Source organism: Sinohyriopsis cumingii, chromosome 18 (genome assembly GCF_028554795.1).
Source record: "Sinohyriopsis cumingii isolate HCF-2022 chromosome 18, ASM2855479v2, whole genome shotgun sequence".
NCBI lineage: Eukaryota > Metazoa > Mollusca > Bivalvia > Unionida > Unionidae > Sinohyriopsis > Sinohyriopsis cumingii.
The window spans coordinates 47412391-47556569 of NC_142978.1; the positions used below are offsets into that span (position 1 = coordinate 47412391).

The following is a 144179-nucleotide window of genomic DNA, read 5'->3' on the forward strand; positions in this document are numbered from 1 at the left end:
TAGCCTCAAGGGAATTTAACATGGGAAATAGTCTTGGGCAACTCTAGCCTCAAGGGGAATTTAACAAATGGAAATTGAACATGGTGGGTCTGTATAGCGTCAAGGGGAATTGAACATGGTGAGACTGTCTAGGGACAATGATGGTAGAGGGTCAAACACAACAGAGACAGAGACATACATACACTAGTACAAGCGTGAGATTTATATATAAAGCATTACCAAGATCTGAAATCTTGCTGGGATGTTCAAAAATTTGCATAATTGTAATGATGCTATAAATAGCTATAACCAAGGAAATGCTCAACGACAAAATGGATGTGACTAAAAGTAACGCTAAAATGACGAAATTGTCCCAGAATTTAAAGGAAAATAAACATATCCCCGAAAATTAAGTTTCAATGGTTTAGACTAAAATGGATAAAATTAATAACTACTTACAATATCAACTTGTGTGACGATCGTGGATAAACACCCATGTATCTATTTATAGCTATAATCAGCTGAAATTCCTATGAAATCTCACTATCTATTTATAGCGACAACTTGTGGGTTATTCCTTTGGAAAACCCCACTATCTTTTTATAGCCTCAGCTTGAGTGACGTTCCTGTTTATGAACTCTAGTACATATGTATAACTACAACCTGTGGAAAACCCCAAGTCCATATTTATAGTCTCAAAATTTCCAGCGACAGTGACGTCACTGTACTGGAAACTAGTGGATAAATGGCAACAGTGTTGCAAGTGGCTGACCTAAATACGCGCTACTGTAGGTAGGTAGGTAGAATGTATTTGATAGGGATAAAGGGAGTTTTATAGGGACAAACAGAGACAAATACACACAGACACACACACACACACACACACACGCACACACACACGCACACCACAGAGGGAAGAAGAAAAAACAAACCCAAAATATACTATTCACACAGGGAAGAGGAAAAAAGCCAACAAATATACTATCCAGACGTTCTTACACTAACACACACACACACAGATCGAAGAATAAAACCAAAATTAAAATACACTATCCATACAAACGTACGCTAACGCATACAAACCCCAAATATACTATCCACACAAACGTACGCGAACACATACAAACACCAAATATACTATCCACACAACGTCGCTAACGCATACAAACCCCAAATATACTATCCACACAACGTCGCTAACGCGTACAAACCCCAAATATACTATCCACACAAACGTACGCGAACACATACAAACACCAAATATACTATCCACACAACGTCGCTAACGCTTACAAACCCCAAATATACTATCCACACAAAGTCGCTAACGCATACAAACCCAAAATATACTATCCAAAAGGAAGGGAGGGAAAACAAACCCAAAATATACTATCCACACGGGAGGGAGGGAAAACAAAACCAAACATAATATCCATACAAGCGTACGCGAACGCATACAAACCCCAAATATACTATCCACACAACGTCGCTAACGCATAAAAACCCCAAATATACTATCCACACAACGTCGCTAACGCATACAAGCCCCAAATATACTATCCACACTCGGGAGGAAGAAGAAAAAATAACAACCAAATATACGATCTACACAACGTACGCGAACACACACACACACACACACACACACACACACACACACACACACACAGAGGGAAGAGGAAAAAACAAACCCCAAATATGCTATCAGCACAGAAGGGAGAGAATACAAACCCCAAATATACTATCTACACATGGAAGAGGAAGAATACAAATCCCATACCTACTATCCACACGGAGGTGAGATGTAAAAAAATAAACTCCATACCTACAATCCACGCAGAGGGAAGAAGAAATAAATAACCCAATATACACTATCCTCAAAGAGGGAAGAGGAAAAACCATAATATACTAACCACACAGAGGGAAGAAGAAAACCATTATACACTATCCACACGGAGTGAAGAAATAACACTTTATATATACTATCAACAGAGAGTGAAGAAAAAACCTATTATATTCCATCAACACAGAGTGAAGAAGAAAAAGTTTTTTGAAAGCACCTAAGCCCTCACCTGCAATGACCAACTCTGCCAAACACCTACACTCCACCCCCACCCCCAACACTACAAAACCCATTTAACCCGTTATTTTATGGCATCAGTGTGTGATTTAGGAAACATCAAGACACAAAATGATGGATGAATAGACTGACTATTGTTTACCGACTTGCATGCCTAAAGAGCGTGCGTGAAGGAAAACATCCTTCCATTTCAATTCTAACTAAAACATGATCCAGAGGGATAGAGAGAGGTGAAAGAGCACAATTTCATAAAGTGTGAGTAAAAACAAAACACGCCATCCTTATTATACAATGTCAAGACCTAGAGACACTTACGTTTTCTTTCTGGTCTATTCTCTTTTAGAAGGTAGTATGAAATTTCACATCAGGGCCAACGCATCGGCTCACATTGTCAATTTTTCCATTTCCATGTCTTCACTGGCACAAGTTCTTCCTCATCTTCAATTTCGTCTTCTTCTGAATCCCTCTTCTCTTTTTCGTCTTGTTTCTGTTTCTTTTCTTTTCTCTTAGGGCACTCTGAATCCCAGTGTCCTTTCTCATGACAACGAAATTAGGTATCTTGACTTTTGTCTCTCTTTCTTAGACGAAGCAGGTATACTGGAGACAAATACCCATTTACCTTTGCAGATATGGCAAACTTCATCAGCACTTACACACTTTCGTATGACTCTCATCAAATCAACGACCAAAAGAGTAAGTTTTGTTGCCACTTTCGCCTGTGAATTATGCTTTCGTATGACTTTTAGCATATATTTGACCAGCAGGTCGATCTGTGCTGACTCTTCCATCTTCTTGATTGTTTGAGAGTGGAATGAATACTCTGACGCTAAGACACTCTCCCTATACACAGGGACCTGCTGCGTATGAAACCTAGTCAAATGTAATTTTGCAATAAGATGAAACGATTTCATTGAGAAAGTAAAAAGCTATGACGTGCCGTGTCGCCTCACACAAGACCTGAAGTGTTAGCTCAAATCCGTGTCAGCGATTTCGAAGACGACATAACTGAGCTTTAATCAATGCTCTCCAATTATGCCACAAAACCACGAGTCCTGATTCACGCCAAAAGAAATTTCGTTCGGTCCATAAAAAATAGTATCACATCTGAGAAACGCAAAAACGAACTTCCAGCAAACTGAGAACGACGGCTTGCACCTACAACGTGAAATGTATGAGTTCAAGTAGTGCGTAAAACTTAGTCAAATTAAATTTTTATAGTCAAGACGAAACGATCTCTTTTCGAAGAAGAAAGCAGACACCAAGCGACAATGGCGATCCGTGTCACACAACATTTTTCAAAATGTGTATTATTAGAGGTTAGTTCTAGCGATCTGCACGGTTAAATTAAATGTTGATGTATTTTGCAATAAGACGGACACAATTTCCATGGGATCGCCCATGGTACCATTGTTGGTGCATTAGTTTAATTTTTTAAAATATTTTTTATATAAATCGCCTAAAGGATAGACCCAGTAAAGAATGGCCATTCTCGTCACTGTGTGAATAGCTACTCAAGTCAATTCGAAGTGAACGTGGTAAGAAAATAAGTATAGCCAATAAAATGGCTAACAACGGGTGATGCATTGTTTGGTTTTAGGACTGTGTGGCATAATAATCCCTACGCTCTTGCGTTGTTACCATTACAGTGCAGACAGACTGGAATGTGAACTTACAAGCCCTCTTTGTGTATTGTACCATTTCTTCTTACCACATCAAAATACTGAGCGTCACAGTATTGGTTCGCGTTTTCAAGCTGACCATTTTTTTTATATCTTACTTAAACATTTTAACATAAACACTCACACTCACATGTTATCTTTCTTTTTTTCTTCAAACTAATAAATTTGAGGTTTGTATGAAGTAAAGAACCGAAAGTACAGTGAACCTCAAGGATGATGACCCAATCTGTCTGTCTGTTGATGCGTGTATTTACTTAAGAAGAAATATGACCTCTAAAACACAAAGAGATACGGCAAGCATGATTAAAATGAATACAACTATGTTTTCCTTCACGCCTGTGTAATTTAGAGTTTCAATCCTCTTTCAAGACAAACTTGGTCTCCTTTTGTAGGGCTTGAAATAAAATAAACTGAAAAATCTTAAGCACTTTGCTATAGATAATTTCATCAACAGACTAAACAACATAAATACCGTTACAACACCAGAAAGCCTTAAATCTTCTATCAAAAAGAAATGCATCAAACAATTAAAGATTAACGATAACTAACCAATGAAACCGAATTTAACAAAGGCAATGACATGTGAAGAAATGTCTCTCACTTTGGAAAGGTAGGCGAATGTGATCTGTCATGCACCATCAACTTGAAAAAATTATAAACAGAGAGAAATCTGAATTCAAAATTCATTTTTTTTTCTTCAAAAATTGTTTCGTTTCTTTTTTCTTTTTTGGAACAAATCTAAGCACTAATATAGAGTGGAAAAGGGAAATGCACATAAAAGCTTTGATATTTCTGAAAAAATGAGGGGATATTCCTAACGTTCATAATCACCTATATATGCTTGGACTTGTCTGTGACTTATCCACAAAACAAGATGTACATATTTCTGGTCAAGCTGCAAGTGTGTGCGTGTTTTGGAAAATGGTAAAAACTGGATATACAATTTTCTCGTGACACTTATAAAGTGAAGAGTCTGTGCAAGTCTCAAAAGCCAAAGTCATATAAGTTTTGTATTTTGTACGGCTTGTAAAGATTTCCACTTTAGAAAATGTGAAGTATCACAAGTTATTATCACAAACAGAAGTGGAACATAGGGGCTTGCAAGAAAGAAAATAACCCAGACAGTTGGTGTCATCAAGAGTGCTAGAGACGGTACCCGAACTTGCTTGCTTGCTTACTTGAATTAAAGTGATTTTTGCTCCAGTGGAGCATGTATCACTGGTTTAATCACGCACCGCGTGATTTTTAATTACTCCTGGGGAAGGAAAGAGAGCCTCATCCCCCAGGCTTTTATGTACTCACAGACTACTTTTAAATTTAGCCACTCAGGTGTAGGACTGACTAGTCCTGAACAACCTGACGGAAAGGCTTTAAACATGAGTGGGAATAGTCTCACCACACACTCATTTTTCTAAGTTGGTTTGATATGCCCCAGCTGTCAACCCAAGCAGTATGTAAAGCCCGCTACGATTGGTCGGTAGCGATGACGTCACATTAGGACACATGGGCGTGTGGCAGGTGGAAATCGTTCCACGTTCTGCCACGTGTACGATGTCCGAGCGTGGTAAAGGAGGAGAAAAGGTGCTCAGCAAGCCAGCGATGGATGTTAAGTACTCCCCAAAACGCCAGCCCGTACTTATTTCAAATCAAGTCCCGTTTTTGCTAATGGACAATAAAAAGTACCAATAATGTGTTTTCCACCTGTGCAATTAGTTCAAATCTAGCGAGTCTGTTAAATTTCCTACTTCCTAACGTATCTATCTAATATTAGTACTTAGTATACATAAAAATAACCATACAGGTCTTATTTAAATTAATATGTCTAAGCGACAAATACAAGTTTTGTCACTGTTAGGTTTAACAATTTAAGTTTGTTGTGGTGTTCCAATGAGTCAAGTTTGTTTCGAGAATAGTTTAGTCAAGGAGGGATACCAAGCCAAATATGGTTCCCTATTTAATAAAAGGCAATCTTTTGGAGCCCTAAAAAGGGCTGTTTTTTCTCCTAGAAGGTACCACGTCTCTCTCTTTCGCCCTCACGATCTTTCCCGCACTCCTAGTCTCATAATTCTTGATATCAGGAAATGTGTAGCCATGATGGGCGACAATGTAAGCAGCGGCTTCTACAAGTTGACTGAGGGGGAGAACTCTGACCCCAAATCCCCATTGAGAAGGTCTTGGTTTGAAGGTGTGTAGAGATTTGTAGGCAACGTATTGTATGGCTCTTATACACTGTCTTGCTTTGTTGACGTCATACATTGCTTGATCTAGCCCCATTTCGGTGTACTTCTGAACGAGGGTCAGCGTCACCCCCCTTCTCCTCCTCAACCGCCTCTATTTCCTCTTCTGGTTCTGATACTAATTCTTCAGTTGAGGTAGATAGTTTCAAATCCGCTGCTATGGTGTCTGTCGCTGTTATTGTTGTTGTGGTTGTTATTTCAGCTGGGATTGCCTGTAGTATCGGAGTGAGAGAAGAACGTAGTGCCTCCGATAATTGAGTCTGAGTTTGCCATACCGTTTGTCAAATATAATTGGCCCTTTGTTCTGCCACCACTCTTTCCGGGGTGGGTTGTTTGTTAGGTATAGTCGGCTGTTGACTAGATGTTATTTGTGGTCTCGAGGTGGGTGGAGTGCTAACTGACTGGGTCTGCATTTCTTGCTCCCGCTGCTGTTGCGTGTATTTCTTTCCTCCACACCGAGTTCTGGGTCTAATTATTTTAATTTCGTTGTTCCCGAACTTACAGTATCCATATTATCACCAAAAAAAACAAAAAAAAAAACAAAAAAAACGCACAGACCTAACAGAAACACTCACTCACATTTTACTGACCATCACTATTTTAAAAATTTTTATAGGCGACGGAAACGAAGGGCTCAGAGTCACACCTTATAACCAAGATAAAGAAATCATGTGCTTATAGACTCATTTCTGTTTCTTTTTTCTAACTGACTAACATATCATAGGCAATGGAATGTTATTTCTTTTCGAGAGTATGGGGTAGCGCTGAAAATTTTTTTTGTGAACTTGAAGCTATGGCGATCTTTTAGGTTATAAGATGGCGGCCTCCTGTGACGACAGGCTTTCTCACAGGATAAGGTCTGCTTCTTCGGAAAGAGAAGAAGAACTCTTTGGTATCGATACTACAGTCGACAAAGCCTCTGTCAGGTTCATGCTGCTGCTGTTGTTGCTGCTCTCTCTGCTGTTTATGAAGTCTGTACTTCTCCGTCCATTCTTCTTTCTCCTTCTTGATTTCCTCCTTGAAGAGCTCTTCTTTCAGGTCTTCAGTGACTTTCAACATTCTCACATTGTCTATCTCTTCAGGTCGCGATATCAGACTTGTCATGATCCTATGCAAATTCACATAGGCTTCGTTCAACTTAGCTAGTCTGGAGCACATCTTCGTAGGAAGATGAGTCGACAATGGATGGGCAGACTGGAGACTACACCGTTTTTATGGTCAAAGCGCGGACGCGAAGGAAAACATCCCTACACGGTTTTCGAGTCGGAACGTTCAATGAGTGTCATGATAGGGATAGTAAGAAGTCAAAGAGCATGAATCAGGATACCTATAGCCAAACAAATCACAAAGGCATTTTTTCTTTCTTCAAAACACATTTTTTATTCAAAATCACTTAACACTAACAAAGAACTAACATTTTTTAACAATAACCCAACAATATAACATCAAACATTTTTTTTCAAATGACAAACATTTTTTCTCAACTAACACATTATTTTGGACAGGGCTGACAACGTTGTGAATGAAATTGTGATTTCCACTGTTGGAAGTCATTAGGCCATTGATGGACACTACGTTTCCTAGCTTGAGACAAAAGATAAGCATAATGGTCACAAAACCATTGATCTACTTTCACATCATTTCTAGAAGAAGAACGAGGATCAAAATGAGTCACTAAATGTTCTAAGGAATAACCCAGGCTGCGATGATGCAGAAAATATACGCAATAATGTCCACACACCAAGGAATCTGTGCCTTGTAATTTCACATTATTGAATCAGGTGGTCTGAGCATTTCTTCTCATAAAGTCGATGATATCGTCTTCCAAAGGAGGCAATCCATACGAATAGAAATATTCCACACATCCTTCTTGAGGAAAGTAGACGGCTACCCAGTGGGTTCCTGGGAGATGACTGTCGTCCGTGTTGATCACATAAGCTAGATGGTCTTGAGGTTTGCGATGAGGGAGTTCATCTTTTGCACAGACGACAGGATTCCAAGAAGCCGTATACAAGCTGTGGTTCAAAAGGTAATACAGTTACCAGGTATCCATGTTTTTTCCTTCTTCACAGGTAATGATAAGTGATCAATTCGATCCTGACTTTTGCTTGAAAATGTCTGACAAGTAACCGTTTCTTCGCTTCGTCTCCCAACTCTGATCCAAGAGAGCTTCGATGCGATGGATCTCTTGAGTTGTTAATGGAGGAAAAGAATGTTCACGCAAGCCTTTATACCACTGTTGCAACACGTCTTCTTCCGAGATGAGACTCCAAGCTTCGTCCAGATATTCGTCCAATTTGTCTTCTTAACTCAACATCAGGCATTTATCGTGTTGAATTTGACTGGGATGATCGTTATGACATCCATAGCAATCTTTCTTGATCAATTCCTTCATTTGTTTCTGCCAAGACTATAGCATAACAGGAAACGAAATGGGCTCTTGTTCTGGCCATCTAGACTTCATCATGGTGACTTCTTCGTCTTTGTATTGGGTATCTCCTACCTCAGGATCTTCACATTCCATGTCCAAAGAATCCCTACTATATAAACATTGATAAAAGTTTTCCATGACTTCTAATAGTCTAGAATGACTTCTCTCAAACTGTTGATTTCTATCGTATTGTCAAATTTAGCATACATGATGACGTTCACCATATTATCTGCGCTTAGATTTTCTGCAAACTGAATTTCCACACGAATCTGGCCGGATTTTATAGGGTGGAAATGTCCCTCGTCGCTGTTTTGACTTACAATTCGTTAGAGAACCGTTTTCGAAAATGGAGTTTCACTGTAACTTTCCCTTTGGTGAATGGAATATTTTGTCCCAGATCTCCTTTTATAGCAATGTTGACAGTGTCTAAATACGACTTACTGACGGGCAAATAATGAGGATGTACAAATTCGCGGTGTACGTGATAGCTGTTTCCACCTTCCTGGTCACTGGTCGTGGCACTATCCACTTTGAAAGGAATGACACGCAGTAACGGTACGGAGGTGTGTCCCACCACGTTGTACTCCACCACATCGGAATACACAAAGATCAAATTAAGTCCTTGGTTCAGTTCTACCGGGTTTCCAAAAGCTCTGTAAAAATCCATATTACTGTTGATCTTGGGGCTCAAATTGTTTGCGACCATTTCTGCATGTCCACCCAAAATTTCAAACAAACTACCATTGAACCTGAGGGACAATGTGTCCGTATCTTGAAATTTGAGCATGAGACGATGAAGCACTTGATGGTACTCAATCTTCACACTTTTTTGGCTCTGTTCAGTGCTTTGCCAAAGGCTAAGTTGAACCTGTCCCCAACAGTGTCCACCAAATGTTCACCACTAAAATAATAATCTGAAGGAATTTTCAAGGTGTAGATAATGAAGGCTGGATTGCTGGCTGGTCTTATGTCCCCTAAAAACCCGTTTTCATTGATTTCTTCTTCCAACTGGGCATTCAGGATTTCCACCTGGAAAGTGTTTTACTTTTCGGTGATGTTTTTGATTTGTGTTGGGTGAATGATTTCCACCAAAGCCACTTCCCAATGGGCTTCGTGATCTAATTGGATGGTCTGAGGTAACTTGACCGTGTAACAGTACAAAGTGTTGTTGGGAAACACCTCCATAGAACTGTCACTGGGTAAGGTTAAGTAAAATTGGTTGTTATTGCTCATAATTCCAGAGTTCTGTGACTGTCCGAGGGATTACTGGAAGTCAGAGGAGTGTCTCCGCCCAAAATGGGGTTGTTGTTCTTGTTGTTGTTGTTGTTAGAGTGGTAACGGACACTGGACGCAACATTCCCGTTCTTCCCGTTCGAGGAGAATTTCAGGAAGGATTGGGAAGCAGGTAACCGATGCAGCTGCTCAATAAAATGGTCCACAATTGTTTGTCTCCTTGTTGCAAACTCAGATCGGCAATGGCTGCCCCGATGACACAATACACCACGAAGATTTGGCATAAAAAGACGATCTGCGTTTTAGGCACACGTTCTCCACACCACACCCACAAGGGTTGTTTTTGCAAATCTTGCAGAGAAGAACTGGGTGAAGGAGTGATCGCAGTAGCTGAATCTGTGTGAAAGGGTATGATGGTCACTTCTTTTTATAGCCGATGACTTGCGAAGCGTCAATCCAAGAATCAAAACTGGGTGGATAACCTTTCCAACGTACTTTGACTTCTTTGACACGTTGTTTGCCCACTTTACGGGTTCTGCATTCGAGAATGCCTTCGATGTCGTACACGTCTTCCCTTTTGGTGACACGACTTGATTTGAAATAAGTACGGGCTGGCGTTTTGGGGAGTACTTAACATCCATCGCTGGCTTGTGGAGCACCTTTTTTCCTCCTTTACCACGCTCGGACATCGTACACGTGGCAGAACGTGGAACGATTTCCACCTGCCACACGCCCATGTGTCCTAATGTGACGTCATCGCTACCGACCAATCGTAGCGGGCTTTACATACTGCTTGGGTTGACAGCTGGGGCATATCAAACCAACTTAGAAAAATGAGTGTGTGGTGAGACTATTCCCACTCATGTTTAAAGCCTTTCCGTCAGGTTGTTCAGGACTAGTCAGTCCTACACCTGAGTGGCTAAATTTAAAAGTAGTCTGTGAGTACATAAAAGCCTGGGGGATGAGGCTCTCTTTCCTTCCCCAGCAGTAATTAAAAATCACGCGGTGCGTGATTAAACCAGTGATACATGCTCCACTGGAGCAAAAATCACTTTAATTCAAGTAAGCAAGCAAGCAAGTTCGGGTACCGTCTCTAGCATTCTTGATGACACCATCTGTCTGGGTTATTTTCTTTCTTGCAAGCCCCTATGTTCCACTTCTGTTTGTGATAATAACTTGTGATACTTCACATTTTCTAAAGTGGAAATCTTTACAAGCCGTACAAAATACAAAACTTATATGACTTTGGCTTTTGAGACTTGCACAGACTCTTCACTTTATAAGTGTCACGAGAAAATTGTATATCCAGTTTTTACCATTTTCCAAAACACGCACACACTTGCAGCTTGACCAGAAATATGTACATCTTGTTTTGTGGATAAGTCACAGACAAGTCCAAGCATATATAGGTGATTATGAACGTTAGGAATATCCCCTCATTTTTTCAGAAATATCAAAGCTTTTATGTGCATTTCCCTTTTCCACTCTATATTAGTGCTTAGATTTGTTCCAAAAAAGAAAAAAGAAACGAAACAATTTTTGAAGAAAAAAAAATGAATTTTGAATTCAGATTTCTCTTTGTTTATAATTTTTTCAAGTTGATGGTGCATGACATATCACATTCGCCTACTTTCCAAAGTGAGAGACATTTCTTCACATGTCATTGCCTTTGTTAAATTCGGTTTCATTGGTTAGTTATCGTTAATCTTTAATTTTTTGATGCATTTCTTTTTGATAGAAGATTTAAGGCTTTCTGGTGTTGTAACGGTATTTATGTTGTTTAGTCTGTTGATGAAATTATCTATAGCAAAATGCTTAAGGTTTTTCAGTTTATTTTATTTCAAGCCCTACAAAAGGAGACCAAGTTTGTCTTGAAAGAGGATTGAAACTCTAAATTACACGGGCGTGAAGGAAAACATCGTTATATTCATTTTAATCATGCTTGCCGTATCTCTTTGTGTTTTAGAGGTCATATTTCTTCTTAAGTAAATACACGCATCAACAGACAGACAGATTGGGTCATCATCCTTGAGGTTCACTGTACTTTCGGTTCTTTACTTCATACAAACCTCAAATTTATTAGTTTGAAGAAAAAAAAAGAAAGATAACATGTGAGTGTGAGTGTTTATGTTAAAATGTTTAAGTAAGATATAAAAAAATGGTCAGCTTGAAAACGCGAACCAATACTGTGACGCTCAGTATTTTGATGTGGTAAGAAGAAATGGTACAATACACAAAGAGGGCTTGTAAGTTCACATTCCAGTCTGTCTGCACTGTAATGGTAACAACGCAAGAGCGTAGGGATTATTATGCCACACAGTCCTAAAACCAAACAATGCATCACCCGTTGTTAGCCATTTTATTGGCTATACTTATTTTCTTACCACGTTCACTTCGAATTGACTTGAGTAGCTATTCACACAGTGACGAGAATGGCCATTCTTTACTGGGTCTATCCTTTAGGCGATTTATATAAAAAATATTTTAAAAAATTAAACTAATGCACCAACAATGGTACCATGGGCGATCCCATGGAAATTGTGTCCGTCTTATTGCAAAATACATCAACATTTAATTTAACCGTGCAGATCGCTAGAACAAACCTCTAATAATACACATTTTGAAAAATGTTGTGTGACACGGATCGCCATTGTCGCTTGGTGTCTGCTTTCTTCTTCGAAAAGAGATCGTTTCGTCTTGACTATAAAAATTTAATTTGACTAAGTTTTACGCACTACTTGAACTCATACATTTCACGTTGTAGGTGCAAGCCGTCGTTCTCAGTTTGCTGGAAGTTCGTTTTTGCGTTTCTCAGATGTGATACTATTTTTTATGGACCGAACGAAATTTCTTTTGGCGTGAATCAGGACTCGTGGTTTTGTGGCATAATTGGAGAGCATTGATAAAGCTCAGTTATGTCGTCTTCGAAATCGCTGACACGGATTTGAGCTAACACTTCAGGTCTTGTGTGAGGCGACACGGCACGTCATAGCTTTTTACTTTCTCAATGAAATCGTTTCATCTTATTGCAAAATTACATTTGACTAGGTTTCATACGCAGCAGGTCCCTGTGTATAGGGAGAGTGTCTTAGCGTCAGAGTATTCATTCCACTCTCAAACAATCAAGAAGATGGAAGAGTCAGCACAGATCGACCTGCTGGTCAAATATATGCTAAAAGTCATACGAAAGCATAATTCACAGGCGAAAGTGGCAACAAAACTTACTCTTTTGGTCGTTGATTTGATGAGAGTCATACGAAAGTGTGTAAGTGCTGATGAAGTTTGCCATATCTGCAAAGGTAAATGGGTATTTGTCTCCAGTATACCTGCTTCGTCTAAGAAAGAGAGACAAAAGTCAAGATACCTAATTTCGTTGTCATGAGAAAGGACACTGGGATTCAGAGTGCCCTAAGAGAAAAGAAAAGAAACAGAAACAAGACGAAAAAGAGAAGAGGGATTCAGAAGAAGACGAAATTGAAGATGAGGAAGAACTTGTGCCAGTGAAGACATGGAAATGGAAAAATTGACAATGTGAGCCGATGCGTTGGCCCTGATGTGAAATTTCATACTACCTTCTAAAAGAGAATAGACCAGAAAGAAAACGTAAGTGTCTCTTGGTCTTGACATTGTATAATAAGGATGGCGTGTTTTGTTTTTACTCACACTTTATGAAATTGTGCTCTTTCACCTCTCTCTGTCCCTCTGGATCATGTTTTAGTTAGAATTGAAATGGAAGGATGTTTTCCTTCACGCACGCTCTTTAGGCATGCAAGTCGGTAAACAATAGTCAGTCTATTCATTCATCATTTTGTGTCTTGATGTTTCCTAAATCACACACTGATGCCATAAAATAACGGGTTAAATGGGTTTTGTAGTGTTGGGGGTGGGGGTGGAGTGTAGGTGTTTGGCAGAGTTGGTCATTGCAGGTGAGGGCTTAGGTGCTTTCAAAAAACTTTTTCTTCTTCACTCTGTGTTGATGGAATATAATAGGTTTTTTCTTCACTCTCTGTTGATAGTATATATAAAGTGTTATTTCTTCACTCCGTGTGGATAGTGTATAATGGTTTTCTTCTTCCCTCTGTGTGGTTAGTATATTATGGCTTTTTCCTCTTCCCTCTTTGAGGATAGTGTATATTGGGTTATTTATTTCTTCTTCCCTCTGCGTGGATTGTAGATATGGAGTTTATTTTTTTTACATCTTACCTCCGTGTGGATAGTAGGTATGGGATTTGTATTCTTCCTCTTCCATGTGTAGATAGTATATTTGGGGTTTGTATTCTCTCCCTTCTGTGTTGATAGCATATTTGGGGTTTGTTTTTTCCTCTTCCCTCTGTGTGTGTGTGTGTGTGTGTGTGTGTGTGTGTGTTCGCGTACGTTGTGTAGATCGTATATTTGGTTGTTATTTTTTCTTCTTCCTCCCGAGTGTGGATAGTATATTTGGAGCTTGTATGCGTTAGCGACGTTGTGTGGATAGTATATTTGGGGTTTTTATGCGTTAGCGACGTTGTGTGGATATTATATTTGGGGTTTGTATGCGTTCGCGTACGCTTGTATGGATATTATGTTTGGTTTTGTTTTCCCTCCCTCCCGTGTGGATAGTATATTTTGGGTTTGTTTTCCCTCCCTTCCGTTTGGATAGTATATTTTGGGTTTGTATGCGTTAGCGACTTTGTGTGGATAGTATATTTGGGGTTTGTAAGCGTTAGCGACGTTGTGTGGATAGTATATTTGGTGTTTGTATGTGTTCGCGTACGTTTGTATGGATAGTATATTTGGGGTTTGTATGCGTTCGCGTACGTTTGTGTGGATAGTATATTTGGGGTTTGTACGCGTTAGCGACGTTGTGTGGATAGTATATTTGGGGTTTGTATGCGTTCGCGTACGTTTGTATGGATAATATATTTGAGGTTTGTATGCGTTCGCGTACGTTTGTATGGATAGTATATTTGGGGTTTTATGCGTTAGGGTACGTTTGTATGTATAGTATATTTTAATTTTGGTTTTATTCTTCGATCTGTGTGTGTGTGTGTTAGTGTAAGAACGTCTGGATAGTATATTTGTTGGATTTCTTCCTCTTCCCTGTGTGAATAGTATATTTTGGGTTTGTTTTTTCTTCTTCTCTCTGTGGTGTGCGCGCGTGTGTGTGTGTGTGTGTGTGTGTCTGTGTGTATTTGTCTCTGTTTGTCCCTATAAAACTCCCTTTATCCCTATCAAATACATTCTACCTACCTACCTACAGTAGCGCGTATTTAGGTCAGCCACTTGCAACACTGTTGCCATTTATCCACTAGTTTCCAGTACAGTGACGTCACTGACGCTGGAAATTTTGAGACTATAAATATGGACTTGGGGTTTTCCACAGGTTGTAGTTATACATATGTTCTAGAGTTCATAAACAGGAACGTCACTCAAGCTGAGGCTATAAAAAGATAGTGGGGTTTTCCAAAGGAATAACCCACAAGTTGTCGCTATAAATAGATAGTGATATTTCATAGGAATTTCAGCTGATTATAGCTATAAATAGATACATGGGTGTTTATCCACGATCGTCACACAAGTTGATTTTGTAAGTAGTTATTAATTTTATCCATTTTAGTCTAAACCATTGAAACTTAATTTTCGGGGATATGTTTATTTTCCTTTAAATTCTGGGACAATTTCGTCATTTTAGCGTTACTTTTAGTCACATCCATTTTGTCGTTGAGCATTTCCTTGGTTATATCTATTTATAGCATCATTACAATTATGCAAATTTTTGAACATCCCAGCAAGATTTCAGGTCTTGGTAATGCTTTATATATAAATCTCACGCTTGTACTAGTGTATGTATGTCTCTGTCTCTGTTGTGTTTGACCCTCTACCATCATTGTCCCTAGACAGTCTCACCATGTTCAATTCCCCTTGACGCTATACAGACCCACCATGTTCAATTTCCATATGTTAAATTCCCCTTGAGGCTCGAGTTGCCCAAGACTTTTTCCCATGTTAAATTCCCTTGAGGCTATATCCCCCCAGGGGTTTCCGTAATGTTAAATTTCCCATTGTCCCTAGACAGTCCCACGATCTATTCCCCATGTTCAATTCCCCTTGTCCCTAGACGAGCCCAAACTCTATTCCCATGTTCAATTCCCTTGTCCCTAGAGTGGCACGACAATATCGCCCATGTTAAATTTACATAGTCCCTAGACAGGTCCAAACTCTATTCCCCATGTTAAATTCCCATTGTCCCTAGACAAGCCCAAACTCTATTCCCATGTTCAATTCCCCTTGTCCCTAGAGTGGCCCAGCAATTTTCCCCATGTTAAATTTACATAGTCCCCAGAGTGGCCCAGGGGTATTTTTAATGGTAATTCCCATTATCCCTAGGGTAGCCCCATTCACTACTATTGACTCTCAGGACACATCGCTGAAAGAAGCAACAAAACAGGAAATTTGACAACCTCTCCGAAGAAAAGCTCCTGTTCCCAAAAGGACAGCTCAAATGGCCCATGGTGATCTTTCAATTGTTCTAATCATGACTGTTGAAATAATTTAAATAATGTCATAATACTGGCGAGACGATCAACAAAATTATCCACAAAGATACAACCTTAGTTTCAATTATTTCGGTGCTGTGATTCATCTTGGAGGTAACACAGACGCAGACGATCACATCCAATCGTTAAAAACACTTATACCTGACCAACCGCACAAGAATATGTAAACATGCAGCTGACGAGGGTGTAAGCAAACCTGAAAATACTCGTGAAAAGGCTAGACCAGCGCTGCTTGGCAGTGTTGCGAAGATCGTCCTAAAACAGATGGCCAATGTCTTTGACTGGCTGGCAGGAGGTTTGAGTGTTCTTGTCATTACGAAAGCGGCCGTATTCTTGTCCGTTCTCTTCCCTTTCTTTCGCATGCGTGGGCATTAGAGCAAACGCCACGAAGGTTCCGGACAGTTTGCTTGTTGTTCAAGAACTTTTCGACTGCACCTGGTACCATAATATTTATTGTCAGTCCTATCGCAATCAGAATCAGTTGGCCGGTAAACATTGCCGAATTCCTGGCGTTACATCAAGAATACGCTCGTGAAAGTAATGCAGGCTTTCCTTGATGGATTTACTAAAGACAACGATCCGACGATCAGAAGATTCAGCATGAAGCTCACGGAATACAATTATCAGGTTAATCTCGTTCGAGCTTAACCCATTAACTGGATCTGAAGGCATAATCGGGTTGTAGGAAGATGGAACACACACTGCAGCCAATCCTTTAGCCTTTATTAACATCCTCGGCGTTATGTCCACCTCAGACAAATACATTCTGTTGGAAACATTATTGTCGAAAATAACAACATCCTGTTGAAAATTATTAATGTTGGTCATGAGTTCTATGGAGGCGGCACCCAGGAGCTTCACTCCGTATGTTAGATGAAAACATTCGCCGCTTGATAATCTGGAATGTACCATCATCCTTGAAATACAAGCAAATTACTAAAACAAATCTGCCTGACTCTTGTTTCTTTATAACACCATTGCACTGTCGCCCCCATTTAATGACGCCCCAGATGCTGAATGGTTGTGCTAATACGACCAATTCAAGTATAGGCACTGGTACCTCCTCAGTTAGCGGAAATGCTGCAATAAATTCGATTGGTTAGGATCTAGTGCAAAATTTCAAAAGACTGGCTCCTTTACCCTCGGCAACGGGAATGACACTATTATCGTATCGCACTCTTTTTTTATCTTCCGCATTAACCTCTATGAGAGGCTTGGCAATGGAACGTAGGCAACACTTTCATTCCCTATACAAGGAGTTGTACAGGTATATGATGATAGCAATACTCAGTGTGCTGTTCTTGCTATCGTCTCACATGAAACCTCTACAACTAGCTTTACGGATATGTTTGCCGCGAGAGACACCATCTAGTGTGAGGGTCTCAACGCCAATGTACCAGCGTCGGGACTTTTTATCACTCTAACCATCTTCGGCTTTTGCAATCAGAACTCGCGTTATACGTACCTAAAAGAAACACACACACACACACACACACACACACAGACACCCCCCCCCCCGCACAAACACTCTTGTATTTGTCAATGTGGTAAATACCTGTATGGCTTTATTATTTATTTCTAATTCTGCAATGAAAGCCTAGCTATCATTCATGCAACATGAGCATTATTTTTTAGTGATTATACATTTCTTTAGCTTTTACGTCTTCCCTGAGAAGCACAATGTTTTTGTTGTCTTTAGAAGCGCTTCTCTTTGCAAAGAGTTTTGCTATTTCAATTGTCTTTACTCTAGAACTAAACGATTTATCATTCTAATCAGGTATAATTGTGATGTTATGTCCGTTTAACTCATTGCATACGTATATAAACAGTACAACAAGAAATTCAAAGAAACTATATATTTGTTACCCTGTATGATAGAGATGACCTCTTTGCTTGAAGGTCATCGTCATTGTGCTGGTAAGGCTGATTATATATGATGTTCACTGCTTTATAATACATTGCAAGGATAATAGTCTTCGGATGTTCTATGATAGTAAGGCTTTAATTGCAGAATTAGAAATAAATAATAAAGTCATACAGGCATTTACCACCTAGGGAAACTACGCCAGGCGCATATGACCAAACATATAAACCGAAATCATGCAAATGTTGACCAGTGTTGATGCTGAATCATTGGTAGAATCAGTGAAACCTGTGTTTTTCTCTAACGTATAAAGTAATTTTCAAAAATTTAATTTCCATAAAATCTGATCAGCTGAGTTATATAAAAATTAAAATATGTCATCTAGTTTCTGTTGCATATAACCTAGACTTTGTGGCTAAAGCCGATATAATAATGATCATCCTTGAAATATTTCATATCCTCATCATGTAGAGTTAGTCAGGTTATACGTACATACTAGAACTAGGGCGGACACGAATATAATCAATTCCGTCAAACTGAACAAAGCCTCGGCAGAACAAATCGGTAGGTATAAGGAAGCTATGCGCAACACTATTGTTTAACACAATTGTATAAGGCAGAACAAGAGAGGAAACACAATATTGGAACTATTATCTAAGACATGAATAAACATATAACATGACGAGACTTATAAGTTTCTGCTCACAAAGAGGATTTGCTCGTACGCTAAGCCATATTGAAACCTAAAAGGATTCACACGGAAATGAGGCAGAAACGGAGAGAATGGTGTTTTAATGATAGGTCAAGAAGATGGGAATATATATCATACAAAGCGAAATAATAGTTTTCAAAAGAAATATTGAAGGCTAAAGAAATGCACGACCGAAAATAATTCAGTGAGCTTGAAAAGGCTGCTAAGCTTCATATTTCCACGTTCTATATTTGTTTACGGAAGAAAAATTGTACGTTACCACAACTCTATTCGAGAGCTATGGGCAAATTATTTTGCTAGTTTAATGTCGTTGATGAAATCTCTTCAAGAGAAAATAAACAGCTCTGCAATTAGTTCTTTAATACAGCATTTATGTTTTGAGGACTTTCCAAGCAGTGTACAGTTACATGCAAATTTATTCACAAAAGTATACGTCACCGAGAAGTACCCGCACTACTTTAAACAAGGCTTGGTAATACCAGTCTTTAAAGGGAGAGTAAGAACACATTATATGTGAATAATCATCGTGATGTAACCATAGTTCCAATGTATCAGACAGTCTTAGATTTTTTTAATATCCAACAGTTGTCTTTTCAAAACTGATTTTTTTTTAAATCCGTTAAAACGGTGTTTGAGAAATAACTGCGATAGTATAAATGGATCTTTAAGTATCAAGGAAGCTATATGTTATTATATGATGAGCGATAGTTTTGTCTATGTAAGTTTTGTAGAGAATGCAAATGCATTAGACACAGTTTGGCAGAACATGTTATTTTACAAGTCATACAAAGGAATACCTGGCGCATCATGAAATAAAAACTCGTTCGAAAGCGTGACAAGCTATTCGCTGGCAAACTGTCTGTCTGAACGTTTCCTTAGTAAGCAGGGAGTAGGACAGGGCCGCACGTTGTCCACATTGACATTGTTCTTTGTATAATGATAGATGATTTGATCACCGAATTGGATCAAGTCTTGCGTGGTCTACAATTTATTGATCTCTGTTTTGTTTTTTATTAGCAGAAGACGGCACTGTAATGGCTAATTCGCATCATTCCATGCAAAATTTGCTTGATCTAATTTCCAACTAATTGTTTTTATTAGAAAATGTTAATTGTGACCTGAGGTCAGGTAGAAGACTATATAATCTTGTCACTGGAAATATTATTCATTTGTGCCTTTAGATATAGCAGAATCCACTGTAGTATTGTAGTGTCCAGTAATTCTTTTGCACTAGAATTTATTCTTTAAATTATGTACTTCAAGTGAGTTTTCTCGGGAAAACAGTGCTCATATAAACTAATAATCCTGGACAGAGACATTTACTGGGTTTATGGTGAATTCAAACCAAGAATTATATTACTGTGTCTCAACAAAAGACTGTTGGCACAACAACGTGATGCAAAGTTGGATTTAATTTGGCTTTCTACTAATGTTTATTCAGAAATTTAACTGCTAGGACTTGTGTCTATAATTATATGATTATTTGGGATTTAATTCGCAATTCTGTATGTTCCTACGACCGGAACATTGCTCTGCAATTTCCGTTAGGTCATGAAATTAAAGTTCGGATATGATTGGTAGCTATTGATAACTATATTCGGAACAAATTTCGTTCACATAGAACAACATCGAGCCGGAAGGAGACCAAGCCACAATCGGAATCACCTTTATATTATTCAACCATTTATAATTTTTTAAAACAGGATTCAATTTGAGTAGGACCGCTCCACTGGCCTAAGTGGTCAGAACCTCAGCCGCTGATGCGAGGGTCTCGGTTTCGAACCCCGGCCGAATCATACCAAAGACTTATGACAAGGGTACTATCAGATGCCTCGCTAGGCGCTCAGCATTAAGAGGTTAGCGTCAGGACTGGTCGGCCTGGTGTCAGGATAAAATATGACTGGGTTTGACATGATGCTAGCTGTTTGCGGCATGATCACCCAGTGCAAGACCACAATAAATCTGCCACACTGCAGACATCGTCACGATATGATTAAACGTATTAAAGCTACGTTAAAGTATCTAAATCACACACACACACACACACACACAAACACTTTAAATAGGTTTACTAGGGGCCTTAGATGACAAAATGCAGAAAGAAATCAACACTTCACAGCATTAGTGATAGAGATAGAATGAGCAACTGTTGCGGTAATCGTTGTAGCTACTACTGTTGAAACTTTTCCTTCCACTGAAAGTTTAAGTTTCGCTTCGGAAGAAATTTCATCTTCAGTTTCAAAATTCATTTCAAAATTGTAATGGTTCAAACTAATCCCACTGCAAAATTTATCTGATTCAATAGGTTATCATTTAAGCAAAAGGAAATTATATAACTTGTGTTCCTTGCGTTATTTGTTTGTTTCCTTATAGGCATTTTGTCATAAGATTTCAGTTAGTTATTGTGCCCACGAAGAGCTTCCTCAGTACGTTTGGGATCATAAGACATACTATTTTACTGATTCAATAAATTACCATTTAAACATAAGAAAATTATATAACTTGCATTTCTACAAGGAATTAATATGCAAAATTGGTAGCTGTTATGGATAAATACCTTTTGTGCTACTATTGCAACCTTTGAATGAATGTTTTAGTTTTGCTTCGAAAGAAATTGCACTTATTATCATTTCTTCAGTTTTAAAATATTGAATTTACAATTCATTTCAAAATTGTAATGGTTCAAACTAGTCCCAACTGCAGTATTGTCAGTTCATTGTATAATCGATTTTTGTCATTTATCATTTTTGCCGAGTCTTTTCTTTAAGTAGTCGTATCTTTTTGTTATGAGATCAACATTTAGTTTACATTCTTCTATTTTTAGTATGCCCGTAAATATGTTATATATACTCAGATGTCTTTTTGTCCAGGTTGGTAAACAATCTTTGGAAAAGTTCTTCCTTTAGCTGTTGTGATTTTACGGGAAGATAATTACTGAGAGCATCAATATTTCTAATGTACCAACTATTCACTCAGATCAGTATTCTCTAATTTTATACCACCAGTTAGTTCGATTGCATCAGTACAATTTTTGTTGTAGTTACTTGTAACTCCAGTATATTATATTGACTCTACTGTGTAAATGTTTGTCATACGGCATATTTATTTTGTCTCGATCTCTGTGATTTTCTTCGGCGGATCAGAGGTAGTTTTTGTAAAATCTCATCTTTTAAGACGTTAATCCTAGAACCTCTGAGGTTTCGTCATATTGAACTTGTTCACAAATGTTTTGAACCACCATTTACACAGCAAAATTTGGCTTTGAATACGGTTAATGATTTTCGATCAGTATCTCTAAAATACTTATTGCTTATTTCTAGTAAAGTCTCATCCTTCTTTATAATCAGCTTTGGAAATACTAGTTCATCTAATATACTTGCTTTTAGTGCAATATTTTAAAATATTATGTCCGAAAGATGGTTCGTCTTAACCACTGGGAGATTTACAGCAGAATCTATATAAATTTGATCTTTTGATAGTCCTGTATCAAAATAATCTTCATCAAAACGGAATTTCAAATTCCGGCACTTGAAAGATTTCACCGACCTTCAGTAATGTTTTCAAAATGGAAAAATACAGCTGGAAAACAAATCATGTGTTTTAGGTTTCGAAAAACTTACAATGTCCAAAACAGAAAAGTACGAACTGGAATTGAGCTTAGATATTATATATGGAATCTATGTTAATGTTTATTATATTTGTATTGCGTGATTGCCCTTTGTTCAAAGTGTGATTTAATTATTAACGTAGCTTTGACAATGTTTCAGTCATGTCGCTACGATGTATGCAGTGTGGCAGTTTATAGTGATGTCTAGCACTGGGTAATCATGCCGCAGACATGTAGCGTGATGTCCCATCCAGCCACATTATCCTGACACCAGAACGACCAGTCCTAACACTAACATCCTAATGATGAGCGCCAAGCTAGGTACTTGTTAGTACTAATTTAATACGTCTTTGGTATGACTCGGTCGGGCTACGAACGCGCGAACTCAAGCATCAGATTAGTACCCCCTTTTAAAGGAAAGGAAATAGATAAGTAATTTCCTTATTTTGATAAAATGACGAGAGATTGAATTGGCAAAGGGAGCTCTGTACTGTGTTATTACAAAGTGTACGTATTGGCAGAACTCCTGATATTAACAGTTCACTGTCAGTACAACAGAATGAGGCTTATGATGCGATAAAATATATATCTTGAAGGTTTATGAAAAGGTACCTGAGGCATATTCGCAAAGGTTAAGGAACTTTGGACAAGAAAGGTATCCCCTATGTCGCGTTTGCATGAAAGAAAGGATGACTACATTATAGGTGTTCAGCCAAGCAGGTTGATACAACTTATGATAACATTCGACAATTCATATTGCTTCCATCCATAGTAGTCTCAAGACCAATCTTTTCCCACAGATGTGCTCACAGTCTATATATCAGATACTTTGCCTTTATCTAAGAAGTGTTTTTCTATTGAAAATGTTATTATTCAGGGATTAGAGTACGGCTTTGTTGATTTTCTTCTGCACTGAGTACATTTGTTATCAGTCCCAGAACTCGTGACAGTCGGAACAGTGACATTTTACACACCAAGGACAATTATTTAATTACTGGGCAATGACGTAGTTGGAGATAAGGATGTGGTTTATACACGTCTAACTGAAATCTTTTTTGTTGGATCAAACACTTGGTCCTATTCAAAATAAAATCTCTGATTTAACTCCCCGCCTTAGGTAGTTACTAGAACCATGGTAGCAGAGCACTTGCAAATGATGTTGGTCAGGGAAAATTGTTAATTTAGCTGAGACATTTATTTTTCAGTCTTTGGGTGAGGTCAATGTTACTCATGATATAGATCAATCGAGAGGTATTAATGACAGTGATCCTCTTTTTAATACTAATCCTTTTTATTCTACTGAGTGTGACAAAAGCAAATCATTCATTGTCAAACGGGAACAAGATACTGAGATCTTTTTTTCAGAGGGTTTTTGGCAAAATTGAGCCACAGAAGTACTATTTGTTATTTTTATTTTGTGAATATGATAAAATAGAAACCACCTAAGGTACCCACTGGTGACGAGTGATCGGTTAGCTATCAAATTGTTGTCCCTAAGTCATACCCACAGGACAGTGTTAGTCTAGTCCATAAAACTCCCTTGGCTGGTCATTTAGGAATTAGTAAGTTTATCACAAGATCTTGAGACTATTTTATTTGTTGTACATTAAAAGTGATGATTTTAAAAACTGCATGTATTGACACGCATCTCAAACGGTAGAAAAATGGAATTAGAAGATACGAAAGGCTCATCTGCACATATTCCTACATTGGACGAACCATTTTTCAGATTAATGGTAGAATGTGTCGGTTATTTAGCTGAGACTAAGTCAAGCAATCGCGACCACACTAGGACTCAGGATGTAGAATTGTTCGATTCAATCGATTCAAGACGTACTCGGTACCATCTGAGACTAACAGGAATCATGCAGCAACAAGGACGAATCATATGTGGATGATGAGACCCAGAAGAAGGAAATTTTTCAATATTCCATTACAGTTAAAAAATTTAAGTTTATGATGCGGCAAAGGACGCGCTACGAGTCCAAGAGAAAAGAACATGCTAACTGCAGGGGAGTGTTGGGCATGCGTATTTGGCACATATATAAGTTCTAAATAAATATTTACTGATTTAGTCGGCTTTCATTGAAACGTTTTCATCTTCTGTGCGAACTGTAACTGTCTTTCCATTAAGTTAATCCGGTCTCACGATAATATCAATTAAAGCAAGTAAACAGTCGCTTGTTTACATTGCATAGTCAACGTATCGTAACCAATCACTGCTTTTGTCAAAAAGCCGGACTTGTATATGTAAACCTCTGAATGTCCCTAAGGAAGTATCCTTTTCAGGTTTCGATCCGAAATACCTATATCAAGATCATTATTTGTTTCATTATGGTCGTTTTGTCAGAAGTTTACAGTTGACTATTGTTCCCAGAGAGAGACTGATTCAATAAGTTATCATTTACAAAAAAGGAAATTACATAACTTGCATTCCTTGCATTATAATTTTTTTCCCTATTGGCATTTTGTCAGAAGATTTCGGTTAGTTGTTGTTCCCACATAGAGATTTCCCAGTACGTTTGGGATCATAAGACATACTATTTTACTGATTCAATATGTTATGATTTAAACATAAGGGAATTATACAACTTGCATTTCTACAATGAATTTATAAGCACAATGAGTACCTGATATGGACAAATACATTTTGTGCTACTGTTGCAACCTTTGAATGAAAGTTTTAGTTTTGCTTCGAAAGAAATTGCACTTATTATCATTTCTTCAGTTTTAAAATATTGAAGTTACAATTTGTGATGGTTCAAACTAGCCCCAACCGCAGTATTGTCACTTCGTTGTATAATCGACTTTTGTCGTTTTTCATTTTTGCTTAGTCTTTTCTTCAAATAGTTGCATCTATTTATTATGGTATCAACGTTTTAGTTTACATTTTTCTTTTCTTATTATGCCCGTAAAAGATATGTTATATATACTCTAATTTCGTTTTCTTCCAGATTGGTAAACAATCTTTGGAAAAGTTCTTCCTTTAGCTGTTCTGCATTTACGGGATGATATTTACTGAGAGCATCAATATTTCTAATGTACCAACTATACACTCAGATCCGTATTCTCTAATTTTAAACCACCAGTTAATTCGATTACATCAATACAAATATCTTAAAGTATTTATTTGTAACTCCAGTATATTATATTGACCCTGCTGTGTAACTGTTTGTAATACTGAATATTTATTTTGTCTCGAACTCTGTGTTTTGCTTCGGCGGATTAGAGATCGAGTTTGTAAGGTCTCATCTTTTAATACGTTAATCCTAGAACCTCTGAGGTTTCTTCGTACAGAACTTGTTGACAAACGTTTTGGCCCACCATTCACAAAACAAAATTTGTCTTTGGATACAATTAATATTTTCAGTAGCATCTCTAGAATAATGATAGTTTATTTGATAGTAATGTCTTATCCTTCTTTATAATCAGCTTTTGAGATACTAGTTCATCTAATTTACTTACTTTGATTGCAATATGATAAATATTATGTCCGACATATCGTTCTTCATAACCACTGGGGAGATTTACAACACAATTTATATAAATTTGATCTATTGATAGTACTGTATCAGCATTATCTTCATACAAAAGGAATTTCAAATTCTGGCACTTGAAAGATTTCACCAACTTTCAGTCATGATTTCAAAATGAAAAAATAAACCTGGAAAACAAATCAGTTGCTTTAGGTTTCAACATCTTTAAATGTCCCAAACAAAAAGTTACAAACTGGAATTGAGCATATATGTTATATATGGAACCTATGTTATGTGTATTTAATTTGTATTGTGTGATTGACCTTCTCCAAAGTGTGTTTGGATTTTTAACGAAGCTTTAACAATTGTTCAGTCATATCGCTACGGTATGTGCAGTGTGGCAGTTTATAGCGATGTCTAGCACTGGGTCATCATGTCACAGAAATGAAACTGATGTCCCACCCAGTCATATTATCCTGACACCAGGCCGACCGGTCCTAATACTAACCTCTTAATGCTGAGCGCCAAGCTAGGACTTCTTTGTACCAATTTGATGTGACTCGGACAGGCTTCGAACCCGCGAACTCCAGGAACAGATTAGTACCCCCTTTTAAAGGAAATGAAATATATAAGTATTTTCCTTATTTTGATAAATTGACGAGAGATTGAATTGGCAAAGGGAGCTCTGTACTGTGTTATTACAAAGTGTACGTATTGATAGAACTCCTGATATTAACAGTTCACTGTCAGTACAACAGAATGAGGCTTATGATGCGATGAAATATATATCTTGAGGGGTTATGAGAAGGTACATGAGGCAAAGGTTTAGGAACTTTGGACAAGAAAGGGGATAGATCTATGTCGCGTTTGCATGAAAGAAAGGATGACTACATTATAGGTGTTCAGCCAAGAAGGTTGGTATAACTTATGATAACATTCGACAATTCATATTGCTTCCATTCGTAGTAGTCAGTAGTTAAGGGGGTCACCCTAGGGACAATGGGAATTACCATTAAAAACACCCCTGGGTCACTCTGGGGACTATGTAAATTTAACATGGGGAAAATTGCTGGGTCACTCTAGGGACAAGGGGAATTTAACATGGGGAATAGAGTTTGGGTCTGTCTAGGGACAAGGGAATTGAACATGGGGAATAGAGTTTGGGTCTGTCTAGGGACAAGGGGAATTGAACATGGGGAATAGAGTTTGGGCTTGTCTAGAGACAAGGGGAATTTAACATGGGATTTTTTTAAAAAAAAATTTAAAAAAGGGCAGGCAATTGAAAGTCAATATCTTTTCGAGACCTATGAGTGGCCCTGAAAAGGGCCTTTGGGTTTCTTCTTCTTCTTCTTCTTCTAACTCCTCCACTTCTTCCACCATCCCCTTATCTTTCCCAAAAATTCCTTTCTTCTTCCTCTTCTTCTCCTCCTCTGTTATCCAGTCAGGGTGGCCCATCTCTCTAAATTTCTGTTGGATCTTCATCCAGTTGTTATTTAATCTTTCAAACTCTAATTTCTTTTTCTTATTCTCTTCTTCCTTTCTCTCTTTGCTCCATGTTTCTTTTATCTTCATCACTTCTACTTTCATTACCTCTCTAGTTAGTTCTTCTGCTTTTATCAACTGGTTACAACCCCACTTTACGTACCACCAGTCAGTCCAATGAAAGCTATTTTCTAGGAAGCTCCTGACTTATATGATATTATCCAAGGCTTCCTTTAAAGTACCTACTCTCACGTAAGGTGGGTCAATGAATCCTCTGATTCTTTCTACTTCTTCCTCAATCATTCCCCCATTTGATCTTTTGCTACTCCAAGACTCTTCACATTGTTCAGGCTACCTTCAAATCTTCCTTCCTTATTCAATCTTTCTACTACTTAAGTCCCATCCATGATCCAAAAATAGCTATGTCTCAATCGTTAAATAATTTTGTCACCTCCATCTTCTTTGTTTATTCCTTAGAATGGTGCGAACGACTAATACTGTGGGTTCTTATAGTGAAAGCAAAATTGATATTACCTAGATCATAACCAAACAACGCGCGGACGTGAAGGAAAACATCCCCTATTTTTCTCATTTCATATGATCTACTATCCACATACGTGAACCAGCAATAAACAAACCCCAAATCTACTATTTACACACGCAAATCATTAAAACCAAATCCATAATTTGCTTTCCACACAATCGTACGTGATCGGTTACAAAACCCAAACTATACTCTCCACATACGCTAAGAAACAATAAACAAACCCAAAATCTACTATCCACACAATCCTACGTCAGCGCTTACAAACACAAACACATACCCTCACACTAAAAAAAAGAGTCAGTCTTTATATTCACACTACTCTACATACACACATTGGCAAATCGATTGTTATTTCTTTTCTAGAATATTGGGTAGCCCTGAAAAGGGCTGTTTGTTTTTTTGAACTCCAGTGACACCTGGTTAATGATGGCACCTTCCAGGCCTGGCACCACACACACATCTTCTTCCCCAGTCTCCTTTTACCTTTTTTCTTGGGAGTGCAGAGGCGGGATAAGTGGCTTCAGAATCCCAATTTTCTGTCTCTGGGATTCTGAAATTTCTTCTCTCATTTTCCTATTCTTCTCTTTTTTTCTTTCCTCCTCCTCTTTCATCCTTCCCTCTTCGACAATGACCTCCGCAGCCAGTTCATTTAACAGGCGCCTGGCATATTCCAGGTGCATCTTGAGTTCTAGAAGCTTTACAATTCTGGTATTCATTGTCTTGTTAACGAATGAACAGGGTAGCTAGACTGCCCAGCGAGTTTCAATTTATAGTGAAAGCGCGGACGTGATGGAAAACATCCCCTTAAAACAAAATTGATATTACCTAGATCATGACCAAACAAACAAGCGGACCTTAAAGAAACACTCACTCACTTTTTTATACTACCCATTACTAATTTAAAAATTTTCATTAATCACTTCAATATACTATCCACATACTCAAAGCAATCAAACCCCAAATCTACTCTCCCCACACGTCAAACAGCAAAAAAAAAAACCACATGATCTTAATCTACTATCCACACAAACGTACGTGAGCACTTACAAACACACAATCCTATACACAAGCACATACCCTCACACTATAAAAAAGAGTTAGTGTTTATATTCACACTACTCTACCTACACACATTGGCAAATCGATTGTTATTTCTTTTCTAGAGTATTGGGTAGCCCTGAAAAGGGCTGTTTTTTTTTTTGTTTGCTATGGCAATCTTTTAGTTTCTAACAATGCGACGTCCTCTGAGGATAGACTTTCTGACGATAGGTCTGCTTCTTCGGAAAGAGAAGAAGAACTCTTTGGTGTCGATACGACAATCGACAAAGCCTCTCTCAGGTTCAGGTTCCTGCTGCTGCTGCTGCTGCTGTTGTTGTTGTTGTTGCTGTTGCTGCTGTCTCTGAAGTCTGTACTTCTCTGTCCATTCTTCTTTCTCCCTGTTCACTTCTTCTCTGAAGAGCTCTTCTATCAGGTCTTCAGTGACTTTTAACATTCTCACATTCTCTATCTCTTCTGGCTTCGGTATCAGACTGTGTCTGACCCTATGCAAATTCACGTAGGCTTCGTTTAGCTTAGCTAGTTTGGAGCACATCTTCGTAGGAGGATGAGTCGACAATGGATGGTTAGACTGGAAACTACCCCGGTTCTTAAAGTCAAAGCGCGGACGTGAAGGAAAACATCCCTCTACGGTTTTCGAGCCGCAACGTTCAATGAGTGTCATGAGAGGGATAGTAAGAAGTCAAAGAGCATGAAACAACATTCAAAGAAAAGACAAAGGCATTTTTTTTCAAAACACAACATTTTTTTATTCAAAATCACTTAACACTAACAAACAATTCTAACATTTTTAACAATAATCCGACAATATAACATCAAACATTTTTTGTAATTTTACACATTATTTTGGACAGGGTTGGCAACGTTGTGAATGAAATTGTGATTTCCACTGTTGGAAATCATTAGACCATTGATGGACACTACGTTTCCTAGCTAGAGACAAAAGATAAGCATAATGGTCACAAAACCATCGATCTACTTTCACATCGTTTCTTGAAGAAGAACGAGGATCAAAATGAGTCACTAAATGTTCTAAGGAATAGCCCAGGCTGCGATGATGCAGAAAATATACACAGTACTGTCCACACGCCAAGGAATATGTGCCTTGTAATTTCACATTATTGAATCGGGTGGTCTGAGCATTTCTTCTCATAAAGTCAATGATATCGTCTTCCAAAGGGGGCAATCCGTACGAATCGAAATATTCCACACATCCTTCTTGAGGAAAGTAGACGGCTACCCAGTGGGTTCCTGGGAGATGACTGTCGTCCGTGTTGATCACATAAGCTAGATGGTCTTGAGGTTTGCGATGAGGGAGTTTATCTTTAGCACAGACGACAGGATTCCAAGAAGCCGTGTACGAACTGTGGTTCAAAAGGTAATAAAGTTCCCAGGTATCCATTGATTTGTGTGTTTTCTTCTTCACAGGTAATAATAAGTCATCAATTCGATCCTGACTTTTTGCTTGAAAATGTCTGACAAATAACCGTTTCTTCGCTTCGTCTCCTCACTATGATTCAGGAGAGCTTCGATACGATGGATCTCTTGAGTGGTTAATGGTGGAAAAGAATGTTCACGCAAGTTTTTATACCACTGATGCAAAACGACTTCGTCCGAGATGAGACTCCAAGCTTCGTCCAGATATTCGTCCAATTTTTCTTCTTGACTCAACATCAGGCATTTATCGTGTTGAATTTGACTGGGATGATCGTTTTGACATCCATATCAATCTTTCTTGATCAATTCCGTCATTTTTTCCACCAAGTGTTTGGCAAAACAGGAGACTAAATGGGCTTCTTGTTCTGGCCATCTTGACTTCATCATAACTTCGTCGTCTTTGTCTTGGGATTCTCTTTCCACGGTCTACTTACTTTCCATCTCCAAAGTTTCTCCACTAGGTAAAGAGGGATAACAGTCTTCCATGGCTTCTAATAGTCTAGAATGACTTCTCTCAAACTGTTGATTTCTATGGCATTATCAAATTCTGCATACAGGATGACGTTCACTGTGTTCCCTGCATCCAGTGGACTCGCAAACTGAATTTCCACACGAATCTGGCCGGATTTTATAGGGTGGAAATGTCCCTCGTCGCTGCCTTGGTCTGGAGTGAAATCGAAAGCCCACAAAGCATAGCCTCCTGCATAATCCTTGTACGTAATGTCATGACTGGTGTTGGTTCCTAACTGTCCCATGGCTTCGTACAGGGACAAGTACGATCTCAAATAATTCCTGTCACCAAAGTTAGGCTCAAAGGGTCGGGTACACAAGGTCTTTCCATCGCGACTGACTTCAATCTTGGACACATTGTAATGATGAAAGTTGAAAGGATTTTCATGGTAGGCTCCGTTGAAGGCTGAATTCTTGACGATACCAACGATCAAACGCTTGGGTAACTGTCCTTGGAACAGATGATCTTCGATCATGGATCGCTGTCCAGCAGGAATGGTGAAGGTTTTCACTTCCACGCGACGTATCGGATACGTGGCCGTCGTTCTGCTCAACGTCTGACTGATGTCGTTTCCCACTTTAGATAACACTTCTACACGACGCACGTAGAGTCTGGCTTCTTGGATGATGGTTTTGTAAGTGGAACCATCAGCAGCCATCAAATGGAAAGCGGCACTGCTGAGATTCAGTCTCAGGCGGACATCCACCCCGTTCAGCAAATACTTTTCTTGTAACCACATGTCTAGAAGCAAGCGATCCATCAGTTCTAAACTACGACATAGATGAATTTTCGTTCGTCGTTCTACAAATCCCGTTGTATTTGAAACATCCCCGGCAAGTGTAAGGCCGTTGAACTTAGTCGCTTTGTCAGGTTTCCATACCACGCAAGCATCCAGATGAGTGTTCTTGGCTTCTTTTCCGTACGTCAAGAGATTTTCCAGGTACGCTCGATAAGGGTAAGTATCCATGCTGCTGCTGACCAGTTTGTTATTCAAGTACAAGTCCATTTTCTAAACAAGGAATGCATGAAATTGTTGACGGGAGCTACTGCATCATCATTGTCTAGGTTAGCGTTGGGTGGTTCGATCACTTTCACTTTCAAGTATAGGTAACTGCTATTCAGATCGATGTAATCTTCGGGCTGTCCTTTGATTTCAAACTCGATGGGAGCGGAATCGGTCAATGAGGAGACGGGATGAAATTCCACCCACTGGGATTCTTGCATCATCATCATGGTGGGGGGCATGGCAAACAGATCCAGTTCCGACTTGGAACAAGCGCAAGATTCTCGGTGCATCATTTTGTTCTGTGTCTCAATAACCGAAAACGTCTAAGTCTCGAACGGTTCTTCTTTTCTTTGCCTTTCTCGCTTTAGAAGTGTGAAGTCTGGTGAAAGAGTGCTTTCTTCGTCGTCTCTTTCTGCCTTGTCCTTGCTGAATGCCTGACTCGGTAGCGTGCAGGGCATTTATAGGTGTTTCTCGGCGGCCCAAAAGGTCTTTGCCCGTTTGCAGCAAGGCATTTTTGCCTGCCCTCATGAAGGCTTCTTTAGGGTTTTGTTTGTCGATGATGACATTTTGGAGAAATTCTTTGCCTTGCGTCAGTGCCGCATCTTTCAAGGCGTGCAATCCGCGTGTCACCATCGGTTTTAACACAGGGGCCACCGAACGAAAGACCGATTTCAACATATCTCCTAAACCGTGTCCTCGCTGTCGAGCAACCCCTCGGTATACTGGATACATGACTTATGAGTCGTGAGAGAACCGTTTTCGAAAATGGAGTTTCACCGTGACTTTTCCTTTGGTGAATGGAATATTTTGCCCCAGATCTCCTTTTATAGCAATGTTGACCGTGTCCAAATACGACTTGCTGACAGGCAAATAGTGAGGATGTACAAATTCGCGGTGGACGTGATAAGTGTTTCCACCTTCCTCGTCAGCGTTCGTGGCAGAATCCACTTTGAAAGGAATGACACGCAGTAACGGTACAGAGGTGTGTCCCACCACGTTGTACTCCACCACATCGGAATACACGAACATCAAATTCAGTCCTTGGTTCAGTTCTACCGGGGCACGAAATAACTTGCTAAAAGACTCGTTGTCGTAAATGATTGGTAATTCCTTTTTCTTCATCATGGCCATTCTCATGTCCATGTCTCCGCCCAACATGTCAAACAATTCAGGACAAAATAAAAGGGGCAGGATCTTACTCCCGTCAAATTTCATCAAGAAGCGAAGAGCTGCTTTGTGGTACTCCATGGGGACACTTTTTTTGACACTTTCCAAAGCTTTAAGAAACACGACATTAAACCTGGAGGCTATGGTGCTGACCAAATGTTGACCACTAAAATAATAGCCTGGAGGAATGAACAAGTGATAGGTGGTGTACTTTTGATTTTTTGTGCCAGGGATTTTCTTGGCATATTTGCCATAGGTAACCAAGTACTGTTGCAATGGTTTGTCATGAACTTCCACATCAAAAACATTTTGATTAGGAAGGACATTGAGGACTTGGGTTAGGTGAATGATTTCTACTAAAGCCACTTCCCAATGGGCTTCGTGATCTAATGGGATGGCCTGAGGTAATTTGGCCGTGTAACAGCACAACGTGTTGTTGGGAAACACCTCCATGGAACTGTCACTGGGTAAGGTTAAGTAAAATTGGTTTTGGTGACTCATAATTCCAGAGTTCTGTGGCTGTCCGAGGGGTTACTGAACGTCAGAGGCGTGTCTCCGCCTAAAATGGGGTCGTTGTTGTTGTTATTAGACTGGTGACTGGCACTGGCACTGGACACAAGGTTCCCGTGGTTCCCGTTCGAAGAGATTTTCAGGGAGGGATTGGGAAGCAGGTAACCGATGCAACTGCTCAATAAAATGGTCCACAATTGTTTGTCTCCTTGTTGTAAACTCAAATTGGCAATGGCTGCCCCGATGACACAATACACCACGAAGATTTGGCAGAAAAAGACGATTTGCGTTTTAGGCACACGTTCTCCACACCACACCCACAAGGGTTGTTTTTGTAAATCTTGCAGAGAAGAACTGGGTGAAGGAGTGGTCGACGTAGCTGCGTCTGTGTGAAAGGGTATGATGGTCACTTCTTTTTATAGTCGATGACTTGCGAAGCGTCGATCCAAGAATCAAAACTGGGTGGATATCCTTTCCAATGTACTTTGACTTCTTTGACACGTCGTTTGCCCACTTGATGGGTTCTGCGTTCGAGAATGCTTTCGATGTCGTACACGTCGTCTTCTTTTTTGGTGACACGTTGTAACTCGGGCAAATAAAACGTTCCTTTGAGCACTTCTCCGTTCATGTCTTCCAATTTATAGACGGCAGGATGACGACCATGCACTCGTCCAGTGACACGAAACAATTCGGTCGTCCAGTTAGGTAAGTAACCTTTGTCGAAAGTGCGTTTGGTTTTGCCAATGCGCACCCAATCTCCTACTGCCAACATTCCACTTTTCTTGGGCACAGACCTCGTCGGGGACGTACCAAACAGGCGCTCAAACACCAACACTTCGTTCTCGGGAGTCACTTCTTGCTGGGCACGTCCGATGCTTCGATGGTAAGATTGGTTGTACGCTTGCACCAGGTGCGGTAAGATGTCGATGTACTTCAGAGTGTGGTGATGCATAAAATATTTCCACATGCGTTTTTTCAAAGTGCGTTGAAAACGTTCCACGATGCTGGCGTTGGTTTCGGGATTCTCGGTAGTAAAAAAATGAATGTCACGTTTCTTTAATTCTTTTTGGAAAGCTTGGTTGAGAAATTCGGTGCCTTTGTCCGTTTGCCATCGAAGAGGGTGACGACCGCTTTGTTTCAACACTCGTTGCAGGGCTCGCACTAACTCGCTGCTCGATTTTTAAGTCAAGGGCACGACCCAGGCAAATTTGGAAAAGACGTCGATGACACAAAACAAATATTTGTAGCCACGATTGTAGCTGGCCAAATGAGAGACATCGGGTAAATCGGCTTGCCATTGATGATCGATGCCTTCCACTCGGGTGCGACTTCTGGAAAACTTGCGTCGAATGGGTTTGTGTAAAGTGTAGGTAGCTTGTTCTTGTAACCATCGTTGCACTTGAGGTAAACGGAGACTTTTCAGTCGCGTTTTGGCAGCACGATACAATTTTTGAACTCCTGCGTAACCTGCAGGATGCGAGGGATCGTAGTAAATGCTGGCTAAGACTTTTTCCATTTTTTTGTGTTTGTTTCTGTGTTAATAAGACACCCACTCTTGGAGGATGCTACTCTTTTTCTCTTGGGGTACTTTCTTGGATTGCAATGCTTTGCGTGTGCGACCGGCAATAGGTGTTGAACAGGAGGATGTCTGAGCGGGGGATATCGGTTCTTGTTTCACTTCTGTCTTCACTTCTGTCTTCACCTTCTTTTTCTCTTGTGATGAAGAAGGAGTGGCCATCATCTTTTTAATCCATCCAATTCTGGAGGTAGGTGGTGTTGTTAACTTGCGTACTTTTTCTGGTGGAGTTTGAAACCCTTCTTCTTCTCCTTTTTCTGTCTTGGTCACTGGTAGTGGAGGTACTGGTACTGGTGATGGTGCTGGACTTTTCATCAAGGTCTTAAAATCTTTCAGAGTGGGTAGAGCTGTTTCGTCTAAAGCTTTCTGGTGAAAGAGTTGCAGTCGTTGCAAGAGTTGACCGTACTTTTGCGATTTTTCTGTTTCGGACAAATCTTGGCGATCCATCAAGGACTGCAATTCGTGTTGTAACTGGGACATCTCGCTCAAATTGGGATTGGGAAGTAAATGCGGGGTGCGTTGTTCTTGCCAACGATGGTATTCCATCCATCGTTTGTAAGGCACTAAAGCTAGTTATCGTCCTTCCATTGGGTTGTCAGGGGTCGATTCTGAGATCTTGGGACTTCCGAGGGCCTTTTTATCTTGCTCCCACCAGTCCTCCCAACATGGTTCCCAAGACTCCTTTCAGTAAGGGACCTAACAAGAGGGGTAAAATGCCTGCACGTTGGACCAACATCTTCTTCTTTTGACGAATGGGAATTTTCTTTTGAACCATTTGGCGAAGAACGTGACGATGTTTGCCTAAGCATTGTTTCTGGTGTTTGGACAAAGGGATCGTGCCTTTCAAGACGTTCAAACAGCATTCGCACACGGTATCGATGACCTCTTTGGAGGCTGATTGAATGAGTTTTTTTCGTAGAGGTGGAGAAGCTTTGGACAGGACAGATAACATGTCCCCATGTTTGACTAAACGTGGAGGTAGTCCTTTTCTTTTCTTTCCTTGGGGCCGTTTAGAAGAGGGATGTTTTCTGGAGGGTGACATCTTTGAGTCTTCAGCACCAAAAACACTGATACCCCGACTTGGTCACAGGACTTTTTTATACTGGAACGCGTCGCCACTGATTGTCTTTACGTCGTATCAACTTTAGGACAGGCATGACACGTCGTGCAGGGGTACGCAACGGACTAAATCGAGCCAGTTCTTGCTTGGACAAATCCAGTAAACTTTGTAACATGCCCGATCTCTCTTGGACTTTGATTTTGGGAGAAGGTACTTTGTGAGCAGCAGCCACTGCCACTAAATTGGAGGGTCCTGCCACTGGGGAAGTTCTTCTTGGGGTCATCAACGGAGAAGTTCTTGGTGTGATCAACGTCTCCAAGTACTCTTCAGTTCTTGGTGTCATCAACGGAGAAGTGGATGAACGTGAAGCTGCCGGAGACGCAGTCACCGCCTTTGCAGGTCGTGGTTTGCGTGTGTAAGGTTGCGTCCCGGCCGAAGTGCCTCTCTTGCGACTAGTTTTCTTCTGTGGGCTTTTCTTTTTCTGGGGACTTTTTCTCTGTTTCTTTTTCTGGGGGCTTCATTTCTTTTTCTGGGGTGGTGTCTGGTAAGAGGAGGGTCCCACCACTGGAGAAGTTCTCCTTGGGGACCTGGTCTTTTTCTGCTTCTTCTTGGAGCTTCGTTTGACTTTTTTCTTGGGGAGAAGTTTGGGGGCATTAGGATCCCATCTTAAGAGAGAGCGAATGATGACCCCTCCTAGAGTACCGCTCCCTCCAGGTTTCAAAATGATTTGTTTTTTGGTTTGGGTGTCGATGCGGGGATCGGCCAGTTGGGTCAAAGCGAGTTTGTTTCGATCAAAAAAGCGTTTGGTTTGATGAGGAATCTGAATGATTCCTTGGAGTAATTGACGTGCCGTCACCGTGAACCATCGTAAGACTTCTTTGAGACTAGCTTCTAAGACACGAGCTCGTATTTGTGGAATTTTTTTCTCGACTGATTCCATAAAAGGCACGAATCAATTTGACGGGAAGATGCGACTGAAGGGACGTCATGTTGACGTTGTGTGAGACAGTCGAAAAGGGTCTGACGTTTTTATAGATTTTTTTGTGGAGTGAAATTAAGCCGAAGACGGAGACGTGTACAGGACAGGCCCTCCTTCTTGGCACCAGTGCTGAAACAAGTGGGTACGAAATCGCAAATCCTCGGGAGTCGTAGGTTTCAAATCGACGAGTAAATAGGCGTGTGGAGTTTGAGTGGCATCGTCGTACGCTTGAGTCAGCCAAGGCGTTCCTAACTGTTTGGCTAAGACTTGCACTTGCTATTTATCTCGAGGGCTTTTAAACAAGACCACGTAATGCGCATTGAGACTGATGGTGCGATGGGCTTTACTTTGTTGAAACAAATTTTAGGTGGTGTAAACGACACTGGCATTACGGTGATGCCCTTTGCGCGTGAACCACAGTTTAATTTCTTCTTCGTGTTCTCCTAACATGTCGTCGAAAATGACCAAATGGGTTTGACGGAGTCAGAGACGATGCCGTCGTCTTCTTTAGGAATGCCTTCCACAAACACGATGGAATCGCCTTGACTTTCTCGCAAGAGGCTGTACGCCGATTGCCACTTTTTGTAACACCACACGATCAGCTGAGGTGGTCGATCGATCAAATGATGTTTATGTTCGATCAAACGTTTGACGAATTCGGTTTTGCCTGAACCGCTAGGTCCAGCAATGAGGATGTTAAAGGGATGGCGAAGATACAAAGCCTCTCAACTGGCACGATCTAAATGTTCGTCGATGACTTTGACAGTGGAGGAAGAGGGAGCAGAGACAGCAGAGGTAGCCATAGTGTTAGGAATGTCACTTGTGACACGAAAACAAACAAGACAAGAGTTTATATACTTTTTTCAGGACACGTTTATTGAATGTTTTAAACATGAATACGAAAGACAAATATACATAAAAGCCAAATAGTTATGTACAGCAATAAAAAACATAAAAACGATCAAAGTGGAATATAAACAAGTCTCTGTACAACATGTTTTGGGTAACCAAGATGTCCTAGGGACAGTGTGTAATGTTCTTACAGTCTGTACGTGAGGTATTGTCATACAAGTGTCCTCCCGGAATGGTCTTTCAGGAATGTCCATGACAGTCCTGTCCTGAAGAAAGTGGTTGTTCTCGGTGACGCGTTCTTCTGGTACTGTGACTAACACGGACTTATTAGTGACTTTTTTCCTTGGACGCTTGAATGGAGGATCACTACTCTTTAGCATAATGGGCCACTTCTTGGGTCTTTCAGGTATGTCCACGACAGTCCTCTCCTGGGTGAAGGGTTCTTCTGGCACTGTCACTAACACAGGTTGAAAAGTAACTTTTTTCCTTGAACAACTCTCGTGCATACTGAGCCACTTCTTGGGTCCAAGTCTCAAAACCCCCATTTTTCCAGTCACGTACATCTGTCCAATGGGGGTGTAAGTCACAAGCTACACACACATCGTCATACACGTCTTGGGTAGCTAAAAGTTGACGAATCTTTTTTTCCCGTAGAGGTCGAGAAGTATCCAGATGAAAACGCAAGGCTTTGAGCAAAAGGAGTCTTTCGTGACCATTTAAGGCCATGGGGGTATGGTAAGTACTGTTCGTAAAGAGTCCACAAAGAATCGGCTGGTAAACGAAATCCCAGAAAACAAGTCACTAAGACACACACCACTTGTCGGCCCAAATTGAATGGATATAGTTCTTGTAATAATCGATGGTAATGATCCACGGTTTGAATATGGTCATTGAGTTCCTTCCACGGAATCTATTCAATAACATGTGACATAATCCGTGGCATGGCAGCCTGATTTTATAGTCTCTTTGTTTCGGAAGCAATAAAGGTAATTTCTAACTAGACATCTTCGTTCTCCACTAGGGAATCTAAATCTTGCATACTGTAACGGAAACGTCAGAGTTTGTCAAGATGTTTCGTCTTCCGCTAAGCAGATTCCACGTAAAATATGTTGGTAATCCTTTATCTCGTTTTCCTCAATGCGTTGCAGCAGGTGAATCTCGAAGTAACCAAAATTACGAACGTTTAGTTCATTCACTAACTCAAAGTGTATAGCAAGGTCTGACCACTGAAACAATTTCTGACGAATCAGTCCTCTTATACCATTCAGGTACCAGTGGTTAAAGATCTGGTGACGTAACGGATGCAACTGTTCTTTACGTTTGACTTGTATTTTGACCAGCTCTCGGTAAATGCGTTCTCTCAACTCCACAGGCAAGCCCAAAATGTTCTCTTGTAAAGTATCCATAAGTATATACACTGTTTTTGGAATCCTTGGGTGGTGACCAATAGCCTCGTTTACCTTTGTGGCTGATGTAATATCCACTCATAATCAGTCTTCTTATACTTTGGAACAGAGCATAATTTAAAAACGGATGAATAACTTTGCGTTTGCGTTTCACTTGTATTTTGATCAGTTCTCGGTAAATACGTTCTCTCAACTCCACAGGCAAAGCACGAATGTTCTCTAGCAAAGTATCCATGAATAGGTTAGTCCGTACAATTCACAATCTTCTCCTAGAGCAAAAGTAATCCACATAGTGAGTAATTTCTGACCACTGCCATTCAGGGTAACGTCCAAGAATCTCACTGAACTCTTTTGATGTAAACGGTCTAAAGCGATATAATAGGACGAATGAACACTTGACCCAAAGAAATCTAACACACTGGTTGACTTTTTTCACTTTCCTCTTGTGAATTTCTTGGCACAAAAGTTCTACAGTTACCCATTGAGATTTCACTCTGGCAAGTCCCTGCCAAACGTCTTTGTAAATCTTCTCTTGCAGTTCTTTAGGTAATGATTCAATATCGTTTTTGAAATGAAGTTTAAATACTGGTTTCGGTGATGTCCAACATTTGACTCCTAGCCAAACTGGTTCCTTCTCCGTCAACGACATGGTAATTTACTTCAATGTCTCGGTCCCACTAAGGGTAAGTAATGACAATTCGGTGACCAACGAGCATGTTCTAGGTAGGCCGAATCTTGCGGTTCCCAGTGGTGAAGTGACACACCGCAACTGAAGCACTTGACTTTATCTCCTTCGCCCAAGTAGAAAAATCCAGCTCTGGCTAATTCTTCGGGGGTCGGTCCTCCCAGATACTTAGGCCATTTTCATTTGAACGATTGAAGACGATTTTCAAAGTCGCAGTATTCCGACAAACGCACAGGGAACGAATATTCGTCTTTCGCAGGTTCGTTTCGATGAGGGTTGAGTGACATGGGCAGGAGTTTGCTCAGAGCTGGATGACATCCGTAGGAGGGTAGACGTGAAGGTGAACATTCCCCTTTAAAACGAAACCCAGTAAAATGTCCAAGAGGACGAGCGGCATCGCTTTCGCATCCCTCAGGTTTGACACGCACAGCATCACTTTCCATGATAGGGGTAGTGAGAACAAAGTTCCCATGATGCTTTACGGCATCGCTAAGGTCACAACGAACAGCATCGTACCCTTCGCAAGGCTCACAATCGCATTCCACTTCAGAAGCCCCACACTTGAATTGTGCCTTTCTAAACTTGTTTTGTGTTTCTCTGAAAGTATTCATCTTGTTCGCTCGGTCTTGGTAGTCACAATGAACTATCGATCTTGCCTAGGGTTCCTTTTTATATACAGACCAATACCGACGTGTCCATACGGTAAGGTGAAATGATTGGGAAGTCGAACTCTCTTCTGATACACGATTTGATAGACTTTTTCCAAGGGCCGACTGACGATGTGGTGAGTGGGTAAACGTACAATCTTGTTCGGTTGATAGGTGGTCACTTTAAAGTTTGCATCCTCTCCCGATTGCAAGGCTTCTTTCAATACCCCAAAGTTGACCACACGACTGGTACGATAATTCAGAGTCAGTGCTTTCACTTTGCACGTCGTGTGCACTTCTCCTTGTGGGTCCCGGTATTCGTAGCTGTAATTGTTTGGACCGCCACTGACGAAACTTAGAATCTTGTCGTTGGGATGCTCGTCTGTCCAGGCTCCTAAACGGTCTCCTTCGATGTCAGGGTGCTGTTGACTCGGGTGATGGATGTAAATGCAACTGTCCGTGTCAAAGTACAGGACGCGTTCCCCTAACAGTTCTAAAGCTTCGTACAATTTTAAGCGAGCATGGGCTGTCACGTAAGCCGCAATGATGACATTTCCAAAGGGGTCGTCTTGTACAAAGTCCAGATCTTCTTCGTAATTGACCAAGATCAAATCCTCGCGAACGACGTCCACGTGTTTGATGTCTGTGGTTTTGTCGTGAATCATCTGGAAGTAGCGGGAAGGTTCTGTCAAATATTCCGTCTTGGGTAACACGGACGTTGTGCCATTTTTCCCCACAAGCAATTTAACATCACTTTGGCAAGCGATCGCCTGCCTTCGTTTTTCTCGATGTGATCTAAAGTGATGCCTTCTTGCTCCCGGTATTTCTCTTTGAATTTTATTTGGTCTTCGGGAGTGTGACACCAGGAAGGATAGCCGCTGGCTTCTTGCTTCAGTTTCAAAAAGGCATCCACGTAGTCGGCGAAAATGCCTTTCTGAGTCGGGTCACCCTTGTGGTATTGTTCTGTCTTGGGAAAGTGGCAAATTTCGTACACTTCTAACAGTTGGTATCCCATGTCCAGAGCTTTGAACAATTCTACGCTGACTCACGTCCCCGTCAAGGCCCGTTCTTCCTGGGTGTGCTGACAAGGCAAATCTTGGTTGCACGTTTCGGCACAAGTACGGCACAAAGGAAACATCAGTTTGCTTCTCAATGGTGAGGTAGCACGGGATGGTACAAGCCCGTGGGAGGCAAAACTTTACACTTGATCAGACCTTCGTATTGTCGAATGTTTTTCAGGTCGATGTGTTCCGTAAACAATTGTGGGTGCCCTGTAGGAAAGCGACAATATTTGCACGCGTAGGGATACAGCGAACACACGTCCAAGTATTTGATTTCTTCTCCTTTCTCTTCGTCGGCTTGGTACAGCAAACAGGTGGCATTGGTCCTTCCTCCGTACAAACTATCCCTTGGGTTCAAGGGGTCCATGAACTGGTAACTTTCCACGAGGCGTTAAAATTCGGGATCGGTTTTCAAACGGTGATCGCACTCGTGTTCCCACATTTCCACCACTTGGTATCCTTCCTGTTCTAACTTTTGGCGTCACTGACAAGTGGCCTGGTATAAGTCTTTCATGGTTCGTTGTAAAAACTGATTTTTAGTGCTACGATCAGGATAACAGACGGGACATCCGTGAAATAAGCAACCGTTAAACTCGTACACGATCTTGGGGTTTTCTAAGTCCCAGCCATCTATCGAATATGTTCCGATGGTCTTTTCGCCCCCTCCGTTGCGGGCATGCTGAATCCATTTGTCTCCCTTGTCGCGCAAGTAATGTAACCAACGTAGGGCTTTGACCGAGTATTGACGTTTGACAAAGTTGGTCGTTTGGGGACTGATGACAGCTACGGTGTTTTCAGGCATGAATCGTTTTCGATACACTAAGGAACACGCTTTGGCAATGGTGCAAGCTTCTTTCAAATGATCGACCCCTCCGTGTTCCATGAACAGTTCTCGAAATTTTCCACAGCAACGTCGTAAAATGTCCACGTCGGAACGACAATACTTTAACATTTCTTCCTGAAAGTCGAAAGGGTGCGAGGCGTGAGCCTGTTACCAAGCGTAGAGAGCTTCTCGTTGTTCGGTACGCATGTTGTCGGGGTCGTAATAGTGAGCCTCAGGCAAATGGGGTAGAACGGCGTGTTGATTGGCTTCCGTATTGAAAAAGTGTGGAAAGTACCCTTTAGCCATTTCTGTCATTCCAAACGTTTTAGGCATTCGGTTCAAAGGCATGGCCAAGTAACTCATAGAATATTTAAACTGTACTTGTCCCACTTGCATGAAAATGATTTTGGCTCCGTTCAAAGTCACTTTAGGACGCTCGGTGGCTTGTTCCGTATGGTATCTCAAAAGAAACTGTCCATCGTATCCGGAGAAATTGTGAGCCATCACCGTGGCATGACGATGACAATCTCCGTAACGTTCGATGTCCTCTTGGCTCCACGTCTTGTCGATGGGGTCTAAGACCCATGGAGCGAAATCGGCTAGCGTGTTCGGTCCCCGAAAGATTTTTTCATGTCCTCCAGGAATCTTGCTGCAGTGAGGGCAATGACTGAAGATAGGTTCTTGAATGCACTTCTCGCACGCTCGATGAGCCACGCAGAAATTAGGAATGTGAATGCCGGTCTCTTGCATGCATTCGAAATAAAAATAGATGAAATTGCCTTTCTTCTTTTGACCGTCCTCTTTCTCTGGTGGAGGTTGGTATTTTTGCACGTAGCATTGGTGTTCCAAGTCCACGATGTGGTGACAAATGTGACATTTTTTCTTTCCTGAACATACGTGTGCTTTGGCATTATTGGTAAGTATGCCTTGTCCACACGTAGGGCACAATCTCAGCAGTTGACAAGCACATTTCTGCTGTGAACCTTGCGTCTTGAAATGTTGTTGGTAACAGGTTGGGCTGACAAACGTGCGCAGACAAGTTGAACAAGGCACTGGTCCTTCGCTCAGACAGCGTGGAGAGGCCAAACATCCTGAACATTTCAATCCGCAATGCTTGTGTTGCTCTCGATTATTATAACCATGGTCACATTTCTCACAATAATAAACATATCCCAGGAATCCGGTGATACTGGTAATGGTATCGAAATGGTCATCGTGATAATAGACATGAATGTATTTTCCGTCCTTAAAGTCTTGGCCTCGAAACAACAGAGGCCCCCGCACTTCTTGAGGGTACACTTTCAAGGTGTATCGTGGAGCTAGGGCATCTTGCATTTTTTGCATCTCAGGAATGCCACAGGGTGTGTCTTTGGACAGTCAGGCTTGTTGTAACAGGAGTTCTGCTTCATTTCGTTGTTTGGCTCGGTTCGATTTTCGAATGTTCTCCCAGGCTCTTTTCCATTCTACCGTGTCGTTCTTGTTGGCATAGGTTCGTCCCACCACGATAGCCCTGGCTAAACACATCTGGTCTTGAGGGTTGTGAATTCGGACGAGGCTCGTTTTGGTGATGCGAAGGTCGTTCACCAATAAGACCTTTTTGTGGCCAGTCCCTTGAGGAGGGGAGACGTGGGTCATGTCGAGTGTGGCTTTTCCATCGGTGATGTCAAACTGATCATTGGATTGTTGTACATGTTGAATCTTGTCCATGACTTTGGAAGCAGTCAATTCTGCAGGGGTGCTAAACTCGATCCAAACAAGGGATTTCAAACCGTCGTGTTGCATGGAAAGTCTCAAGCGATCGTCTTCTTTTGGTTGACATTGTCGCTTGAGTGTGGTGAGCAAAGAATCCCACACCCCAGTGATGAACCCTTCTGCTTTCTCTAACGGTACTTCAGCCTTGAAATCTTTAAACTTCACCGTGTATTTGTAAGCCGTTGTTCTAAATTTTCTAGAGGAGCGCTTTTCGATCTCTCGAATGGAATAGTACTTTTCAGGGTTGACTAAGGGTGGTGAACTTTGTTTAGAGGGTTCGGATTCTGGTTCACTCATGTCCTCTTCAAAATCACTGGCATGAATTTGTGCCAAGACTTCAGCCCTGGTACTAAAGTTTAAACACCATAGACTAATTTATAGTCATGGCAAACCAGCGTATATAAAAGGGTGTGTGTCTTGTCCTTTCACTATTCATTTCACTCTCTAACCGAGCACAACGATGGAAGAGATTAGCCAAATCGAACGTTTCATCAGAGCTTTGCGAGGGGTCATTAGAAAATTCTCTTCAGACCAGCCGACGGACTACTCTCCTTCCTTTCGAGATAAAAGTGAAGATACTTGCTATATCTGTCAGAAGAAAGGGTATTGGTCTTCAGAGTGTCCAGACCGTCAAAAAAGAAAAAAAAAACAGAGGCTAGAAAAGACAAAAGTCAGTTACCTGTTATTATTGTCAAGAAAAAGGACATTGGTCTCCAGATTGCCCAAAAAAGAAACAAGAGGAGTCAGAAGAAAAGAGGGATTCTTCAGAAGAAGAGAGGGATTCTTCAGAGGAAGAAAGCAGCCAGGTGAAGAAAAAGAAACAAGAGAAAAAAAGAAGAAGGGAAGAAAGTGAGGAGCAAGAAGAGGAAAAGACTGTGAGGGTGAAGAAATTTAAAAACAGAGAGAGTAAACAATGAGACAGAAGAAGTGTATGAACTTTTTAAAGTGCTCTGTTGTGAATTGGATTGTAACTGTGGATAAAAGAATAAATTAATTATATAAGGTAAGTGTCTTTGGGTATTGATTTTAAAATAAGAATGTACACTCACGCACTCATACACAGACACGTACTATAGGGGAAAATGGTTTTTTTTTTTTTTTTTTTTTTTTTTTTTTAGATATTGGCAAATTGAAAGTGTATCTCTTTTCGAGAGACGTGGGTGGTCCTGAAAAGGGCCTTTGGTTTTTGGTGTAGGGGTGAGTTTAAGCAATCAACTTTAACTATGTTAAGCCTTTGCCACGACCAAAGCCTACTTCTGGACTGCGTGCTGTTGATGATGATGATGATTTGGTTGAAATGACTAAGGGGTGTTCGGCAGGCTTAGTCACAGGGTTGACGTGTTTAGCTCGGGAAGGTCGTATTCTCTTCGGTCGTAATAAAGAAGTCTGATACATTTGTTTCAGACTTCTTAACTCCGCTAAAATGTCCAACAGTTCCGTGACCGTTTGATTTTCACCCTCTTGTTTCTTTGCTGCTACTTCTTCTTGTTGTTGTTTTTTTCTTACCTCTTCTTCTTGCTGCTGTTGCTGTAGGAGAAAAGCTTGTTCCGCTTCCTTTTGTCGTTGTATAAATTTCTCCAATTCTTCTTTCTGTCTCTGTCTAAAATTCTCCAATTGCGGTAATGAAGGTTCCGGAACAAATTCTTGCGAGGTAAGAAAATCCACAAAATCCCAATTTACCTCTTCTTAAAGTAAGTCCGGCTCCCTTGGGCCGTCTCCACTGCTGGTGCACCCCAATGGATCGTTTTCTGAGTTTCCGTCATGTTGAATCACTGTCTCGCATCGATTGACTGCACACAGGCGCTAGCGAATCTATATAGACCACGTGACGTCACAGACTGTTCTCTTCGGATTGGATGCGGACTGACTGAATTTTGTAACGCGTGTTCGGATTGGTCAATGAACTCAATCCATTTCAATCCTTCCTACCCCTATAAATAAGCGCAGTTCACTGCATTGATTCACCTGTTCTCGGCGCCTGAAGATGTGGACCACAGTCGAATCATCCACCCTTGTTTCTTCAATGATGTTTAGGACGGACATGCTAATGTATGTCCGATCCAAGTGGACTGTTGTCCACAAGTCAGACACCAGTCTGTGGATACGAAGAGTCTATGTGGAAAGACAAGGATGCCTCAAGAGGACTCTGATTTATGGCCCTACACTAAGAAGCAGCTTGAGGACAAGAAGATGCCGCAGATGCCCTTTATGTTAAGGGCATATTAACATAAACCCAAAGGCCCTTTTCAGGGCCACTCATAGGTCTCGAAAAGAGATTGACTTTCAATTGCCTACCCTTTTTTTAAATTTTTTTTTAAAAAAAAAATCCCATGTTAAATTCCCTTTGTCCCTAGACAAGCCCAAACTCTTTTCCCCATGTTCAATTCCCCTTGTCCCTAGACAGACCCAAACTCTATTCCCAATGTTCAATTCCCTTGTCCCTAGACAGACCCAAACTCTATTCCCCATGTTCAATTCCCTTGTCCCTAGACAGACCCAAACTCTATTCCCCATGTTAAATTCCCCTTGTCCCTAGAGTGACCCAGCAATTTTCCCCATGTTAAATTTACATAGTCCCCAGAGTGACCCAGGGGTGTTTTTAATGGTAATTCCCATTGTCCCTAGGGTGACCCCCTTAACTACTGTAGTCTTAAGATCAATCATTTCCCACAGATGTGCTCATAGTCTTTATATCAGGTACTTTGCCTTTATCTAAGAAGTGTTTTTCTATTGAAAATGTTCTTATTCAGGAATTAGAGTACGGCTTTGTTGATTTTCTTCTCAACTGAGTAAATTTGTTATCAGTCCAAGAATTTGTGACAGTCGGAACAGTGAGTTTTACACACCAATGATTATTATTTATTTACTAGGCAATGACGTAGTTGGAGATAAGGATGGTGTTTATCCACTTCTAACTGAATTCTGTTTTTGTTGGATCAAACACTTGATCCTATACTAAATAAAATCTCTGTTTTTACGACCCTGCCTTTGGTAGTTACCAGAACCATGGTAGCAGAGCACATGCAAATGATGTTGTCATTTTTTGGATGAGATTGATTGTACTCCTGATTTTGTTCACTCATGAGGTATTGATCACAGTGATCTTTAATACTAATTCTCTCTATTCTAATGGGTTTGACAAAAGCAAAATCATTCATTGTCAAACGAGAACAAAATCATGAGATCTATTCTTTCAGAGGATTATTAGCAAAATTGAGGCCACACAAGTACCTATTTTTCGTGAATATGAGAAAATAGAAACCACATATGGTACCCACAGGTGACGAGTGATCAGTGAGCTATCAAATTGTTGTCCCTAAGTCATATCCACAAAACAGTGTTAGTCTAGTCCATAAAACTCCAATGGCTGGTCATTTAGGAATCAGTAAGGTTGATCACAAGATCTTGAAACATTTTTATTTGTTGAACATTAAAAGTGATGATTTTAAATACTGTAGATCTTGACACGCATGTCAAATGGTAGCAAAACGAAAAGTAAAGATACGAAAGGCTCATCTGTAGCCTATTCTTACATTCGACGAACCATTTATCAGAATAATGGTAGAATGTGTCGGTTCCGTACCTACGACTAAGTCAAGCAATCACGACCACACAAGGACTCAGGATGTAAATTCTTCATTTTAGACGATTCAAGACGTACTTGCTATCATCTGAGATTAAACAGGAATCATCCAACAAGAAGGAAGAGTCATATGTGGGTGGTGCTACTTAGAATGTGGAAAGTTCTCAGTATCCAATTACAGTTGAAAAAATCTAAGTTTATGGTACGGCAAAGGACGCGTTACGAGTTCAAGAAAAGAGGGCTTGATAACTGCATGGGAGTGCTGGGCATGCGTATTTGGTACATGCATAATTTCTAATTATTTATTACTTATTTTGTCAGCTTTCATTTAAGTTTCTTCATTCTCAGTGCGAACTGTAAATATATTTCCATGAAGTTAATCAGGTCTCACAAAAATATCAATCAAAGCAAGTGAACAGTCGCTTGTTTGCACTGCAAAGTCTATGTATCGTGCTGGGCATGCTTATTTGGTACATGCATAAGTTCTCATTATTTATTATTTATTTTGTCAGCTTTCATTGACGTTTTTTCATCCTCAGTGCGAACTGTAAATGTATTTCCATTAAGTTAATCAGGTCTCACAATAATATCAGTTAAAGCATGTGAACAGTCGCTTGTTTGCACTGCAAAGTCTACGTATCGTAACCAATCCCTGCTCTTGTCAGAAAGCAGTATTGTAAATGTAAACCTCTCAATACCCCTAAACAAGTATATTTTTCAGGTTTCGATCCAAAATATCTATGTCGAGATTCAAACTTTGCAATATTTATCTGTTTCCTTGTGGGCATTTTGTCAGAAGATTTCGATTAATTATTTTTCCCCACATTGAGCTTACCAAGTATGTTTGGGAGCATAAAACATACTATTTGACTGATTCAGTAAGTTATCATTTAAACATACGGAAAATATATAACTTGCATTTCTTCAAGGAATTTATAAGCACAATGACTACCTGGTATGGACAAAATACTTTTGCGCTTCTGCATAGTCATTGCTAAGCCACCTGTACCCGTATGCAATTTACATGTTTTCCTGTTTCACAAGTTTGGTAAAAGAAGGGATATTGAAAGATCAGCGTATTCACGTTTAACTTTCAAATTTGTAAAGAATACGCTAACCCTATATCTGAAACTTTCAATTGCAAATGTAACATCAAGTTTTAATCTCCGAGAAAAATGTTTCATAAATTCCATAATATATTGCTATAAAGTTGACAAATTTCCCTTGGATGCCTCTTTATCCTTAAAAGGCAACACTGGTCGTTACTAAATATAGTCATTGCGAATTTCCTTATGCTATAGTGCTATATTAACTCATAACATCTTTCTCGGATTTAGTCTTTGAATCGGGGTTTGGTATCTGCAGAGACATTATCTTTAATATCATGGACTGGAAGATTATAGATTTCTTTATTCTTCTATTGTTCTTGAGCTTCGCAACCAACAGTGATGCACAGAGCTCGTAAGTGCATATTTTAAAATTATTTTTGTTTTATGGAACCTTTTTTGTTCTTCTTCAAAACTGTATTTTGCTTATCTGCATCAATACCTTCTGGATGACAGCTATAAAGGTCTAATCATAATCAATTGTTTAACATTGGAATGTAGAGCTTTAAGGTATCTACTCAACCCGTCAATCTTTGTATAAGAAACATTCAACATGTTGGAATAATTTGCAACGTTTTTTCATCAATAGCAAGATTTTTTTGTAACTATTACTTTGTTCTAAGAACAAAATGTTCAGATATAACGATGTAGTGCGTAAATACATAATGTAAAATGTTCGCAGAACGGTATACAGTCGTAGATCTCTGAGTTGTTTACCTTTTGTATATTCTCTCTCTATATAGCTCTTTGCTCCCGTCATTATTGATTTGCTTCTATATCTCTCCGACGAGAAGCAGCTTTGTTAACCAGTTTTCAGCTGTCTTCAGGCAAATACACTGCCTTCTTTACTTCTTCTTGTAAAGTCAGGCAATTCGTGTTAATAAAATACCAGGTACTATTGTATTCAGATAATGCTTTATAATAATATGTACAAATATAAAAATCAAAAACGAAAAGAAGGGACAGAGTTTTGTCTGAGGATACTAAAAGGGCAATTAATATATGAATATCATAAATAGTCAGTGTATGAGTATCACAACAGTTTCGTTTCATGCAAAATTTGAGAGATAGGAACCTAGGTTAATTAACTCTAGTCTAAAAAAAAAAATTACTCTAACTTTGCATGCCCTTGAAAGACAGAAACATGATTTCAGAATGTGAGCATTCTTATTTATGATAATTTAAATATCCAAACATAAAAATGGCTCTTCCATATAAAGATCTATTGATTTTCTGTGGATTCGCATCAGAAGTAAGGATTAACCGCATATTCCCAAACACAATCCCGTCATTTAGATATTAGTATAAAGAAAACTCTATGTTTTTAAACATCGCTTAGGACATACCATAGTGCAGACATAAAAGTGCCATGGCCCAGCAAGCTGCACAATGGGTTTCGCCGGCTGGTGTTTATCGCAGTTATTTCCCATTTCTTTTGTTAAAAACGCAAACAAAGGATAGCCAGCAAAGTTGTTAAAGGACACATCCAAATCTATTTGTGTCCAGTTCGTAACCTAAAACAAATAAACATAAATAAACGCTAGTTTCTGTGTTTGGCGACGAGAATTTGTATTATTATTATTATTATTATTATTATTACTATTATTGTTATTATTATTATTATTATATGGGCTCAAATAAAAGGAAAATAATCACTTACAAATATTAATGTCTTATATTTTTTATTTGCTTTTCAAAGATATTTGTTACGCGCAGTATGGATGTCGATTATGTAATAGTCGAACTTGTTGTTAAATCCTGCTAGACCCAGCTTAGCGTAAAATAAGTATTTTTTTTATTTTTTATCTCCGTTAGGGATTTACATCTCTTGATTTTACCAGTAATGCAGTTCAATGTTGGCAGCGTAGCAAACTATGTAAGGTAATGTAAAAATGTATTCATTTATTACACAAATCAATAGTAGTACATTGAAACATCAGAAAGCGTCATTATTGACAAGGTTGAGGATATATTCATTAGAAATACGAATTTTGTATCTGCAGCAATTTTAATTGCTCTTGTCGCTTTATTATTTAATAAATACAATCTTGCTGAATTTTCAAACTTTATATTTAATAGGTAACGTAACTTAATAAGTGCCAACAATTAATGTATGACTAAAGCCTGAAACGATTCCACCTTAGATAAATATTTTGCAAGTTAGGTAAATTTGGATAAATGAACTCCTTATTTATGAGGCTTTATTTTTAAGTGAAGTTGTGAAGTTTTTGTAGGGTTTAACGCCATTTTCAGCACAAGATAGGCTTTACATGGCGGCAGGTATAAATGGTGGAGGAAGAACCCTGGAAAACCCCAGAAATAACCACCGACCCACGAAAAGCTACTGGCAAGCTTTCTCACGTAACTTCATTGGCCGAGTCCGAGACTCGAACCCACGCAGGCAGAGGTAAGGTGGCAGTGATCCGTAACGGAGAGCGCTTTAGACCACTCGGTCACTCGGCCCCCTTATAAGTGAAATAATCAAATGCATGACATTCATTTATTTGAATAATTATATTATTTCAATTTTTTGGGTGTATTTCTTTCTAATTTAGTTAAATATGACAACTGGATGAAATCAGCATAATGGTCAGGACTAATAATTATATTGTTGCTACTGCTGTTAATGATAATTAGATCATAATGATCAGAAATCGATATCAGCATCATCATCGAGATAATTATCAGGATCCTCAGTAGGTATCAGGAATAATAATAATAATAATAATAATAATCATAATAATCTTGAATCAACCCAGATTACAAAAATGTATGAAAAATGTTGTACAACCACGTACCTTTCTAACACTTAATGTTTTTGCTAGATACAGAGCAAAACTATAATGGATATTAATATTATTATTGATTCTCTGAATAGAGCTGAATACTCTATATGATTTGCATTGCAGTGAATGTACGAACATTAAGATGTATTTCTCAAATTATCATACACGTGGCATTTAATAGTAAAGTGAATCTCATCTACCATATCTGCACAAAAAGGGAAGTCTTTCAACATATGGGATATTTTAAGTCTGCCCGTATTTACCATCATAGGTAAGGATCCATTTCTAATCATTGATACCAACTGAAAACTGTATGAAGAGTTTAAAAAATCTATATAATATTCACAACCCAAGTCGTTTCTGATCTTATTATAAATTCCTAACCTATCAATTGAATTTGGCTTTCCATTCATTTCTTGCAGTAAAATATCTTTGAAAGATTGCTTACATATATTCAAAGGCGGTTCTTATCACCCTTTGATCAACCCAAACCTCTCTCAATCTGTATGAAAACGGCAGATTCTTACTTTACCCAATAATCACAATGTTCATTCCATGTCAATTATATTTTATAGCTTTGTATTGTATTTGGGAATCCAACATCAATCATCTATATTTTAATCGGTACTTACGAATTGTACTAGATCTGACAAATTTCATTGCCATTCTACACGACTCATTACACATAAAAGCATTTGTAGTCTTTTTTTTTTATACTAATACTATATTTACAAAGTGACTGGTATACAGCTTTAATGACATTTGCTATGTAAAAAGCTCAACACCTAATTATGTTGTTGTTGTGGGTTTAACGCCATTTTTAAGCCCGTGATAGGCTATACATGGCGGCTAGTATATCTGATGGAAGAAGAACCCTCAAAATCCCGGGAAGAACATCTGTCTTACGGAAAGCTACTTGCAAGATTTTTCTCATATCCATGTTATCCGAGGCTCAGATACGAACCTGCGTGGACAACGGAGAGATGTCGGTGATCTGTAAAGGCGAACGCATTAGACCACTCGGTCACCCTGGGCGCTCGACTCATAATTAAAAGTTGGTGCTATTTAAGTATCACATATTTGGAATAAAGTTTATGTACACAGTTTGATAAATAATAATAATAATAATAATAACGATGACTGAGTATCATTAATATAAACAATGTGCTACTTTACCATTACTATTATTAAAAGAAATATATAATGATGATGAATATAATAATGATGATGATAATAATAATAATAATAATGAATAATTATTATTATTATTATTATTATTATTACCTAACAATGTGACCGCTCCGGTGGCTTAGTGGTTAGAGCGTCCACATCGGATGCGGAAGGTCGCAGGTTTTAACCCCGGCCGAGTCATACCAAAGACATGTAGAAATGGTACTGACAGCTGCCTCGCTAGCCGCTCAGTGTTAGGACTGACCGACCTGGTATCAGGATAATGTAACTGGATGGGACATCATGCTGCATGTGTGCGGCATGATGCCCCAGTGCTAGAAATCACTATAAACTGCCACACTGCAGACATCTTAGCGATATAACTTAAAAACTGTGAAAGCTACGTTAAAAATCCAAAGTACACACACACACACACACAGACACACACACACACACACACACACACACACAATTACCTATAATGTCATGATATCGTTATCAATTAGCTTTATACAATATCATAATAGTCATTCATTGTAGAAGACGCATCAGCAGTCTTAAGTTGTTTGCATCTTCACTTACCTGGGATAATGATATAAGCGCTTTCTCCCGTTTTGGTGTCAGTTTTTAACTATAATTTGGTTCATAACCTTACATTTCTAAATATATATCAGGTAGGTATGTGCATTTATCCAAGTGTTCAATTCCACTTGATTAGCGAGTGATCCACCGTGAACCAGGCAATAATAGGTGCCAATAATATATGCAATTGTTCGATTCAAGCCTGGAAACAATTACAACTCTCTAACCTCTGTGATTTCATACAATGTATGTAATGTATTTTTTAACTGCAAAATATTATTAGGAGAGCTTTTTATATTGTATCTTTTTAGACATATTTGCACAAAACGCCGAATCGAGTATTATACTGAAAGTTACTGCTCCTGCAGGGTCTGGTGGTGGTAAGTAAATAAACAAATCTTAGCTTTTGTCATGAAATTTAACATTTTGAAAATAAAATTAATCTAGATATGTTTTTAAATCTATAAATGCAGTATTTTAATTAGAATATTTTCAAGAGTGATCTGGAGTCAAGTTGCGCTTTATAGAGGAATGTAGTGAGAGGAAGTTTCTTGTCAGAGAGAAGAAGAGAAATCATGATCCAGAGTTTGTGACGGTCATTTAGAGCAACACGTAATTCTAATCTCAATGTTTTGCACAAGATTCAAAAGTGAAGAGTTAAAGTTTCAAAGAGCTTACGTGAAATTAATTTGTTTGTGTATGATCTTGAATTAATCCAGCTTTTGCATCTTTTAAGCTGTTGTTCAACCAAACTTATAATAATTTTGTTTTAGTTACTCCTGAGGACTGTCACTTTAAGCACTTGTATATATTACTGTACTCGCTTGTAAAATGATTTATGCAGTCTTGTTCGCTGTTACAACTGCCTCACCCCACCGCCCCACGCGCGTAGGCCCGATGCGCTCTCCTGTATGTCATAATAGAAGACGTTTGGAGGCAGCTTGTTTGTCGGCGAACGCGAGTGCCCTGAAAGTGGAGCAGAAGACACTGTCATTTAGTTCAACACACTACTTCGATCCAAGCTGGACGAGTAGTCATCAATGCCTAATCTGATGAAGCGTCTAGCGCTATATTAAAGGCAGACCGCTTCTCGCTGGTCATCATATTTGCAATGGTCACTGTTGTGATAAACATAAACTGTACTTGTATGCTTGAAATTTCATAAGGATATGTGTCAATAGAATACAGTGTCTTCTTTGCGCCAGTATATGACTGTGTCGTCCCCTGTTCAGATAAACTCCATAAATGAGCCTAAGTTTGGTCTTATTGATGGAATCAAAGGATAACGGCAAGCGAAACAAGATTCTTCAATTATGGAAATACAAAACCCCCAAAGTGTTAATAGTGGAAAACATCGTTAAAAGGGATCCAGGATAATTTGACAAGCAGCTAGGATGAAATTGTTTATTCTGAAACAGATATATTTGCCACAATTTTGCATCGCTGAGATGACTCGTAAGACCAGGAAGCTAAATGAGCTACCACCGTTCGTAATAGCAAAATCACTTAAGAGCTTGGCTGGAGAACCAAAATGTGTATTTAGAAAATTAAATCTTTTATAAGCTACCTGTACATGGCTGCTCCACTCTGATTCCCTGCTTTTCCCCAAGCCCTGTCTGGACATACCCACCAAGGTATCTCTAAAGAAATCTCTTTAAGTCATATATATATATATATATATATATATATATATATATATATATATATATATATATATATATATATAGATGACTGCAGTGAGACTCAGATGCTTTGAAACATCAGAACTTAGAAAGACACCAGAATGAATCGATTCAGCTTTCTCCGTAACCAAGTTCATTCCCATCAACACGTACATGCTCACGTTTGACTGCACATATTTGCCTGCATATGTCAGAGATGGATTCTGAACCATCTCAATAGACCCATCATCCACAATCCTTAGATTTGCTTCAACTGTCGTAAGCATGGCCACCACAAAGACGATTTTAAAAGAAGAAAAAAATCTTCTATAGGTGTGTACATGAAGGCGATGGTAAATCGTTGTCAGGAGAAATTCGCCGCGAAACATCAACTTATCGTATTCCCGAAACTTCCGATACATAAAAGAACTGACAACCTCTAGGCCCCATTGAAATACATTCTCCGAACCGAATTAAGAGATGGTAAAGATTCTAGTAAAATTTCGAATGTTTAGAAGCTTAGTAAATACATAAAACGGAGAGTCAGTTGAAACATCTCCAGGAGAATTTCACAGTAATTCCGTACATTCACCTTTTTTCGTTCACATTTATGACACAATAATACATTGGAAATTCTGACGTTTAGAGACAAATATGTTGATGAACTCTATCTTCTACCTAAATATCATGACCCAATAATTGTATGCTTTGAAACGTTGTTTCTAAAGTCAACGATCTATTTACTTGAAAACACTTCCTAAACGACATTTTTTAATGATATGCAAATAAAGCCGCTAGACGAGTGCCCACCAACAGAACCTTAACAAAACCTCATAGCCAGAATAATCTCAATGCTATCTCCGTTTATGTTTCGATACATAAAAGTTTATACTCTTCTAAAACTATCTTCCTCAAGCATTCACGTCACGTGATTTGATCGTCCTATGGAAAAGTCACAATTTTTTTCAATTACTAAGTTTAACTGCAATCATGAACTTCGTGGGTGCAAACATTTGAATGAAACTATGTTAAACATTAATATTTTGTTTGAGGACAGCATCTTGTTGTCGCTGCATTGTCAATTCGTGTACCTATCTGTATGCTGTCATGGGTTCCTCCTCGACCATAGATCTGACCATCTGCGATTTATCACTTTTACTTTGTTTCTCTTGAGAAGGTGGTAAGACCCGTCTGAAATAACCACTTTCCCCAACACGTAAATAATAATGCTCCCAAGTGTCAAGGGATGACTAGAGACAAGTATTGGACAAGATAGTTATCAAATTTTATGCAAATCGAATTTGGCAGCCGATTGTTTCGAAAACGTAGCCTAGACTATGCTGTTGTAAGTACTGATAGAATCCATAATGTTAACTGGAACACAATGCGAGAAACTGTGGCAATTCCTAAATTTTTTTAACAATCCATGGTTTGATGATGTTTCCAAAGACGCCATCGTGAAAAGGAAAAATGTCCAAAAACGTATTATCGACAGTCCATAGCTTGGAATCTGAATAAATATAAAGTCCGTCTCTTGATAACCTTCAGCATACTCGTTTTATATCGACTCAAACCTTCAGAAATACTTTTTCGATACGGTTTTCAATACACTACTGAATCTTTTCAATATAAATTTGGAAAATGGCAACTTTAAATTCTTTACAATGTAAAAACATTATACCAACCCAGCAGCTATGGTCTCTTATGACTACCAAACTGCTTTTGCAAACCTTCCACGAATTATTAATTACAGACCAAACTGGAATCTAAACTCCGATAAACTACTAGCACAGCTAGACTATGGCTTTAGACGCTTGAGAAGATTAAGCGACCCTAGCCACACTTACATAATTTATTACCCAAGTTTTGATGAGAAAGAATATACAGTAGCCATCAGTTTTTAATATGACACCAAATGAAAATACGGCATAATGAATGTTGGATTTATCCTGATGGGACGCTAACATATCATTTAAAACGTTTTGAAAGATAGACATTTCACGGTTAAGGTTGAGTTTTACATTCTTTTGGAAACATTTGAAGAGTTTTAAAAGATTTTGGGAGGCATTGTAATTTTAAAGTTAAGGTAGATACCACCATGTCCGAAAGCAATTCTCAGGGTTCAGATCCTTTCAATCGATCATTTCGTTTTTCAAGTACATGCAATAAAATAAGAACCCCATATAGTGCCTACGCGTTCCTGTAGACAGACAGGTTCAAAGCTAGAGACAAGGATCATATGCCATTTAAATACCCCATGGCACCATCTCAAGCTGGTTACTGGCTAAAGCTTCATTTTTTATCATATTAACTACGGCCATATTTAAATCTTTCAACTTGCATCTTAGAGTAGCAACCAACGAATTTGTAATATTTTCAGATTCATTTTTCACGCTGAAAATTGTGCAAAGACTTAAATGTGTCTACCCATTAATAGGGCTAATCCTGCAAAGACATGATTTGCTCAAACAGTCTTGAATATGTATTTTGTAATGTAGGTTGCCAAGTTAAATTATTAGAAACGAAAAGAAAACAGATAATGAATCCAAAGTTGCCCTGCAGACACTCGTTTCTGTTTGGAAGATTCTTAAAGTGATGTCAAAACTATAGTCAGCATGTTGCATATACTTGGCAAAATAATCTAAATGAAACCTCATTACAAGAAATTCGGATACCGCTCCTGTGGCCAGGTGGTTAGATGGTCCCCATCTGATAGGAAGGTCGCGGGTTATAAAAATGGTAATAGTAGTTGCCTCGCTTGGCGCTTAGCATTAAAGGTTAGAATTTGAACCGGTCGTCCAGGAGTCAGGATAATGTGACTGGGTGGAACATGATGCCCATATAGTTTTTGTAAGTAACAATATTTACCTCTTATTTGGCATCGTTTTGCGACTACTTAAATATGATGATTCTATTGACGTCAGCGTCAATCATTGAGAAATTTGATTATCACAGTGCAATCTGTATGTTTAGACGGTGTCATTTTGGACCTACATCCAGATAGTTCAGCTAAAATTACTGTGCCAAATGCTAATACATTTTGATTTCAAACAGATTCCAGAAAATGTGAGTGATCTGTCTGTATCTTGTATAATAAAACTTTTCATTTGATGTTTCAGAAAGAATCACACAAATTGATAAAAGATTATATATAATAGTTCTATTACAAGATTTGTACTGTAAATTTCTTCATGTTGCTTGAAAGTACTATTTTTCTTGTTTTACATCGATTTATTATTGGTAACCCTTGCTTCAAATTGTGATAAAGGGATCCAGGTCTTAAAGAGGGTCATACGTTATATATATTTTTTGTTTTATGCATATGACACCATGTGTTTTCTCAAATGTGTGTCTGCAGGTACTGTGACTCCAAATAGTGAATTCGCCTGCAGGTATTAGGATCCTAAACCGTTAATTCGTGCTGAAAGTTTTCAGTGTCGATCAATTTAAAAAAAGAAAGCATTCTAAAAATATGCATGTTTGTTTTTACAAATGTTTCTATTTTCCCTTAAGGTGCACTCACTATGCCACTCGTCAGCTAACTACAATTGTAAATGAAGAATATTGCTGTCCAGGGTGGATGGATAGTAGCAGTCAGCGATGTAGTGTTCGTAAGTATAACTTGACAATGACAATCGTGATTCAATTATATTTGACTTTCTGAACATTCCTTTGAAATATAAAGTTTAAACTTCGGAATGTAAATAGGACTGTTTATGTATCATACTTGCTAACGTTATACGGTAGTCTGAAGCAATAAAAATATTGTTAATGTTGTCTTGGGTTCAACATTCAGTCACCAGTGAGTTCTTTCATTTCTTTACATCAGTAGTTCCAATCACCCAGGTCGCGACCCTAATCAGGGTGGTCGTGGTGGAGTGGGGGTGGTCAAGCGGATATTTTAGTGTGGCAAAACTTATCAATGCCGAAACGGGTTCATAAGGCTCAAAAGAAACTATTTTTAGGACCGCGATCAAAATCTGTTGAAAAGCACTATTTCACATAGCCACTTTTATTCTGTCGAATTTAAATATTTGACAAATCGTTTATGACATATTTTTCTCTATAGTATTGAAACATTTCATTTTGTTAGGGGGTCGATCATTTTCAATTCTGTGTAATGTAAATAGCAAAGACCTTAAGTCGATTGTAAGATCAAAATGTATCAATTATTCAAAGTTTAAAAACGAAATTTATATTATCTTCAAAGATTAAGAAATTGTTCTTAGGATTATTACATTTGTAGTTTTGTTGCAATCATGAAATCCAGGAAAATAGTTCCAAACAAAACAATAGTCATTTATTTAAGAGACGGCAAATATCTATGCGTAAATTGGGTATATGATAATATATATGACGTTTCCTATCTTACAATTAGAACCGTAGTATATGTTTCAGAACTGACATTATAAAAGAAAACATGAATATATTATGGTGGGCTCAGATTGTTACATCATTTTCAAGATATTTCAATCTTAATGACAGAATTTGTTGTCTGCATAAATGCGAAAATTAAATAAAGCGATAGTGGAAATCTTCATAAGATAGCAGGCTCCTCATATTGCTTATCCATCCCATCCGATCCCATCTCTTCACCCACCTTATCCATCCCATCCGATCCCATCTCTTCAACCACCTTATCCATCCCATCCGATCCCATCTCTTCAACCACCTTATCCATCCCATCCGATCCCATCTCTTCACCCACCTTATCCATCTCATCCGATCCCATCTCTTCAACAACCTTATCCATCCCATCCGATCCCATCTCTTCAACCACCTTATCCATCCCATCCGATCCCATCTCTTCAACCACCTTATCCATCCCATCCGATCCCATCTCTTCACCCACCTTATCCATCTCATCCGATCCCATCTCTTCAACAACCTTATCCATCCCATCCGATCCCATCTCTTCAACCACCTTATCCATCCCATCCGATCCCATCTCTTCAACCACCTTATCCATCCCATCCGATCCCATCTCTTCAACCACCTTATCCATCCCATCCGATCCCATCTCTTCAACAACCTTATCCATCCCATCCGATCCCATCTCATCAACCACCTTATCCATCCCATCCCATTCCATCTCTTCAACCACCTTATCCATCCCATCCCATTCCATCTCTTCAACCACCTTATCCATCCCATCCCATTCCATCTCTTCAACCACCTTATCCATCCCATCCCATTCCATCTCTTCAACCACCTTATCCATCCCATCCCATTCCATCTCTTCAACCACCTTATCCATCCCATCCCATTCCATCTCTTCAACCACCTTATCCATCCCATCCGATCCCATCTCTTCAACCACCTTATCCATCCCATCCGATCCCATCTCTTCAACCACCTTATCCATCCCATCCCATTCCATCTCTTCAACCACCTTATCCATCCCATCCCATTCCATCTCTTCAACCACCTTATCCATCCCATCCGATCCCATCTCTTCAACCACCTTATCCATCCCATCCGATCCCATCTCTTCAACCACCTTATCCATCCCATCCCATTCCATCTCTTCAACCACCTTATCCATCCCATCCCATCTCTTCACCACCTTATCCATCTCATCCCATCTCTTCACCTTATCCATCCCATCCCATCTCTTCACCACCTTATCCATCCCATCCCATCTCTTCACCACCTTATCCATCGCATCCCATGTCTTCACCACCTCTCAAACTATTGTCAATAATTATGTTGTCTAGGTGCATATTAAATTGTAAGACGCGAATGCATCTATTTCGAAAAGAAACAAATGATCCAAAATGGATGTCTTTACAGCAATTTGTAACCCGTCCTGTGAGTCTCGTGGAACATGCGTCGAGCCGGGAAGATGTAACTGCAACTCCCTATACACAGGAGAGTATACAGCTTGTACAACATGTAGGTTGAAATAATTGATATAAGAATTGATGTGTGAATAGATGTATGATCGATGCGAGTATCTTTATTGGACAAATGCAATAAATTATATCGTTTCACTTCAACCCTATGACAGGTTTCCAGTTCGTAAAATATATACGTTGTAGCGTTACTCGTCCCTATAAAATGACCAATAAAAGCAGAAACTCACTCTTATTACATATTATTTTCTCCCGTTTTATTCCCATATGTATGAATGATATGTAATAGTACTTGGTTGAATACAATTACGATTCGGTATGACATGCTGACCATATCTTACCAATGTTTCTCAATGCGCGCATGTTTGATTCCCGGAGGCGGTGTCCGGAGAACAAGCGGACATTATAAATATACAAGACCACCTAATCTGTGTTAGTTTGTGTATCTCTTAATACATGGTTTCGTCAGAGCACTTTTATTCGAAATTACATCCTTTACTGTTATATAAAATAGAACACTTGAGTGGCATTAAATAATTAGGGTTTGATTGCTCACCTGCATATACGCTTTAAAACAAATTTTTGAAACGATTTTCCGATTTCAGTGAAATGTTCACATTTGCTGCCATGTTATCCTGGGTCGTGTTACGGTCCCAATACCTCTGATGCATGCGGATGTGACGCTGGATTCTCCGGGACTGAAAAAAATGCTTGCTTAACAAGTTAGCTCTTTGGCTGTCATTTTCTTTTCGCTGTCTGTCTGTCTCTTTAAACTAATATATAATATAGTATTGATTTCCTGGCGGGGGTGAAATGCACACGATAATGATGTTTGAAATGATTCAGAATCTAAAATAATTCTTCCATCTCTTTCCGAATTACTAGAAATGCATGTACATGTACAAAGGTTATTTAAGAACTAGTTCAATGATCATAATCTACTTCATGAAAAACAATCTGGCTTTTCATTCTTATGAAACTGTACTTATCTGTATGACTGACAAGTGGCTGAAAGCCTAGATAAAGGAAAGTTAGTCGGTACTGTAACGATTGATTTCGACCTAGTAGATCGTGATATCGTTCTTGAAAATTTACGAATCTATCAATGTAATGAAGATAGTCTTAGGTGGTTCACATCCTACATAAATAATAGGTTTCAACAGATAACATTAAATATACACCTATCTGAAACTAAAATGATAAGTTGTGGAATATCACAAGGTTCTATCTTGGGGCCTTGTTATTTGTTATGTTCATAAATGACCTACACCTATAAATATGAGATGCAGTCTCATCACCTGACATACATGCTGATGACACTACTTTGTTTGATGCTCAAAGGAACCAAGTTGAAAGATTTGTTCAAATTACTTTCAACAGACTTCAAAGATGGTGAAAGGAAAATGGTGTGGTCATCAGTTCGGACAAAACAAACGTCTTGTTGTTAACAACATGGCAGAAAAGAGCACACTGATATGCTGCATGCTCTCTATGATAACACATGCTTGAAAATGATGTGTTTATATAGAATTCTTGGAATATTTATAGAGAATAATTTACAAAGGTTTCATCATAGACGGTATATTTCAAAGAAAATTAAGTCATATCTCTTGTTTCCTCAGAAAATCAAGGCCTTCATTCCATTACATTACAGAGTTACTTTTTACAAAAGTTACATTCGACCGCATCTTGATTACTGTAGTATAATTTGGGAGAACACAGCTGCTACAAATATGAAACAAATCTCCAGCCTCCAAGAAATTACATGTAAAATAATTCTTGATCAGCAAACATAAAATTTTCATACTACAATACTTACATTCAAAGTATTACCCATACATGAAACAATATTTGTGAGAAAGACCAAAAAAAAAAGAAATGCACAAGGTGTATGCACGATCTGCCTCCACTTACACTAAACACCATTTTCCAGGGGGAACAAATCTACGGGTATCAAAGATCCAAGACCACTGCAAGGGCAAATTTCGAAGTATCCATACCGGAAAATGAGCCATCAAAAATAGCTTCAATTTTCAAGTGCGCTTGTTTGTATTAACATTACACATGGTATTCAATCAGCTCCAAGCATTCAATCCTTTCACAATAGGTGCATTAGATGGATGAAATCATACAAAATCAGGTACTTATTAAGGTACAAGTTACAGCACACACCTTCTGTGCTTCATGTTTATTTCTGCAGCAATGTAACGTTTATGTGCATAGTTGTTTATATACTGTGTATTTGCATGTGTGTGTGTGTGTGTGTGTGTGTGTGTGTGTGCGTGAATATATTTTTATTAGCTTGTATCATATATGTACATAATAGGGGGCATCAATGTAGATTAGTTTCTCCTTTGTAACTAAATGAGTCGCCCTCTGAAAATAAAGTCTTTGCTATTAAATAAGAGAGCGAATTAGAAAGAGAAAGGTCGTTGTTAGAAATGGGAGTTAAGATTTAGATAGACGAGTCAGGCAAAATATTTTAGAGTTATGCTTATAATTAACGTTTTGGATGATTAAGACTGGCAGAACGTGATGGAGTTGGAAAGGTAAACGCAAAAGTGGTGTAATAGAATGGAAACAAACAAGCACGGATAGAGAAGAATTAGACGACACGTGTTAATTTTAATTTTCGAAACAACTAGGAAGAAGATAGATTTATGAATAAGAAAGTAGGAATGTGTCACAAATTGGCAGTGAAGATACTGGATGGTAAGCAAGAGTTTGACCATGATTATGACATGGATAGGGGCTCTCGGCGGCCCCGTTTACTGAAAAGAATGAGAACATTTATAAATATTTGTACGGACTTAAAGAGATTGACACAGCTCAGTAATATAGAAGCGACGATTAGTCGCCCCTGATGAGTACATTGCCTTAGGGAAAGCGTTAGATGAATCATCTCGTCATCCCTTGAGCTATGCAATAGTTGAGGAAACTTTATAAAAGCTATTCAGCTAACCATGCCGGGGTGGGGGTGGATAAAGGTTTAAATACAGAACGCTGCAGAAGTGTATGTATATATGCATGGTTTTTAAAAAAATCTGTTTAGTAATTGGTCAATGAATTATTTACAAAGGTTACTAGAATGTGGAAGAGTTGGAATAATACGCACGAAGGACTGTTGCTTAAATATCTCATGTTCTTTATAAGTGGGGAAATTGTGCGTGTCCTTGATATAAGAGACTGTGCTTAAATAGATTTTAAATGGCTAGGTAGTTTTGTTTGAGAATCACATTGCACGCTTATTCCCTAAATGCACCTGTATATAAAAGGGGCGATAGATTGACATAAAGAGACGGAACAACCACAGCAATAAGCCAAGATATATAACGAATGGAAGAATATATTTTATGAATTACCGAAGACATCCCTTTAAACATAGCTGTAGAAACTGAAAGCATATACCATGAAATAAAGTGCGATAAAATGAAACAACATTCGACACGTGAATAAAAAAGATTCCGGAAGTGAAAGAGCCATACCTTTATTCGGCACTAGTTATGTTTCCAAGACCTAGACCAATACAAAGATTAAAAGGCGAGAAATTACTGTATTGGCAACACAGGATGTACAGGAGTATATAGGCGTAAATTCCTAAGATACGGATAGTTTCGTGGTTGTAAATCCCCGTTCGCGTCACTGAATGAGAGTCAAGCGTGCTTTTCGTTGCTATTATATACGCTGATATTTCGTCATAAAACGGACACTTTGCTCTCTATACATATTTAAACACAATTTATGACTTTCAGATTGGGACTGGGTTTGTTATAAGCCCGCCCTCTACAACCAATCTCAAAGCTTAAACTATCCGTCAGCATATGTACAAGGGTATACGTTAAGGAGGTTATATGTCCCAAAGACGTTGCCAACATTTGGTATAAAGAATTTGATTTGAGAAAGGTGCTAAGTGACTTTATGATTAGAAACAGTAAAGACATATGAAAAGTGTTGTACATTTTTGGAGACGTTCTATAATTATGGGACAGGCGGATTACGGTATTGAATACTGCCTGTCTCATACAGCCAGACATTTTGTCAGACAGCTGTTTTCTTAGGTCACCTTATGTTGAAAGTGGTACACGCACATGATATGATGGGTTATTTCGGTGCTTGACATGAAAAACAGATCGGACTTTCCGGCGTATGTCTTTGACCAGGAACAACAAATTATTTTTTCACGAATTTGAAAATGGCAGGATATTTGCCAGGAACATTTTCGAAAGGGGAATGGAGCGCCAATCACCAGTGTTGCTCTGGTTCACTTGTCAGAGAACAAAGACACCAACCTCAAGAAAGCAATGATCCAACGCTCATAGCACAACCATTAATCCCAATTAAAACAAGAAATGCGACTTTGATAAATAGTTGACGACTATTACTATAGCAGCACCCCCCACTAACTGCATCACTAATAATAATAATAATAACAACAATTAATCAGTTAATTAATTATTACAGTGAACAAAGAGAAGGGAATGCCGGATATTGGTCTCAGCACAGTTACCTTGTCTCATATCAGACGTACGGACAACTCAGCCAAATTTTCCTTCGCCATGGACGGTACCACGGACCATAACGACACGTTCTGGATTAATCAAAAAGATTTCAACTATATTATGTTTGAATTCCAATCCCTGTACGAACCTCCACCACTCTCATATAGACCTAACTATATCCATGACTCTGGATTCGGCATCGTTGGAGGTCAAATCTTTGTCAATATCTCTAAGATTCCAAGATCAGGTAAAAATCATCCAATCATAATTGTTCTTTCATAATTGTTCTTTACTAAGTAAATCCATTTGGCTTTCTGTGCAAACCCTAGCATGTTAAACGTTGAAAACTCTACTTTGCATATGTTTAGCCCCTCGAAACTTATAGTATGCACCATTTGAACTTCTCAAATTATCAAAGATAAAACAAATAGGACTAAGTCTATTTCCTCAGCTGTATAACATCAGGTGGGAATATTCTGACGTAGAAGATAAGATGCCAAACTAAAAAAATAATAGAAAATGCATAGTCTTGCGAAAGTTGTAGGAAATAGAGATTGTCAATCACCTCAATAAAAAATTTGAGAATGCATTCCTCGCTAGCATTGTTTTCTTCCTGACAGTTTACTATATACAGTTTCGTATCAATGAAAACTTATACGAAGTGCACTACGGTGACTATGTCTCTGCGCTATGACAAACAATACAATGTAAATGGTACAAATGCTACATCAGATGGATCTTTGTTATACAATGGCGAGTTATTACAAGAAATGTGTTGAAATATACCATTACTTTATGGATTGCTGTTATTCGCCAAATGCACGAATCATGATCCTACTAGTTGACGAAAGGACGGAACAAAACAAAATTCAGTACGAACATCACTATAAATGGTTAACATGATACGATTTTTAAAGTTGTATTTTATGTTAATTTTTATTTTATTCCTTTACATTTTGAAAGTTATTTTTTTTTTAAAAATCTCCATCAAATGTACACCCATGGATTTATTTCGGTGGGTTTCGCAATTGTTTTTCATATGAAGTGATGAAGATGATGATTATGATGATGATGATGACAATAACAAAGACCATAACGCTCATTGTTGTTTTTGTGATATTTCCAATTATTATTATTATTATTATTATTATCTGAGTTCCAGTCCATGTTCTTGAATAAAATAGTATAGTTTTTTTTTAAATATGTGCACATGGTATCAATAGCGACACTTTCTTATAGCTAAGATACCACCATTTTAGTGCTTATCATTGTGTGAATATGTTCTGCTTATGAATTCATATTTTATTTGTGTGACTGGGTATGCTTCCCTTGACAATAGTAAAGTTGGACCAGAAAATCAATAGATGTTTCACATCACTGTTATATGATTTGATTTATCTTAAGATAAATCACTCAAGTCACTTTGAGATGCTCTGCTTAAAGGTAAATCACCTGCAAGGGGGTCAAATCACTTTTTTTAGATGCCTTGCTTAAAGGTAAATCACCTGCAAAGGGTACAAATTACTTTGAGATGTCCTTCTTAAACGTAAATCATCTGCAAAGGTGTCAAATCACTTTGAGATGCCTTGCTTAAAAGGTAAATCACCTGCAAAGGGGTCAAATCACTTTTGAGATGCCCTGCTTAAAGGTAAATCACCTGCAAAGGGGTCAAATCACTTTGAGATGCCCTGCTTAAAGGTAAATCACCTGCAAAGGGGTCAAATCACTTTGAGATGCCCTGTTTAAAGGTAAATCATCTGCAAAAGGGTCAAATCACTTTGAGATACCTTGCTTAAAGGTAAATCACCTGCAAATGGTTCAGATTACTTTGAGATGCCCTGTTTAAAGGTAAATCACCTGCAAATGGTTCAGATTACTTTGAGATGCCTCGCTTAAAGGTAAATCACATGCAAATGTGTCAAACGAATTTGAGATGCCTTGCTTGAAGGTAAATTGCTAACAGAGTTCAAATCACTTGGAAAAGCCTTGCTTACAAGTAAATCACTTACATTTGGATTCAAAGAATTTGAAGATATCTTGCTTAAAAGCAAATCGTTTGCATAAGGGTCGAATCACTCTGAGATGCCTTGCTTAAAGTTAAATTACCTGCCAAGGGTTCAGATTACTTTGATGTGCCTTGGTTAAGGCTAAATTATTTTCATAGGGTTCAGATTACTTTGAGATACCTCGCTTAAGGGTAAATCACCTGCAAAGGGGTCAGATCACTTTTGATGCCTTACATGTAGATAAATCATTTATATAAGATTCAAATTACTTTGAGATTACTTAAAGGTAAATCCCTTGCATACGAGTCAAATCACTTTGAAATGCCTTGCTTAAAAGTAAATCACTTGCACTGGGGTCAAATCACTTTGAGATGCCTTGCTTAAAGGTAAATCATATACAGAGGTATAAAATCGCATGACATCTCTATGGTCCCAGGTTTTAAGTACATGGACAGTAAGATAAAATTCACAGTGGCTGCGATTTACCTGGATTGGTGTAAAGAGAAAAAAATTATAAAAGGTGCATAAAGGACAATAATACACGACAGAGAGAGACAATAATAATGATAATAATAATAATAACAAACGACACAGAAAAACAATTACTGTAACTACGAAAATAACTATTACTAATTTAAGTACACATCTTTCTGAAATTTCGCTGTGGTAAGATATTGAAAAGTAGGAGGCTTAAAGTACCTCTGTACTATCATCCTTATTATCTTCATCATCATCATTTCTGTAATATAGACCGCTCCGGTGGCCTAGTGGTTAGAGCGTCCGCCTTATATGCGGTAGGTCGTTTATTCGAACCCTAGTCGAGTCATACCAAAGACGTAAAAAGGTACTAACAGCTGCCTCGCTAGACGCTCAGCATTAAAAGGTTAGTGCTAGGACTGGTCGGCCTGGTGTCCCGATGGTGTGGCTGGTGGGACATGATGCCACATTCTGCGGCATGAGGCCCCATTGGTAGACATCACTGTAAATTACCATACTGCAGACGTCGTAGCGATATGACTGAAGCTACGTTAAAGATCCATAACACACACACACACACACTCTATAATATATGTACAACGAATTGCTATATATAAGGGTAATATTATTTTTCTTAAATATTGGTTTACCATAATATTTACAAATACTGCCAAAACTACTATTCCATTCAATCAACGAGTTAATTAATTAGATATAAATATGCATTATCTTATTTACTACTTTCTTTTTCACTATAATGAATTTCCACGTACCCTGAAGTGCACGTTTTAAATGTCAAGTTTGCGCACTACTTTTAAATACTTCTGTACGTTTGGAGTGTGATGTTTCTTTTGGTACAAGTGCACTGCCGTAAAGTCGAAGCAAACGTTTAACAGCCAAATGAGGTTGTGTCTGTAACGTATCATGTGTATACTGAAGTAGTGTACGCCTTAGATAAATCTATTTAGTATTCTGAAAGAAATGATTTACACCACTGCTTTTTAAGGTTTATCTATGTTATACTGATGCTATTATGTCCAGAATCATGTTCGCGTTGTTCCCAGATTTTGATGAGATACTATTAATTGTGTCTCCCACAGGTGGTACAATACGTGATGTGGCCTTTACAAAACAATACGTGTGCCCTGGTCTCTCGGATACAGCTCCAAACAAGGATATCGTCAAATGCATAGCAACAGAAAACCAATTCTATATAAACTTGGAAGATGGTGACTGGTAACGTCTTTATGTGCTCTTCTTACTCGCACACATTAATAAATTGTCAATTTACTGACAATGTTGTCAATTTACATACAATGTTGACAAATTTAAAGTTGTGCTATACGCTGGACTATAATTTCTGTAGATTTCCTAATGTCAGTAATGTACTAACGTGGGGGCGGGGGGGGGGGGGGCAGGGGCGCCAGATGTCTTGGGGCGCTAAAAGCTGATATAATTAAATGGCAGGAAAATCGTTGGCAGGGAAATCATATTCACCCGGGGCGCCATTTACCCTTAGTACGCTACTGTACTATGTTAATAAATTTGTCTCTTGTCCATTTAAGCCATTGAACTTGGAACAATAGCAGCCGAGTAAATTTAATAACAAAATCATTCAAACTGCAATAGTATTGTAAGTAATTAAAAATGTATTGAGAAACTCTTATGGGGGCCCCTGATGGCTGATTCGTATAAAGCGCTCACCTTTTCCGATCACTATCATCTCACCTATATCCGCGTTGACTCGAGTCTCGGGCTCGACAAATGTGGGTATATGGGAAAGCAAGTCAGTAACTGCCCGTGGGTCGATAGTTCTTACCGAGGTTTTATCTGGTCTACCCTTATCTAGTTACACTGGCCACCCCGTAAAAATAAGACACTGAACCCAAACATAACAAAACAACTTATCGGAATTATGTATTCAAAATTCCTTGCTTAAATAATATGCAAGTTTTAATTGCTTTCTTGATTTGAAAATTAATACTAGATATGTGGAATATACGCAATGTATACCCGACATATTAATCTTGTAAGAAATTTAATTGAAAAAAATAAGCAAATTTGAAGAAAATGTAAATACGTTAAACTCTGGATCTGTGCAGAGCTATGTACATTTGTAATTGATAAGTAATTGGCAGTTTCGTTATTAATATTATCTTGGTCTACTTTTTTCAGGATTTAAAATTTGTAATTAATCTTAAAAGTTTTAAACTGATGAGAAAAGCAGAAACTTTTATTTATGGTTAACACCGAAATAAATAGTCATCGAATATTTTGTTATAGGTGTATAATTCGAATTTCACAGCACATGCCATCTATTATGTAAACCAGTTTATGGCCATGTGCAACATATTGCACAATAAAAATACAATCGATGATAGGCAAGTTAAACAGGATATTAACTTTAATGACTTAAAATAGATGTCACCAACATGGATATAGTGAGGTGATCTTAATATGCATTCTTACATTTGTGCAGGTTTACCGTTCAGTTCACAGCACGGAGTGGAGGCTTCCGAAATGTCCTTAATCAAAGTGGTGCCATATTTTCTCAGATCTACGACGGTCAAACGAATCAGAAAGTGGTTGAGTTTAAGTTTGACTTTGAGGTCCCACAACACTGTTCTGAGGCGAATGTCACCGTGGTATGCAAACCGACTGATTTTCCGTTGAGGATTGAAAATGAATTTACCAAGGTGGGTAGCATCAGAATTTATTATTATTTTATGTTCTTTATTTATTATTTATAAGTATTCCCTTCAAAAACGTTCTTAGATACGAAATTATTTTTAAGTCACCATCGATAAATACTGTGTAGATAATTTAATTGGCACAACTCAGTAGGTGAAGAATAACCGTCATGACCCGTTATGTTTGCTTATTGGGACAAAACTTGTGTAGATAACGGAATATATATGTTAAGTGTGGACACAGCGGAACAAGCAGACATTACGGGACAGTATCACCTAAACCTGGGACCTGGGAGTGTATAACTGAACAGCTCCCCCTAGGTAAGGATCGGAATATTAATGCTTGGGACTGAGTTCACCTGCATGAGGTACAAGTCATTCTGATAGACGATGCATATATGAATGTGACAATTCACAAGAACATTTATTTTCTGAGGCACTCTACAGACAACAAGAAGGATAATGAATAAAATATAATTAGATGTACAAACTATTCCTAACTAATTGTTAATATTTCCTACTCACTCACTTCCAATGAAACCAAAGCGTAAAACGCCGTAAATCCACTCAAATCCCACCCGACTCTCCGTCCGTCCATTTTTTGCTCTGTTTCTTTCCCCGGTCTACCCGTTTCTACCCACACACTTAAATGTATGCTGCTAATAATAATCTCTTTACTGACATGACAATGTTAAAAGATTTCAGGATCTGAGTGCACTCGACTTCTCAAAAAAGTGCCGTTTAAGATTTGAAAAGTAAACATTATAATGTCCGTATTCTCATGGCACGTTTAATAAGTATAATATCATGTACCTTCTGAAAGGTAGTCTGCAAACATATAGTTCTTACTGTAATCATTTAAATCACGTACAAAAAGACGAATTAGAACACGTTAATCACAAATGATTATAATTGTCATTTTTTGAGTGTTAATTTCACTTGGGCACTCAGTTCATTAAACAACGTATTCAGAAATATTAGTAACTGATGGTGATCGTGATGGCAGTTTTGAACAACGATACAGTCAAGTGAAATAGTCATATGAGTTGCAATTACCGAGTCATGACTTTTATTTTTGCCAAGCGCTAAGACATGTTAATTGTTGAATCACTTAAGTCGTAATTTATAGTAAACAACCAGTCAATACACTGCACAGGGATAATAATTTTGTAGAGCGGCCCTGCTTACTGGCTTTGAATATATCCAATATATGTCGCCAACTTTCAATTCAGGTTTTGTGTGGTTCGTTTCATCTAATTAGATTAGGTATGTTTGACTCGAGTGAATGTTTCTTCGAATTTTCTCTGGACATCTGTTGCGTAATCGTCCATCTTACCTATCGTATTGGTCAGTGTTGCATTAAATCGTTCAATGAGACCATGTCTTTCAGGATGATAAGCTTCTATAAACACTTTTTCGAATTTACTAATGCACACATGTCATTAAATAGTCGACCAGTAAATTTGTTTCCTAAGATCTGTTAGAAGGCACAAGGTGGCTTCATGGCGACATAAAATATTTTAACGAAAAGTGGTTGTGTTTGCATCAGCATTCCCCAATAGCTCTGTATACATCGTCAGATAGTCTGTAAAAACAGCAATATATATGTTGCCCATGTAACTCAGTTCTAAATCATCTACGGCGACACAGTAGAAACGCCCATTTATGGGTATTAGGACTAATGATATTGGCTTCCTGCCTTTGGCGATTTTTTATTTACTTGCACAGTCTACACAGGAGTTTACCCACAAGGCTATGTCCTTAAACATACCTACCAAGGCAGTCGAATTTATTACACTACCACGCAGTCGAATTTATTACACGTTGGGGTATATTGATTAATGGAAAATGTCCAGCAGTTTCATCATCATGGCACCGGAGTATTACTTCGTTAATTAATGAGCTTGATATCACAAATTGTTTTCGTACATGGGTCCACCTTTTGTTTCATCTTGGTGACCATATGATATAATACACCATTTATCAGTTCGTAATCGAGAGTCACGAAACCACCTTTCAGACTTATTGTATTCACTGGTAAGGTATTGTCATATAAGAAACACGTATTGGGTTTTAAATTCGGGTCTTCGTTCTCTAATTTACTGCTTCTTTATAGCTGAAGGTCTGGTTTAACGTCCTGTAATTTTTTTAATTGTAACTCGTCTTCTTTGTCTCTCCATTCAAATCGCCCCCCCCCCCCCCTCCACACACACACACACATCTTCTGATTGATTAAGCCCATCTACATTTCAGTGATATTTTCCAGCTCTGTACTTAACTGTCATGTCATTTTCTTGACGGGACAGGGTCTATTTGGGTCCATTGGTCTAACCTACCACTCGGATGTTTCATTCCCGTAACCCATTTTAATTGACAATGATCAGTGACTACCGTAAATTTGTGACAATACAAATATTGCCTAAATTTTTTATCCCCCCCCCACACACTATTGCAAATGTTTCTATTTTAACTAGGGTACAACTGTTCTCGATTTTCTTTAATTGTCTGCTGTGATATGAAATTGCTCTTTCCATTCTTGTTTTGACCTCTTGGGTCAAAACAACGCCCAAGGCAACTCCAGAACTGTCACAATGCAGGTTGAATGGTCTGGAGAAACCCGTATGAAACAGTATTGGAACCGTCGTCCATTTAGATTTTTTAAATGTTAAAGGTCAGTTCGCATTCATAATCCAACTTCCATGTTACAACAACGGAGTCAGTGCTTGTGCAATATTTGTAAACTCTTTCACAGTCTTGTAATACAAGGCAAGTGCTAGTAACGTACGCAAGGTCCGCTGATTTATGGGTTTTGGAAACTCCAGCAATCACCTAATATTGTGAACAGAAACTTGAATCCCATCATTAGTTACAACATGCCCAAGAAACTAGAGTTCTTGTTTGAAAATTATTTATTTCGCCAGTTTTAAGTTAAGATTTGCATTTCATATTCTCTCAAGAATTTCCTTTAAATGAGGCACGTGGTAATCAAAGGTGGAGGAAAAGATTGTAATATCACCAGAACAATTTCAATTGAATCCCTGCTAGTAGTAAATCTACAAGGTTTCCGTAGCATTGCACAAACCAAATGCTATTATGGTCAACTCACACAAGCCTTCCGAACAAACAAATGCAGCTATCTCTTTACTTTGTTCATTAATTGGTACCTAATGGTATCCAGACATATTACCAACGAAAAAAATGATGGTGTCTAGCATTTCTTCTTTTTTTTTTTGGGGGGGGGGAGAGAAAGATTAGACATATTTCTTGGCACGGATTTCAAATGGCGATATTCGATCACAAAACTACATTTTTTGATATGTTGACTGGTATGACTGGACTTATCCAAGAATTGCTTAAAGGGGTCGTATTCAATCCCTATTTAATACTTGTTGCACCCGATTCCTAACTTCCTCCGTTTTTGATAACGACAATTTTAAGCTTCTGTTTAACTGGTAGACTATCCACCGTATATATCAAATAAAGAAAAAGGAAGTCTCAATTCAATTATCATGCCAAACCATACTGGTCAAATGAACTCAAAGAAGCACATAAACTTCAAAGACAAGCTAGGTATACTTGTATAAATGAGGGAAGACCGAGGGGTAGTCAATTTAATTCTTACAGAGAATATAAAGATAAGAAGAGAGACTTTAGAAACGTTCAAAAACTGGCTGTGGAAAAATATATGGGGGAGGTGTATGAAGAAATTGAAAAAGCACATGAATGCGATGTAAGACACTTTTGGAAAATGATCAACATTAAGAGAGGGAACAATATAAATTTTTGTCAGGAACTATCAACTGATGGAGTTTGTGTCCGTGATGATGATTCCATCGCAAATGGCTTTGCCAGATACTATGAGGACATTCACACGCCGAATTTAAACCATAGTTTTGACGGAAACTTTTATGAATTTATAGAGAGAGAATTAAATCGGGGTCTACAGGACGAAGTAAGCCATATCGAGGCCTTACAGACCAGTATCAGTTTAAACGAAGTAAGAGAAATCATTAAAGGTCTAAAGAAATCAAAAGCATAGGGCCTTATTCAAATTTGCAATGAACATTTGATCTATGGCAGCGACTACCTCATCGAGTGTATGACAATTTTATTTACTCGGATGATTGATCAATCTTACATACCTGTAGATTGCAAAAAAGGGTTAGTAATACCACTGTACAAAGGTAACAGAAAATCAAAGAACTCCCTCGAAAGTTACAGGCCTGTTACTTTACTGCCTGTTATCTACAAAACCTTTGAGAAAATTATTCATGAACGTTTGGTAACTTGGCTCAAAGATACTAATTCTAGTATACCTAGTTCACAACAACATGGTTACCAAAAAGGTTTAGGCTGCACAACAGCGAGTTTTGTGCTGTTGCAATCAGTACAATATAATGTAAACATGGGTTCACGGGTTTTTGCTGCTTTTCTTGATACAAAAAAGGCATTTGATACCGTGTGGCACGAAGGACTGCTTTTTAAATTATTCACGTTGGGAATTACGGGTAAATCCCTTTTGATATTTTTTAACATGTATACAAATTTACAGAGTAAAGTTCTTGTAAATGGGCAATTTTCAGATTGGTTCTCAATTGGCCAAGGAGTGAGACAAGGTGGTGTTTTGTAAACATTGATGTACACAATATTTATAAATGACTTGCTGCTACAGTTAGAAAATAGTGGATTTGGAGCAAAGATTGGATCCTTAGCTGTGGGAAATCCAACCCTAGCTGATGATATTTCACTTTTGGCTATATATCCTAGCAATCTACAAAAGCTGTTAGATATAGCATACGACTGCAGTAATAAGTGGCGATTCGAGCTTAGTGTCACAAAGTCATACATTATCATTTTCGGACCCCAATACAAGAATTATATCAATATGAAATGGTATCTTGGTCCGTCATGTTTGCCGGTTACCGATTCGGCAACACACCTGGGTCACCGGATTAACTCAAAGCTGACGTCGCATGACGCAATACTCGATGCATGCAAGAAACGGAAAAAATCTTTTCACGGTCTGTTTGGTATTGGCATTAAACCGAATGGTTTAAATCCTTTGGTTGCTGCAAATGTAATTAAAAAGGTAATTTTCCCTTCAATGTTTTATGGAAGTGAATTATGGTGTAACATTTCAAAAAGTGACCTCGCTTTATTGGATAAAACTCTGAGGTATTTTGCCAAACATTTACAAGGTTTTCCAATACATACAAGATCAGACATTGCCCTGGGAATGCTAGGATGGACATCAGCGCAGTCCGAAATTGATAGAAGAAAATTGATGTTTTACACAGATTGTGTTTGATGCCTAACAATGTACATACTAAACGTGTGTTTAACGTTGCGTTATTTCACTTCATTTTGAGCGGATGCATGTCAAGCTGCGGGTTAATTTCAAATTTATATTATACCTCAAAAAAGTTTGACTTGTTCGGGCATCTAACTGATTATTTACATCATTCTGAAATTCCAGATAAACATAATTGGAAAGAAATTGTAAGGTCAAAAATTGTTGGTCTTGAAAATAGCCTCTGGAGAGTTCGTATGTCTAATCAAGCAGATTTTGATAGATTCTCTTCGATACACGAACACTTACGACCTGCCTCAGTGTGGCAGTCGGCTAAAACCAGACAACACACTAAGGTATTTACATATATAGCTAAACTATGGGCTGCTGTTCCACAAACACAGCTTGATATGTGTATTAGATGTGGGAATGTTTATACAGACTTGATACTTCATTGTTGTGTTAGTTGTCCTTATATGTCGAACTTTCGAAATTCTTTCTGGGATTTCCTTACTGATAAATTTCCCCTGAGCCTGCACATTACGTTATTTAATGCAGAAGATGAGCTGCAACTGTAATATCTTTTAGGTAAAAGGTTACCATCAGGAGTAATCGACAAAGAAAACTCCAGGCTATTCGTCCTGTATGCAGCATACTTTGTCATGCAGTGTGCAGCTATCTTCTGTAAATAAGGTACTGAAACTTGCAACTTATGAGTTGACGAACACTTTGTTGATTGATATTGTGTAAGAATTTGTATTCTAATATAGAATTTTTTAAAAAAAATATTTATTGATTGTATTCAGATGATTTATTCTTATATCATGTAATCTTCCATGGAAGGAAATAAAGATGATGATGATGAAGCTTCTGTTTAACTGGTAGACTATCGACCGTATACATCAAATAAAGAAATAGGAAGAACATAATCGTCGAGTTACTGATACCTCGGGGAAAAACATACGTGAACGATATGGCAACCTTGAAATTAATGACCTTGCCTTTTTTATATCTGGTGATGATATATGACAATCATTTGACAATTATATCTTGACATAATTCGAATATCTTTATTTCTTTTAAGAAGACTAAGTCTATCTTTAGTTGCACGATAATTTATGCTATGGTAATTATACATTAGTATACTAATCTGAATGCTATTTTTGATGTAGGCTTATTCTTGAGGTAGGCTAAATTTAATGCTTTAAGGATGGAGATGTTTGTGTATGATTTAAATTAAATTAGCAGTTATTATGATACAAATACTGTATATACTCGCGTATAAGCCTGTTCGCGTATAAGCCGACCCCTTCCCACTGCATAGGTGTAAACACTAAAATGTGCATGACCAGCGTATAAGCCGACCCACACCTCCGTGACATCACCCGTTAAGTTCTGATTTCATTTATTTAGGCAAATTTATTTTTTTTCTTCAAACATTATTTAAAAAAAAGATATGAACTAGTTTAAAAAGTAATTTATTTAATTTTCTGTTTTTTTTTTTTAAATTATTTATTGTTTCTGCCTAATTTATATTTGTGTATATCTTGATCGAACGATGACAAAAATAGAGCATTCTCTGTAACACTACCTCTCTTTTGTATGAATTATTGTTTGTTTATGCATTATTGTATTTGGACATTTTATATCAGCGCACCAGGAATTACGTTTTGCCTTGAAATTGTAAATACCTAACTCAATGTGATGCCAGTATGACAACAGAACGAACGACAATACGGTTTGATTCAACGCTCGCAATTAGGCAACATAACGTATTTACATAATGGCGCCACAGCATGTACATTGGAGGTTTAAATACTGCAATAAAATTTTAGGATAACTCTAAAATACAATAATAAAGTTTCAGAAATAATTCTTCGAAAATTATGCTAATGCCTTAAAAGGTGAGTTGTAGTTTGCTTTGATGTAAGCGACCTTACACCATACCCGTCATCTCTCACGCCGGGAGGGAAAATAAACCTCCCGATGTTTAGGGTCGTTCCACGGCTATCTACCGATTTCATAATATTTCCCGATTTTTGCAGAGAACTCTAATTTTACATTTATGTCTTCAATTTTAATTTATCCTTAAAAAGAAAAGTCATATATATATATATATATATATATATATATATATATATATATATATATATATATATATATCGTATGCAATAGACTGAAGCCATGTTCTGTTCTATCACACGTGAATATTGTTGTGACGAAATAATTACTATAAAAAGTTCGCTTCTTCAGTAAATAGATTATTAAGTTTAAACTTTACTCACGTAAATTTACGATTTTTTACCTCTACAAGAATTTTAAAAAATTTAAAAAATAAACTAGAAGAAAAAACCCCACAACAATAAAAATGAAGACAATTTAAATCCCAAGAATGATCACTATGAATGCTATAACTCTCATATGCTATAGCGCCATTCCATTACGAACGTTGATTACCATCGTTAAATTAAAAGGAATGAAAAATACATAACACACAGCATACATGTCCTCCAAAGACTAATTCAGACCACATTTTTATAGTAAAGAATACGAAATACCTTACGAGTTGACAATTAGGAAAAATGGTCGGATATACAACGAAGGGAAAATTGATATAGTTGCCACATGTACGGTAACGAGAGGCTGACTATTTAGATACTCTTTAGTTTACCAGAATTGGCAATCCTTTTCTTGCCAATCGATTGCTGATGCTTGCATAACACACAGTAGTGTAGAACACGTTCTCTTTGACGGATAACCAGTCGTTTTCAGAAAATAGTTGCATCGATAAGGATGATTAACGTTTAATTAGTCGAACCGGCTTTGTTGCTTGTTTATTTGAGACTAACTTTTAGCTATTGTACAGTTTGGCTACAGTTGACCTTAATATGAAAATAGGGCATATCCTGAGGGAAAATAAGTGGCGTCACAGGGGAAAATGGCGCATCCTTTGCAAATTTCACGCATATTGGACCCGTAAGATCGATCAATATTTAGTGAAAACAATGTTTTAAAAATGCCACGAGAAACCTCCCAGTTTTAGGTCCCAATCTCCCTGTTTTTTTGTTCAGTCTCCCATCTTGGATTTTTAAAAAGTTTACAGCCTTACACCCAGTTTTACAAAACTAGGGTAATCGTGCTAATATTATGGAATGAAAGGCAATCACACATCAATGGTATAGATGCCGGTCAAAATTCCCTCTTAATACAAGCCATTTTCAGGGATTTTTTTAATTAATTGGCCTGTATTGCTGTCTGAAAACGAAAGACAAATCAGGCCAACTATCAATAAAGGAGACGCCGAAACATCAATCTTTCCATTGTGTGGAATGTTATGATGTTCAGTCAAGACACAGAACCAAAGTAGATTGATGATTAGTTGATTATAATGTGAAATTTAGCCCTTATTATTACCACTCTTCGTGATCATGTAAGATATGCTGGTTGTGTGCCTTGTACAATTAAACGTTCGAACATTTTCAGAAACATTACCTCAGTCGGTAGGATCGCTTATATCACTGAAAATGAGTAGCTTATGAGTGCCTGATTCAAAAGTAAATGCAACAACTATCAAGGACTAGCTGAAATGTTATCTGGAAGAATGCAATTTGGTCGAAACAATGAATAAAGCAAATTCTGCGTCTAATGTTTGGGAATAAGCAAGGATTTAAGTGACGTTGTGCACGCGTAGCACTGTAAATACTGTACATTTTAGTTCAGCCTGGTTTCGCGGGTAAACTCAACCGGTCCGCGAATTATGAAGTATGTATTTACCTTCAATTTCGTGTTTGAGAAATCAGAAAATATGCAGATGTAAAATATCAAATTCATTCAGTGTAACGTAATCGAGCTAACACCCTTTGAGACTGAATTGGTATTTAAAAATACATATGCGAGTGACAATACAAAGTGTTATTCCCTCACACTAATGATGAAGTAACATGACATCAAAATAAATACAAAGGTACATAATATGGATCCAATGGAAAACCATAATGAACGGATATAATTATTTGAAATGTTCAATAATTATAAAGTTGTCTCAGATAATTAAACACTACCATGCTTTTTGTCTCTATGGTCAACCAATATGCTGACCTTTCCCTATATAGTCAAACACTAATGGTATTCTTATAGTCAAACACTATAATGAAATTCTTTGTCAAACACTGACCTTATAGTCAAACACTATAATGAAATTCTTATGTCAAACATTATAATGACATTTCTCTTAGTTCAAACACTATAATGAAATTCTTAAAGTCAAACACTATAATGACATTTCTCTTAGTCAAACACTATGACCGTCTTATAGTAAAAAAACTAATGAAATTCTTATATGTATGTCCAATGTTTACTTGACATTTCATATGCCCTTTGACCCGCTTCCCAGCGTCACTTAAACCATCCAGACTTTTCATGCACATATACGTTGGCACTTTCCTGGCGGTCTTTCATCACTATTGCTGCGGCCTCTGGCTACACTAGTCAGTCCGCACACAGTTATCCACACCATGACACTCATACCTAGTTATCCACGCCTAGTTATCCACACCTAGTTAGCTGAATATGAAAAGAAATAACTTTCCAAATAGTCTGCTTTCTGTGTATCTAGATTAAAATATCTGAGCATTTCAAATGGATTAATACTAACACACCTGAAATATTCCTTATGTACGACTGTGACGTACGAATGGCATACCAAAAAATAGAAATATGATATACTAAAACTCTAATACATACAAAATACGTCTTCAATATTAGTTATAATAGCGACAAGATAACCTACTAACAGGAGTATTGCATATGTGTTCATATCCCTATTAATAATCCGAATTGCACCATCTCTCGCTATCTAATTGCATAAGACATACACTCTTGATGAATTAAACTACAAGTACAATAAAACAACGCAAACGTATAATACAATATTGAACGTGTTTTGCAAAACTAAACATTAATTAAAAAGAGTTGATTAAAAAGAATATAACTCACCGAACTCTTTGGCTCAAACTAAGTAAGACATAATGGCGATCCCGCCCCGACAGCTAAACACATAAAAAGTTTCCCTCTAATGGCTGTGTCAGTCAAGATCCCTAAGTAACATATATAGTCGCGCGCGTTAACATGTATTACGCACGTACCGCGCAAGCAATGAAGGCGTCACGCTATGCAAAGAAAAAGTATATTTACAAGATACTATGGCGCGCAATACACGTCAAATACTGGAATTTATGGTGGTCTAAGCAAGCCATATCAGGTATTTCGTAACACATAGTACTTTATAACAGTTTAATAAGTGTAGGGACACCAAAAATGATTTTTTTTACATGCATATGTCTTAGGACACGGAAAAATTTATTTTTCATGTCCCAAGATGTACAGCCATTTCAATAGTCAACAAAAAGACTTAAAAGCTGTCAAGTTTAGACACTGGCCCGCGTATAAGGCGACCCCGACCCCTCTTCTTCCAGGGCTTTATTGTGTCCCTAAATTATTCGGCTTATACACGAGTATATACCGTTCTCTTATTTTCCACTTGGTTGTCGTCTTTTTGAAGCAAAATAATGATAATAATAATAATAATAATAATAATAATGATAATAATAATAATAATAATAATAATTATTATTATTATTATTATTATTATTATTATTATTATTATTGAAGCCGTGTAATTTTTTTGCCTTGAAAACAACTTTGAAATGTAAAGAAATATTGCATGGTTTTTGGAGTTAATGGGTTATTTAATTTTAGTGTTTTCTACCTACGAATTGTAAATGTTATATCAATATGTATTTTTTTAACTACTAATTTACGCAAAGGTGTCTTGACAGTTTAACGATATCATATGTGAGCTTAGCCGTCTTTCACTCACTATATCCTTTTACAGTCATCAATCAATATTACTTGGGGTGGATGGACAGACACCATATCTGGGATGAAGAGTTACCACTTGGAAATTTTCAATCTCTCAGTGAATCTGTACGGTAACCTCACAGAAAATACTCCACTGAATCCGGTCCATTCTGCAGACATCAACCATACCCAAGCAAACACATACAGTTACGTCCACAAACCACTACAAAGCGGAATGTACTCTATTCTACTCCAAGCCACCGATATGGCCAACAACTCTAAGATCGCTAGGCGCCTTGTTCTCTATGATTCAGTTTCAAATATTAGCTTGAATGTGCAGGACGTCAATACACTATTTGTGTCCTCAGCTGTTAACGAGACCGGATACATGTGGCAAACGTCAAAAAATGGAACAAAAACAGAGTACACCGTAACGTGGACGAATCGTTTCTTCAACAAATTTATTTCTGACGGAAAACTGTTGAACAAAGTCAGCGCCTATCCAATTCAGTTCCAAGAGATTCAAAGGGACGGCATCTTAAAAAGCGAAAAGTAAGGTTATTTGTTTTGTTTGATTGTTTGTTTGTTCATTTTTTTTTGGTGCAGTTTAGTTTATATTAATGTTAACGAACTAACCAAATGTTTTATGTATGAGACTTGTTCCTGCTAGTCTAATACGGAGTATCATGAGATTTACTATTTGCGTATATACAACATACTTTTAAACTGCTTAACCAAGCAACGTCACTTTTTTAAAAATATAATTGATGTTTCAGACTTAACTTAAGGGTTTCATACTTGCCAATAAATACATTTTAACCGTGTGCATGCACTCTTCCCGTTTAAGTACACTGCCATGTACACCCTGCATTTTAAAAAATATAAATGTAAGGGTTGGAATGAAAGTTTTAATATTCCATTATTTAGTCTGTGAATAAGTTGTGGAAAACGCTGACAATGAAGGGTAACAATGATATCAATGCGATATTTTCGTGACGGGATTACCTCCAAAAGATATGAAATTAGTGATAGTAAATAACGCTTTTCCTCATCAAGGTTTCTACTAATAGAATTATTTCTGGCAACATAATGTAACGATAACAATTGTGCTATTGTACTTGCTTAGGTCAAGTTATGAGAACAGACTCTTTATGACAATTTTACTTGCAAAGTTCAGTGCACGGTTGTCCGGCTTTGGAAGCACTTGTTGTTTCGACAAAGTTGTTCAGATTTTTAAATGCATTTGATCAGCTTATTGTTAGTTTTTATCACTTTAGTACGAGTTATCCACACAGGCTGCCAGTTGTTGTCTTCCTCTTTCCACCTACATCCTCCTGGCATATGAACCTTAGGCTGAGGTTCTGTACTTTTGATCCAAATCCCTCCTTGGTAGGCCATTATCTTCATATGCAAAAGCTGGGCATCCTAAAGAGGCAAAGATGGGTAATTTATATAAGCAGAAGCAAAATAACAAAAATATGCTCGTCAAAATTAGACCGAATAGTGGAATACCCATTTTCTCATCGTTTCTTGTGTATGAGGAATGATTTCCAAGCTCGTGCTCCTCTGGCAGAACAGCTCCCTATGTGCCCTATTGCCTGTGGCCGAGTTGCTGGTTTCTTCTTACATGACTATTGGGAGCAGTTCTGTACGTTGGAAATCATCAGAGAAGACTTCATCTGTCCCCAGTGGGCTTTGTCGTGAGCTTCAATGCATTACATGCCTTAAAACAGGATTTCCTTTAACCTTTTCCCCTCCATATTGAGGAAGAAAGAAGTTGTATCACATCTTCTGAAGGCATGATAAAAGTGAAGAGCGCCGTGAATTCTCTTTAAGAATGCTGAAATAGATTGGTTTGATACGGTAATGGTATAAATATTTGTCCGTCGCAAACGAACTCTGCAGCTCCATTTTGGAATACAAAGGCAGGAAGTTGAACATCTGGCGAGTTAAAATGACAATGACATCTGTGTATACTGTGCGGACAAGAATGTTGTTGCGAACGAATTATGCGGGTTAATTAACGAAATAGCTAAGAGGGATAATGATGTCTCAACATTATTAAAGGTAATAATATGAAGCTAAAATCGGATATGTAATACAAATTTATGTTTAAACAATGTCCGGCCAAACATATTTAAATTATAAATGGATCTAATTTGATATAGGACTCTATTTCTATGTTTAAAATGTTTATAAATGCATGTGACCAATTGTTTCAAAACATTCAAATTTTATGGGTATTCATAAATTCAAAAAATGCAGAAATATTTGTATTTTTCCCTTGAAATGTGTTTGGCTTTGAGATCTTTATACAAAGACTATTAAACCACAAAGTTATCTTAATCTTCAAGAAGGTTGCAAAGATAAAATAATCTATCATGAATTGATTCATATGGTCCTACCCATCTACTAGTTTCACATTCTAATTAAAATTTGGATACTCAAAATTTCGCAAGTGCAATTTATTCAAAGAATATATTCAGCCAAGAAAAAATTTTTATCCTAAATTTGCAAAATTTGCGCAACACAATGCTTAGCTATTGTTATTAAGACGACCCATTAAAATTTGGATAAAACTGTCTAATAGACTTGATTAGAAAAGGCAGAAATATATCACTGTTACCAAGAACAAACATCTATAAAACCTAATCTTGACACCAAATCTTTAACTAAATATGCACAGTTAACCTTAATGGGGAGGGTTCTAAATCATTCAATATCATATGGTATGTATGTATGTATGTATGTATGTATGTATGTATGTATGTATGATGTATGTGTATGTATGTATGTATGCATGTATGTATGTATGTATGTATGTATGTATGTATGTATGTATGTGTGTGTGTGTATGTATGCAAGTATGTATGTATGTATGTATGTATGTATGTATGTATGTATGTATCACCTTTAATTGACCCCGAATAGGTACACATCACGATGGATTTATGACTCTTCCTTGGATTTTGCTGTAGCTATCTTCCCCTCAAAACATGTCAGTGTGGTGTTCGAAACCTGCACTGTCGGTGTGCATAGAAACTCTGCTGCAACTACGTTGAAAGAATCCGGAAAGTATGGCCTCTTCCGTGTTTCAGTATTAGAGGGGAGTACTGGTTCTCTCCGCAAAAGCCAGTGTCCTCTTGAGTAGCGTATTGGATTACACTGATACCCGTGAAATAATCCCTTAGCTGTTGTAAACAGCAGTTGTTGTCAGTGCTATCTGGGACACCAACTGTGAAGAGTCTGTTTGCAGATTAGAGGAACAAACTTTTCTATGGGATTTTGATTGATTACACACGGAGAGCGATACATGGATTTCTGTTTGGAGAACATGCCTTTATGAGAGTTTCTAAATTAGACTGACACATTGATTGATTGCTGTTTTACTTTTTGTTACAGCATTATTACTCATACATATATAGACTGGAAGAAGGGCTTTCGCTCCGCAGAACGCCGACCGTGAATAGACTCTGAGCCGGATCTCTAACTTGTTGTGAAGCTATATTTGCGAGATGCTGTGATAAACCTGAGAATTCCCCATTTTGCAGTTCTTTGCAACTTTTTTTTAAACGTTAGGCTTTCAAGGTTCAACAGAAAAACTCCGTTGATTATCTGCTGCATGCCATTTGGAAGGGCAAGAACGGTATTGATGTTATCTGCCTGTTGTTGCAAGCGCAGATCATCATGGTGTTTTAGAAGTTTTGTTTTAAAACTGATTTTATTGACAATGTCTTGGCTGGGCTCTTTCAGTCGTCCTTGATATAACTGATGAAGATTTGATGGGTCGTTCTACTAAATACTCTACCTGAGACACCAACTCCACAAAAGTTCTCACTCCTCTTCATTTAGAGTGGTATCGTTTTATCGTTAATGGGAGGATAATAAAATCTGTCTTGTTTCAGAAAAAAAACAACAAACAAGATGGTACTTGTCTTCTAAAGCAATCAAATTCCCAACTATTTTAGCTAAGATGTTTTAAGTGCATAGGCTCTGCTTCTGAGATTGATCAACATGGAATTTTTAAATTTCATGTGCTTTCCAGGACTGGTTCTTCCTCAACACAGATGAAAATCGTTAACATTTGACATTAATTTTTTTTATGAGAAAGACGGACATATGATCCATCCGTCTCTTCATTCTATTTATTACCCTTTCTAGGTTCCAATTATTCAAGTTCAAATGGCTGTTGGGATGCTATGGGGCATTTTTCAAGTTCAAATGGCTATTGGGATGCTATGGGGCATTTTCAAGTTCAAATGGCTATTGGGATGCTATGGGGCATTATTCAAGTTCAAATGGCTATTGGGATGCTATGGGGCATTATTCAAGTTCAAATGGCTATTGGGATGCTATGGGGCATTATTCAAGTTCAAATGGCTATTGGGATGCTATGGATGCTATCAACTCGTCAACATAAATATGTAAGCCCTTGGGCAGTAAGAGAGCATCGTGACCATGGTGGTTTGATAAAGAAGAATACTCTGTGTCGCAGTGTTTGGACAACAATACAGGCTGTCCAGTCTATATAAACTATCTGAATGTCGAAAACTACGAACATCTAGCCAGTCTGTAAATTGAACACAGGAAAATATCTAGCTATGGTTTATGCAACGGTGCACAGTAATAAAATTCCTGAGCAAGTTTATGTTTCTTATTTTTGAAAATTAATTCCTTTTGGGAAAATATTAAGATTATTTTACTTATTAAGCGATATTAGAATAGGTCTTGAATTAAAAAAAATATCTTATGATTGGATATATATATATATATATATATATATATATATATATATATATATATATATATATATATATATATATATATATATATATATATATATAATTTTCTAAATGAGAATTTACTGTATAAAGAAAGGAAACAAATTTGCTATTCTCAAGCAAATAATAAGGTAGTTAGCAAGTTTATAGCTCGCTGGACGGTGGACTCTGGTAGCCGATGTTGTTACTGTATATTATTGACATTACAGTTGCTTTTACTTTTGGAAATTCAACTCCTTTGTTTCTTGTAGTCTGTTGTTTTACGTACTGAACAATGGGCAGAAAAGTCAATTGAGTCTTTACATAAAAGTGTACTACATTTGTATGATAAAATATGAACTCGTTTTTTTCTTCTTCTGAGAAAATACTTCACTCCTAACGCCGTGAAGCATTGCTGAGGAAAACCAGCTCATATTTTACCATACAGATGCAGTATCCTAACTCTTTTCATTTTCTGCTAATGTGCAGATTTGTATTTCCCGGATTTGATGACAATGAAGGTGAAAGAACTATCGAAGAAAAGCCAAACAAGAATGGCATCGTCCGCTTTGAGGTGAATGCACTCTACTCTGACAGTACTGATGAACCCACCAATGGATGGATTAACGTCAATGGGCTGTCCGAAAATTACACATTTAGTGAGGTCCTCAAAGACGGCAAGGCTGCACGAGTTTGGGTGCGAGCACATGATATTCTTGGCAACGTGAAGGCCGATAGCACAGAGGTTCACTTTGATTCAACGCCACCTATTTGGTCAGGAAGGTCCGTACTTGTCAAGAACCAAAATGGAACCTACAACCATACATCGAGGTATAATGCATTTTGAAAACTGCCTAACCATATTCATGTGTTGCTAATATTCACAGTGAAATTTGCCCGCAAGCGAATTTTTTAAATTAAGGTTCTGAAACAAGTGGTCGACTAAACAAATGCATAGCTTTGGCCAATTATATGAACATGTTTTGGGATCTGTGTATTGTATAAAGTTGTTCGAATCTCGTCATGTTATGAACATAACTTTTACCCAAAAGCATTTTATTCCGAACCCAGCTGAGATCCAAAGCGTTGATAGATGATAAAATATGCCTCATATTGATTTATAGCAAAACATTTCCGTATTATTTTCATGATAAAACAAGAACATACAGAACCGAGTAGACATACCTGTTCGTTGAAGTACTTTCGTAACTCTGTAAATTAGCGTTCACATTTTAATGGCGTTCTTAATTTGAGATCTGGAAACGATAATTAAAAGCCATACCTTTGAATGATACTCTTCGAAGCTTTAACAAATTATGGAATTTCTTTAAATAAAATGACATGTAACAAGAACATTAACATATTTATCTCCCTTTCAGACTAAATTTCAATGCATGGGATACTGACAGTGGAGTCCATAAAATCGGATTCAGGCTGATTCGAGATGATACAAGGCACATGCAATACAGTGGTTACGCCGCTGCTTCAGTGAAAAGCGTGAGTAATGTAGGAAAGACTATCATTCACATCTCTGTTTTATGTGAACAGAGTCTAACATTAAACGTCAAAAACTTCTAGGATGAGGTACTACAGAAAACATGATTTGCCTGTGTGCAACGTTTGCTTGTCTAATACTATGAATTCACTTGGAGTTCATGGCACACATGTCAAGTAAATTCATATCAATCAACCAAAAATGAAAAATCTTCTAAGTGTGCATTCGTTGATGCGTGTGGTTATTTACATTTTATTTGGAATATTTGTACCTGTCAGGAATTATAAACTAAAATATGCATTGAAACGACGAGGATGTTAATTATGGGTATTGCATTTTGTTATTATTGTTTTTAAGTTACGGCTAATATTCAGTATTCAACCGTATTTAACAGAGAAAAGTTGTAATTTAGCTGACGTTTCGTGCGTGTCGTTTCCATGGATAAATAAACCAATCAGCTTCAGAGTTTGAAGTTGCACATCTGCTGGTTTTTGAAGGCGAAGGTGGTGGAGTTGGACGTTACAGTGTACTGCAAAACTTATGCTCGAAAATACACTTACCACGATTATGCATAATACTTATTCTTTATAGGTATCCTGCACAGATCAAGAATGTAAATGTGTCCTTGAGAAGTGTTTTATTGCTGTTCAGGTTGTGGACCTGGACAACTGCTGGTTTATGATGGCAAAGGAGGACTTAGACAAAGTAAACGTCACTGTCGAGGTCACAATTTACAACCAAGCCCTGCTAGAAACCAAGTTCAGCGTTACTGTGAGTATTCTAGGAATATATATATATATATATATATATATATATATATATATATATATATATATATATATATATATATATATATATATATATATATATATATGAGACGATCAATAGATATAGACCACTCGTTAAAGGCAGCAGTGCTTATCTAATTTATTATATTTAGCCCAAATGCAATTTTCAAACTGAGACCATCATCCAATTAGAAAAACGTTTTGCCAGTCCAATCCAAAGTCCTAATGAACACGGTTTGTTCAATTTCTATTCATTGCTAAGAAAACAAAAGATATTTTAAAAGGAAAGCAAATACAGAATATTCTATATATCGAATTATACAAATGTAATTTTTGTGCTTCTTGTTGCTCCTTCCACTTTTATTTAAAAATTCAATGAGGTATTCAAATTGTTTTTCATCACATTAGTAAGAAAATGAAACAAATGATTTCTTTTTAATCAACCATTACACTCAAATTGGAACGTTTTTCTTTCATAACGTATGCTTAAACTTGATGATGGCCACTAGACCGCACCGGTGGACTAGTAGTTAAAGCGTCCGCCTCGGATGCGGGAAATCGTGGGTTCGATTCCCGGCCGAGTCATACCAAAGACTTATAAAAATGGTACTAAGATCTGCCTTGCTTGGCGCTCAGCATTTAAAGGTTAGTGTTAGATCTGGTCGGCCTGGTGTCAGGATAATGTGATTGGGTGGGATATCATGCTACATGTCTGCGGCATGATGCCCCAGTGCTGGACATCACTATAAACTATCACACTGCAGACATCGTAGCGATATGACTGAAAAGTTGTTAAACCTACGTTAAAAATCCAAATTACATCACAACACATGTCAGCTAGATTATTATGGTTACATTTTGCACATTTATAGTTCGTCGGATGCGCTGAAATTCCAAACTGTTCTGCAAAAGTATCATAGACAGTAACTGTTTGAATGCATACAATTATTGCAGTGCCAATAGTTGGTAGAGGAAAGTAACATTTCCATTGGTCAGAATTTTACCACGTGATCAAAATGAATTGCGTCTATTTCTGTATAACTGTTAGGAAAACTACTTTTCTAAGAATACCTACGTCTATAAATAGAGTCACGTGTAGAGCATAAGATAAACGCTGCCAGTGAAGGTAGACACGAAGTAAGCATTAAAGAAAAAGAACATTCTAACAATAATTTTAAATGAAATAATTAAATAAATTTGGCTTCCTTTGGTTGAAGGACTTTTATTATAATGACCTTATTACGATCAAGCAGGACAATCCCAAGTGCTATAAATAGTTACGTAACAGAAAACCCCAAACATGTATCACTACGCTCAATAAAGATTTATGTTTTTAAGGATGCGAACAAAATAACATAACGGATGATTTAAATTTCAATTATAAGAGTTTAACGTTGTTTTTTCTGAGTTTATCGTGGTATAAAGCAGTGATATCACTTATTATTCTTCAACATGAAAGCAGTTCAAACGGCTTTATAAAAGAACAGCACCTTCATAAATCGTTTTTCTTTCCAGGTGGACAAGATTCATGAACTGCAGGGTCTCGAGACATGTAAGTAGTCACTCAAAAGATGTGTCATTCTTTTTCCCGTACTTTGAAACTAATTTTGAAAATTTGTTGCTTTAAATTGAGACTTTGAAGACAAAAGTATTGCGACTTGTTAGCGAGACTGAAATGAAAAATTAAAGATGATGGCGCAAGAGCGTTTATATAATAACAATTGCAATGCCAGTAGTGGGTAAAGGAAAGTAACATTTCCATTGGTCAGAATGTTACCACGTAATCAAAATGAATGGCGTTCATTTCTGTATGAACTGTAAGGAGAACTACTTTTTTAAGAATACCCACTTCTATAAATAGAGTCACGTGTAGAGCATAAGATAAACACTGCCAGTTATGGCAGACAGGAAGTAAGCATTAAAGCAAAACAACGTTCTAACAAACAAACAAACTAATTGAAAAAAATTGGCTTCCATTGGTTGAAGGACTGGTATTATGATGACCTTACTGCGGTCAAGCTCGACATCCCAAGTGCTATAAATAGCTACGTAATAGAAAAACCACAAACATGTATTACTACGCACAATTAAGATTTCTGTTGTTTAATGATGCAAACAAAATAACATAACAAATAATTAAAATTTCAATTATAAGAGTTTAGCGTTGTTTTTTTCTGAGTTTATCTTGGTATAAGCTGTAAGATGCCGACTCAAACAGCTTACATAACGCCCTTCGGGCGTTATTTGCTGTGTGAGTCGGCAACTGACAGTTTATACCACGATAAACTCCGCAAAAACAACGTTAAACTCTTACTTGGTATTCATTTACTACCCCATTCCATCCATACACAAGTATGTCTTTAAGATAAGAGTTTATTCTGTGTGGTGCATACATCCAAATTCAAATAAACATGTATTTTAAACATAAAAGGATCGTTGGTCTCTTATTTACAAATATGGAAACTCAGATATAAGCAAAGAATGTGTATGTCATAGTTAACAAAGCTAGTACCACATTCACCACTCTCTATGTATTGTAAAGGAATCGTTATAAAGTAAACCATTTATTTGTAAATTACAAACTTTCAGTTCCCCAGAATACATGGAGAACAAATCTTATCCTACATGTTTACCTGATATATTTCAAGGTGTGGCACGATTAACGTGATATATCGTCTTTTGTATAATATATCCGGTATTAAAGTAAGAAATTAAACGTAGTTGTAGTAGTAGTAGTAGTAGTAGTAGTAGTAGCAGTAGTAGTAGTAGTATATACCAAACTTTCTTCTGAATCGAAGATTCAAAGATTGAAATCAGTCTTCCACACACCATCTCCACCACACATTTTCTGATGTTCACCTCAGTTTTTATTGTATTTATGGGCTGTTCATAACAATATCAGCATTTTAATGTTATTATTAATTTAGGATGAACTAACCTGATGCAATAAATACAATTGCTGACAATAGATAGACTATTTTAACATATTTTACCACATAAACAAGTCAGATTTCGTGATGCAAGACACACTGTTGTAAATCAAATAAAAGGGGCATTTAGTTCGTAATGAAGGAAACTATGATGAGCCAAATATCCTCCGCGGAAGATAATTTCCGTGCCTGAGGTGCAATGCAGATTCCATTTATTGGTCGAGGTCACACAATGCTTTGTTTTAGCATGATGATAAATCTTGTATTTTCACATGTAGAAAGATATATTGTTCACATCCGAATATGTAGAAATTAAAACAAAATATGAAAACTAGTTCACTGATAATTTTCTGTATTTCACACTTACGTGTATACAAATTTGCGTTTATTTTCTTTTCCTTGTTTAATATGAGAATCATTATTCGAATAGAAAAAGTTTCTATCTAAAACAAAAAATTACAAAAAAGAAAATTCTACAAATGACAATTTGCTATATTTTTAGAAATCTCTCTCTCTGTACTGTCCTGTCTATACTTATATCTCTTAGTGGCAAAATTGTAAAATTTCACAGCTTTTCGTAAATGTTCCTGTGTAAGTCCAAAACTATGCCTTCAGAAAAAAGTACTCTCGTGTAGTGTATTGCTCTATCTTTGACGAGACCATGTTTGGAAATGTGACAGTTAACAAAATATTTGCATATGTTGTTCAAGATTCAGGCCCAACAAACATACGTGTAACTAAAAGTAACGCCAATAGTGTCCGGCTTGAATGGGATCTTCCTGAAACCGAATCCTGCTACGGACGGACGGATATCGTGATCTTACTGTATATGCAAGATGGCTCAACCAAGGTGTACACCGTCAGCAGAAACACCAAATCTGTAGACATGATCGGACTGGATGCAGCGCAGGACTACAAGGTGGTTTTCAGTCTAGGATTTGAGGGACAGAGACTGGGAAACATGCCTTACACATTCCGCACACGTTAGTAAAATTAGCTTATTAGTGTATCGTCTAAGCGAAACGTATCATTTATACGTAAGTATTCTATCTGTCTCATGCTAGCGAGCGTTTTCTATCTGTGTCATGTTAACGTGCGGTTTCTATCTGTCTCATTTGTCTCATGTTAACGTGCGTTTTTTATCTGTCTCATGTCAACATGCATTTTCCATCTGTCTCATGTTCACGTGCGGTTTCTATCTGTCTCATGTCAACGTGCGTTTTCTGTCTCATCTGTCTCATGTTAATGTGCGTTTTCTATATTTCTCATGTTAACGTGCGTTTTCTATATGTCTCATGTCAACGTGCGTTTTCTATCTGTCTCATCTGTCTCATGTTAACGTGCGTTTTCTATATGTCTCATGTTAAAGTGCGCTTTCTGTCTCATGTTAACATGCGTTTTTATATGTCTCATGTCAACGTGCGTTTTCTATCTGCCTCATGTCAACGTGCGTCTTCTATCTGTCTCATGTCAACGTGCGGGTTCTGTCTCATGTTAACGTGCGTTTTCTATATGTCTCATCATTTATCTAAATTAATCTTATAATGGCCAGTTCTACAACACCATCTTGCTGCGATTGAAAATATGTTTCTCCGTATGCATTATATTTTTGATCAACTTATCTTCAGAGTTGAATGATTGATGTCAGGAAAGTAATGTCATAAAAGTTGAGGAATAAATGCAAACGGATATGAAAATAGCTTTCATTTTATACAATTTGCTTCATTTGTGTTAAAATTTATTTAATCTTTCATTGTTAATGTGCGATGGAATATATCATTATTGCACATCCTTTTGAAATAGTCCAACTATGAAAGGAATTGCAGAATAGAAAAAAATCAATAGGATACATAACTGAAGTCATATAATAAAGCAATATTTTAATTAATGTTGCCTTCCTTTTCAGGTACTTTATTTTATTCTATCCCCATCATCATGATTTTCTTTATCATCTTCTTCATTTTCATCATCATCATCATCATCATCATCATCATCATCATCTCCATCATCATCATTGCCTCCAGCTCCTGCTCCCCCTCCTGCTCCTCCTCCTACTCCTTCTTCTTCTTGTTATTATTATTATTATTCTAACAAAATATTCTTTACATTTAAAGCGGAAGAAGATAAATCGGTGGCAATTGGAGGGATTGTAGGAGGTGTTATTGGTAAGTTTGCATGTATGTATATATGTATGCAGATGTATGTATGTATGTATGCATGTATGTATGTATGCATGTATGTATGCAGATGTATGTATGTATGTATGTATGTATGTATGTAGATGTATGTATGTATGAATGTATGTCATTTCATGGCATTTTTCATGAAAATATAATTCAATTTACAACCATATCACTAAAAGCAATATATTGGTTTTTACGTTCCACATTCCACTTGTGGAATTGCTTAGTGTTGTGCTTTAGTTGCTTAGCGACCGAATTCTCCTTCACATCGACTACTAACCTTCGACCTTGTTCTGTCTTTCTTTGGGACTGAGCGCGTACTATGTTGGTTAGGGTACCGGTGCACAAGAGATATGCGGTAGTGTTTGTTGATATCTGCTGAAATAAGTTTTATCGGCCTAACCTGCTCATGTTATATTGGTCTTTTCTTCTGCATGCAAGGTTTCGGGCATCAATACTGACACAAGACTGATATGGAAATTGACCGATTGACGAAAATAACACATGAAAGTACGACATGGATATCAAGCAATTTAATGCAATCAACATATGCCTTCTGTATACTTCATCTACGGAAATCGCACCTACACTTCGAATTTACAGAACTGGTGGAGGTTATTGACTCTCTTAAAAAAAACAGATCGAAGGAGAAATAAATACAATTTAAAAAAACTCGAGTACTCAAACACCAGTCATTCGAGCACTTGCTATATCTCGGTCTAAAGCCGTTTCTCCAGTCCTCCAAATTTGAAAACATTCGAAACTCCAAGAAATACTTGTGAAGCCCACATGACGTTCAATTATGTAACAATAATATTTTTTATATATTTCAACTGCAGCTGCGGTCATCATCGTTGCTTTGGTCATAGCACTAATAGTCCTAATTAGAAGGGGGAAGCTTGAGTCTGTCCGAGAACGCTTACATCCCATGACTGTCCGAATCAGAAAGACGATCAGGTCACGTTCAAACAATTCGTATGCCGTGAGTAAATTTCTGTTGATGTAAAATATTTCTTACTATGTAGGATTTTGAAATTTATATATTCAGATGATGGATGCGAATCGGACTCGCAAACTATACTACAATAGGTTTGATTTTAAAGATTTCATAAGATTTTGGAGCAAATACTCCCTTGCTTTGAGATTTCAGGAAACATACGTCTGTGATATATGTAAACTGTTCACTATTGACTCAATTACTAAAACGTACTCTTGGCATTGATTTACCTCCAGAATCTTGCCATTGCACATTCTGTAGTTTTGCAGCATATGCGAAAAGAATAAAATATTTAATTCAGAATTTACATATGACAGTTTATGTACCACAACAATGACACTGAACAACAATTTCTGCTTTCTTCTATAGAAAAGTACAGGGGACGAATTGTACATCTATGGAGGAATGACGTTTGGTGAACGCCAGTCTTGGCAAATAAGTCGAAATAACGTCACTCTCGAATGTCTTGTGAAGAGTGGTCATTTTGCCAATATATTTAAAGCGTCAGTGTCTTATGGTTCAAGGAATCAAGCGAGCGCTGTCGCCAAGTGTCTGAAAGGTTATTAATTCTCTCTCTCTTTCTCTCTCTCTCTCATGCACTCTCTCTCTCTCTCGGTGCGATATTTATTATTTCGTATTATAATCATCTGTGTCTAGTCTTGTTCCAAGCCTAATGACAACATTAAAAAATGTAATGGTAGCATAAATATTGTCGACCAACTACTTCATATGTCTATTTAATGCCATTATTCGCATGGAAACCAGATATCTTACATCATATTTTTTCTTAACAGAGGGCTACTCTACCAGAGACAAGGAACTGATGATGGCAAAAATTAATTTTTCCGGTACTCAACTCGCCGATCATCGAAATGTTCTGAGGTTTATTGGAGCTGTTTTAGACGACGATGCCAGTAAGTTACCAAATCATTAGATTTATCCAGGAGAACTATAACCATTACATGAGTTGTTCTAAAACTTTTGCATTGCAAATCGTCAAGACTGCATATAAATGCAGTGCATATGTATGAATGAATGTTTGCATGCGTGCGAGACAAATGTTCTGCAAAAAGTTTCCTTTTGGCTGCATTTAATTGTAAAAATGCAAAAATTGTTACCACAAACCTTCTCACGTTTTACTACAATTAGCTGTCGAAGGAATAGTTGCAATGTACTGAAAGAAACGTTTTTTAAACATTAGCATACGTGTACATATGTATAGGGTTGAACGCTACGGTGGTAACATCCTGTTTATACAGTGCTGAGTAAAAGGTTAATAACACAAAATGTGTAAACGTCTACAAAATCTTTAAGTAGATAAACCCTTCCAAGATGTAAGAAAACATGTGCTATTAAAAAAATAAAACATTTAAACTGTTCAGTTCTTTAATAGATCTATCAAATATGAAACAAAAGGGAAAGTAAAATATAAGATTCAACTTTGTCACGTAAACTGCCTCGTTGATTTTAGTGTCTGAATCGTATTTTTTATTATTTTTTTCATGTGATCATGACAGCACTAATAAAATGACTATGTTTTTCTTTTTCTAAGTTGGTCCATTCATGATCTACGAGTATTGTGAAAATGGAAACCTAAGAGATTACTTGGAAAGGCAAAGAAACAACGTAACCATGGAATTGCAGGAGAACATGTTCCGCTATGGATTGGATACCTGTAAAGGAATGGAATTCCTTGCTTGCAAAAAGGTTCGTATGCTATGAATATCAGGCTATGCAGGTAGTTTGCAAAATCTCTCTCAACTTTCCAACCTCTTGAACGTACTTGTGTCAAAAATGGCATCATCGCAATGTCCGACTTTTCCTGTTACTGTTCCTTTAAATAGATCAAGAGATTTTGCCATGTTCTCTTGGACATTTTTCTTGCCTATTATATATCGTAACATGCAATACTCCTTTGTCAAATTATACAAAGACATACAAAACAAATATCAGGAAATGTAGAGTACATTCCTTGAAATAAAACTTCATATACCTTTAAAAACCCGTACAATGTTAAAACTTTCAAAGCCTCAGATTACATATTCAGGTACAGAAAGGTTGCCTTCATGAGTAGCCTATTAAGACATGCAGGGGCGCTCGTTGGGTCTGCGAACCTAAAGTGGAGCTCAAAATAAGTACATAACAAATTCTCCAATACGTTCATTAATAGCCTCATAAATAGTATCACGAAAATGAAATACAAAACAATGAAACATCTTCATAACCCGCCCAAACAATAAATAAATAAAATAAAATACAATAAAAATTTTGTAATATGCAGTTTTTTCTTGACATCAGTCTGTTTAGCAATGGGCTTAAAAGACGTTTTCCCGTATTGAAATCTTTACACGAAACCCGAAAACAACCCGTTTTCATCAGTGTCTTGTGTGCTATGTTTAAGAAAATTTGATTCAAGGTATTGCGCAAGGTTTCGTTCCCCATTCTAAACACATGTATAAGTCGTCTCTTTCCTCTGAATTAAAATGTCTCTTGTATAATGCTTGATCTGAAATTCTTAATGTAATTTTAACTTTCACAGATTGTTCACCGTCGCCTTGCTGCCAGAAATATTTTGTTGAACTTCTTAAATGAAGTTAAAATTGCCGGGTTCGGACCCCAGAATTTTGAGCTGGATGATGATGGCGATGTCGAATCGGGAAAGAAGGTTGGTATTTTAGGAGTTTTAAAGCAAGCAATAGTAAATAGATTTTGAAAGAACTCTAAAGAGAAAACACACACACGATATATATATATATATATATATATATATATATATATATATATATATATATATATATATATATATAACTATTGACCCTCCTGGAAAAAGATTTTCATTTTAAATCGTGTTTCTTTCATTGCCATGCTAACTAATTCTTCATTTATTTTGAAGTTCTTGTACCTGATGTTAGCTCTTCATCATTTCTTTGTTTTTTGTCTTACTTGTTATGACAGTTGCCTCTTTTCACCAGTCTAGCCCACTGTTTTATATTTTCAAAGTTTTCCGTACCTAAGTTGATAAAGACAACTTTCAGGACGATTTCCACATATATCAAGCAAAAATGCTTCTCTCTCCTATCTTAGTCTGTATGTCTAACTTCCTGGCTGTCTCTACTTTGTGTTGTTATATCTCATGTTAACCCGAAACGTTAGGAAACCGTTTTAAATTTGCATTGTTATAACTTTTTGTGTCAATATGTATATAAACACACACACACACACACACACACACACACACACACACACATATGGAAACCATGTTTTTATAAAAATGTTTAAATCGTCTTAATATTGCTGCATATAAAATGGTTTAAAAAATCACATTTCATATTGCTATTTTTATTGTTTAAATTCTATTAACACTACCTGCCTCCTTAATCAGAGAAGATATACGTCTAATTCGTTATGAACAGTTAAACCAATTTTGTATAGCAGAATCATACGTCTAGAAAACCAAGGTTTCTTTTGCCTTCTTCAATTCCCACTGCTCCTTTGTCATCATCATCATCATCATCACCACCATCATTATCATCACCAATATTTTATTATTATTTATTATAGGAGAGGATTCCGATGAAATGGATGGCACCCGAGTGCACGGACAGCACTGCCGGTGCTACTGAGAAGAGCGATGTGTGGTCCTATGGTGTCGTCCTGTGGGAGATATTCAGTCTCGGTAAGTCTTATATCTCTTTTTTCCCAAGATGCAGAACTCAAGGACCGATCATACCCTCATTTAAAATTATATAAACCTACTATTTAACAATATATATATATATATATATATATATATATATATATATATATATATATATATATATATATATATATATATATATATATATATATATATATATCCTTTTACTTTGATGTTTGGCTGGCCAACTCTTTCTTGCTCCAAAAGTTCTCCTGTTATGACAGTAAGGTCTTCAACTAAGTAACAGAAATATTCTTTACCAGCAAATCAATTTATTTTTCTAAGTTACAAAATAAACTATAAGAAGAACTAGCAATATTTTGAATTAAATTGCAAATAATCCTAAAAATTGTATCACATTTCCAAACGTACGGAGTTTTCTGAATGAATTCCAGCATTTAATGTGTCAATAGGCTTGAATAGGCTGATGTGTCAGCAGTGTTGACATACCACAATGATATAATCCAGAATGTCTTTGAAGGAATTCACAATAATCCCAAAATAGTGATTTTGTCATACCGGCCGCCATGGATAGACTATCTTGTGCTGAAAAATGGCGCTCAACCCAAAACAACAGCATCAGTGAACTGAACTGGCTTTGTTTTTCTTCTCCGATGGCGTCATCAGGCATATCTTCTGATTACTTTTTGACTTATGTATCTGTTGTATTTTAGCATAGACTCTTATATCTTTATGACTGATACTAGGGGCGCCGAGTGGTCTAAAGCGCTCACCGTTCCGGATCACTGCCATCTCACCTCTGCCTGCGTGGGTTCGAGTCCAAGGCTCGGCTAGCGTGGGTACGTGGGAAAGCCTGCCAGTAGCTTCTCGTGGGTCGGTGGTACTTCCCTTGGTTTTCCAGGGTTCTCTCCACCAGTTATACTGGCCGCCATGTATAGCCTATCTTATGCTGGAAAATGGCGTTAAAACCCCGAGAACAACAACAACAACAACAACAACAACAACATGACTGATACTAGGTGAAATAAATATAAATTCATAAAAGTATATGCTTCTCCAATTCATTTATTCTTCGCAAATAATCTGCACAAAATCTGGAGAGGATTAAATTCACATTCTGAATCCTGTAAATGTCGGCCATAATTTTTTTTTAAAAATCGGTTCTTTATACCTAAAAAAGATACAAATACTAAAACTGCTGTGCTTCGTGTAATTTTATTTTGTAACAGCCACTTTGACTGGGCCTTAAATCTACGTTACTGAACCACATTGCATAAACCATGTCAAACAGATTCGTCCGGGACGAAGCGTGTCACTTGCATTGTTTTACAATCAATTTGTTTGCCATGTGTATTTCAAAGTACTATTTACGATGGTATCAGACAGTCATATTATGTCAGATTTGTGGACACAAGTGCCTGTTTCTTTACTCCTTGGTTGCTACAAATCAATCACATGACCGATAATTTCTGACCTCTCATTTATTCGGACTTGTAGTAGTGGTATAAATACATGCCCTCTCTCTCTCTCTCTCACACACACACACACACACACAACACAGAGGCGCACAAAAATCATGACGACAGTCTAATGCAATAAACCAGCGTGTCGTTTCTTACAATTTACCTATACATTATATATGTACTATATATAACTACCCAATGGAGGACACGTATCACATTTCTCTCGTAACCTGTTTAAAAATCGACACAGATAGTTCAGGCTACACTTCGAGGAGCGTAATAACTTTAGCACCACGTTTTAACTTAGTAACTCGACTTTTTTAGTCCTTCACCAAATTTTGCTCAGATTTTCCCCACTATCAAATACCAGACCATTTCCTAATGATACCCCTGGACGTGGACAGTTTGGCGCCCTCTTGATATGCAAGTGCAACGCGCTGAATACAATACTGCTATCTCGTTGGTCGATCAAAAATGACGTACTGCTCTTACTATAACCTCATTTTCAGTCGATGCATTTATGGTTGTTTTGGAGAGTCTCTGACACGGAAGCAAAAATAAATTTATTTCTATTTATTTGTTGAAGTGATAAATGTATCTGATGCTGATGGAGTACAGTAATGACTCACGAATCTAGCAGTGGTGCAAGAGAAACATCCGAAAAATTCAATAATCGGACGGCATACTTTTCAAGCTAAATTCAGAAATTACAAGCTTTGGTAAACGTGAATACGGAAACGTTTCTTTAAACCTAGTGATACAAGTGTTTTGAACAAACATCATAAAGATATCTAATAAAATAATTCAAAGCCATGATTATACAAGAGGGAAGAAAACTCTTGTATCACCTGGTTGAGTATCTTGGTATAAAATGATGGACAGTTTTGACGTCATCATGTTCAGCTCTTATTGCCAATTTCTCTTGTCTTGAAGAGAATGCTACAATTACCTTTGCACAATTTTGTAATTGCATACGTCCAAGAGGTACAGTATCCGCTTCATACTTTTGTACAACTTAAAAACATCCGTACGAGTACGTTGTGTTTGCTCTGCGATTTAATTTCCATGCCATGTTAGTGCATACAATTTAGATGATTGGAGTTACCTTACATATCAAGGTAAACTGTGACTTATTGGCTGATACAGAACGCGAATTATTCCTCCATTCAACTCAGTTGAAATGTAAAGTCTAAATTTAAATTCTTATTTCCATTTTCTAAAGTAGATATAAACCATTTTAGTCCAAGACAAACTTATCGAACAATCAGTTTATATATGTATCTATGTATGCACGTATGCTTGTACATACAAATTGTATATATATGCATGTGTTTGTTTATCTAAATATATGTCTAACTTATTTTAAGACCGCTGACTTATCTCTCCGTTGACTATGTGTAATAGTAGCTATTAATATATCTCTATTCGTGCAGGCGGCGAGACTCCCTTGCCGATCTGTTATTATAGCAATTAATATATCTATCTTCATACAGACTAGACTATACTGCTTATAGTTAATTGTAGCTGATACTATATCTCTATTTCTACAAGCGAGACACCATTGCCTATCTGTTATTGAAGCTATTTATATATCTATATTTATACATATCTATATTTATATAAGCGATACAACATTGCCTATCTGTAATTATAGCAATTAATATAATCTATATTCACACAAGCGAGACTGTATTGCCTATCTTTAAATATAGACATCAATCTATCGATATTCATACAGGCAAGACTGTATTGCCAATCTGTAATTATAGTCATCAATATATCTACATTCATACAGGCTAGACTGTATCGCTTATCTGTAATTATAGCCATCAATATATTTATATTCATACAGGCAAGACTGTAATTATAGCCATCAACATATCTATATTCATACAGGCGAGACTGTAATTATAGCCATCAACATATTTATATTCATACAGGCGAGACTGTAATTATAGCCATCAACATATTTATATTCATACAGGCGATACTGTGATTATAGCCATCAATATATCTACATTCATACAGGCTAGACTGTATCGCTTATCTGTAATTATAGCCATCAACATACGTATATTCATACAGGCGATACTGTAATTATAGCCATCAACATATCTATACCCATGCAGACGAGACTCCATTGTCTATCTGTAATTATAGCAATTAGTTTATCCATATTTATGCAGGCGAGACTGTATTGCTTATCTGTAATTATAGCAATCACTATATCTATATTCATGCAGGTGATACTGTATTGCCCATCCGTAGTTATAGCTATTGAACTATCTTTGTTTATACAGGGAAGACTTCATTGTCCATCTGTAATTATAACATTTAATATACCTCTATCCATTCAGGCAAGACTCCTTTGCATGCCCCTAATTATGTATAATATATTCATATATTCATACAGGCGAGACTCCGTATCCAAGTATCAGGAGCCGTGACCTACCAGCAAGATTGAAAAAAGGAGAACGTCTTCCTAAACCAGAGCTATGCGATGACACGTACATTTTTATTCCATATATTTACATAATTCCAACAACAATCAATGCTTATCGCTACAAAGTGTTACTAATCTTGACCGTTTCATGACAGAAACATTAACTAAATGCCATCAGACTATTTTAATTGACACACCCTCTAAATGGTTATCTTTATTGTAGAATATGAATACGGCAAAACGGTTCCTATGAATAAAATATGTATCTGTATACCTTCTGAAACTTGTATTTAATACCATACACATATGACGTATAACATATAAATGCAGACGATACAGTTCAAACAAAATTCAAACAAATTTTGGTCTAGCCCATCTTATATTTGTTGTACATTTGTGTTATTGTTATTATTATTATTATTATTACAAAAATATTATTTCCTGTTATTGTTTTTGATTACACGCGTGCGTGCACGTGTGTGTGAGAGAGAGAGAGAGAGAGAGAGAGAGAGAGAGAGAGAGAGCATAATGTTCATGTTTTAAAATCAATATTAATAATGAATATGTTGCTAAGTTTGGGGTTGTTTCCCATTGGATGATTTGTCAGGTGGGTTCTGTGATGTCTTGTGAAATATTTTATATGGATCAAGTTGCAAAATACTGTAACTTAGAGCTACATGGCGTATAGAAGACAACAAAGTGGACAATTATTGGATTCTTATTGTCCTATATTCTTGTTTTAAAATCAGTCAGCCGACGTGTTTCATGTGTTTATATATAATTTTAGAGGACTCGTTTGCTTAGATTATTCATGGTATTTACAAAGTGCACATTTACCCTTAATTAAAGCAACCATTGGGGATTATTGTTAATTCATTCAAAGGAGCTTTAGACAATGCCATTGTGATACATCAGTACTGTTTCTCTTCAGCATCTTTAAAGATATTGATACATCAGGACATGGAGTTCATTCGGAACACTATTTGTTTGGACTTAAGATGGAACGTTTTAGGATTATTTTGGATTTATTACACAATAACACATGTTCTTAAAATTTCGTCTCAAACTTACATATTTGGATTACTTGTCATGTTTTAATAACTTGTTTGATTTGCTTCTTTCTGTTGCTAAGTTTAAGATCATGGTGTCGTAAAAATCTTTTCCTTTATGACATACACTTTCAACTACAAGCCTAGATAAATTTCTCCAAAAAGAAGTTTTCTTGTTGTGAGCCATTTATTAGTCATTCTCAATCATCAAAGAAAATATCAGATATTCTTTTCTTTCCTGATAGGTGGTATGGTTTGATGCAGAGAACCTGGACTAAATCCCCAGACAAAAGACCAACATTCACTGAAATAAAGGAGGAACTTGAACAACTATTTGTCCATTCTGCCGGAGATGACATTTACTACTATAAACGTTAATGAATTTTGAGTCATTAAAATTCACATAATTTTCTTACTAATACGATGCTTAACACATTGACTTTTCATTAAAGGTATATTGAATACCAATGAGAAAACTGTGTTTTTCAGCATATGCAATATGGTATTCTTTATATATCCAAACATTAACTTACATACTGCTTCTGATAATGTTTTATTGCCTAGGTATTTGTAACGTAGATTGGTACAGTAATTTCTGGTGTTGAATACCGCCTTTTAATTGTTTGGTTTATCTTATAATCATATGCCTTAATATGTGATACTTGACCAAAGTATTCTCTGTAAATATTAAACATTGTGAAGAGTGAACAATACATAAAATGATTATTTTTTGATCAACGTGATACAAACATAGTTCCAGGTAAAAGCTGAACACGACGAGTGCTATACCGTATATTTTCTAGGTTAACATCATATAACACGTATCTAAAGTTAGGCTAACTTTGATAAATTGTATTAAGTATTATTAATAAATTTTAACTTGACCTATACTTATCAGAAGATACATTTTTAAAATCTAAAATACAATATGGCAATGAACATATATTCATTATAACGACTGTCTTCAATAATGCGTGTCAGTTAAGGTGAGCATTTTTTTTAAGGACTGCGAATCTATGCTGATCAGCCTTGTACTGAATCACTGAATCATATGAATGAGTGTAAAAAAGTTTGCAGCATTTCAGGCTTAATTTATATGAATACTACTTCCTTAGAAATTCCAAGATCAAAGATATATAACTCTATATGCACATCTGATTATCAAGCGATCCAGTTGCCACTATGAAGTCGTCCATCGTCATGCACTTAACGAGCTTAATCAGAACGTATAATTTACTATTAAAAACTATTTTCCTAGATAATTGATCTACTAATAAAATGTGTGATACAATTAAAAACCAATTAAACAAATGCGTTTCATGACCCCAGAAATATTTCTTTTTACAAAATTTTGATTAACTTTTGGAATTTAGAAAATGTAATTCAAAATAATTTATAACACTGCATGTCTATAAGAAAAATGATAGGAAGTTTCACTTGTTTCAATAATTCATTAAATTTTACTTTGCTTCCAAAACACATATGCCAAAGTTACCTCATGTTTAATGTGACCTATGCTAGATTCCTGTCGCAAATTGAAAGACTTAAATGCGAAAACACATATGATGTGCAATGCTAACTTTGATTTCCTGTAACTGTTCTTATGTTATATTGTACACTCTTAAGTTAAAGTGAATAATGGGAGCAAACTCTGTACATAATCAATATCTAATATATGCTTGTTACACGGTCGGCTTCAACTTTCGTCAGACCAGAGGACCTTCTAGTTTGAAACAAACCATGAAACCAGGCTACACAAAGACAGGCTAAGGTTGTTCTACATTACCTGTGTAAAATGTTACCCAATAAAGCAATATCAACAGGTGATTTTTCAGTGACAGGTACCACCTTAATACATATTTTGCTCTTAGTGTTTCTCGGTTTAGGAGAATTTGTCTCAGTAAGGATTGAATTGATTATGTTGAATTAGGATCACGCGATGTGTTAAAATATCAAACTTCATTGTAAAAGGTTAATTTAACAAATGTGTGTGTGTGTGTTTGTGTGTGTAATTTTCTTTTTTTGAAAGATATTTTCATCTAGCAGTTAATAGATGATAACCTCGTAGATGTCCCTAACTCTCTTTCGACAGCCTCTGCGAGATACGTCAGATGACACAAACTTTTTAAATCATGAAACATGTACAATTGTTCTCAAGTAGCGATATTGCAGTTACAGACAAATATTAAACATTTTTCTAACGCGTGTAGTGAAGCAGCAATCAGATGTTACAGATTTCCGAGATGTAAAATTATTAAAACACATATAAAGATATTATAAAACATTGATCCATGAATATACAACTCAACGTCACAAGTGAGACATCCAATTTTATCATGAAATGATGTCACTAATGTAAAAGCAATCCTTTCAGAACGCATACAGAACATTGGTCTTTGAATTAGATACATGTATTTTTTCACTTTTGTCTTGCATATTTACAAGTTATCCTTCATGTTGTACATAGGTCGATTTTCTTTCTTTATGGAAGAATACAATGAATGGTAGAATACAATTTATGGTTTATGATTATTGTCTCAAGGAATAACTTTCTCTTTCAATTTCAGATCAATGCATTGTTCTTCATTTAGCTTATATTTCTATCGCACTAAAATCTATACAGTCTATAAATTTATTATTGAGGTGAACAGTATGCGGAAGATGTATATCGAAAGTAAATTCACTATCACACTACATTTGCTTTGAGCGGACCAAATAGAACACCGATTGTTAGGACGCACGTAAAACATTCACGACTTAGTTTTATTACAGTGCTAATAACGGGACCCATTGTATTGGACTCATCTAATTAGATGTACAATCGATGTGGATTTGGATTTTTTAGCGTAGCTTTAAAAAATTTCCAGCCATACCGCTATGATGTCTGGAGTGTGGCAGTGAATAGTGATGTCTAGCACTGGGGCATTATGCCATAGACATGTAGCATGATGCTCCACCCAGTCACATTATCCTAACACCAGGATGACCAGTCCTAACACCAACCTCTTAAGTCTGAGACAGCTGCTAGTAACATTTTATAAGTCTTTAGTATGGCTCGACCGGGGTTCGAACCTGCGACATTCCACGTCCAAGGCGGACGCTCTAACCACTTAGGCCACAGAAACAGTCATGTACATATCGACATTTTCAGGGTAAGGCGCGAAAATGTACAGATCGACATTTATATTCCTATTCCTTTCCCTGTAAATGGTAAAGTACTTGACATACAGAACAAAGAAAAAACTATAAATACAGGTTGGTTACTGTCAATTTGAGATTCGTCAGATCGAAAAGTTAAGTAAATAAAAGTTGGAATAAAAAAGGAGACTCAGACAATTTTCAGAAAATGATTTGCTTATGTCTGATTAGTTAATGTTGAAAAGTCTGAAAACCTCAGAATTGTTATTTTCGAAATTATTTTTAGATTTTTGACAGGACACAAATTGTCAGATCTGGTGAACTAATATATTTTACCATAAAGAATTTATGGATTTATTTGGCCTAAGAAAATACAATTTACTATATTTTGTCTTAAATTGTCTTTATTTTCTCTTAATGTTTGTAAAGTGTGTTTCTTTCCAATACAAATGGCATTTCTAGTTCTGTAGTGCTTACATCAGTTACTTGTTTTGTAGGTTGTAAATTAAGCTGATGGCACCAGATCCGTTTATCACTCCTATTGAGTACTTTTGCTGCAGACATCTAGAATGAATGTAATTAAGAGCAAAGTAACTGAGAAAATATCCTTGAATTGAATGCATGTATTAATTGTTTTCAATAAACATGTAATCCGATTCTGTTTCTTTTTAGACTCTTCGTTTTAACGAAGTCCTGAAAAGGAAATGTGAACTAAATCAAAAGCTCCACAAGTTTTTCAATAAAGTTAATATCAGAGGCTCCTATGGAAGCCAAACGTCCTTCCCTAGAAAAGTAACATCCACTAGAATGAAAGAATTTGAAGCAAAGGCAAAACTTATTCTCTCAGATCATAATAGAACATTGTTACTTGCTTAAACATGTATATTGCAGATATTTCGAAAAACAGCTAATAACCAATACTGTAGTATTATCAATTTCCTTGGGGGACCAATTTTCGTGGGTTTCGTTGTTGCCCCAATCCAAGAAAAATGAGCCAGGTAGGATGATGACTCCCCCCCCCCCCGTGTTCTTACAGTGTTTCATTCTTAGAGATTAACAAAGCTATTTGCATTTTATAAATCAAGGTCAATACTGTAATCTGGTAATTAAATATCAGCTTTTACATGTGTTTGTTTTATATTTTATTTTAACTTTTTGAAACAAGAATTATAAATCATGTTATATTGTTTCCATGCACACATTCGATAAGGTATCCGACAGCTGAAATTTTACACTCACTGCCTTAAATCGATATGTGTAAGTAAGGATAAAGAGAAGATAGAGAAAAGGCATAAGCATTCAAACAATAGTAATACTGAAAATGAAAGAAAAATAATACAAAATAATTATATGAAAATTAAATTTGATACTTATTCAAAACATTTTAATCCTTCTGAAAGAGCACATTTTATTTTATCCATGCATTTGTAATCCAAAAGAACAATAATCCTGTAAACTGCTATAACTATTTCTTGAAATACAAATAGTAATGAAACACTGTGTATATGCACTAATTACAGCAGAATATTAAAGCTCACACTTCACAGATTTTTGGACAAAGCCACTGTATCATTCAACATCGTGTCAATCAAGTCTCACGGTATTGTCCGATCTTTCACTCATTGTCGCGTGAGCTGCAGTTATCAATTCAGCGTGAAATGGCTTGATTAATGAGGTTGCAAGATTTACTAATACTCTGCACTTATCGTCACTAGTAGCATCTTCTTTTTCCGTAATGGCGTTCATGACTTGTTTAGCATACCGCTCGTGGAAGTGTGAATTCTTCTTTGTACTCTTTATTTACTGTCAAGTCTAGTGGTTGAAGTCGGTCTGTACAAGAGGCAGGCACAAACAAAGCAGTGTTTCCACAGTCTTTCAATTTAGTTAGCATCTTCGCACTTTGGTGGGGTCTAAACACGTCAAATATTGCAACTGCTTGCTGACTGTATTACGCAAGGGTCCGACGGTCACGTGTTTTGTTCCCATATGGAATGATGACATTATCCACACAACGTATCAAAGATTCTTCGGAACTCAAGTGTGGGTCTGTTTTGAGTCACATCCCAGTGGGCAGGGGAAACTTCACCCTTAGGCAGGCATCTGTCAGTCTTCCCTGCGTAAATGAATTGTGGGAACAAGGAAGTTCCGGAATTTGCTATTGCGAGTAAAATAGTAATCTGTATCTGACACTGGCTTATCCACGGGTTTCCATCGTCCAGTCGCCACCTGGCACCAGATGGCATCCGGTCTGATCCCAATTTATTATAAGTCAGTCTGGAATATTGTGCTGTTTCACCACAGTGTTAACTGTTCCCGGATTTTGGTCGTTATAACTGTTATACTCTCCTCGATTTCTTTTCCGGGACAGTGACTGAAGCAGGGGTTTTACTGCGTCATTATCTGCCTTGTAAGCAAGTGCCTGCGCCATGTTCGCAGCTTCTGAAGGGTTAGGCTGTCTAGAAACCGGGGGGATCTAAGTTGAATTTTTCCACTCTTAAGCTCCAGTCAAAATTTTTTTTATTGGGTGGGTGGGGGGCACCAGACAGATGCCCCTCCCCCCACACTTGTCAAAAAAAGGAAAGTGTTTATATGTATGTGTTTCCCTCCAAATGTGTTGTATGTTTTTTTTTAAATAAAAGAATTCCGATAAAAAATTTATTTTAAGATAATTTTTGATGGGGTATTTGTTGGATTTCCTAGTGTTTTCTACAGGGTGGTTCTTCTGAGTTGGTTTCTATCACCTTACCCGAAGTCCCTTCCCTGATTTTCTAGTTGACCTTGACTCGAGGTCACCTATATCCCGTGTTTGCTATGTGTATATTGCTATATGTATGTGTGCTATATATAGTTTTCTTTGCAGGGAGAGACAGTTATTTCAAATTTTATCCCAGTTGTCTTACAATCTTATATTTTATTAATGGTTATATTATTTCAAATTTGGAATTCGGCGAAGAAACGGTGGACTATTGGTTTTGAAAGAAAAAAGAAGCTATTGTTTTATATGTGTGTTGGTCTGTATTGTCCTTCGCTTAAATTAATATGATTAGATCGGTTGGCTTGAGCAGGGGTCCACACTTTCTTTATTTACTGTATTTATCCGTGCTCGAGTTAGTCCGCCTTTATTTATTTAAGATTATGTTCAAAACGAAACCCAAAAGGTAATTTTTATATTTATTTCCCGCTAAATGGGGATAGATACACAGTACGGGAGCTGTGTAACAGAGACAGGGGGAATTAGGTCGAGAGTATATACGAGTAGTTATTTCTTTGTGTTGTACGCCTGAGTTTCCCACCTGGGATATTTCCAAAACTCTTTCACGGGCCTGTTCACTTCGCGTAGCTCCATGTGACGTAGCCCCGTGACTTCATTATCTCGTACTTCCCCCATTAGGGATTCCTGTCCCTCCCTGTTTTTCTCATTTTCTATACCCATTAGGAATGAGAGAACGATGGAGAAAAAAAAAAGAAAAAATTCTTTAGGTTGAGGAAGGTATGTGACCGGAAGATTTGAGAGTCATACTAACAATTTATGTGTGGGATATTTCTACAAATATTTAATTTTATGAAGTTATATGACTGGGAGATTTTTATATTCACTTGCTAAATTTTTGAAATTTGAATAGCGATTGAAATTAAACAATTGAAAGTTTTTTTATCTTTTTAATATTGTTTTTATTTTTTTTATTTTTTATATTTACGTATCACTGTGATCTGGCCACAGGCTTTCATTGTGTCTACAATATAGTCAGTTATTTTATATGGTGTTTCTTTGTCAAATCTCACATCTAAGTATAGTAAGTTTTCTTTTCTCTGTCTGTCGTTCTTTCTAATTTTCCACCATTAATACTGGCCGCCATGTATAGCCTATCGTGTGCTGAAAAATGGCGTTAAACCCCACAACAACAACAACAACAACTTTCTAATTTTCTCTATAACTCTTAGTCTTTCTACTTTTTTTTCGGGGCTCCGAGTGGCCGAGTGGTCTACAGCTCTCACCGTTCCGGATCACTGCCATCTCACCTCTGTCTGCGTGGGTTCGAGTCCAAGGCTCGGCTAGCGTGGGTACGTGGGAAAGCCTGCCAGTAGCTTCTCGTGGGTCGGTGGTTCTTCCCTGGGTTTTCCAGGGTTCTTCCTCCACCAGTTATATTGGCCGCCATGTATAGCCTATCTTGTGCTGAAAAATGGCGTTAAGCCCTAAAACAACAACAACTTTTCTTTTCTTGCACTGGGTGATAACATGATGTTTGCTAAAAATAGTTTTTTTTACAGAGTGGACAATTTGGCGGTACTCGGACCATATACCGTCGCACTGCAACCTCTCCCGTCAACCATGCATCGTGCATGTATTAGAAGCAGAAGCTTTGTATTTTAAGGGTGCCTAGTTTAACCCAGTGCCCCCATGCTCTTTCCCAATTAATATATAGCTTATCTTCTTCTACTTTATTTTTACACTTTTTTGTAGTTATTTCTCTTATCCATTTGTATGTAAGTCTATCATCTAGTTCCCATAGCTCTTTTTTATCTCTATACATCTGTAGTAGTTCTTTAATATATCTAAATCTTCTAGGTACTTCTAATTTGTTTTTACAAGTTTATTATTTTGATAGATGTCTTTTCTGTTTCTCATTAAAAAATACCCCAAACCAATATACATATGTCCCTTCCCACGGGTATTCTGCTCTGTTTGTATTTTTTAAAATCTATTTAGAATATTAGCATGCTTAATTAACATTGGATTCGGTATTGCTAGTCCTCCTTTTTCCCTTGCTTTATATAAAGTGATTTTTTTACATAATGTGTTTTAAAATCCCAAATATAGTTAATGATGGGTTTATCAATTTTTTGCAAAGTTGTATTATTAATGTCCTTTGACTTTAGTATATAATTAATATTTGTATATATGTATGTTTTGGCCACTTGGGCCCGTTCCATGAGGCAGAGTGGCGTAAGTGCCCAGATGTTCACATGCTTGTCTATTTTTTCTCTCATTTCCTTACAGTTTGCTCGCTCTTCTCCATTTCCGAAATATATACCTAGTGGTTTGATTTTCTCCTTGATCCGGGGGGGGGGGGGGGGGGGGAACCACAGTGATTTCCCCTCCAGTTTCCTATTTTTAGCATTTCTGTTTTTTCATGGTTGATTTCTGACCCCGAGGCTTTTCCAAATTTTTCAAATTCCTGTATCAAGTATTTATAGGAATTAGGGTCTTTTATGAAGTTTGTGCAATCATCGGCGTATTGTAACATCTTTATTTCGTTTTTTTATGTTTGGAACTTGTATGCCTTCAATCCTTGTATTTAGTCTTTTTTTTATACTTAGTATTTATATTGCTATTACACATATAATAGCATAGATAATGGGCATCCTTGCCGCACTGATCTTTGGATTTCAAATTGCTCAATACTAGCTCCGTTGACTTGCACTTTTGAAGTTATTTTGTTGTACAGGATTTTGGTTTCCAAAACCAAATTTTTCTAGCGCTTTTTGTATGTAGTTATGCTCTAATCTGTCGAAAGCAGTTTCTTGGTCAAAAAGTACCCTGGCACCTTTTTGACCACATTCATTTAAATAATCTATAGTTGTTCTTATACTTAAGATATTGTTTTGAATAACTCTACCTTTCGGTCCACAAGACTGATTTTTATTAATTATTTTGTTCATCCCCTTCTTAAGTCTTTCTGCTAGTAGTTTACTTAGTATTTCATAGTCAGTGTTTAGGAGAGAGATGGGTCTCCAAGTGTTTAGGTCTTCTCTATCTCCCTTCCCTTTATATATTAATTTGATTACTCCTTCCCTCATACTTTTTGTCATGGTTTCATTTCTTAGTAAAATGTTGTTGAACAACCATTCAAGAATGGGCGACAACTCACCGCTGAATTTTTGATAGAATTCTGCGGTGAGTCCATCTCCACCTGGGGATTTCCTTTTGGTTAGCGTCTTGATTGTATTTAAAATTTCTTCCGTCGAGGTGAGTTCGTCACACAAGTCTTTGTGTTCTGACGATATCACCTCGCATTCAATTTCTTGCAAATAATCATCAATTGATTTATCTTCTATTTCTTCTGTTTTGTATAAGCTAGTGTAGTAGTTTTTAATGTGGTTCAAGATTTTACCGTTGTCTGTTGCTGTCTCGTTATTATTTATTTTCAAGCTTTCAGTACACTTTTATCCCAGTCTTTTTAATTCTTCTCTTCTATAGAGTCCGTCTGCTTTTTGTATACACTTGTAAATTTTCCTGCTCTTATCTCTCTGCCTTTTCCTTCTTCTTCCATTATCTCATTTAATCTTTTTTGTAGTTTTTGTAGCACTTCTGCTGTGTTTCTTTTTCCTAGTTGTATATTTATTTCTTCTTTTTCTATTTTAGTTTTCTGTTTCCTTATTTTTCCAAATTGTACTGCTTTCTTTTTAAATATGTTTTAAGTTGGTCCCATTCATTTAAAATATCAAAATTTCCCCTTTCTATAAACTTTTTAATTTCTTCTCTTATCTCTTTAATAAAATCTACTTCTTCCAGTATTTTATTATTAAATTTCCAACTCCCTTTCCTCCATTGATTTCTGGATATTATTTCTATATCTACGTATATTAATTTATGGTCAGAGAATTTAAAGTTCATGATGCCTGCCTCTTTGTATATTCTTTTATCATAATTTGTACATAGAAATTTGTCATATCTGCTACCCTTATCTGTTTTATATTCATATGTATAATCTCTTTTTAAAATATTCAATCTTCTATATACATCTGTTAGTTTATGTCTTGTGAAGAAATGTTTCATTTCTAGTTTAAATCTTAGATCATTTGTTGTCTGTTTATCTGTTCTGTCTATATTGTCCCCCACCCAATTAAAGTCATACCCTAATATTAAATTTTCCATTGTATATTTTTCGAGATATTTTGAGAGTCTGTCTAAAAATTGTTGCTTTTGGTATTTATTAGCTGGTAGGTACATATTAACGAAATGTATGTTCTCATAACTATGTGTAGTAATCTCCCTTGAAAAAAATCTCCTTCATCCTTTCTTTCCCATTTAACACCTTTTTTATTTTTAGTTATTGTTGCAACGCCCTCTCTTAAGTCTCTTCCTGTATAATTATTTAGTATTACTATTCCATTAAGTTTTTCCTCACATAAATATATAAGCTCTTTGGTGAAGCCATTGTGAGTTTCTTGTAAAAATAAAACATCGTAAATTAAGTCGTTATTAAGTTTTAGTATTTTTTCTTTATTTATCTCATTAGCATTTATTGACAATAAACGGAAGTTTGTTCCTTCCATTTTAGTCATTTCGCCAGGTTGTCGCACGGTTGTTTTCACTGTTACATAATTTAATTTTAGAAAAAAAAGTGTAATGTTTACTTTATAGTTAGATTAGGTTAGATTTATGGGTCTATATGTTGGGGCACTGGGTCACCCCAAGGTGTACTGTTAATTGGAGTTTCTGTTGTGTTTTCATCAGTAGCATTGGTCTTGTTAGTTCTATTTTTCGTGCCTATTTCTGTTTCCATTGTATTTCTGGTTTTATGTGTATCGTCAGTGTCACTTTCGTATTCTGTCCCTGTCTCAAAATTCTCGTCGCTTTCGCTTCCCTCGTCATTTTCGTCTTCGTCTTCTTTTTCGTCTTCATCGTCTATTTCTTTCTTGTCCGTTATGTCCGTCTGTCCATTTGTTCTGTGCGTTGTTTCCGGTCCTCCCCCCTTTTTTTGTTCCTTGTCATGTTTTGTAATGTTTCAAATTCCTTTTTTTAATATGCAGTTTCAAGAGTGTCGAATCTTTCTTCCTCTATAGCTCCCTCCTACGAGGAGCTTGACTCTGAGAAGGCTTTTCTTTTTTAATGTTCTTATTGGGTAGTAGAGTCGATGTAAAGGGTACCAGACCAAAAAGGTTTGTTTGATCCTCTTTCATTTCCTCCTCTTCCTTTTCTTATAGTGATGTTTCTTCTTCTTGCAATGGTGCAAATTTGTTACTGATTTTAATTGTAATTTTAATTGGTTTGGGTGTGCGGTGTTGCAAATTCCAGTTTTATTTGGGCTGAGAATTTTTTCCCATTCTGGCGTACTTTGAGATTGCTCCAAACTTTGGTTTATTTCCGTTATTGGCACCGCTATATCTGATTGCACCGTTTTACTGGTCAGTTTTGGGATTGTATTTTGGTGTATTTGTGCAATTGAATTTTCTGCACGCACCTCATTGTCTATTATTTGTGGGTCTAAGACTGTCGCCACCGTACTTACGTATGTAGGGGCTGATGGTTTATTTGTGCATTGTTGGGGGTCATGCCCGGTTTGCCCACATTTCGGACATTTTCTCTCCAACTCACATCTCTTGTACCATGTTTTGAGCCTAAAGCCCATTACACAGAAATGTGCTGGTATTTTCTTTGTGTCTTATTTCTTGACTAGTACGATTCTTACTCCCGATTTAATTGGCCCGAACCCCCAAATGATGGCCATCTTGTGCGCCTTGACTTGCGTTTGAAATTTGGTTTCTACTTTATGCACCAATTCGTTTGTGTTTATTTCAAGTGATAGTCCAGACACAAATATTTCACTTGTTTTCCTTCTATTTCCCTTATAAAGGGTGGTGTTTCTCTAACTTTTGCAGCTATCCCCTTCACTTCTATTGACTCAGATGGGGGTGGGGGGTGTCATAGTCTTTGGGATATAAAACGTACTTGTTATATCCACCATTCTGGAGGCCATCGATTTTACCCAAGTCAATTCCTTGTTCATGTAGGACCATCAGTACATCTCGCTGCCTCGGTGCATTCTCTGTTTCTCAAAATCTATTGTTTGACAGCCCTTGGGGTGTTATGCAAATAACCTACCTTCCTCTACTTTTGTTTTGTAGTAAGTTGGTTTGGCACTAATTGTTCCTAATTCTACCTGATCCATTATTTCTCTGAACTCTATTCAGGGCTTAAGATCCAATTTAGAGACTGGGGTCTCACACCACTATTTAGTATTTGCTAATTTATTTCAATGAATTTTGAAACTATTAGGCGGTTAACCCTTGCAATCAAAATCAAAGTGCTAAACAGTCTTGGATTCTAAAAAGCAAAATATTGTAGTCCCTATCAAAATATATACAAAAATGCACAAAAAACAAAGTAAAGAAAATTGCATGAAACACAAAGACCCAAAAATTGGGTCATCAAAAGAAAAAATCAAAATAACTACTGCAAATGTATTACGCACCCGATCTTGAAATACCTGTCCTTTAAATTCTTCTTCACATGGGATAAGTGTGAACAGACAGGTACTAGAATAAGCTCCTCTATACGTGCCACTCTTACACTATTCAAGCAATTCAAGCAATCTTCTTGAGAGCGCACAAAAAGCACGTCCGCTCTGCTTGACGTCCTGAGCTTCAATCTGATCAGAATGTACTGATGGCGCAATTTAAAGGACAGTGGTTTGAATAAGTGATCATTCAAATGTACTTTAATAACCAACTGGCCTAGGGCTGTTGGCTTCGCTAGAGTAGCGACACCAAGGGGCAATAAAGAGGTCGAATCATTAGATTTGTTTGTTTCAAGAAGAACTTGCTTGGTCATGCATTTTATATCATTAGTTCGTATACATACGGGGAATTTTTAATAATAAAAACAATTCGAGACATTTTTAGATATTTGATTGGATAATAGTAAACAAACGGAATAATATATTTGCAGTTCTAACATGGTGTACGAATGTTTGAATAGGGTGTATGAAAATCCCATGAGATATTCAGAGCGTGTATGAATAACGTCAGTGGCAACGTCGTAAATATAAAGAAAATGCCCCATACATAACATCGATTTAATGTTTATGAATTCATCACTTTATATATTTTATAATATCTGTAATATGTTCGAATTTGTTCAACACAAATTGGGCAAATAAAATATTACATTGCAACGTCCCAATGATATTTTAAGCACGGGAAATAACTCTAGAAATATTGACTGCTTTATCAATATGACAAAAGATTTGCCATCCATTCAGATGAAACAATTCCAGATAAAACAAACAAAAGTGTCCCTAAAAATAGCCCTAAGGCAAACAAAAAATACTGATAGTACACTGCCAAGTTATTTATCTGAGAAGCAACAATCCCCACTTTTGAAAATTATTATTATTATTATTATATATATATATATATATATATATATATATATATATATATATATATATATATATATATATATATATATATATATATATATATATATATATATATAATTGAATTTGAAAGGATACACATTTTCAATTCACGACAACACTTAATAAAACTGTAATTTATCAACACTCTACATAAATAACTCTCTCCGTACCACGTGATGATAAGCACGTTTGATGTCTCCAACAGGTCATATCTCCATCAGCTCCCTCACGATCTACCGCAGGGTTTCCAATAAGAATGTCATGGTGGAACAAGCTATTACAAATACTGCTTATGCACAAACCTCTCTCTTATCTTCGCTTCCTGAACCAATCTCTACACCACAAACGCTTGCCTCTTAGAATTCAACCACATTATAGTAAGTAACCTTTTTTTTAAAAAAATTTGACGATCACGGAGTTGGGAACAGTTTGACCAATAAATTGAGAACAATCGCTGATTTTAAAGAATTCAGCAGGCTGATTCAGACACGGTCAGGAGTTAACTGTAAAGGTGCTTTATTTCGTTTTATTTAGTAGTCATTTTGCAATGCAGATGAAAGATTATCACTTAAAATTGAGTTCCTTTGGTTTAAATCCTGGTCCCTTAATGCTTGTATTAATAACTCACTTTCTCGAATTATTTTTAAGGTTTTAGTTTGGGTACCATCATTTCCTTTTTTTAAATTTTAAATTGTACTCATTTCTGTCATGTGTTATTGTTCACAAGTTGAAAAAAATAAAAATAAAAGATGTAAATTTGCATGGTATATACTATTGCATTGTATTGTAATTTTCTGTATGGTTGGCATTGTAAGGTTTACAATGTGTATCATATCTTTCAAATATTTATTATGTCTTTCTGTCATTCTAAAATATGAAACATGTGTGTTATGCCATGTTGGTATGATAGCTTGTCCGCAGCGAGTGTTTTTATGTCACCAGACTAACGATGTTCAATAAATTTCTTGAAACTCAAACGATTCTTCTACTATGAGTTTTTTTTTTTTTTTGTTTCAAAGCAAGGAAAATACTTCTAATGATTTGGATTTGTGTACAAGTGGAATTGACATTGATCAGCTATTTTCTGACTTTCATAAAATGGATCGTATGGGAAATGTATTGCAAGGAAAGAAATATCAAACCTCCTTGCAGGTGAGAAGAAGTTAACCAATGTTTAACGGATGCATGATCCGATCAATTAGAATCATTGTCTAACAAATAAAGACTGAAGTAAGTCAAGCAGTTCACAATATTCAATGTTTTAGAATAGACGAGAAGGACAAGAAAGGAACGTTCGAACAATATAGAGAAAAGGTCATTACTTTTTGACAAGGAATATGGGTGTGAAAATTAAACCTTATGATGATTTGAATGGCTCACCCACTATGAAAGTTTGGTAAGGAAACAGAAAGGCCCAAACGGTATATTATTTCATCCAGGACAAAGACACTGGAGATTATTATTAAATACAACTCCCAGGAAAAGGAAAATCTTAAATGCACCTGGCCTGGTGAAAAGGGAAGCTCTAACGAGAGTTTCTTCTAACTTAGTAGACGATGTCAGAAAAGAACAATGTGTGCAGCAGACTTCAATTACAAAATGCTTGACAAAATAAGAAAGTGCAAACGTACACTAATAAGTCTAGTTAACGATTTAAATAATCTCACTGAATAAAAGTAAAAACACTATACAACTTGGGGTCTCGGTTGACCGAGTGGTCTATTTTCCGATTGCTGCCAGCTCACCTCTGTCCGCGTGGGTTCGAATATCGGGCTCGGCTAATGTGTTTATGTGAGAAAGCCTCCAGTCACTTCCCGTGATTAGGCGGTTCTTACCGCGGTTTTTCCGGGTTTTCCGCAACCAGTTATACTGGCCGTCATGTATAGCCTGAGAAATGGCGTTAAACCCCAAAAGAACTATACCGTTTGTTTTTTCTGAAGGTGAAATGTTCAGGTAACATGCGGCTACCTGAACAATTATTATTAAATACAACTCCCAGTTTCACCTACATAAATGAAAACCTATTATGATTACGTACAACATCATGCATGGCTGATCATTGTGTACCGGAGTTTAATAAAAGCGATTTACACATTTCATATTTGCTCTCAGGAACCAAAACAGTTCTCTGAATGCTCAGTACCAATGTCTGACGCTATTCATCCGACTAACAACAATATAGACTTTAACAAGTTTCACATGCTCAGAAATAACTTCAAAAATTCTATCAAATTACGAGAAAGGAACACGGGGGTAGTTTCGTGACAATGGGAAGTAACACATCACAATATTAGCAAACACTTTAAGATTTACATCCCTTTGTCAATATTTTGTCGTCATAAACACAATATTTCAAACTATTGTTTACTCATTGTGTTTTTCATATGTGCAAGTGTGTTGGTTGTTTCATTGAAACAGGAGCTGTAAATTTCCAACATCATCGAATTGTTGATATGAATCTTATCTCATTTTCCTAAAAGAAATTATATTACAAATTTAGATAATAACACGGTGTTTGCTCTTTTTGGTTTCTCAAGTAGACAAACCAGATGGTAAAACAAAGTTTAGACAATAACACAAGGTGTGTTCGCTGCGTATTCTCACGAGATGGAAATGCTAATTTTAGAAATGAGCATATGGTGCACTTATATTTTCACATTCATACTACTTATGATTTGAACGTTTCCATGGCAACAAGTATAACATAACCCATAATTTGGAAAGTATCGCACTTTTATTATCATGAATGAAAGTTTGGAAAATTTTCAGACTGATTAGAGATTTAAAAATATGAAATTACGTATTAACTTTGGGTGTATCTAACCAACAGGGTACACCGCTTAGTACGTATATTGCAAAGGTAGAGTGATATGCAAAAATATGAAAAAACTATGGTGGATTTTAGGCTAACTCCGACAGAAATACCCAAATTTGGCCCGTATGGTGGAGTTTTGTAACATTTCACGTCATAGTCATAATAACATATGCATCAATCCATATCATTTAACTCTAGAGCAAAGTTATGCGAGAGAGAGAGAGAGAGAGAGAGAGAGAGAGAGCACAGGTGCAAATATACGTTTAATGTTTTGTTCTTATTAGTTTATCCCATGCACCTGAATTAATTGGCAATATTACGTATCATTTGACATTTGACATTTGGAATAATTTCATTGTTCCTAATATTATTCGTGGAACTTAATTGAAATTCCACTTTTCTGCAAATGTATGATATTACGTGTTTTACTTTCGGTACGTTTTATCCCTATCTTAATTAATGTTGTGTCATTTTCAGATGGACAGTAACTGAACTGGCGTGGAGCTATTGTACTCAGCAGCACATGGCAAAGGACTTGCTATTATTTATACCGTGAACTATCGTTCAACATGTTGTTGTGTTTTTGAATGGAATCAGGAAATTCAAAGGCAATCATCATCATAAATTTCTAAGAGAGAGAGAGAGAGAGAGAGAGAGAGAGAGGCAAAGGACGTTAAATAAACTACATTCGTTATTGAAATAAAAGAAAAATCAGACATGTTAATGCATCGTAAGCTAATGATTAGGGCTACAGTTCTATATAATATGCATCTTCAAATGTTCTCTAGAATCAGAATACATGTTTAACAAAACCTATTGTTTTACAATCTGATATAATCAAAATGGGTCAATATAAGTATTCCTCTCTCTCTCTCTCTCTCTCTCTCTCTGCTTGATCGACCAGTGTGACTGGTAGCCAAGTTTGCTGGTGATGGAGTGTGTAACTCCATACATGTAATCTTTTAGCCGTGGGCTAATCTTTGGGGTTTGTAATACCCAGTGTTTTTGGGACTGTAAAGATATTGTGTACATCGGTCCCTTTTGTTTTCATCGTTTTCACTTTTTGAGTGAATGAAATTTTACAATATGAGTAAAATACCACAGCTTTTTGTTTACTATTTGAGTAAAACACATCATTCTTTCGTTGTGAAATCGCAGTGAATCAATCACCCTTTGTCCTTGTACTGTGGAAGGTCATTTATTTGTGTTTCATTATTAAGTTCGTGCGGATTATGTTAATTGATCCAATATTTTTGGATAATATATACGCGCGCATTAATCATAATTATTTTTTCATTCAAGTCATTTATCATTAAACATTGTATTTGTGGCACCAGCAAATGACATCTCTCTTAAATCCGAAATCCCAACCGGTTATCTTGTTACAAATGGTGTCAGAAATGGGATCATTTCATATTTAACGGAGCACTGAAATTATTATTTCATTATTCTTGTATGATCTTTTGTGTGTTTCAGACGCTCTTGATAAGACAGTGAGGTTAAGCAGACACATAACATTACTTTTTTTTGGTACACATTTCATGTTTTTGTTGCCTTTCGAGAAGGAAAATAGGGTTTGTTGAAATTATAGTACTTATGCATTTATTTGTATAATACTGCACTTTAAGATGGTCATATTCGATTTATGGAACTGTCATCAGTGAAAGAACTTGTGAAACTGGGGAAACAGTCTTGCTATGATGGGGAGTCCTTAGAACAGGCTAGGAAAAGGGATCAAATGTTAAAGAAGAGGGAGATCAAAAGGGAGAAATTGAAGATAGAAAGGGAAGCCGAAAAAAGAACATAGAATTAGAAAAGCAAGCCGAGAAGTAGAAGATAGAATCAGAGAAGGAGGAGATAGAGTTAGAAAAAAAAAACAGGCCGAAAAGGAAAGGATAGGAAAGGGAAGCAGAAAGGGAGAAGATATAACTGCTTAAGGAAGTAGACGATAAAAAGTTAGAAAGGGAAAAGAAAGTGAGGTTGGGATTTTTGGAGACAGAAGACAGAAATAGGGAGAGGTAGTATCAAATAAATTCTGACCTATTGCAAACTAAAAGAGAGGGCAACATGATTTTAAACTGAGATGTCCAAACCTGCCCCAAGTTGAAGACGAGAAAGATAACATGGATAGTTATCTAAGCAGGTTCGAAAGGTACGCCACTGTACAAAAATGGGAAGAAGATGATTGGTCGCGTTGTTGTCGGGTAAACCATTAAACGTGTATTCGCGTTATCCGAGGTCGATTTGCTGAATTACGTCGGGTTGAAAGACGCACTTCGGAAGAAATACGAGCTAACCGAGCAAGGAATTCGCAAGAAAATTAAGTAGAGCAAACCCTAGAGAGCAAGAGATTCACCCAGTTCGTCAGTAGGACGTGCACTTACTTGCAGCGATGGGTGGTATGAGGTAAATTACATGGCCACACAGGCGAATGTATTCGCTGCATCTCGGGGACGTTCACCGAATGTCATTTCGCGAGACAGCAAAGCTGGGAATCAGGTCAGGGACCGAAAACCCAGGCAACCTGAGAAACCTTGTAGGGATAACAAGGGAAGGCATACAGAGTAGCAATGTTTCACTTGCACTGAGTGGGGACATATCACCCCCAATTGTCCTAAGTGGAAGGGACCAGTCCAGAGAGTCGAGGTGGTCATTGAAAGCAGACAGTTGGTTGATGGAAAACTTGATGTTTCTCAGCAGGCTAAGCGGGAAGCAGTGTACGAGCCTCTGGTTCGTGCAGAGGTCGGTCGCGATGCGATTCAATCGATATGCACGTGTATTTTCCCCTAGGCAAGGGTAGTCATGAAAAGGAGCCTCGTCCGCGATGACCAATTGCTTAGGTTTAAATCGCCTTGTATGCTACTGGACCAAACAATCGACCACGTTCCTGTCGCCAGGATAGATATCGAAACACCTTTCTTGACCGGAACCGTGGAAGCCTTGTGCATATCCATCCTGATCTATGAACTTGCGATTGGTACAGCAATCTAGATGCCAAACCATGTCTGACTTCCGGTTCCTGATTATCCAAGCAGTGCAAACCAAGCTCAGGTAATGGAGGATAACAAACCGCTACGTAATTTAAAAGTACAAGAAGCCAGTACCGATATCTCCCGCGAAGAAGTCTGAATGAACAAGAACGTGACGCGTCTTTATGTGCAACCGTGGAGAAAGCATTATCGGGTACCACGAGGAAGTGTAAGAACACGTGTTCCTCTAAATTTCTACTTCGAAAAGGTTTAATGTACAGGGAATACCCTACACTTGATAAAAAGTTCTTCTAACTAGTGGTTCCCCAGAAATTCAGATCGCATGTACTCAAGGTCGCGCACGAGTCGAGTATGGCGTGTCATTTAGGTATAAAGAAAGCAACTTATAGGTTATTAAGCGAATTTTATTGGCCTGGTGTCAATAGCGATGTACCGCGGTTTTGTCGCTCGTGCGATGTTTGCAAGATGACGGTCTCTAAGGAAAGGGTAACTAGAGTACCGTTAGGTCAGATGCCCCTGATAGATACTCCGTTTAAAAGAGTAGCCGTTGATATTGTAGGACCTATATTTCCACATACAGATCGGAAGAAAAAAAACCGATACATCTAAATGCTGGTAGATTACGCCACTAGGTACCCTGAAGCCACAACTTTGCCATTGATCGAAACTGAACGTGTAGCCGAAGCACTCGTAAACATGTTCAGCAAGGTCGGAGTGCCCGAAGAGGGTCTTCTATTTGGAGGACTGCCTAGAAACTTCACACACGCATATATGAAAATGTTAACAATCCGACTTCCAATAGATTGATGATCAAACCACGAGTAAACGTTTGAAAATGGCTCTACTGGTTTTTGGGTTCAAAAGATCAGATGGCACAGTCAAATTCACTCATAGAAAATAATTAACCCCTATGCCATAAACTATGTGGATGCCTTGCATTGGAGACTTATTATAAATCTTTAGCTTTAGTGAAATAAAAAAAATAAAAAAATAACAGAACATCGTATACGAAAGTCACACCACCTTGCTAACGTGATGAAACCCGTAACTCTAACATGCACAATGTTATTACTGATAAAATGGTCGCTGGCGTCATCGATAAATGGAATAACTTGTTTTATTTAGTCTTGCTAGTAGACGTCGTTCAGAGTCTGTGCCATAGTGTAAAGATTTGAATGGGAACTACATGCTTTAGTACCTGAATATCCGACTGACGCAAGAGTGCTCTACACAAAATAATTATAAACGTACTATGTTCCACATATAATGCACCGTTGACGGCAATTTTGGTTTTAGTTTGAGAGCTATACAAAACCAGGTTGTATTTGGTAATACAATATTTAGCCTCATAAGAGGTTTACGGATGATCCCGTGCTCGAATATCAGCGCTATGAATATTAAAGTACGCCAAATTATGCAGGCTTTTATAGAACGACCTCTGTCAAGAACATTTAAACATCAAATTGTAAATAATCTTTTCACATAGGGCTAAGATAACATCTGTCAGTAAACCTATCACGAAATAAATTTAACATTGATTCGAAGCTGAAGATGAGTATTGAAACTCATTAACTATCTCAAAATGTCCTTGTTTGGATGTATCAGGATTGACTTGGTATACCGTTGTTATCATTATCCTTGTATCTTATAATTTCGGTGAAAGTACATACATTATATTTATACAGTTAGATACAGATTTCTTTGGATGCTAACCATCACTTTAGACTTTATGTTTATGGGTATGTGAGAAAGCTTGCCAATAGTTTCTCGTGGGTCGGTGGTTCTTTCGGGGGTTTTCACGGGTTCTTCCTTCACCGTTAATATTGGCCGCCGTGTATTGCCTATCGTGTGCTGAAAAATGGTGTTAAACCCCACAACAACAACAACAATAGACCTTATGTATTGCTGCTGCCAGTGTAATACATTCTGACAAGTTATGTAATATAATCTAAACATTCTCAGACAAATTGTCTTCTGATATGGACCCAGAACTGCCGAGATGTAAATCAAGTGCATCGCCCTTTGCATTCTTTAAATATTAAGATGTTATCAACATAAAAAAATGCTTTATCAGAGCAATAGAAAAGTAACAAGATCAGATCTCATATAATTGTAACAGTGGTAAGGGGTTATAATTCAATTTGCTTTTAACCCTACCTAGAGCCCTGAATCTAGAGCCCTGACAATCTGATATAATCAGATCTGATAGGTAATGATCAATGTTTCTTTTTTCTTGTGACCTAGGAATTTCCGGTCCACTTAATTTTAGTTACCTATCATATAAAAGCGTTATCAGATTTGTATGCTTGCATATCCTATCTTATTAGGATTGAAATATTAATTGTCAGTCATTGAGATGGGTTTAACTTGTTACTGCATTTTCAATGAAGGATGAGTGATCCACAAAGAGTGACAATGACATCGCATAAATCGTAAAACATTTCTCAAATTTTCTTCAGGATTGGTAGACCAACATAAATACGCTAACGAGGAAGCGTTTAGGCCACACTCAAATAGTATAATATCTACCTAAGTATGTTGTGCAGGTTTATGTATGTTACGAAACTTCCTTTTGTTGGAGAACAATACGTAAAACACTTACTGACACTCTTTTTGGAGAAGTGAACCGCTTATGGCCACTTATTTTATTGCGAGAAACACTACAATCAATATAGGTACTTAGTCCCTTAGGGAAGAAGTTTCTTACAGTCATCAAAATCTGGTGACTAACGGGAACTTATGATAAGCGCTCTTGTCCAAACACATGTTATTAAGTCTGCTTCTTATTTCGTTTTACAGAATTGTTAAAGTTTCGCACGATCTACAGTTATCAAACTTTATAAATAGCTTACAATTGTGGCAAAGAAAGATCAAAAGGTCAAAAAGGTTATGGTCAGTGACTGATACAAGCTTACAATTGTGGCAAAGAAAGATCAAAAGGTCAAAAAGGTCATGGTCAGTGACTGATACAAGCTTACAATTGCGGCAAAGAAAGATCAAAAGGTCAAAAAGGTTATGGTCAGTGACTGAAACAAGAAAAATATTTTCTCCCCAAGAATAATAGATAAAATCACAGACCTGGACATTTTGCTGAGGAATCTTCAGGGAAAGCAGCATACAATCACAATGTCATCTAATGTCGAGGACTTTGTTTCGTATCCTACCCACGATGGGTTAGAATCCCTGAAAAAGGATGAGTTGATTGAACTTACAAGACAGTATGATCTTTCTGAAGTGAAGGCATATTTTAAAAATAACAATAGATAAAGAAACGTTTGATGGGAAATTCAATTTTGGGTAATGCTATGTTATTTCACTTTGATAGGAAATTAAAGGAATTAAAGAAAAAAACACAAGATGGAATTGGAATTAAGGAAGCTTCTATTTCCGACGGAAATAATGGAAAACAATGTCACAGAAAGAGAGAGAGAGAGAGAGAGAGAGAGAGAGAGAGAGAGAGAGAGAGAGATAAATGCGGAGAGGAGAAAAGGAAATAGAGATTACAATAATTAGAACTGGCAGGCGGAGCACTCGTTCTCCCATTTTACACTCACGTTTAGGTTTGACGAGAAATGTTGGGTTAGTACCCCTTTTTCAGGAAAAATAATTAGATACATATTTTCTTCGCTTTGATAAAACAGCTTCATATTTGAAATAGCCATGTGAACATTGGACTTTATCATTATAAAGTGTACTTACTGGCAAAGCTCTTCATTTCAACCCCCGTGCAACGTATTGCTGACTTTGATGCCGTGATAGGATATGAGTTGACACCTGAGGTATATAAGGTTTAGGAATTTTAAGAAACTGGACACTCCATGTAGAATTTTCACGGGAATAAAGAACAATTTTAACAGGTGGTTCTCAGTCAGCAAGGTTGGCAAAGATTACTTACTGTTCTGGTTAATCCACTTGTACTGGACAAGCCTTGTATGGATGGGAATGTCGATCCTACAGAATTGAAATCCATGATTTATACCCTGCTTGTTAGTTGCTAGCGCTATGGTGAAGAAAGCGTTTGAGACATATTTGATTCAGAACGTATTCCTTGAACGGACAAATTGATAGGTCAGGCTTTTAATGAAGTCACCTATGCATTGGTATGGATCAATCAAAATATATTGATCTCAGTGATCCTCTTTCTACTTCTCAATCTCTTTATTCCAATTAGGGTGACAGACAACAATCACTTGTCATCAAACAGCAACAATATCATATCATCTCCTGTTTGTTTCATAGAGCTATTAGTGGATCTGAAGCCACAAAAATACCTGTTAGTTATTGTGTTAAAGCTGGGGTCTTTATGAAAAAAATATAGACCACCTTAGGTACCAGCCGCCGGTGTCAGGTGTCAGGTCGGCAATGAGCAATTATCGTGTTATTCCTAAGTCGTATAGACTTGTAATTCTTAGTCTGGCCCATGAAACTACTTTGGTTGGTGATGTAAGGATCAGTATAAATTATCGCAATATCTCGAATTCTTTTTGGCCAAAAATTTAAAAGTGATGTTTGTAAATACTAAACATCTTGTCACACTTGTCAAATTATATATATATATTTGATAGAGTATAATATGATATCAATATAATTATGTATGTGTGACTGGACGAACGAATGATTCGAGGTATATAATTCAGATGTATTAACCAGGATTCTTCCTAGCTCAAGGTAAAATCTCCTTAATTTGCATTTTTAATAATCATCCCTCTGCTGCCCATTACAAGGAGTTACAGAAAATTAACATAAAACAATGGAACGAAGCCTTTGATTAATGTTGACGATGATTATTACTTTTGTCTTAGTGACTGCCATAACTTGACTAACATTGTTAACAATAGTTCTGACACAAATGTATCATGTTCCACATACCTATAGACTATTCTTTATCAAGCTGTACACGCTCGCTCGAATCCCCACGTATCTCTCCCATCACCGTTGCTTAAAAACAATTCGTTTGCAAACTGTTCTAGTTTGATTTTATGGTGAAATAATGACCGATCCTAGTTGTATGGAATTCGTTAACCTTCTTGTCATAAAGATTATCTTTCTCGTGATAATTATAAAGATACAGTAATTAGTTATACTGAATAAACAATGATGATGGGTTTCATAATATAGCACAATCAACAATGCGTGCAGCTATGAAATACAAATGCAGTCGATTTATGTACAGAATATAACCTACTTTAATGACGTATCGATGATGACCAATATTAATTAGTTATACCTCATTAAATGTTTTCATCAAGAAAAGTAATTTACGGGGAATTATATGCTTACAGGAATGCAAATGTGAAAAATGGTCCACTAATTAATACGTTATCACGAAACTCTTATTGCTTCCTATGCTGGAACCATATTTTTTTCATGTCATGAGATGGGTAGAAGAAATAAATGCCATGAACTTTCCACATCAAAGTAAGATAACAGTTGTTGAATAAAGCTCTTAATCAAGGTATACCAACATTTCAGCAAAGGCAAACACTGACTGATTGAGTTACATATAAATTTTAATAAAAAGTATTCAGTGTTGCAAAAATAATTTAGATATCTGAAATATTCATGTTGAAAGATAAATAAAATATTAAAAACTAATTTAAATTAAGAAAATAATAAAGGGCAATCTTTTATCAGATTATTTTCTCTACAAGAAGAACGGGAATATATTATATTAAGGTTATTACAAAAATTATATTCAGTTATTTTATATCCATATTGTTTCTTATTAAATTTAAAGACTGAGCATCAGGTAATGGTGTGTTACATTTATACCACAGGTTATGTATTTTGAATGTAAATGTGAAACCTGTAAATTAAGTTTAGTGGTTCACATCGGTAACATAAATGCCATATCCCATATTCTAATGTTGCCATCCATACAGTTATTAGGCCATTAGGATATCCCATATTCTAATGTTGACATCCATACATTCATAAGGCCATTAGGATATCCCATATTCTGATGTTGACATCCATACATTCATTAGGCCATTAGGACAACCCATATTCTAATGTTGCCATCCATACAGGCATTAGGCCATTAGGATACCCCATATTTTAATGTTGCTGTCCATACAGTCGTTAGGCCATTATGATATCCTATATTATAATGTTAACATACATACAGTCATTAGGTCATTAGGATACCCCATACTTTAATGTTGCCATCCATACAGTCATTAGGCCATTAGGATAATCCATATTGTAATGTTGACTTCCATACATTCATTAGGCCATTAGGATACCCCATATTCTAATGTTGACATCCATACATTCATTAGGCCATTAGGACAACCCATATTCTAATGTTGCCATCCATACAGGCATTAGACCATTAGGATGCCCCATATTTTAATGTTGCTATCCATACAGTCGTTAGGCCATTATGATATCCTATATTATATGTTAACATACATACAGTCATTAGGTCATTAGGATACCCCATATTTTAATGTTGCCATCCATACAGTCATTAGGCCATTAGGATATCCCATATTGTAATGTTGACTTCCATACATTCATTAGGCCATTAGGATACCCCATATTATAATGTTGCTATCCATACAGTCATTAGGCCATTAGGAAACCCCATATTTTAATGTTTCCACCCATACAGTGATTGGGCCATTAGGATATCACATATTCTAATGTTGCTATCCATACAGTCATTAGGCCATTAGGATATCCTATATTTTAATGTTGCCATCCGTACTGGCATTAGGCCATTATGATACCCCATATTCTAATGTTGCCATCCGTACAGTCATTAGGCCATTAGGATATACCATATTTTAATGTTGCCATCCGTACAGTCATTAGACCTTTAGGATGTCCCATATTCTAATGTTGCCATCCATACAGTCATTAGGTCATTATAATGTCCCATATTCTAATGTTGCCATTCATACAGTCATTAATCCATTAGGATACCCCATATTCTAATGTTGCCATTCATGCAGCCATTAGGCAATTGTGATACCCCATATTCTAATGTTGCCATCCATATAGGCATTAGGCCATTATGATACCCCATATTCTAATGTTGCCATCCGTACAGTCATTAGGCCATTAGGATATACCATATTTTAATGTTGCCATCCGTACGGGCATTAGGCCATTATGATACCCCATATTCTAATGTTGCCATCCGTACAGTGATTAGGCCATTAGAATATCTCATATTTTAATGTTGCCATCCATAGAGTCCACTTTAAATGACTTGTTAAATGTTCATGTTGCATTGTATTTAAATATATCTCTGTAAAATTTAGAATGTCAGCAGAAGTAAATTGCATGGGTTTTGTATTAAAAATAGCTTTTTTCTCCGTATGTTATCATTATATTTTTTAATTAATTCCAAATTTCTTTATCAGGTACTGAACTGAACAGAGTTCCAGGCCAAGAACAAGGTATATTGTTTTCATTTTTCTTTTTGTTTAAAACTATCGTGCAGTGTTGTTATATTGCGTTTTAGTCGGCTACCTGAATGTATTAAGATGTTACTCATTCATGCAAGGAAACTGTTTTAGCAAACACGAGGTTCGATCCTTAGCCTTAAGAAGAAAAAAAATAAATCAGACGGATATACCACTACGTTAATTTAGTACCTTGCTATTACTGTAATTCCTGGTCATTGTGGATGTCGGATTTCATTTCCTAGACGTGTACTATTTATAAATCAGTGCATAAATTTATTATTTAAATACTTTCAGCTGATGAAGTTATTATGTTAAGTACATTCATTTTCCTTCCATGCTATAAAACAGTTTTTGCGCATCAGATGTCTGTCTAAGGATATAAACCAAACACTGTATAAGTTAATATGGAAGTAGAATGAAGTGTAAGAAAATAATTGAGACTAATTTGTTTTCCTGAGGATAAAGAGAATCGTGAAGCATAACTGGCCCAAATTGTATTGCAGCTAATATATTGCACACACGTTGAAAGAAAACTACAGGAATTGGAAGACCGAGACAGATATAGAAATCAATATTCATGGAAACCTAGAAAATTCATTGAATTGGATTGTGTTTCAAAGTAAAGTAAAGAAAAGTTAAATTATGAACTGGAATTTCAAAGTGCACAATAACATTTTCGGAACAAATAACTGTTTTAGGATCATTGTAAATTCATTCAAGGCAATTTTGGATTATATCATTATGATACATCAGCTTTGTTAGCACATTGCTCATTTCAGGCTATTGGTGCTTGAGTATATCCTTGAATGGAATTTATTCGAAAAGCCACTGGAATTCACTTCGAATTCTCTAAAGTTTTGGACTTGTGATATAATTTTTAGGACTATTTAGAGTATAATTCACAAAACTGTAAGTTCGTTTAAAATTTTCACTTTGTATTCAGAGAAGAAAAACATTCTTCAATTTTAAAATTTTTTGTTTTCGCTCTTTTTTTGTTACTTAAGACCATAGAGTCCTACCAATTTACACAAACATCACAGGATAAGACACTGCTTTGGGTGGGGGAGGTTTTAGTCGAAGGGTGGATTGGGTCGAGAAAAAGGGATTGCTACCTCATGATTGACCAGCAATTTCTCAACATTTTCCCTTTTTCAACCGGAATGCTTTTTCTACTAAACAATGTCAGATGCCTGGAAAATAATAATAAACTCCATTTCTAATAATTAAGCCTCAAAATTCCAGAAATTTCGCTTTCAAAGTATTAAAACTTGCATTAGGTTAAAGTCCATGTTTTTCAGTTATGTTTGGTGAAAATTAGTATATACCTTTGTCTGAACTTCCTCAAAGAGAAGTATAATTATATTTCCTTTTAAAAAAATGTGCGTCTTCTTTATAAATATGCAGAAATATAAAATATTTTAAATATAAACATTTTGCAGGAGTACAAAATCGTACATATATATTCTTTGCGCCCCCTAGCGGGAAATTTCAACCAAGAAAGAGTAAAGTTGAAGTCACGTCAATTTTATTCATAGTCTGCATTTGTGATTTTTTTCTGGATTATAGTAAGTTAATATGACTGTTTCGTATCCATTATTAAAGATGAATGATGTTGTTGCTTACTGTTCATTTTGCATTTATATCTTTCGTTAAAATGTAGCTATGCACAAGCGAAGAGGAGAAAACATTAACATGCCTGTAAAAATTAACATCAGTCCCGGAGAACAAAATGAGTCTTGTTTTCCACATACCATGTATTACAGTCATAATGTCCTGCATGGAATTTTTGGTTTTTATGTCAAGGCGAAAACCCCAAATCTTGCGTGTTTGGCAGTTTTTCTAAAATTTAGCGTGCATTTTATGGCGAGTAAAGGCACGAATAAATATTTAAATTGCATGTTACACTCTTATTCGGTAAAATACAAGCTATACACGAACATGTTTAGAAAGAACAACTGTTTTGTCATTGTTTTGGTAGATAATTTTGAAAATTTTAGCTGATGCTCATTGCCTGAAATTGAGTTTTTAATTATAGTGAAAGTCACACGGATAATGTAGGCATTCGACACCGATTGTTTTAGTAATGGGTATATTGTTTTGGAATTTGATTTTCACTTCAAATGTTTGTTTGAATTTTGGGATTGTTGCTTCTAAAGAGATTTCCAATGGTACTTCTATACTGTGTACATGAACCGTTTTGGTATAATTTGTCATTTTAACGGTGGTGAATCAGTGACTATCCCCATTATCCCCTTAGAGTAAACTGGCACCTTTTCCATCAATGTCTCATCTCCTTTAGAGTGAATAATTAATACTCCCTTATTTTCCATGCTCATTCGTGCTATTTCATCATATATTATTCCTTTACTCGTAATTAAATCCATCACTTTCCCCATCCTTGGTCGTTCCTTCTTGTCCGATATGCTTATAAAGTATAAAGTCAATAGCTTGAACTTCCTTCTTCCTTGGCGCTATAAAGTACTTATAAAGTACTTCCTTCTATCCTCCTCTTCATCCACGTATGTTGTAAAGTGCTTCTCTCTCTCTCTCTCTCTCTCTCTCTCTCTCTCTCCTTGACAAGGTCGTCTACACGTTTTCTCGTAAAAACACATCTATCTTTTTGCAATTTCCAATGTAGAATACAATGTCTTATTTAGAAAAGTACAATTTTAAGCTTTACAAATTATTGAAATATTTCGTAGTCCAATAATGACTTCCATCAATTTTGTTTCGTTCGTGCCATGCCAGATAAATACTCGAAGACCTTACTTCTCAAGAGTGAGTGTCAGAATCAGTGCGAGATATAAACATCTGAGCTGCTCCCTTGGATATTTTCAGTGCCATCATACATTATTATAAATAAGATATATCCCTTCGCTATCTTTACGAAGTGTCGTTAAGTGTAGTCTCAGTTTTTAATTTGTTACTCACTTTTTAGGAATAAATATCCGTGAAATTGAAATAATATACGGTAAGATGCAGTTTGCATTTTTGTATCAATCTGCGCTTATATTTTGGAGTAAATTAAAGCGACGTGAATCGTAATGTACAGAGATAATTTACTCCAAATTACCGTACGTATGGGAATAAATTTTAAATACACGTTTTAAATGTATTTCTTTTATTTACTTGTATAAATTCATTAATACTTTTACATTTATTTAGTTTAAATTATTATCAAAAATGTTCACATTTTTTTAAAGTTTTGCAAATTTCTCTTTGCTGAGGAAAAAATTGTTAATCTCCAAAGATCGAAAAAAAAATTGACATCACCCGGCGTAATATCTTAGGGTTTGGGTGGGGGGAGAGGAGATATAAATATATAATAATGAGATCATGATAAGTCCAACGAATTTAATATTACATCTTGAAAATGACATTTTCAAAATACTTTGCGCATAGCTATAAAATGTTGGTCAACAAACTTGAAACTTGATGGGGCGGTGGAGCAAGAGAATTTGTGCTCCATATGAGTTTAATCTTTATTATTAACAAATACATTGTCATTACATATGTACCATACAAAGGTACATATTACTGTTTAACCTTACTTACCCAGTTATATGTTACAGTTATCATTTTTTAAAATAAATTTACTACTATATCTCGAGACATAGCTTACAAATTGTGTTTGATTATTTATTGTAATATCATCAGTAGTCAGTTTTCAGTGTCTGTATCTGTCATTCATTTTAAATGATCGACTGCTCGTAATATACTTATGTGTAGCCGATCTTCCTACCCCACCCCTCTCCTCTTTCACTAATGTTGGTCAAAAAGACAGAGGGAAAAGAGACGAAGACAGAAAGTTAAAGGACAGAAAGCCACAATTCTAATTTGCGTGAGACATGTTGAATACAATGAAACATGAACGAATGTCTTTGTAATGTTGTAGGTATTTTTGTATGACACAGTTGCAAATTGACTGAGATATTAACATGAAAAATATATCAGTTGTATTATTTTTTAATGCCTAGAAAATATACATAGTACTAACAAAATAATCACATTGTTGTTGCTGTCATTACTAATGCAAAAGTACATTAATGAATAATATTTGGTGCACTGAAGTAATTCGTGTCAGTGGAATGTTCATTTCAACACGATGAAGAAAATTAGTTGAATGTTCATATTAATACCATAAAGAAACTCAGTGGAATGTTCATATGAACACGATGAAGAAATTCAGATGAATGTTCATATCAACACCATGAAGAAACTCAGTTGAATGTTCATATTAACACCATAAAGAAACTCAGTGGAGTGTTCATATCAACACGATGAAGAAACGCAGTGGAATGTTCATATCAACACGATGAAGAAACTCAGTGGAATGTTCATATCAACACGATGAAGAAACTCAGTTGGATGTTCATATCAACACCATGAAGAAACTCAGTGGAATGTTCATATCAACACCATGAAGAAACTCAACTGGATGTTCATATCAACACGATGAAGAAAATCAGTTGAATGTTCATATTAACACCATAAAGAAACTCAGTGGAGTGTTCATATCAACACGATGAAGAAACGCAGTGGAATGTTCATATCAACACGATGAAGAAACGCAGTGGAATGTTCATTTCAACACGATGAAGAAAATCAGTTGAATGTTCATATTAATACCATAAAGAAACTCAGTGGAATGTTCATATGAACACGATGAAGAAATTCAGATGAATGTTCATATCTACACCATGAAGAAACTCAGTTGAATGTTCATATTAACACCATAAAGAAACTCAGTGGAATGTTCATATCAACACGATGAAGAAACTCAGTGGAATGTTCATATCAACACGATGAAGAAACTCAGTGGAATGTTCATATCAACACGATGAAGAAACTCAGTTGGATGTTCATATCAACACCATGAAGAAACTCAGTGGAATGTTCATATCAACACCATGAAGAAACTCAGTGGAATGTTCATATCAACACCATGAAGAAACTCAATTGGATGTTCATATCAACACGATGAAGAAACTCAGTGGAATGTTCATATCAACACCATGAAGAAACTCAGAAATGATCTTCCTACCCAAACTATCATCAATATAGCTGATATACATCATGCACATTTCTGGCTGGTGCATCATGACTTGACAGAGCTATCTCTTTCGTGTTCTTGCCTGCTGTGATTAGCTTTATAGCTGTTTTGTCAGGACTGGTTGTCCTTACAGTGGCCCCCTGGGGCTGAAACATTTAAAGCTTTTATATGTTGACCCCTAGCACAATCTGTTCTTATGGGTATTCTCGTAAAAATAAGAACGAGTTTTGAAAGAAAAGTTATCGTTTTCATTTTTAAATTAGGTTTCATTTTGATTTTAGATTGGTATGTACTATTTTAGGTTTCTATTTCTAGGCCTCTTTTCTTTTGGGTTGCAAGCCTAAAGATTTGTTGGGTTCGTAATCCCTCCATAGGCATTGCACCTTTTGGCTGGTTTCCTTACTCATACAGAACTGATGATTTTAACCAAAGCTGAGAAATTGTCCTTTTTGTGTGCATATTGATTATGATGCATTAGTGTTATTTCGTGTCCATTACCCAGAATACTTTTATGTTTCAGGCTGGCTATGAGATCAAACACTTTTAGTTTCCCCTAGTTTAAAAAAAAATGAAAAAAGAAACGAAAGCAAAAATTTATTCAGGAGTAAGTATCTGGGGGTCTAGATGGTCTGGGCATGTGAAAGTGGTAGCAGGGCGCACATTAGCTACGTTAGCCCCTAAAAGTCTGACCCTCCCAACTGCTTCTCACACAGTGGCCCACTTATCAGAGTTCCTGGCTATTGCTGATGGAAGCCAAGTGGGGATTTGACTTTGTGTAATTGCTAAACTGACGTTAGTATTTCAATATGTGTAATAGTTTTTCACCTGCATTCATCGTGTCTTATGTAAATTTTATAAAGTCAATATTGTTACAGTACTTCTTGATATACACTTGTTTAATATGTTATTTAGTGTATAGATCTTTAAAATACTTATTTCATTCATTATTTCCTTTTGTTTATTTAGTATTACCCTGTTGACTTCTAAAGATTTCATACACTTGTTATTCGCCATTCGTATCTCCTTCCTTTTGTTTATCCTTCTTTTCTTTCTTGTGTATTGTTGAAAATGTCCCCTTAATCTATATACCTTTTAGTGTCTAATCTTGAAGCAATTTAGAGGTTCAATATCCACCCATCCCGGCCCTGGTATCCACCGATCCCGGCCTAGATATCCACCCATCCCGGCCCTGGTATGTTGCCTTGATGTGACCTTTAGCATTGTAGGCCGGTATCCACCCATCCCGGCCCTGGTATGTTGCTTTGATGTGACCTTTAGCATTGTAGTTTAGTTCCATTGTCTCTACATTATAAAGTCCTAATGCTATGATGTACGTACAAAAACAAAAACAAAACTCTCTCTTTCTTTTTCTCTCTCTCTTTCTCTCTCTCTCTCTCTCTCTCTCTCTCTCACACACACACACACACACACACACACACACATAAACACATTGAAGATTATTTCACATATTTTAATCCACGTTCATATATTCCACCATTGCTCAAAGAATGTTTTTTTCTTAAACAGGCCCAAGGCACGTGACTTTGAAAAAAATTGACCTGCATGACCGGGCCATATTTGTACCATTATTAGGAAAGAAATGTCAAAGAGTTCTTAGAGAAAGCGAATGGGGCCTATCAAGGGGTTGGTCTTTAGGGCCAGTTTGATGGATAGCATTGACAGAGAAATTAGAACTTGTCATTCGACAATGAAACGCCGAAGTTGTTGTTGGACAGGTAGGCCAATGTCTTCAAAGTGTTCTCCATTTTTGTATTATGATTTGTTGCTTGAAGGCACATTATTATTATTATTATTATTATTATTATCATTATTATTATTATTATTTTACAAGGTTTTGATGTGCTTCCAAAACTCTATATGATCGGATGATCGATATTTCACTCAGTAAATGCGTTGTGTTTGTGATGGAAAGGGGTATCTAACAGCGTGCTCATTTCATTTGTATTCATGTACAGCACCTAAGTGTGAACGGTTCTTAAATTATGTTGAAAACTTATATACATATACAGCTATTATCTGCCTCTCTCTCTCTCTCTTCTCTCTCTCTCTGTCACACACACACACGCCTTGTAGTAATGGGGCAAAACATTGCTTACACAAAAGGGTAATAACTTGTAAATGTGTAGAACAAATAATAAACTGTTCGTAGGGTTTGAAAGATGTGTGTGTGTGTGTGTGTGTGTGTGTGTGATTTGCAACGTAGCTTTAACAATGTTTTAGTCATATCTCTACGATGTCGGCAGAGTGGCAGTTTATAGTGATGTATGGGACTGGGACATCATACAGCAGACATGTAGCATGATGTCCCATCCAGTCACATTATCCTGACACCAGGCCGATCAGTCCTAAAATTAACCTCTTAATGCTGAGAGTCCAGCGAAACAGCTGTTAGTATCATTTTGTTAGTCTTTGGAATGACTCGGTGGAGTTTGAACCCGCAACCTCCTACATCTGAGGCGAATGCTTTAACCACTAGGCCACTGGAGCGGTATCAATCTGATTGTAAAATTGATTCTGTAAATATTTCACCTGTCATGCTTATGATAGACTGAATACTAAGATTTATTGTATATCTTTCAACTAAATTCATTGAAATGACAATTATGAAAGAGTCTCATATAATGATAGGAACTGACGTTTTAGTGTTATCAGAGTATAAAGGCTGGCAAGTTGCCATTGTTATGTTATTAGTTATTGTTTTTAGCTGCTGTCAAGGTAGTTCTATTTATGCGAAAAATGTCAAATTTGTTATCTTGCTGAAATAAAGTAAACCCGTTTTAAGTGTTGACTTGCCTAATAAAGAACGGAGAAATAGACTTAAATTATACATGACATAAAATGAATATTTATTACATTTTTTTAAGTTATAAAGCTACAGACAATGTAGCAACAGATGTACCCAAGCATGCAAAACAAATGACCACTACATCAACATGCTCCACATCAACTCCTGGGCCATTCCTTTTGCAATACACGTAGATAAAGGCACCTTTTTTGGTTTGCATTCAAGACGGCCACTAGCTTTGACCAATGTTTGGTGAGATTTCAGTCCTTGTATCCTGAACAGATTAATGTAAACATTTTCAACTGTATAATGATGTAATATTATTTTTATGAAACATAATTTACATTTCGTAATACTTCTGATTTCTGTTAATATGTATTTAATTCATGTTTATACATCACCCAATCTTGTATGTATGCAGCCTATGAGAAGTTATCTACTTGAAATGTCAGAGTAATGTGAAATATTTGAAGGAAGATTGCTCTAATATTGAATGAAAAGACATTATGGGTTAGCACGAGGATTTTGATCGAATATCAAATAAAAAGTCTTTATGGGTTAGCATGATGATATTGGTCACACAAGTTAAGAAAATAAAATTCTCTTTTAAACAGGTATCATCGATGCTATAACAAGAAAACTGGCAGACGGTCCATCTTTCATTGTAAGGAGAAGAACACATCCCCACATCAGAGAACATATACAGAAAGGCCATTTCTCTCTACTTAGGGACAATGAGGATGATCCAGGAGAATTATTATAAACAAGAATTGACATAAACTTAAGTTGCGGTGAAGATTATTTGTTTTGCGTTAGCTACATACACTATGAAATTGGGTATGATATCGCAGGTTATACTCTACATAATATTCTTTAAATAACAGCAGCTGAAAACAAATTATAACTTAGTACCTGGAATAACTGAAAACTTCCTATATCTATTATTTCTGACCTTGTTGCCCACATTGTTCATAAGACATAATTTTAGTTAAATGAATGAAAGCGTTATTGTATGATGCAATAAAGAGGTAATAGTATGTACATTGACAGCAAAACAAAGAAATGTCACTTGTTTTCATTTAAATACAATTCTTAAACACAGGGAAGTGTCAATATTCATGCGAACTTATAGGGGAAGAAGCCAGTGTACTGTCCAAAAGCATCAGGCAAAACTGGAGGGACTTACAGGTCTCTGTTTGGACCCTTGCCTACCATGCTGTCATAGAATGTACTGCCTATAGGAAACATGTCTATTGGGAGTCATCAGATTAACCATATCGACAAGGACTGTAATATCCCATCTATACATACTGGTTATGACAAGGACTGTAATATCCCATCTATACATACTGGCTATGACAAGGACTGTAATATCCCATCTATACATACTGGCTATGACAAGGACTGTAATATCCCATCTATACATACTGGCTATGACAAGGACTGTAATATCCCATCTATACATACTGGCTATGACAAGGACTGTAATATCCCATCTATACATACTGGCTATGACAAGGACTGTAATATCCCATCTATACATACCGGCTGTGACAAGGACTGTAATATCCCATCTATACATAGTGGCTGTGACAAGGACTGTAATATCCCATCTATGCATACTGGCTATGACAAGGACTGTAATATCCCATCTATACATACTGGCTATGACAAGGACTGTAATAACCCATCTATACATACTGGCTATGACAAGGACTGTAATATCCCATCTATACATACTGGCTATGACAAGGACTTAATATCCCATCTATACATACTGGCTGTGACAAGGACTGTAATATCCCATCTATACATACCGGCTGTGACAAGGACTGTAATATCCCATCTATACATAGTGGCTGTGACAAGGACTGTAATATCCCATCTATGCATACTGGCTATGACAAGGACTGTAATATCCCATCTATACATAGTGGCTGTGACAAGGACTGTAATATCCCATCTATACATACTGGCTATGACAAGGACTGTAATATCCCATCTATACATACTGGCTATGACAAGGACTGTAATATCCCATCTATACATACTGGTAATGACAAGGACTGTAATATCCCATCTATACATACTGGCTATGACAAGGACAGCCCTATCCAGGATTAGAACTTGAAAATCCTCAAAAATGTTTCCGATTTAATATAATGTATCCCTAAAAGAGTGAAAAAGATATAAATATAAACAATAAAAGAAATATGCACTTATTTAAATTTGATTCATGCTAAGTAACACGATTGCAGTTTCAAATAAATGTGGATCAATATGGGATAAAAATTGCAAATGGATCTTATGCTGACATGAACACGGAGAGTTCTATCACAACTGGAATTGATAATAAATACAGTTTATGTTAAGAAGGGCTGCTCCAAGTACTGTTGTGTATGCCCATAGTATGCACTAATTTTAATGTGGAACAGCCAGTGAAAACCACGGAAGCTATTGGCAGCTTTCTAACGCACCCACATTGCCGAGCATGAGACTCGAACAATTACTGACAGAGACGAATGGCAGTGATCGGTAAAGGCGAGAGCTTTAGACCACTCGGCCACTTGATATATATATATATATATATATATATATATATATATATATATATATATATACCAGAAAATTTCCGTTCGTCATTGTTCGCACAGAGAGCCTACTCATTATGTTTGGGTGCATGCAGCATATACTTATTTAACTAATCCTATAAGTTAGTGTTCGTACAAATATATTCTGCGCGTGCGCATAGGCATTGCTAGCCCACCGCTCCGAGTAAGTAATTTACTGTTTCATTAGTTTAGTATAAAAGAACGGGCATTGAAATATCGTATTTTAACATACAGCATTCAAAATTGTCAACAAGATGCATAGTCAATGTTTGATATCTTCAATTGGCTTTTAACACCGATTTTTAATGTCAGCGTGTCATGAATTCTATTTGATATTATCCTAAAGTACAAAACTTTCCCTTGGTTACCTCTTCCTCTTTAAAAGACAACATTAGCTGTTACCAAATATAGGCATTGTGACGTTTTCTATGTAAGACTGACTAGTAACATCCATCGTGGATCCACACTAAGATTCAGGTCTAACTAGGTATCTGCAGAGACAACGTCGTTAGTATCATGGACTGGAAGATCACAGTTTTCTTGATTCTACTTTCTTTCTTGATCTTCGTAACCAATAGTGATGCACAGAGCTCGTAAGTGAATATTTTCGCATTTTTCACAGTTTTATTCCACTTAATTTTTTCAAACGTCATATTTTTTGTATATGCCCATGACGTCTAGATAACTGATATAGAGATCTAGTCTTCATTGTTTTCTTTATTAGAATTTAGAACGTTGAGGTAACTAGTAAATCTATCAACCTTTGTTTACGAAACAATAAATCTGTGGGTAAAATGTTGAAAGTTTCTCCTCAGTAACTAGATTGCTTTCAACCAAATCTTTGCATGAAGAACAACATGTTTCAGACGTAGAATGTTATGCATAAATACATAAAGTAAGATCTTCACGGAATATATGTGACATATTCATTTAAGAACTGAATGTTGTACAATCTTAGATCGCTCTAGTTGTCTACCGTTTTATTTTCTCTCTATAACTCTTTGATCTCTGTCCTCGTCTTTATGTCTTTGTTCATTATATCCCTCCGTGATAAGCAGTTTTGTTAACCAGTTTTCAACTGTCATCATAAGACTGTAATTTCTTTTTTACTTTCTTGTGGCAAAGTTGGGCAATTCATGTCGATCAAAATGACGAGAAAATATTGTACTTTCCCGGATATAAGAGTTCTTTGTACCTCCATAAGTCGGAAAAATAATGCGCAGAGAAATATCATATACTCAGATGATCCAGTCAATAGCATAATGAAAACGAAGTTCATCGAGTGACTCTTTATTTCGAGCATGCTTCATTACAAAAATGAAAAATGTAAAAATAAAAAACGAAAACAAAAGATATGAGTCTGTATTCCTCTGCTTTCAGAGGACACCAAATTTTGTCAACATATCATAAAACATTTAATATGGGAATATCAGTGATAACAGTTCCCAGTTTCAAACCCATTTTAAGTGATACAAACCTAGGTTCATTTGTCTCTGGTCTGAAAATATTAATTTAACACAAATTACTTTAACGTGGCTTGCCCTTGAACTATGGAAATTAGAGTTCAGAATACGGGCTTTATTATTTTTATGAAAGTGCACTTAAAAAATTATATAATATCAAAACTCCAAACAAGCATATACTCTTTATACAATTTACCTTTGGATTTCGGGTCGTGAAAATAGATATCCAGAACTAGCAATTTTTTTTAATGAAATGCACATCGGAAGTAAGGATTAACCTGGTGGTCCCAAACACAACTCAACCCTCATAATTTAGACATCATTATGTAGGTTTCTACACATCTCTAAGGACATTCACTAGAAATAAAAAAATAAATTGCCCAGCAAGCTGAATAATAGGTTTTGACAACTGGTGCTTGTGTAGATCTTTACCAGGATTTGTAATTGTTTAAATCTGCAACATCTAGTTCTGTCATTGGAGTAATACATTATTTAAATTGTGATGTGATAATTATGTGATAATTATGTGCTGTAATCCTTTGGAGCCAATACCCTCAACATAAAGGAAAGGTTTCACTTAACAATGCCAAGGTATTTTCATTTTTCATTTGTTTGTCAAATATATTTTAACATGTCAGTATGGATGTCGTCTATATAATAGTTGAAGTTATTGTTAAATCCGGTTAAACCCAATTGTACTTGTAACACTTTAATGACCGTTGTGTAATGGCCCTTTTCAAGTAAATATTGTTACGTTCTGTCTGTATTTACATCCCATGATTACATCCGCAATGCAGTTCATTTTCTGGTATCAAATTACGTCACGTATGCATTCCGTTACTACACAAATCAACATTATTGTACAGAAGCATCAAACACGTCAGTATTAACAAGGTGGTGCATATAATTATTAAAAATACGAATTCTGCATCTGCAACAAATTTATTTTATCTTGTCTATTTATTGTTTGAAAAATATAATCTTGCTAAATTTTGAAAATTCATACTTAGCCTGTACCTTAACGTACGAAATGTACAATCATTAATACAAGACTGAAAGGATTTCAGCTTACGGGAAATATTTTACTAATTAGGTAAATTTGGACACAATCACTCTGTAATTCAATCATCAACTCATTTATTTATGCATCTTTAATTTTAGGTGACATCATATATTATTATTTATTTATTTGAGTATTATTATTATTATTCCATTTTTTCTTCTTCTGTTTATCTCTATTGAATTTAATTAAAGATGCTATCTGGATGAAATCATCATAATGATCAGGAGTAATAATAATGCTGATGACGATGATGATGATTATGTTTTTCATATAGTCATGTTCGCTGAGCACGAGACTCGAACAAACGCGGACTGGGGTGATGTGCCGATGATCTGTAAAGGCGAGCGCCTTAGCCCACGTGGCCTGACAGGACTGCCAAGTCATAATTGCAAATTGGTGCCATTTTAGTATCAAATACTTGGAATAGATTTTTTGTAGACAGTTTGGCAAATAATAATAATAATAATAATAATCCTTTACACCAAATACGCTAAACAAAAAGGAAAGATATTACTTAACAATGTTAAAGTCTCTATTTTTTTCATTTGGTAGTGAAATATATTTCATCCACGTCAATATTGATTGAACGCCTAATACATACATCACAATTGTTAAACAGACATGTCGAATAAGTGCTATTACCTCCTCTAGAGATTTACATCCCTTGTTTTTACCTCCACTGCATTTAATGTTCGAGTATCAAATTATGAGATGTATGCATGCAGTTACTGCACAAATCAATTTTAGTATATAGAAACAAAATATCAAACACGTCAGCGTTTACAAAGTGGAGTACAGAATCACTAATAACAAGAAACTCCGCATCTGCAACAATCTCATTGTATCTTGTCTATTCATTTTTAAAAAAAATATATAATCTTGCTAAAATTTCAAACTTTATATTTAATCGATACCATAAGAAGTGTTTAATCCTTAATGTATCAAGAAAGCTAGC

The 144179-nt window shown here is 36.9% G+C and overlaps 2 protein-coding genes and 1 long non-coding RNA gene across 3 annotated transcripts in view; all 3 read left to right on the forward strand.

Annotated features, from left to right (window-relative positions):
* The first annotated feature begins 49334 nt into the window (after positions 1-49334).
* On the forward strand, positions 49335-107984 carry LOC149776568 (uncharacterized). The gene is made up of 23 exons (XM_089941036.1): positions 49335-49435; positions 53930-53998; positions 58793-58890; positions 61073-61174; positions 61740-61856; positions 65596-65880; positions 69217-69352; positions 70596-70812; positions 81990-82507; positions 87205-87546; positions 88095-88212; positions 88802-88981; positions 90514-90550; positions 92639-92911; positions 94043-94093; positions 94951-95093; positions 95478-95667; positions 95903-96022; positions 96661-96815; positions 97648-97773; positions 98670-98784; positions 102643-102736; positions 103967-107984. The coding sequence occupies exons 1-23, from the start codon at positions 49359-49361 to the stop codon at positions 104097-104099; spliced, it is 3696 nt and encodes a 1231-aa protein (XP_089797162.1). The 5' UTR covers positions 49335-49358; the 3' UTR covers positions 104100-107984.
* Positions 107985-136813: 28829 nt separating this feature from the next.
* Positions 136814-139109, forward strand: LOC149776569 (uncharacterized). The gene is made up of 3 exons (XR_016416263.1): positions 136814-137016; positions 138166-138338; positions 138701-139109. It is a non-coding gene; the product is annotated as an uncharacterized LOC149776569 (long non-coding RNA).
* Positions 139110-140887: 1778 nt separating this feature from the next.
* Positions 140888-144179, forward strand: part of LOC149776570 (uncharacterized) — a 16191-nt gene continuing 12899 nt past the window's right edge. Inside the window, exon 1 of the mRNA XM_089941316.1 lies at positions 140888-141291. Within this exon, the coding sequence (XP_089797442.1) occupies positions 141215-141291 (77 nt within the window). The 5' untranslated portion in view covers positions 140888-141214. The remainder of the gene's footprint in view (positions 141292-144179) is intronic.

Excerpts from the sequence above, each read along its gene's own strand:
- LOC149776568 (XM_089941036.1), top strand. The coding sequence starts at position 49,359 with ATGGACTGGAAGATTATAGATTTCTTTATTCTTCTATTGTTCTTGAGC. Across the intron at positions 53,999-58,792 it reads TCCTGCAGGGTCTGGTGGTG|GTGCACTCACTATGCCACTC; the intron begins GTAAGTAAATAA and ends TTTTCCCTTAAG. Across the intron at positions 88,982-90,513 it reads AAACCAAGTTCAGCGTTACT|GTGGACAAGATTCATGAACT; the intron begins GTGAGTATTCTA and ends TTTTCTTTCCAG.